General features: G+C 56.5%; 5 protein-coding genes, 2 long non-coding RNA genes and 1 pseudogene across 11 annotated transcripts in view; 4 read left to right on the top strand and 4 right to left on the bottom strand.

Moving 5' to 3' along the window:
• The first annotated feature begins 4,585 nt into the window (after nt 1–4,585).
• Nucleotides 4,586–5,023, top strand: LOC123817174 (annotated as a pseudogene).
• Nucleotides 5,024–27,826: 22,803 nt separating this feature from the next.
• On the bottom strand, nt 27,827–31,967 carry LOC123816999. Its single transcript, XR_006785368.1, has 2 exons — nt 31,735–31,967; nt 27,827–29,063 (listed from the first exon to the last, which is right to left on the bottom strand). It is a non-coding gene; the product is annotated as an uncharacterized LOC123816999 (long non-coding RNA).
• A 298-nt stretch (nt 31,968–32,265) lies between these two features.
• ITGA3 (integrin subunit alpha 3) lies at nt 32,266–61,681 on the top strand. The gene is made up of 26 exons (XM_045836332.1): nt 32,266–32,817; nt 39,818–39,945; nt 40,263–40,342; nt 42,692–42,941; nt 44,283–44,369; nt 44,727–44,934; nt 45,393–45,589; nt 47,238–47,326; nt 47,450–47,586; nt 47,753–47,839; nt 48,964–49,031; nt 49,108–49,244; nt 49,816–49,965; nt 50,062–50,159; nt 50,498–50,645; nt 50,889–50,957; nt 51,562–51,641; nt 51,755–51,832; nt 52,591–52,693; nt 52,849–53,031; nt 53,230–53,352; nt 54,088–54,201; nt 55,410–55,508; nt 58,935–59,060; nt 59,438–59,578; nt 60,313–61,681. The coding sequence occupies exons 1-25, from the start codon at nt 32,612–32,614 to the stop codon at nt 59,546–59,548; spliced, it is 3,156 nt and encodes a 1,051-aa protein (XP_045692288.1). The 5' UTR covers nt 32,266–32,611; the 3' UTR covers nt 59,549–59,578; nt 60,313–61,681.
• Nucleotides 61,682–65,469: 3,788 nt separating this feature from the next.
• Nucleotides 65,470–81,870, top strand: PDK2 (pyruvate dehydrogenase kinase 2). The gene is made up of 11 exons (XM_045836835.1): nt 65,470–65,715; nt 67,532–67,673; nt 76,813–76,884; nt 77,214–77,398; nt 77,672–77,761; nt 77,932–78,009; nt 78,914–78,990; nt 79,143–79,241; nt 79,431–79,538; nt 80,108–80,221; nt 80,752–81,870. Exons 1-11 carry the CDS (start codon nt 65,598–65,600, stop codon nt 80,890–80,892), a joined length of 1,224 nt encoding a protein of 407 aa, XP_045692791.1. The 5' UTR covers nt 65,470–65,597; the 3' UTR covers nt 80,893–81,870.
• A 133-nt stretch (nt 81,871–82,003) lies between these two features.
• Nucleotides 82,004–98,254, bottom strand: SAMD14 (sterile alpha motif domain containing 14). The gene is made up of 10 exons (XM_045836834.1): nt 97,873–98,254; nt 94,494–94,548; nt 88,076–88,242; nt 87,305–87,593; nt 86,468–86,555; nt 86,289–86,363; nt 86,021–86,180; nt 84,884–85,003; nt 84,642–84,797; nt 82,004–83,838 (listed from the first exon to the last, which is right to left on the bottom strand). The coding sequence occupies exons 1-10, from the start codon at nt 97,879–97,881 to the stop codon at nt 83,683–83,685; spliced, it is 1,275 nt and encodes a 424-aa protein (XP_045692790.1). The 5' UTR covers nt 97,882–98,254; the 3' UTR covers nt 82,004–83,682.
• Nucleotides 98,255–101,537: 3,283 nt separating this feature from the next.
• PPP1R9B (protein phosphatase 1 regulatory subunit 9B) lies at nt 101,538–118,156 on the bottom strand. Its single transcript, XM_045836833.1, has 10 exons — nt 116,284–118,156; nt 112,093–112,225; nt 110,763–110,883; nt 108,760–108,864; nt 107,560–107,695; nt 106,821–106,973; nt 106,659–106,712; nt 103,727–103,956; nt 103,311–103,407; nt 101,538–103,136 (listed from the first exon to the last, which is right to left on the bottom strand). The coding sequence occupies exons 1-10, from the start codon at nt 117,655–117,657 to the stop codon at nt 103,083–103,085; spliced, it is 2,457 nt and encodes an 818-aa protein (XP_045692789.1). The 5' UTR covers nt 117,658–118,156; the 3' UTR covers nt 101,538–103,082.
• Nucleotides 118,157–126,035: 7,879 nt separating this feature from the next.
• LOC123817120 lies at nt 126,036–130,757 on the bottom strand. The gene is made up of 3 exons (XR_006785379.1): nt 130,637–130,757; nt 129,641–130,116; nt 126,036–126,963 (listed from the first exon to the last, which is right to left on the bottom strand). It is a non-coding gene; the product is annotated as an uncharacterized LOC123817120 (long non-coding RNA).
• Nucleotides 130,514–137,367, top strand: part of SGCA (sarcoglycan alpha) — a 13,683-nt gene continuing 6,829 nt past the window's right edge. For 3 of the 5 annotated variants that reach the window (XM_045836613.1, XM_045836614.1, XM_045836612.1), the window contains exons 1-8: nt 130,519–130,730; nt 131,575–131,694; nt 131,798–131,952; nt 132,126–132,198; nt 132,518–132,716; nt 134,010–134,172; nt 135,011–135,219; nt 135,442–135,468. In XM_045836613.1, coding sequence (XP_045692569.1) covers nt 130,694–130,730; nt 131,575–131,694; nt 131,798–131,952; nt 132,126–132,198; nt 132,518–132,716; nt 134,010–134,172; nt 135,011–135,219; nt 135,442–135,468 — 983 coding nt within the window. In that variant the 5' untranslated portion in view covers nt 130,519–130,693. Of the gene's footprint in view, nt 130,731–131,574; nt 131,695–131,797; nt 131,953–132,125; nt 132,199–132,517; nt 132,717–134,009; nt 134,173–135,010; nt 135,220–135,441; nt 135,469–137,367 lie in introns of all 5 variants that reach the window. The other 2 variants (XM_045836615.1, XM_045836611.1) reach the window with 2 other exon arrangements.

The following is a 137,367-nucleotide window of genomic DNA, read 5'->3' as shown; positions in this document are numbered from 1 at the left end:
TCTGGCCTGCAACCCAGGCATGTGTCCTGACTGGAACTGAACCTGCAATGCTTTGGTTCACAGCCCGAGCTCAATCCACTGAGCTACGCCAGCCAGGGCCAACGTAATGCATTTGTAAGTGGGGGAAGAGGCATTCAGACAGACAAACAGACAGACAGAATTCCTGCCAGGCCAGGCTGACCTCCTCCAACTGACCGCCTGTCTGAGTGAGGGGAGGGGGGCCCTCTCCTTCTCTCCCTGCCTCAAGGGCAAGGAAGGACGGGAGGAAAACATAAAGGGGAGGCCACCGGTGAGCTTGAACGAGGAGCTAAAGTAAGGGAGGAATCTCTTTCCCTGGAGGCTTTAAAAAGCGGCAGAAAACTGTGGGGAATGTGCCAGGAAACAAGGTGGTGTGGGCTGGGGCAGGGGGGGCCCGAGGTGGTCCCTGGATCAGTTTCTTCTTCTTCTCCTTCTCCTTCTAACACTCAATATTATTTCGCATTAGCGTCAGACGTAGAACATAGTGGTTAGACAATTATATACTTTACCAAGTGACTCCACCAGTATTTCAAGTCTCCACCTGGCACCACACACGGTCATCACAGTGCTACTGACTGTGTTCCCCGGGCGGCACTTGACACCCCCGTGGCTGCTCTGTGACTGCCCCCCTGTGCCCCGCCCTCCCTGCACCCAGCCCCCGACACCCTGCCCTCTGGCAGCTAGCAGTCCGCCTCTGTACCTGTGAGTCTGTTTCTGTTTTGTTTGGTTATTTCGTTCTTTAGGTTCCACATATGAGTGAAATCCTGTGGTATTTGTCTTCCTCTGTCCGACTTACTTCACTTAGCATAATACCCTCTAGGTTCCTCCCTGCTGCCACAAATGGTAAGATTGGTTTTCCCTTTGATTGAGTGTAGCGAGGTGACACTGGCTAACAAAATCATCCAGGTTTCAGGTGCACAGGTCCACAGCACATCGTCTGCACGCCGTGTGGTGGGCCTGCCACCCCAAGCCAAGTCTCCACCCATCCCCATTTATCCCCGGACCCTCCTCCACCTTCTTGATCAGTCAAGCCCCCCACCCCATAATCACCACGCTGTTGTTCGTGGCAATGAGCTTCTCTTTTATCTTTGTTGTTCCATCCCTCCCACCTCCCGCCCAGCCCCCACCACCAGCTGGCAGCCTGCTCTCCATCTACGAGTCTGTCACTGTTTTGCTTGTCGGTTCATTTTGTTCATTAGATTCCACATATGAGTGAAATCATATGGTGCTTGTCTTTTCCTGACTGGCTTGTTTCCCACTTAACATAATGCTCCAGGTCCATCCAAGCTGTCGCAAAGGGTAGTATTTCATTCCTTTTTATGGCCAAGTAACAGCTTGTTGTATATATGTACCAGTACTTTTTTTTTTTTTTTTGGATCAGTGTGAGTGGCTGCTGTTCAGGGGGTTAGCCCTGGGGAGAGGGCGATGCCGGGCGCGGACCATGAACTGCAGTTATCTCAATCGCCACCAGGTGGCAAGCCTGCCCATTTCTAACAGGCGGGAACTCTGGCTGCTGGGAACTCAGATTGGCTGATGAATTTGTTTATTTATCCATCATTTATTCATTCATGGTTTTTATTCCCCGAGCACTTTGGACTCCTTATATGCACCAGCAGGCATTATGCTGGGTGTGAGGAGGAAACAAAAGTGGCCAATACGAGGCCTCTGTTCTACAGCATTAGCACAACTCCTCCATACTCAACAGTGGGTCATGCGCTTGGGCCAGGGTCCGGAACGGCTGAACGGTGGCTGTGGGTCAGGCTGCTGCTTGGGTCTGTTCCCACTGCAACCGTGCGGGGTGGTGCCCCTGCCCTCTGTTCTGCAGCGAGAGCCAGCAGGCAGTGGGCCCTGGGCAAGGTTTGGGTTTCCTCCTACCGGGTCTCGGAGACAGGCAGCAGGTCACAGGTGTAGCCACATGGTGATTCTGGGGCTGAGGTTTTCTCTACCTCTGCCCCTCCTCCAAACAGGTTGACCCTCAAACCACCAGCCTCCCAGGCTCCCCCCACACTCCTTTCCCTTTGCTCTATTCTGGCAACCTGCCTCAGAAATGTCTATCCACGGAACAAAGAACGGGTACCTGGAGCAAGCCCGGGTCCCAGGGGCCTTGAGGCTGTACCCTTCCCGCCTTTCTCAAGCCTTGTTCTCTCCCCTCTCCCCTTCCTCCGGGCTCCCAGGGCCGGTGTTTCCTGCCGGAGCATGTGCTGGAATCATCCATGCCTTGGCTATTTACTCTGTCCCCTGAGGTGCAGCTTCAGGAAGGCAGGAACAGCCGCCTCGCTCACCATCAAAGCCCCAGGACCTGGCACAGTGCCTGGTGTGTAGTAGGGCTCAACAAGCGTAGGCTGAAGTTCTCAGTGGAGGTGAGGAAACCCACGGAGCCACAGGAAGGCAGGGTGGGCAGGGGTAAGCTTGGATGCTAAGGACACGTCTGAGTGTCTGTGTGCCCAAGTAACTGCCTTGGATGGAACTGGAGGACCCCACCTCAATGAGGACCACAGGAGCCCTACTCTGCTTCTTAGGGACTGGAACTCCAGACCCAGTGGGGGTGGGGCAGCACCCACGGTGGTCACCCTTTGGACAGGGCTCCAGATGGCTTCCTCGCCCAGCAGCCATGGAGACCTGTCCTCTGGAAGAGCGCCAGCTATGGCTCTGCCTTGCTGCCCTCTCCCTTCTGCCCCTGCTGCCCTGGCAGTCGGGAACCCTTTCCTTCACCCAGACCCTGTGCCTTCTGAGTCACAGTGCAGCTCAGCTGGGAAGCATCTGGCCATGCCCATGGCCCTGGCAGCTGGCCCATTAGCCCTGCAAGAGGAGCACCCCACCCTCAGACCTTCCATGAACTTCTCCTTTAGGATATGGCCCTCAAAAACTTCCTCATTGCCCCCAAAATCCCCTCCAATAAGTGGGGGTGGCAAAGCACCCCACCCGAAGTGCTCGGTGCCAGGTGGAGTGGGAGTCCCAATCTTATCAGCTCATCACATTCCGCACATTCCCCTCGGGTGGGGGAGGGGTGGCCAGAGAGGAGAATGCTGCCCGACTCGGGTGTTCTGTGTCTCCATTTGCTTGTCTCTCCCCAGCCCTGACTCGGGCCACAAGCTCAGTTCACTCCATGGGCCTCCCGGGCCCTTGCACCTTGGATTCACGTCTACGTCCTCACTCTTTCTTTTTCTGGTCTGTTCTGTCCTTCTTTTCCCTCCAGTTCCTCTTTTACTGCTGATCCCTCTTCTCTCTGTCACCCTACAGTTTCTTGTAGGAAGTGGAGGGACCAGGCCAGGGCTCTCTGCTGGGACTCTGTCTCTGTTCCAGGCATCCAAGAACTCCAGGTTTGACCCGCCCCCAGGTCCACACCACCGCGCTGTGTGTCTTTGGTCCAGGAAGTGCCCTCTCTGGCCATTGGCCCTTCCCACCCACGGGATCCCTGAGCTCCTGGTGTCCAAGTGCTTGGCCTCGACGGCCCTTCCAGGCTGATGGTCCGAGTCCTACCTGGAGAAAGTTCCCCAAAGCCTTCTTCTAAATGGCACAGGAATAGAAATGAGGGCCAGCGCTTCTACCTGCCCCCCACCTCCATGAGCCCTGAGTCCCCCTCCTCTCTGGCTGAAGGAGGCGCTGCCTGCTCACCTTCTTTACACAGAAACTGCGGGTCTTGGGCCCAGTGCTTGGACAAAGTTGTCCGGTTCCTGGAACTCTTACGCGCACAATGTTTTGCCCTCTGGCCGTCTCCCAAATCCTGACCACAGAGCCGTGGCCAAAGAGGGGCTGGCTCTTCATTCTTATTCTGACTCTGTCACTAACTTGCTGTGTGACCTGAGATTAGTCATTCCCCTGGTGGAAGTTTCAGTTTCCCCGAGGAACGACAGAAATAGATCGCTGGCCTCCTGTTCCAGAGCCAAAGGGACATACCCACTGACCCCCTCTACTGGACTGAAGTTTTGGCCAAGTTCTGATGGAGGATGTGGAGTGGAGTCGTCATGGAGTTGTTCCCCCTTTGGAGACAAGTCTGTTTTGTTTTCTGAGTGATGAGCAGGACCCTCCCAGGGGGTCCCCCAGCCCCCGCCCCGCCCCGTGCTCCTCAGACCATTCTCTTAGAAAAGTGTGTCTGAGAAAGTAGTGCTGTGAAAAGGATCTCCAAACAGCGCACGCACACACACACACACACACACACACACACACACACGCAGAGTCAGCGTGGAGCTTAATAGTGGAACACGGACAGCTTTGCTGCTGAGATCGGGGACTACCCCAGGATCTCTCTGTCACCACTTCTGCACAGCACTACAGTGGAGGTCCCAGGCAGAGCAATAAGACAAGAAAAAAAAAAGTTAAGAGAATTCTAAAGGGAGAAATAAAACTGTTAATGTGTAGATGGCATAACGGTGCACAGAGAAAACCCCCCAAACGTAAAAACTATTGGAATCCAGACAAGGATTTCTGGTGCTGAGCTGGTCTGCATGGGGTGGGGCAGTAGCAGGTGGGTGAGTCAGGAGCGTCTCTGTTTCCAGCAGCCAGTGTGCTGTTGGCTCACTGGAGACTTGGCATGGTGCTCCCACGCTAGCTGTGTCAGCGCGTTCCGATGCCATCTCACACCAGCCTGGCTAATGGAATCCCCATCAGGAAAGCGAAACACCCAAGGCTCTCCAGCACTAATAATGGCTACACTGACTTTCAGTTTAAGAAAAGCCATCCTCCTAAAGTCCCATATAAGGCCACTGGGCTTGGTACAGTGCTGTTTTTGATTGGTGCCTTTCTCATTATTGTAGACTGCCTCCTGCTGGCAGGCTCTATCAGCAAAGGGGTGGGGGGCAGACTGCCATCCCCATCCTGGTGACTGGCATCCCCGTGTTCCTGCCAGGAGTCTACCACCTGCGCATGCATCGCTGGCTGTGCATCCAAAGGCCGCTGGGGTTACTCCTACGATGACATTCCAGACTTTGATGACTTGTACCCGCTTCAGCCCCGAGGAGCAGACACTGAGCTCAGTTTTAAGATATTAAGCAGAAACTCTGGCTAAGGGCTAAGGAATTCTGCGGTTTGCAGATGTTTAACAAAACAATGGCCAGGTTTTATGGGTCCATCATGAAGATGTTAACAGCTTACAATTAGCTGAGTAGGGCATGCTCTGTTTTTCACCTCCTGGCCCAGGCAAAACGCTGACAAGCTTTTCCACGTGAACCTGTACCACAGAAGAATAGCAGTGTTAATCATATGGAAAAGCAGAGGTTATTCTATACGGGAAGTGTTGCTGTCACCACTCTTTTTAGGGTTGAGTATTTCTTTTTTTTTTTTAAAGATTTATTTATTTAGCCCTGGCTGGCGTAGCTCAGTGGATTGAGCGCGGGCTGGGAACCAAAGTGTCCCAGGTTCGATTCCCAGCCAGGGTATATTCCTGGGTTGCAGGCCATAACCCCCAGCAACCGCACATTGATGTTTCTCTCTCTCTCTCTCTCTCTCTCTCTCTCCCTCCCTTCCCTCCCTAAAAATAAATAAATAAAATCTTTAAAAAAAAAGATTTATTTATTTATTTTTAGAGAGAGGGGAGGGAGAAAGAAAGAGAGGGAGAGAAACATCAATGTGTAGTTGCCTCTCACACCCCCAACTGGAGACCTGGCCTGCAACCCAGACATGTGCCCTGCCTGGGAATTGAACCGGCAACCCTTTGGTTTGTAGGCTGGCACTCAATCCACTGAGCCACACCAGCCAGGGTAGCATTTCTTTTAAATTGTCTTTATTGTCAGTTTGTTCTTGTGACAAGTGGAAGAATGCAGTATGTCAATTTTATTACTGAGTAATTTATTTTGAAAATATCTAAGTATCTTATCCCCTATGCTCTAACTTCATGTTCTAGTGGAAGACCTTGGCAAAACCCAGTATTAGTGTGGATGCATCTGTAATATCTTTTACTTGCTTTCTTATTACAAGCTATCAGGAACTTTAAAACCTCAGAGCAAGTTTTGAAAATGTAAACACTTTCTTGGTTCATCACTCCTTGGTCAGCTCTGATCTGGTTCATCAAGTAATCTGGGGAATTCTACCCATTCTAGATGAAGGTGTTTTGTATATCATGCTCTTAAGGACTGGACTTTTGACTGTTTTCTAAGGAAAATGTAGGTAAGTGGTTGTTATTTAGAGTTTGCAGCCCTTTTGTTAGTGCCTTGTATTGTGATGTCATTCTGCTGAAGATCACAAGATTTGGCCTGGAGCCCTAGGGAACTAGGCTACCTTAGTTTGCTTCTGTTTCCTAGCTTGCAAAAAGTGACTTATGTTCAAAAGAAATTAAAATATAGAAATCTAAAAAAAAGAATAAATAAGTAAATGTAGTAAGGTCCCTAGATACAAGGACATAAGATCAGTATGAGAAAGTAGCCCCTGCCAGTGTGGCTCGGCCAGTGTGGCCTGGACAGTGTGGCTCAGTTGGTTGAACATCATCCCTTGTCCCTCAAACCAAAAGCTCAGCAGGTTTGACTGCCCGACTCCTCCCTGCGCTGCCCCACTTCCTGATTCCCCACATGCCTGAGTTGCAGGTTCAGTTCCCCCAGGGCTCGTACAGAAGTTGACCAACCCATGTTTTTCACCCTCCCTTTCTCCCTCCCACCCTCTCTAAAATAAAACGTAAAATATTTTTGTTGTTGTTGTTGTTTGATTTTCTTTTTAAGTTATATTTTATTGATTATGCTATTACAGTTGTCCCATTTCCCTCCCTTTATTCCCCTCCACCCTGCACATCCCTCCCACCCACATTTCCCCCTTTAGTTCATGTCCATGGGTCGTACTTATAAGTTCTTTGGCTTCTCCATTTCCTACACTATTCTTACCTTCCCCCTGTCTATTTTCTACCTACCATCTATGCTACTTATTCTCTGTACCTTTTCCCCCCTCCCACTCCCCTGTTGATAACCCTCCATGTGATCTCCATTTCTGTGGTTCTGTTCCTGTTCTAGTTGTTTGCTTAGTTTGCTGTTGTTTTTGTTTTAGGTGTGGTTGTTAATAATTGTGAGTTTGCTGTCATTTTACTGTTCATTTTTTTATCTTCTTTTTCTTAGATAAGTCCCTATAACATTTCATATAATAAGGATTTGCTGATGATGAACTCCTTTAACTTGACCTTATCTGAGAAGCACTTTATCTGCCCTTCCATTCTAAATGAAAGCTTTACTGGATAGAGCAATCTTGGATGGAGGTCCTTGCCTTTCATGACTTTGAATACTTCTTTCCAGCCCCTTCTTGCCTGCAAGGTCTCTTTTGAGAAATCAGCTGACAGTCTGATGGGAACTCCTTTGTAGGTAACTGTCTCCTTTTCTGGTGCTGCTTCTAGGATTCTCTCCTTAGTTTTAATCTTGGCTAATATAATTATGATGTGCTTTGGTGTGTTCCTCCTCGGGTCCAACTTCTTTGGGACTCTCTGAGCTTCCTGGGCTTCCTGGAAGTCCATTTCCTTTGCCAGATTGGGAAAGTTCTCCTTGATTATTTGTTCAAATAAGTGGTCCACTTGTTGCTCTTCCTCTTCTCCTTCTGGCACCCCTATGATTCAGATGTTGGAACATTTAAAGATGTCCTGGAGGTTCCTAAGCCTCTCCTCATTTTTTTGAATTCTTGTTACTTCATTCTTTTCTGGTTGAATGTTTCTTTCTTCCTTCTGGTCCACACTGTTGATTAGAGTCCCAGTTTCCTTCTCATCACTGTTGGTTCTCTGTACATTTTCCTTTATTTCACTTAGCATTGCCTTCATTTTTCATCTAATTTGTGACCAAATTCAAACAACCCTGTGAGCATCCTGATTACCAGAGTTTTGAACTGTGCATCTGATAGGTTGGCTATCTCTTCATCACTTAGTTGTATTTTTTTCTGGAGCTTTCCTCTGTTCTTTCATTTGGGCCTTTTTTTTTTTTTTTTGGTTTCAGCATACATGTTACGTATAAGGGGCAGAACCCTAGGTGTTCATCAGGGAGGGGCAACCCACGTGGCTACTTTGTGATGCTATATGTGGGGGAGGGGTCTGAGAGGGAACAATGGCACTTGCTCCGCTCTCTGCTGGATTTCACTCACTTCTTCTGCTACCCACAAGCAAAGTGGGCCCTTCTGGTACTGATTCCCATGTGTGTGGGTTTGTGTACATTCTAGGACCCTGTGGGTCTCTCCAACGAACTCTCCTGTGAGGCTGGGAGTTTCTCCTGGCACTTCAACCCCCACAGGTGTTTTCAATCGGTGGCTTGAGGCTTTATCACCGTGCTGGAACCCCAAGTTGTACAGTCTGTCTTGCTCCCCAGGCATTCATCTCAGTTTATCCACACATGAATGTGGGACCACCACCACCTTGCTGGTCCACCAGGTGCTGCCTTACTGGCCAGCTGCAGCCTTGCCTGCCCCACTCCATAATCCACTGCTTCACTGGGTCCACCAGCCACCGCCTTGCCCACACTGGCCCTCCACCGCTGCTTTGCTGCAAGTCCTCTCTGCCCTGGCTGCCCATCTCCACCCCTCTTACTGGTCTGGATGAATATTTCTTCTTATCTCCTTGGTTGTCAGACTTCCATACAGTTGGATTTCCTGGCAGTTCCAGTTGTTTTTTTGTTTTTAAATTGTTGTTGTCCTTCTTTTGGCACACTGTGTCTACCTATGCCTCCATCTTGGCCGGAAGTTAAAACATAAAATATTTTTAAAAAAGAAATAAAATGTTCTTCAATATACTTCCAATGCACAGTTATGGAAATGGATTAAAAACACAATACCATTTATACACTATAAAAATATCAAATACCTACCTACAAATAACTTTAACCAAAAAAAGGGCAAGATCACACAATACACAGAAAACTACAAAACATTACTGAGAGATCATTTTAAATGCCCAAATAATAAAAGGTAAATACCATGTCCATGGATTGGAAGACTCAATATTGCAAATGTGTTAATCCTCCCCAAATGAATCTATAGATTCAATGCAATCGCAGTCAAAATCCTAGCAGATTATGTGTGTGTGTACATGCACATGTGTGTGTACCAACAAGCTGACAAATTAACAAATTTGCCAAAATTCGTAGTGACAATTTATAAATTCTAAAATTGATATGGAAATGCAAAAGACTAAGAATAGCCAAGACACTCTTGAAGAAGAGCAAAGCTGGAGGATGTCTAGCATTAGGTATTAAGACAGTGTTGCATTCGTACAAAGATAGACCAGCAGAACAGAACAGAAAGCCCCGAAACAGATCCACACAAATATGGGCACTTGATTTCTGACACACATGATACTGCCATGTATACCGGGAAAAGAATGTTCTTTTCAATAAATGATGCTGGGTCAATTGGATATTCATATGGAAAAAGTTATCTTGATCCCTACTTCATACCATGCCAAAAATAAATTCCAGATCAATTAAGATTTAAATAAAAATGATAAAATGGCTAGATGAAAATATAGATTATTTTTATGGCCTTGACATAAGCAAAGATTTCTTAAACAGAACACAAAAGCACTAAGCATAAAGGAAAAAAATTTGATGGATTATTCTTCATTAACATGAACAACTTCTGCTTTTCAAAAATCATCACTAAGAAAGTAAAAGGGGATGTTGACTTCTGGCCAAGATGGAGGCATAGGTAGATTCACTTTGCCTCCTTGCATAACCAAAAGAGCACAATCACAAACTTAAAAACAAAAAACAACCAGAACTGCCACAAAATTGAACTGTATGGAAGTCTGAGAACCAAGGAATTAAAGAAGAAACATCCATCCAGACTGGTAGGAGGGGCAGAGATGGGCAGCTAGGGTCAGAGAGGACATGAGGCAAGGCCGTAGACTGGGCAAGTGAGGTGGCAGCTGGTGACCCCACATTCACCTATGGATAAGCCGGGGAGCAAGACAGATTGCACAACCCAGGGTTCCAACACGGGAAACTAAAGTCTCAAAAACTCTGGCCGTAAAAACTGTGGGGGTTGTGGTGGTGGAAGAAACTCCCAGCCTCACAGGAGAGTTTATTGGAGACACCCACAGGGTCCTAGAAGGTACACAAACCCACCCACAGGGGAATCACCACCAGAAGGGCCCAACTCACATGTGGGTAGCAGGGGAAGTGACTGAAAGTGGGGCAGGAGTCCAGCAAGCATTAGTGTTCCCTTTTGGACCCCTCCCACACACATAGCACCACAATGCAGCCCACCCTGGTGAATATCTAAGGCTCTGCCCCTTACAACATAACAGGTGCACTAAGACAAAGAAATATGGCCCAAATGAAAGAACAGAATAAAGTTCCAGAAAAAGAACTAAGTGACAAGGAGATAGTCAACCTATCAGATTCAGAGTTCAAAACACTGGTAATCAGGATGTTCACAGAAATGATTCAGTATGGACACAAAATAGAGGAAGAAGTGAAGGCTGTGCAACTTGAAATTAAGAAAAATATATATAGGGAACCAACAGTTCAATCAACAATTTGGAACACAATGAAGAAACAAGAATTCAAAAAAATGAGGAGAGGCTTAGGAAGCATTAGGATGACTTTAACTATTCCAGCATCTGAATCATAGGGGTGCCAGAAGGAAAAGAAGAAGAGCAAGAAACTGAAAACTTATTTGAAAAAATAATGAAGGAAAACTTCCCCAATTTGATGAAGAAGATAGATTTCTAGGAAGTCCAGAAAGCTCAGAGAATCCCCCAAAAATTGGACCTAAGGAGAAACACACCAAGACAATCATAATTGCATTAGTCAAGATTAAAGATAAAGAGAGAATCTTAAAAGCAGCAAGAGAAAAGGAAACAGTTACCCACAAAGGAGTTCCCATAAGACTATCAGCTAATTTCTCAAAAGAAACCTTGCAGGCAAGAAGGGGCTGGAAAGAAGTATTCCAAGTCATGAAAAGCTAGTATCCAAGATTACTCTATCCAGCAAAGCTATCATTTAGAATGGAAGGGCAGATAAAGTGCTTCTCAGATAAGGTCAAGTTAAAGGAGTTCATCATCACCAAGCCCTTATTTTATGAAATGTTAAAGGGACTTTAGAAAGGATCTAAGAAAAAGAAGAAGGTCAACATTATGAACAGTAAAATGACAACAAACTCACAACTATCAACAGCTGAACCTAAAAAACAAAAATGAAAACAAACTAAGCAAACAACTAGAACAAGAACAGAATCACAGAAATGGAGATCACATGGAGGGTTATCAGTGGGGTGGGGGCAGGGGAAGAATGGGAGAAAAGGTACAGGGAACAAGAAGCATAAAAGGTAGGCACAGAATAGAAAGGGGGAGGTTAAGAATAGTATAGGAAATGGAGAAGCCAAAGAACTTGTATGTACAACCCATGGACATGAACCAACCCATGGTGGGAGGGGTGGTGCAAGGTGGAAGGGGTTAAAGGGGAGAAAAAAATGGGACAACTGTAATAGCATAATCAATAAAATATACTTTAAAAGATTTAAAAAAAAACTAAACAAAAAAAAGGATAAAAAAGAAAGTGAAAGGTGCCCTGACTGATGTGCCTTAATTGGCTGGGTGTCGTCCCTGCAAAGCGAAAGGACGTCAGTTTGATTCCTGGTCAGCGAACACATCTAGGTTGTGAGTTTGGGGACAAGAGACAACCAATCAATGTTTCTTTCCCGCTCTTCCCCTCTCCCAAATAAATAAATAAATAAATATTTAAAAAGAAAGTAAAAGGCAAGACACAGAATTGGTGATGCTATTAGAAATACAAAGAGCTTGTATCCAGAATATATAAATAACCCTTACAGATCAATAGGAACAAAATGGACCCTCCAACAGAAAACAGGGGAGAGGCTTGAACAGACCTCTCACAAACAAGGCTTTCCAAACAACCTGCCAAGAGATGGGAGGATATGTGATATCACCCGTCACCAAGGAAATGCAAAACCCACGTGAGCTAAAAGGAAGATGACTGACACTGCTAAATATTGGCAGGAGTGCGAAGCTTGTAGCACTCTGGGACCCAGCTGGTGGGAGTGTGAGTTAGCACAACTGACTTCAGAAAACTGTGACAACATCACCTAAAGCTGAACATACTTGATAGCCATGCCCCAGCAATTCTACATCATCTGGGCACGCATCCAACAGGAAAGCAGACATCGTGCTCCAAAGACACACAAGAGAATGTTCACCACAGCGTTGTGGTCAGCAGCCCCAAACTGAAAGAAATCAGGTGCCCATCGGCAGTAGAACAGATAAGTAAGGGGAGGCCCAGTCCTATGTCGATATACTATACAGCGATGGGAAGGAGCAGACAGCAGCTACAAGAACAGCACAGATGGATCTCACAAGCTTAATGAGAATACGAAGTAACACATATTATATGCTCTGTTGATAGAAAGTTCAAAAACAGGCAGAACTACCATGTGGGGGGAGAAGTCAGAATGTTGGTTGACCTTTTGGGGAAAGCAGAGATCGGGGGGAGGCCCGAGGGAGTTTGGGGGGCCCTGGAAGTATTCTGTTTTTCAGTCTGGATCTGGTTACACACATGTGTGTGTTTTGTGAAAACCCACCCACTCCTCTGTCTGTATGTGACGCTTCAATAAAACCTTCGCAGCACAATAAAATACAATAAAATAGTGGTCCAGAGAGACTCATTAGCTTGCCTAGAGTCTGCCACCGCTCTGAGGCTGTTAAAAGTCCCAGATTCTTATTCCTGCTTTGTTCCTCACTGTGGAAGGCCCTTGGCAAGGCATTTTCTCTTTGGGGGCTCAGCGTTCCCATCTAAGGGGATCGGAAAGAATAAAAAAATCACATTTGCTATTGTAAGAGCTGGCAGCAGAATTCCTCGGAGGGAGGGAGCTCTGCCTGGGAAAATACTTTGCTGGGCTCTCTCTGGATTTGAAATGAAGAGAAGTGTGGCTCCAGCTAATAGCCTGGGAGCGCTCTGGGGTTCAGGAGAGAGTTCTTGACGGAAGATGTGGGACTATGGGAAGCAGAGCGTGGAGAAGAGATAGAAAGAGAGGGAGGGAGAGGGAGAGGGAGAGAGAGAGGAGTGGCTGAGAACCAACAAGACGGTAGGTAGCAACCCGGGCGAGATGAAAACACGGCCCTGAGAGGACAGGGTGCTGCGGCACTTGAAGATCGGTGGTATCTTATATTCAGTAGGCCTCCTCCCTCCTCCATCACCCTCACCCCTCAGGAATGATCCTCTAGCCTCACTACCGTGGGTGAACAGTATTTAGGAAGGAATTAAAGGGGGGGGGGTTGCATTCCACACCTGGGCTGACAAAGCACAGAGCCAACAGCCCACAGGTGAGAGGCAGAGAGTCGGAGAGTTCGGCAAAAGCCAGAATCAGAGGGAGAGGGGAGCACCCGGGGCCCTCTGGGTGCAGGGGGTGCGGGGCTCAAGCTTAAAACCACAATATGGTTTGAGTCCCTGTCAGTGAACTTCCCTCAAGCTCCTTCCTGCACTGGCGCAGGCTGCGGAAGCTCAGCCCCTCTCAGCCAGATAGACACAGACATGTGGCCAAGGCCAATGTCGTCAGAGGAGGCCACAGAGATTCACCTCGCTGATATCCAAAGGCTGGAAGGAGAGACTGTTAGGGTGGCGGGTGACACGGGCTGTGAATGAATTCACAAAGAGAAGCGCGTGCAGAGGGCAGAGTTCTTTAATTTTTACCTCCCCAAGAGAGGGAAAGGGCTGGGCGTGGAGGTGTGCACCAGCCCAGCACGGAGGGGCTAGGGCTTTGAGTTTTTACCGGGTAATGGGGTGGTCGTGGAGCAGGGTGTTTCTGTTGGGCTGCAGCTTGTTTCAATGTCACCTCTGGGTGCAGGGTTCGGTGGTCCTTGCGGTCTGGTGTGTCCTGTTTCAGGGGTTCCCAGAGCCTCGGCAGCTTCCGGGCGCTTCCAGTAAATTTCTAGTCCTGAGCATAAAGGCCCAGAAAACAATTAGGGTCAGTCATGCTTTATGGGGTTCAGCCAGCTCTGGGAAAGAGGGCCTGAAAAGTGGGCTTATGTCCTATTATTCCCCCCTCTGGTTTTTGAGATGAATTTATTTTTTTTTAAGTTTCTTCTTTTTATTTTATTTTATTTATTTATTTTTAGAGAGGGAAGGGAGGGAGAAAGAGAGAGTGAGAGAAACATCAATGTGCGGTTGCTGGGGGTCGTGGCCTGCAACCCAGGCATGTACCCTGACTGGGAATCGAACCTGCGACACTTTGGTTCACAGCCCACGCTCAATCCACTGAGCTACGCCAGCCAGGGCTAGAGATGAATTTATTCTTAATGACCTAGACCTGTCCTGGTTCTGGGGCGCAGGGATGAAAGTCCTTTCTTCTAGAAATACTTCCTGCAGATTATGGACATAGAGTTGTCCCTGCCCGTGGGCCTAGGTGGGGGTCATTAGGAGGGAGAGGGTGTTAAAGCGTCAGGCGAAGGGGCAGCAAAGCAGCTTGGGTTTGATGTGCCACTTTTTTCTCCGCATCCGGAGGCAGGCCCAGTTGTTCCCAGGACTGAGCATCTCCCAGGTCTCCAGAGGGACTCAGGGTGTTTTACCGTCTGGGCAGGGCGGCGGGGGAGGAGGGTTAGAGGGAAGCAAATTTGCACCAGAGGCACGGTTAGGAGAAAGAGGCCCAGAATCCCTGGCATTCCTGCTGAAGGTTAGAATCTTGCCTGCTCTTGAAAACAAAACCTAAGTGCGGGATCCAGACAGCAACGGGAAAGGTCAACTTGGAGGACAGTACTGGAGTGAAGAAACCCGTCCGCGGGCTGGACGTCCTGGTCGCCCAGTTCGTGTGGAGGCCGGGCGGCGCTGCAACAGACAACCGAGCGCTTGGGCTTCAGGTCGGTAAGTCCCAGGGCCTGCACTTTCGTTAGTAAGCAGACATCCCAGTGGGGAGTCCCTGGGCGGGGCCGACGGAGTGTTGCCCATGGTGAGAACCACAGAAAAGGGGAGGATATCTCAGGGATGAGAACAGCTGAGTGTGGGTGGGGGGGGGGAGAAGGTTTGAGAAGGGCGTCCCCAACCCAAATGACCCAGAGGTCTGTGGCCAGAGCTGAGCGTCCCCGAGCCTGAGGGCAGACCGAACGTGAGGGTCTGCCCCAGAGCCAGGCATCCCTGGACCCCGGGGGCAGACAGAACCTGCAGGGAGACCGTCGGAGGTGTCCCTCCCAGCCGACACCCTGTGCACGTGGTAGTCCCCGCACCGGGGTTTCGGACAACAAGACAAGGGGATAAGCTATCCCTGTGATAGGATGTTTTTGTCCCGAGATTCAGAGAGACCTGCTGATCGCTGGCTGTGAAGGCGGGTGAGGAGGAGGCTGTCCCCAGAGTCCCGAGAGACAGAGAAGGGTTAAAACCCTCTCTCCAAACCTCACAGAGACAGGGTTTGGGGGTTATGTCCTATTGTCCTATTAGAGACCCCCTTCTCAATCCCCTTTCCAGGTCGGTCCTTGCGGGGAAGGATTCAGATCCCAAAGAAACAAGGGGTTAAATGCTGATTCCAGGAGAGAGTCAGCCCTGAAGAGCTGGGAACAGTGACCTTGACCTTGGGGGCAGCTGGTGATAGGGAGCTGAGACTGAAGGCCAGGGGTCCTCAGCTCCCCTACGGCCAGTGGGGGACAAGGACATTTACCTGCAGTATCCATTTTCCTTTCCCAAGGTGGAGTATTCAACCCTCTGCTGTCTCTGCTGCCTCCCCATGGGCCCGGTGTGTCCAGACGGGTTACATTAAGCGGACCTCGCCTCTCACGGAGCTGTCGGCAGCATGACCCCGATGCATCAGTAGGAAGACCGTGAGAGGCAGCGTTTTACTCCATCTCACAGATGGGGCTGCAGAGGTTCCATCCCAGACTCTGGGTGCACGGCTGGGAGGCGTGGTGGAGGAGGTAGGGGCTGCAGACAAGAGGCGGTGCCCTGGGTGAGCCGGCGGGAGGGCGTGGAGCGTGCTTTGCTCCCAGTGGTTAAGGAGGCTTCTGGTCAGGACAGGAGCGCAGGGCCACCAGGGGTGGCCCCTAGACACCGAGAGAGAGGTTCCTCCTCATCAAGGCCCATCTCTAAAAGCCACCTCTTCCAGCAAGCCATCCCAGACGCCTTCCTCCAAGAGACTGTCCCCTTCTTCATCCTCACCCCCCAACCTTCCAGAACATAGGCCACCCCAGCCGCCACCTTGAGGGGGGGCCTGTTCTGCCTTATCTCCCCACTTAATACTGACTGACATCTGAGCTACAGAGGTGGGGCCCCTCTGGGTCTCCCCCGAGGTGCCCGAGTAAGCTTGCCCCGAGGAGGTGCTCACCAGCACTTGGTGAGTCAACCAGAGAGGGGCCAGCTCCTCCTAGAAGACTTCCCGAGGGGGTGGGGAGCCTTTGAGTTCAGGAGAGGTGGGAGGGTCTTCCAGAGGTTGGGGGAAAAGAAAGGAGAAAAGAGGGAGCTTAGCCCAGGCCAGAGTGGCTCGGCTGAGTGTCATCCAGCAAACCGAAAGGTCTCGGGTTCGATTCCCTGTCAGGGCACATGCCTAGGTTGCAGGTTCAGTCCCTGGTTGGGGACAAATGATCAATGTCTCCCTCGCTCTCTCTCTCCCTCCCTTCCCGTCTCTCTAAAATCAATAAGCAGGTCCTCAGGTGAGAATAAAAACATAAAAATAACTTTAAAACAACTTTAAAATAAAGGAAAAGAGGTGGCTCAGTGCTGGGAAGAAGTGCTCTGCTCTTCCACGGGCGCCCCATTTCATCCCTCACACCCTGTTTCTAAGGCGGACCTGCCCTTGCTGGCCTGGCTGGGAGCCCCAAAAGGTGTGGAAGGACCAGCCCACTCTGCCGATCAGTCCCAGCCAGGGAAGCCCAGGTCTGGGAGAGGAGGGGCCGTGACGGGGCAGAGGGTCCATCCTTTACTGGAGACCTTCACGCCGCCCTCCACCCCCACCCCCACCCCGGGGTCTGGAGTCTCTCAGGCCTATGACAGCCCCTCCTTGCACTGGCTGGGAGCAGAAAGAGGTCTGTGCAGGAGGCAGGTGGGGCCGCCTCCCTCGCCGTCCTCAGGGGCATTTGTTGGGAAGTGTGGCCTTGGGCGAGAGGGCAGCAGATGTTTACCTGGTTGGGAGAGGCTTGGCTAAAGTTCAAGCTTAGCTACTTAAACCACACCAAGAGGGAGAGAAATGCGGTCTGTTCCTATGCTGCCGCCCCAGACCTTTCGGGGTGCGGGCGAAGACTGGAAGGGAGACGGAAGGCCGGTGGGCTGGGCTCTCGGTGCTGACCACCACCACTTCTCCTGGCGGAGACCCCCTCCTCCCACCAAACCCCTTCTAGGTGGGCGGCACCTGGATTCCTTCCTGCCCCAGCCTGTCTGTTCAGAGATGAAAGACAAGGAGAGAGAGGACGGAGAGAGAGACAGAGGGAGACAGGACAAGGGGGCCGAGGGGGGTGATGGCAGCACAGAAGGGGACAAGGGAGGAGGCCCCAGAAGGGCCCTGGGAGTGGGGCAGGCTGCCTGTGTGCTGGTCCAGAGGGAGGGAGCTACGCAGGGTGGCTCCCGGGACATGGCCCAGACGGTATCTTAACTCCATACCCGCGGGTAGCCCTGGGTGTGTGTCTAAGAGCTGCTGTGTGCATGTGACGTGATGGTGAGCTCTGGGAGGTGGCTGCTTGTCAAGCAAGGGAGTGACAGGCCCAGGGCAGAGCCCCCACCCCTGTCAAGCTCCTCGATTATTTTTTCCTGTCGGCTCTGTCTCCAGGGACTGCTTCCCGCCCAGGATGTCAGGCAGGCTGCAGCTTGTCTGACCCAGCCTGGACCTGGGGCAGTCCAGCTCTTGGGGGGCTGGATAATCTGAGCCAGGGGAGGAAAGACGAGCGACTGCCCCCACCCCCATCCCGGGCGCCTGGGAGGGCTCCTCCCTGCCTCCAGTTTCTCAGCCTCTCCTCCCAGAGCAGGCTCGAGCCTTTGGGATGCAGCCAGATTCCTGCCAGGCGGGTGGGCTGTGGGAGGGATCCGCAGGCCAGGCTACTGTTCTGCATCGCCCATCCCCCCAGCAGGGCGAGCCAGGCTCCCGCCTCCTCCCGCCTCCCCTCCCTGCGTCCAGGGCCTGCTTGCCCGAGTGAGACAAGAGTAATGGACGCAGTCAGGGCCTGACCCCGAGGGCCTTGGCTGTAGGCCCAGCGCTAGGAACACAGTCCGTAAATATTTGGGGAGTGAATGGTGCCCACCCCTCCACGCACAGCACAGCCGACTCTTTCCTGCAGGCGCAGAAGGCTTGCAGGGGGTGGAGAGGGGAAGGAGGCCATGACGTCCATCCCTTCGCCACTGAGCTGGGATCAGCATCAAAGACCCTGGGGTCCAGCTTGCTGGGCCCTCAGCCAGGTCCAGCCACCCACCGGAACACCGTTTCTTCATTGCCCAGGGCAGCTCTGCTCCAGCCACCCCCCCTGCTACCTCTAGTGTCAGCTGCAGCCCGGGGACCCCAAGCCTTGTCTTTCAGGCACAGAACCAATCCTCAGGGAAGTTCTTTCTGCAACATAGCTTCCGTCCTGGCAGGACCCCTGTATTTGGCATTGGGATGGAAACAAACCCTGTCTGGCATTTGGAAAGTTAACAGTGGCCCTCTCACCCTGCTCTTCTGGACCCTTGTCCAAGGCTGTCACTGGTTCTGAAAGGGCTCAGCTTGGGGGTTCACTTCCCCATCCCCCCGGGAGCCTGGAGGGATACACACAACCCTTAACCTTCCCTGATTTTTCCTCTCTCCGGCAGGCTCAGATTGAGACATGGTGTCTTTTGAGGAAGTCTGAACAGCTCGCGCACCAGGAAGCTGGGAATGGAGGGAGCCGCCAGCCGCCTGCTGCGGGGAGCTGGCTGGAGGAGCCTTCTGCCCCGACGCCCAGGGCCTGGGGAGAGGCTGTGGAACAGGGACGCCAGGGTCGGGGCTGGGAAGAGAGCAGTCGGGCCCGCTTTTCCAACCCCGCTCCCTGGTCTACAACTGGATATCTCATCTCTTTTCATGAGAGTCCCACAGCTTGTTGTGTAATAGCAGGGCAAGTTATTGCAATCCTCTGGGGCTCAGTTTCCTTATCTGTAAAGTGGGAATAGTAATGGTTCCTACTGCACAGGGTTGTTTGAAGGCTCGGATGAGCTGCTGCTCGCAGGGCACTCAGCATGGGAGAAAGCAGAGAGTAAGTGCTCAGTAAATGTTAGCCCCATGACAAAGACTTTTAAGACTTAAGGGTCAAGTTTTCCACGTTCTCTCGGCCCTAAACTCTGAGTGTGTTTCTCAATGCCTGGGGGAAGGAAGGGTGTGTGGGACATAATGTGCTTTGGGACCAGATAGATCCTGCTTCAACCTGCCTGGCCCTGGCCAGGCCAACCTACTCCCACCCCCCGTTACCCTCCCCACTGGGTTCTCACGGGCCCACCCTCTCCCTCCAGCCCAGCCAGGCTGGTGCCCATCCCGCTTCCAGGAAGAGGGATGTAAACAGCCCACACGGCTCTGATGGACGAAGGCCCCCTGGCATCCTCTCCGGAAGCAGCAGGGTGGTCAGGGCTGCAGTCTGGGTCAGGGAGAAAGGCTGGGAGTCCCTGGGTCTTAGGTCACGGAGCCCAGGGAGGTGGGGGGAGCACCCTTTTAGAAGCTATGGAGGGAGGGGGCAGGGGGGTAACCCCCAAGTTCACGCCCAGACCCCTGCCACGCCCGCCTGCATGCCTGGTGTGCATGAAGCGATCTCACTGCGGTTTCGGTTTGCATTTCCCTGATGACTAAAGATGTTGACCATCGTTTTAAGCACTTTTAAGTGCTTATTGGCCATTGATCTATATCTTCTCTAGAGCAATGTCTGTTCAAGTGCTTTTCAACCACCTTGTTGGACCCAAGCCCCTGGGCCGTCCTCCCTGTTTCATTCCCCCCCCAGCCCCTCTTCCCTCCGGGTGCAGCAGCAGCCAGGCCCTTAAACCCCTGCTTTAGCTTCCAGTGGTTCGCCACAGCTCGCAGCCAAACCTGCCAAATTGGGCTCTGTGGACAATGTTTTGCGAGAGGGTAGGAGAGGTTCCCCTGAAGATGGTTCCATGGTCAGACGACGGTCAAGGTTTTGGGAAGTACTGCATATTCTAATCCACTCCAGGAATTTGGCAATGCGTGTTGTCCCAGAGAAGTACCCGCCCCCCCCGAAAAAAAACCAGTCCCCTCTATAACCCAACACTTCCCAAGTGAATGTGATGATAAAGTCATACCCTTCCCTTTCTATCTGCTTTTTCACAGCTTTATTGAGATGTAAGTCGCGTATCAACAATAGACTCATCTACGGTATACAGTTCAATGGTCTACAGTACATTGGGGGTCAGGCAGCCATCGCTGCAAGCGATTCTAGAACATTTCCATCATCCCCCCACCCCAAACTCCACACCTGTAGCTATTACCTACCCCCCTGTGCCCCCTCCTGTCCCCCTCTCAGCCCTAGGCAACTACTAACCTGCTCTCTGTTTATATTTGCTTGCCCTGGACATTTCTCATCAATGGAAGCACACTATAGGCAGCCCTTTTGTGAATGGCTTCTTTCACTCAGCAATGTGTGTTCACAGTTCATCTGTATCAGTGTGTATCAGTGCCTCTTTCCTTGTTTGTGGCCAAGTAACAGTCCACTGTGTGAATCAGCTACCTTTTGTACATCCGTTCATCAGCCGGTGGACATTTGGGTGGTTTTACTTTTGGACTATTGTGGATAATGTTGCTATAAATATTCATGTGCAAGTTTCTGTGTGGATACATGTTTCCATTCTTTTGGGTGTATACCTGGGAGTGGAATTGCTGGGTCAAACAGTAACTCCGTGTTTAGCTGTTTGAGGAAATTCCAGACTTTTTTTTGTTTTTAGCCATTGCATCATTTTACATTCCCACCCGCCATGCATGAGGGCTTCAGTTCCACCCTGTCTGTCTTCACGTGTCTGACCACTCTGTTCTGGCCATCCTGGTGGGTGTGAGGGGGCGTCTCACTGTGGTTTGGATTCGCCCTGCCCTAAAGATTGGTGATGTCGAGCACTTTTTATGTGCTTATTGGACATTTGTACGTCTTCTTTGGAGAAACCTCTATTCAGATCCTTTGCCCATTTTTAAACTGGGTTTTGTCTTTTTTTTTAAAGATTTTTAAAAGAGATTTTATTTATTTATTTGTAGAGAGGGAAGGGAGGGAGAAAGAGAGAGAGAGAGAAACATCAATGTGCGGTTGCTGGGGGCCGTGGCCTGCAACCCAGGCATGTGCCCTGACTGGGAATCGAACCTGCGATGCTTTGGCTCACAGCCCACGCTCAATCCACTGAGCTACATCAGCCAGGGCTGTTTGTCTTTTTAATTATTGAGTTGTAAGAGTTCTTTATGTATTTTAGACACAAATCCCATATCAGAGGTATGATCTATAAATATTTCATTCCTTTCTATGGGTTATCTTGGAGGTTTTTTGAAGATGTCCTTTGAAGCACAAGTTGTTTTTTTTTAAGCACAATAGTTTTAAATTTCGATGAAGTTCAGTGTCTTAATTCATTTGGGCTGCTATAAAAATTATAGCTTATAAACAACAGAAATTTATATTTCATAGTTCTGGAGGCTGGAAGTGCAAGATCAGGGTGCTGGCAGGGCTGGGCGAGAGCCTTCTTCTGGGCCTTGAACTTGAAAATTATATACATATAAATATACATATAATTTTTTTTGCTTAATCCTTTCACCTTTCATCCAGTCCCCCAACGCCCCTCCCCTCGGACAGCTGTCAGTCTGCCCCACGTGTTCCTGCCTCTGTTTCCGTTTTGCTCATTAGCTTCCACAGCACTGACCCCAGTCCTGAGGGTCTCGCTCTCATGATCGAATAACCTCCCAAAGGTCCCATCTCTTAAAACCATTACCTTGGGGATTAGGACTTCAACATGTGAATTTGGAAGGGACACCAACATTCAGACCATAGCATTCAGTTCCTCTATTTTTTTTCTTTTGTTGCTTATGCTTTGGGTGTGATATCTAAGAATCCATTGCCAAATCCAAAACCACAAAGATGTAACCCCATTCCTGGCTCAGTCGGTTAGAGCATCGACCCAATATGCCAAGGTTGTAAGTTCGATCCCCAGTCAGGGCACATACAAGAATCAACCAAGGAATGCATAAATACGTGGAACAACAAATCGATGTTTCTCTTTCTCTTCCTTCCTCTCTCTCTCTCCAATCAATAAATAAAAATTAGCCCTGTGTTTTCTTCTAAGAGTGTTATAGGTCCCGTTCTTGCATTTAGATCCATTTCGAGTTCCTTCTTATATACGATCTGAGGTAGAGAACCAAGTTTATTCTTCTGCACGTGGATAGGCAGTCCTCCCTGCACCTCCCTTGTATGTGCACAGAACCTCCAGCAGCATCTCCTGCGACACCAACTGGGAACCGCCCGCCAACGAGATCAGGCCCAGGTTTTCTGTCTGGGCAAGGCCTCTCAAGATCTGCCCCCTACTCGCCTTCTCCCCATCTATCTGGGCTGGCTTCTTGGGGTTCCGCAGACTTGCCTTGTTCCCACCCTCTTTACCCCCACCCCCCACACACCACCCACCTTCGCTTGATGAAATCCACTGTCCTCCAAGGAATAGTAATAGTTTTCTATGTGTCAGACATTTTCATAAGCACTGCATGTATATTATCTCATTTACTTCTTGTACTAACCCAGGTGTTACATACTCCTATTACCCCCATCTTACAGATGAGGAAGTTGAAGTTCAACATGGTTAAGTAACTTGTTCAGGGTCACACAGTGAGCAAGTAACGGAGGGAGCATTTGACGCCTGTGTCCCTGCTCTTGACAAATCCCTACCCTGCTGTCAGCACTGGCTGTTCACCACCACTCTGCTCACCACTCCACTGGCACCAAAACATATTTACTGAGCTCCACTGCGTGTTTCACTGAAATAACAAGTTAGCAAGTGAGTAGAAGAATTAATAGAACTGCGTTGTTGGGGCTGGAAAGGACCCAAGTGGAGGCTCATTCCAGGGTAACGGCTCGATCTGATGCAAGGGGAGGCTCTGTGGCGTCTGTCTCCAGGGTCGCCAGGTGGTGCGGGGACCATGTCAGGGCCAGGTCTCTGCTCCTGCCGGGCGGTTCTGACACCCTGCCTGCTGCCTCTCCATTCAACTCACGTTTATTGAGTGTCTCCCTGTGCCAGGCCCCAATCCAAGCTCCGTCTGAGGCAAACGGAACAAGAACCCTGGAGCTCTGCCCTGTCTCTCTCTGCAGATAACCCTGGCTTGGGCCTGGCAGGGTCCTTCCTCCTGGCCTACAAGACCTTCCTGACCTGTCCCCCGTGCAGGGACATCCTCTGGGCTCTGGGGACGTCACTGTTCCCTTGGAGGGAGCACTGGGAATGGGAGGCAGCCAGCAGCCGGCCAGGGGCACAGGGCGGGCCCGGAGGAAGGGCCCTGGGTAGGGTTCATTTCCTGGCACCCTTGTTTGCCGCGTGCCCCTGGCTTCTGGTGGCTGTTTCCGCCCCGCCCACAGCCTCCCTGGCTGAATGGGCAGCTGGCCTAGGGCTGGAATTCCCCACCATCCTCAGTTTTAGCTCCCTCTCAGCTGGGCCCTCCCCCTGGAGCCCAACAGACCTGGGTGAGAATCCTCTTCCCCACAGCAGCTGTGTGACCTTGGGCATGTCTCTTTGCCAGTCTGGGCCTTTCTTTCCTCTTTAGAAAAGTGGATAATAGACTGACCTCCCAGGCTTGTCGTGAGGAATAAAGGACATCATTTACATAAAAGGCTTGGCACAACGAGACTCTCAGTATAAACCGTTATCCCTTTTCTCTGCCTAGCTCTTCCCATTTTCCTCCTTCAGGAAGGCCACTTTCCTCCTTCCAGGATGTCCACTTTCTCCTGTCTCCCCATGCCCGTGTTGGGTCCCAGTGTGAACCCCGGGGGACACCTGTGGTGGGGGGTGATACGGTGTGATTCCCCAGGTGCTGACACTTCCCCCAGCTCTTGGGTGTCCGTTTCCCTGACATAGACATGCCCATGTCCCACAGTGAATGGGACCGAAGGGGACCCTCAGGGAGCCTCATCAGTTTTTCAATGGACCAGATTCAGTTTGATGCATAACCCTGCCCTCCACTCCAAACAGAGCACTGTAATGGGAGCTGCTGGCACAGTGGAGCAGGGGCAGAGTCTGAGCTTGGTCTTCCCGGAGAACAGGGCTGCGGAGGCTGTCTCTAGCCACTGCCACTGCCCCCCGCCCTCCGATAGAAATAACGTTGATTGAGCCATCGCTACGTGGCAGGCACTGTGCAGCTTCTCCTTTACTCTCCACAGTGACTCTGTGATTAGGGTACAATTAAAAGAAATTTTTAAAAATCCTTATCCGAGGATATGTTCATCGACTCTAGAGAGAGAGGGAGAGAGAGTAAAACATCCATGTGAGAGAGAAGCACCCACTGGTTTCCTCCCATACGTGCCCCAGCTGCAGAGTGAGCCCACAGCCTCGGTCTGTGCCCTGACTGGGAGGCACACCCGCCATCTTGGGGGTATGGGGTGACGCTCCAACCAGGTGAACCACCTGGCCAGGGTTAGGGTACAGTTTTTAACTCACTTTTAAAGATAGAGAAACAGAGGCACCGAGAGCTTAAGCAACTTTGCTTGAGCTAAAAAGTGGCATCTGGTTGAATGGGACAAGTGCTCTACCAGAGGGAGACACGGGGTTATGTTGGAGCAAAAAGCACCTGTTGAGACCCGGACACCTGGGAAGGGGGAAGGGGAGCTGTCGATGGACAGGAAGAAGCTGGGGCGCTGTTTGCAGGCAAAGGCCTTTGCGGGCAAAGGGGCCAGCAGACATTTGGGGGACGATGGCCCACCCCGTGGCTGTAGGGGGAGGATGCAGGTGTGGAGGGCAAGGCCGAAGGTAAGCAGGCAGTCACGGAGGACCTCAAGCCCTGCGCTAAGGAGCTGGCCGAGGCATCCAAGGTTGGGTTTTGGGTGGAGTCAGACCAGAGGCGAGGAGGAGAGCCTCCTGGGGCCAGGCGATGATCGTCTCAGGGAAGAGAGGGGAGGGCCCAGTGTGCAGCCTGGTGCCCGCTGCTCCCTTATACGATCTCAGTTCACCTTCCGACAGTCCCCAGGTTGGGCACCATCATCGCTGTCTTACAAATAAAGAAACTGGGGCTCAGATCTGACCAGAAGTGAGTTAGACTCACTGAGGTGGGGGGACCCCACTGTCTGGAATGGGGTCAGGGCCCAAGACATGCTTGCGCACTGGCACCGGAGGTGGGCGCACAGTGCTATGGGGTCCTCTCAGTGCATCTGCAGCTGCAAAGAGGAGGGTGGGCATGGGGTGAATGAAGGGGAGCCCCTGGGGCTATACCTGGGTCACAAAATAAGCTAGGGCAATAATGGTGCTGGAAGGAAGGAAGGAAAGAAGGAAGGGCAGAGCTGAGGGGCTGGAGCCCAGGTTCAGGTGGTGGGCAGCCCGGGGGAGGTGGGGCCCTGGGGCTGCCTTGGGTGAGCTGGCTGTGGGTCCATCTGGATCTGGAGCCAGGCTGGAGTGTTCTGGTCGACATCAAAGCCAAGGCTGGTGCTCCTGCTGGTGGGTTTGGGGGGCGCCACCTTGGGATCCCTCCAGGGCTCTGCCTCCTTATCTATCGCCACCCTTGTCCTGGGGCCTCAGGCAGTTTACCAGCCACACCTGCACCTCCACCCTGGAGGTCCCAGAGGTCCCAAGACTCTCCACTGTCCTTGATGCTGACCTGTCCCCTGCATCCCACAGCCACCAGTTCCGGCCCCACCCCTCTCCCACATACCTCTCAAGTCCATCTATAGCTCTACAACAGGGCAGACCTTCATCCTTCTCATTTGCATCCCTGGATCAGACTGCAGATGGGTCTCCTGGACTCCAACCAGATGGAGAAAGCTTTTGAACCCACAAAGCCTATCAACTCACTCTTGGGTGTGAACCCATCAGTTCCCTCTGACCCAAGGCCAGCGGGCTGGAGCCCTAACTCCTGGCCCTAGGGCTTTCCCAGGCTGTTCCGCACAGCTGGCTGCGCCGTGGCTGCTGCCCCACTGCCCTGGCATCTCCCTGCCCTCTTGCGCCCTCAGCGTATCTGGCCATCCCCTCTCCCCCCAGAGTCCCCTTCTCAGCAGTGGAGGGGGGCTGCACCCTCATTCTGCCTCACTGCCATGCCTGTCCTGGGCTGCCCAGAGCAGTTCTGCTGCTGAAGGAGTGGCCCGGCACCCCCAGCCCCCGACTCCTTCCCTTGGAGGAACCCCTAATGTACAGGACAAGTTGGGGGAAGGGGACCCACAGAGGGAACAGGACAAGACCCTGGGGGTTTGTTGTGCAGGAAAGTGGAATGTCCTTCATGCCACACCCATCACGCTCCCAGGGAACCGGGCAGGGCCAGAGGCCTGTCTGGACCCCTGCTTGCCCCACCCACCTGCACTAAATCATTCTTTGTCCGGCTCTTCCCTCAGCACCCTTTCCTTCCCTGCCCCTGCCCCCACATGTGCCTGAGTCATTTATACCTCAGGGCCCTGGTTTCTAAGGGTGATGTTGTCATAGGCTCCCCACCCCTGCCAGGTAGGGCTGCCTGCATTTCAGTAGGAACATCCTGGGGAGGAAGCCTTAAACTTTGCAGGGCTGGCCAACCATGAGAATTTCTGTGATCCCCCGCAGGAGAAGGGGTCACTACCGCTGTCCCTGCCGAGATCAAATTCCAGAAGGGTGCTCTGTTTGCTCATCAGACAGTGGAGCTGGTGTCTCCCCATCGGCCCTATAAACTACTCCTCAGCTCACGAGCAGGTTTCAAATAGGTGGTAACTGGCTTTGCTCCCCTTCTGCTGCTGGTCCCTCACAGCAGACATCTGCGATGAAGGGCTAGGGGTGGGGTGGGGGGGCCAGGATGAGGGGCGAGGGTAGAGAGGAAGCTACAACCTGTGTTACTCAGGGCCCTGGCCCGTCCGTCCGGAGTGGGTGTGGAGGAGGAAGTGAGTCAGTGGGCACAGCAATTCATGCCTCAGAACCCTGACTTTCCTTTTCAACCCACTGAGCCAAGACATTTGTCCCAACAGGATCCCATGTGGTGGGGGGATGGGAGCAAGAAGCTATTTACAAGGCAGAGGTGGCCTCCCATTCACCCACTGAGTTCCCTTTCTGAGGCGCATAAAGGCTATGCGGCAGCTGGACACACACTGATTGCAGACCTGCCGTGCAGGAGGGCATGTCACGGCTGCTGGAAATACAGGTGTAATCAATGCTGAGCACAACTACCGGGTCCCAGTTCTCCTTCTCAACATACCTGTAGTTGCCATCTTTAGGTCCAATGTACAGTGAGGAAACTGAGGCTAGGAGAGGTGAAGGGGCTTGTCCAAGGTCGCAGCCCTGCTGGTCTATAATCACACTAAAAGCCCAGGTTACGTGTCAGTGCCAGGCCTGGAATCTTCAAGAGGCACTCCGCGCAAGGGGCGGGGCTGGGGGAGTGCAGGTGAAGTGGGGGCTCAGGAGTGCGGGAGGAATATGAAACCTCATAAAAGTTTTCAAAGAGCAAGTGGATATTTTCCAAGCACACAAGGGGGTAAAGGGCACTCCAGGCAGAGGGACCAGCATGTGCACAGATCATGTGACATGACTGGCCCCGGCGTGTTTGTGGAATCCTGCTGGAGACGAAGTGCCGCTGCAGGAGAGGAGGCTGTGGGACCAGGAGGAGATGCCGAGCCCGTTCTAGACACTCAGCATCTGAGGAGCCTGCGGGTGGCCAGCCAAGTGCTGGTGAGAGCTGAACATCAAGGCTGGAGCCTGGCTCTGGCTCGGTAGCTCAGTTGATTAGATTACTGCCCCGATATGCCAAGGTTACAGGTTCGATTCCTGGTCAGCGTGCATACAAGAATCAACCAATGAATGCATAAATAATTGGAACAACTCAGCTATTGGCTGGCAGGGAAATTTACTGACATTTGGGGCCTGCACACCAGGTCCCTCTGGGAGTCACTGTCAATTTACTCCCAGAGCCCCTCTGTTCTTTCCCTCTCCCACCCTCCACATGCCCTACCACACCTGCACCTGAAGTCCAAGTCAAATCTGACCCGGGGCCTTCTCAAGCACGCTCTCTCCCTCCACCCCTTGCCCACGTTACTACAGCAGCCCCTCCCTGCTGGCTCGGTCTCTCTTAGCACTGCTAACTCCGTGCTGTAGTCACAACGTTCTTTCTAACGCCGCCCATTGCCCCACCAGTACCAGCCCTAAAATACAATGTAACGTGGGTTTAGCCTCTTTAAATCTGAGAGCTTTCAGAACTCGAGGCCAGGATGACACCCCGGCCTCTGGAACGTGCTCTGGTTCATCTCTGACATCCCTGGGGGTCCCCAGCTCCGTGCAGGTAGATGGTAGCTCGTCCTTGAGTGTTTGAGGCTGACAGGTTCTGAGCAGGGAAGTTGCCAGCTCTCAGCACCTGCCCCACCCACCCCAGGCCTGTATCTGGGTCACTGGAAAGAGGAAATCTGATAAACCCATTCAAGCTTCACAGCTCCTCCTTATCGCCTGTTATTTGCATTTTCAATTCAAGTCAGAGATAGAGACCTGAGTCTTAGTTCAATAGAAGTTATTTGGTTCACTTAGTTCAACAAATACTAGGGGACTTGGGGCACAAAGGATACCGTTAGAGAAATAATGAAATAATTTCTCTAGCCCTTTCCTTTCACTGATGAGAAAATCAAGGCCTGGTGCAGGAAGGTAACCTGCCCAAGGTGACAGGGCAGAAGGTAGCCCGCATTCGACCCCCGTGGTGCTGCCGCAACCCCACTCTCTGTTCACTGACTGCCTGTCGGCATCACATCCACGCCCTGGCCTTCCTGTGAGAAGCTAGTGAGCAAGTGGCATGGTCTGGGCTCTGGGAGAGCGAGGTGGGGTGTGTGGGAGAGGCCGGCAGAGGCAGGCTGGTGTGAACACGGCAAACACTGAAGAAACAAAGGTGCTTCTATGGGATTGTGACATCATTGTTGCAACTGGGAACACTTCAGCCCCAACAAGGCCCCAGCTCTTCTGTTTCCTTCTTTCCTGTGGCCCCCTCTTGCTGGTCCTTTCCTTCTCCCTTGTCCAGATACTCCTCCTCCAGGAAGCCTCCCTGACCCCACAGCAGCATCCACAGTTGCACGTTGTTGCGGTCACCTGCAGAGGTAGATAGACCCCATCCAAGATTTGGTTCAATGTCAAGACTGATGATGCCACATACATACCAAGAGTGTGTGACGAGTTTTATTTACATAACTGAGTCTCTGGGGGAGCAGAGCCAGCCTCTCCGGAAGGTCTTAAATGGCTGGAGAGAGCCAAGAAAGGAGATTGGCCCAGGATTTTTACTGTGGTTAGGGAATGAGGTCAGGGTGAGCGTTTGTGTGGGACGGGCTTGCATGGTTCAAACCTCCCATGGATGTCAGAGGAGGGAGCACAGCGCCCAGGCCTCGTCAGCTTTGCCAGGCACAAAGGGGAGAGGGAGAGATGACGGCTTAAAAGCCGCTAGCAGCCAGACATCAAAAATTGGACTGAGACTTCTCGTTACACGTTTTATTCGTGTGCCTTTATTTCTCTCTCTCTCTCTCTCTCTCTCTCTCTCTCTCTCTCTCTCTCTCTCTCTCTGTGTGTGTCTACATTTCTAGGTGAATCCCCTCTCCGTGGGGAAGAGTTGACAGGATGGAGCCACTGAGGAATGAGGCGAGGGATGAGATTCAGGACGTTGCCACTGAAACCAGAGCATTTTAGGTGCTTGGCACGAACTCCCCAGCCCAGAGGCCTTTCCGGTCTTGCAGCCTCCCTCCGTCTCCCTCCGCCATCCCATCTCCATCCGATCTGCTCGATGCTCCCCCACATTCCTCAGCTCCGGCCCTCCCCCTACCAGGCGCCCAAGCTCCGCTCCCACATTCCCTCTGGACACTCCCCTGGAGTGGAAAAACCATCCCTCATCCCTTTCCTGCTCCCGGCCCTGGGATCGGACATGCCGGCCGTTCCCGCTGGACATGGCCAAAGAGATAAGGTTTGGCATGGAGCCCACCGTGTCATCGCAAGGCTCTCAAAGCTGTTTCAGATGGGACCCGGGCCCACACTGAGTGTCCACCCTGGCCGTTCAGTTCCTGGCCCTGGCTGACTCCCTTTCTCCTGGGACAAGGTGGAGGACCCAGCAGCCAGCCAGAAGGAGAACAAATTAATTGTTCAACTTCCAGCCAAGTCGGCTTCCTGTTCCTTGACCCTCAATATCTCCTAACTCCTGGAGGCCCGGCACAGGTGGACCGTGGAGAAAGGCTGGGTGCTTCTGGGGGTCACAGCTTGGGAACACAAGCTCTCTTAAGGGCAGAAAAGGACCTCAAAGTCACCGAGAACAGTGTTAGCTCAGCTGCTTTAGTTTAGGCATATCTGGCTGTCGGATCGACATCTGTCTGGAGTTTGCCTCTTGAAGACACAGCTGTAGGAAGTGGCTTTCCATCCTAACTGCCTCCCATGAGCCTCGTGATCTTGGACATCCAGGTCCCCTCGTAAATCACGTGGAGATGATAATCCTGACTTCACAGGGAGGCCGGGGAGATGAAACGAGAGTCTGCGTGTGAAGTGAGTCATCACGTTGGGCCCCGGCCCTTCCCGAGCTCTGAGTCTAATTTGGTACGCTTAATTCTTTATTCTTTTCTTTAAAGAGGGCTCCAAATTGTACAAGCCCTGAGTATCATACAAAAACGTTAATTATTAGCTTAAGTGGTTGAGAAAAGCTCTGGGGTCAGATGACACGGGATTAAAATCTGGGCCGTGTGACCTTCACCAAGTTGCTTAACCTTCCCGAGCCTCAGTGCGCTCCCCTGACAGCAGAGATAACACCTAATCAGTGGTTGTGAGGATTTTATTTAGTCGTATTTGTAAAGCAGCTGGCATAGTTCCGGCTGCATAAGGACACCACATGTGAGTTTCTTTTTTTATTTTTAAAGTATTTTTTAAAGACTTATTTATTTATTTTCAGAGAGAGAGAGGAAGAGAAACATTGACATGTGAGACAAACATCAGCCAGTTGCCTCTGGCACACTCCCAAATGGGGACGTGGCCCCGAAACCCGCGCCTGTGTCCTGACAGGGAATTGAACCACAGACCCTTCAGTCTGCAGGCCGGCGCTCCATCCACTGAAGCCACACCAGCCAGGGCGGCATTTTTCTTATGATTCCAAACTCTCAGAGAAAGGAATACGAAACAGAATTTGAAGGGAGTGTGGAGGGCTGAACTCCTGGACCAAAATAAGAAAGCTCCTTTAGCGTAGTGAAAAGAATGCTCTCGGGAAATGGGTCTTCGTGTTGTAATAAGGGAAATCTGAGTTAGACGGCATAGTGACCCTTTCAAGTTCCCTTTCAGTTGATTCTTTGCAAATAACCTTTAGGCCCCGCCCACCTAACTCCAACTGGCACCACCCACTACACACCTGTCGGGGCTGGCATCCCCGCCTAATCTCCACTCGCCTAGTCTGAGCCCGGGTGGGAGAGGGCAGCTTTGGAGTTCTGCTGGGCTAGTACCTGGAGGCAAGGGTGCTTGAGAAATGGCTGCAGTCTGGGTCCAGCTCCCTGGCCACGCAGGGCACGCTTAGGAGAAGGGATTCATTTCCACAACGATAGGCTTACAAGGGATGCCAGAAAGCGGGGTCCTTCGGGGGAAACGCTGTCTTGTTGCTAATACTAAGAATGCTTGGTGACTTACTACTGCTAAATATCAGTCTGGCTTTGCTGAGGGACCATTCCCAGCTGGGATCAGGGTGGATGGGGGCGGGTGGGCAAAATAAAAAAAAAATCTCGACAAGGACAGAGAGGGGACTGCGTACCAGAAAGAATGCCCAGAGACCGCCAGCAGCCTCTCAGAAACTCACAGCACCGCAGAGACGAGTCGGACATTCCAGGCAGCGGTGCGCGGAGCTCAGTTCGCCCGCGCTCTCCAGCCAGGCGGGCAGAGGTGGCCGCGCCTGCAACGGCCTTTGCAGCAGCAGTAGCTGCCGCAGCAAACCGTCTGGACGAATACCAATCCCGGCCCCGCCCGTCCAATCTGTCTTGCTCAAAAATGCGACGCTTCTCGGGAGACGCAAGGGGCGGGGAGGGGAAATCCTAGCCTTGGGGGGCCCTGGACAGGTGTTTGGGGGAGAGGGCGGAGCCATTTGGGGGAGGATGAGGAGAGAGGGGCGGTGCTGCCCCTTTAAGAGGCGGTGGCGGAGCCGGGACCTTTTCTCTTTCCCCGGAAGGAGAGCGGAGCCGCGGTTGGGAGCGCAAGGTGGGGAGGTGCGGAGCTGGGCGTGGAAAGGCGGGGCGCGAGCGGGGGCACCCCTCCCTCCCGCCCTCCTTGCGGTCTACCGGTCTGCCTGCCCAGCCAGATCCGCCACCGAGCCAGGATCGAAGGCGACAGTGCAGCCAAGGGGGCGCGGCTGGGACGAGCTGTGAGGCATGGTGTCCGGGGCGGGGGCGCGGTGACCCAACGCGGGGCCGGCGGGCGAATAGATCCGCGGATCTCGGAGGGGAATCTGAGAGCGCAGACCTTGAGCGGACGTGAAGCCGACCAGGGCTGGGAGCCAGAAACTATCAGCGTTACGGGGCTTAACGACGCGGCGGGCCAGACTGTCTTCCAGTGGTGGCGAGAGCAGGTGGACAGGTCCTCAGCCCCGCTCCACGTCCTCACGCTCGCTCGCCCCGGCTCCGCTCCCGCTTGCAGTCATGGGCCCCCGGCCCCGCCGCACCGTCCGTGTCCTGCGGGCGATGTTCTGCGCGCTCGCCTGGATGGTGGCCCCTGGCGGTCACCTCGCCTCCGCCTTCAACCTGGACACCCGATTCCTGGTGGTGAAGGAGGCCGGGAACCCGGGCAGCCTTTTCGGCTACTCGGTCGCCCTCCATCAGCAGACGGAGCAGGAACTGCGCTACCTGTAAGTGAGGCTGGCGGGGGTGGGGAGAGAGAGCGAGAAAGAAAGAGAGCGAGAGAGCGAGAGAGCGAGAGAGAGCGTGAGCTGGGTGCGGATCCGGAGGTGAGTCGCGGGCCGCGGGCTACTGTGCGCGAGGATTAAGGGGGCGGGGACCTGGGCGCCCTCCTGTTGCCGAGGTTTGGCGGGAAGTGGAGTGATTAGGCGTGGGAGGAGGGGGGGTGCAGTAATCATTGGCAAGTGCTGACCCAGCCAGAACCTGCCTAGACTCAGCCCCTCCGGAGAACAGCACTGGGGTCCCGCTTTCCCGAGCCCCCCTTCCTTTCTCTGAATTGAGTACCTCTTCTCTCCAGGGGTGGGAGCTGGGGGAAACTGTAAGATAAACACATAGTAGCTCCCCCTTACTCGTTTCCCGGGAAGAACCTATGGGCGCACGCATTTAAGCTCTCTCCCTTTACACCTCGCATTTAGTCTGCGGCCACGTCAGCCACACCCTTTGTAGAGCCAGACTGGAGGGGTTCTCAGCCCTTGGTGGTTGGAAGGTGAGGTGATGAGTCTGGGTGTTCGGAGCTGTCCAGGGGCTCCCTCTGCTCCCGGAGGCAGGGGAATAGAAGAGACAGGAGGGGCTGTCCCAAATCCTGCTCATCTCCTGCCCCTCCAACCCAGCAGTGACACCCTCGCACCAGATAGCTTTCCTGCATTCCACAGATTCATGTTGGATCTTCAACCCTGAGTGTGTTTGTTTGGTTTCAAGAGGGAAATGGTGTTTTTCTCTCTCTTCTCCTCTCCTTCCCCAACAGCTGCAGAAAGGAGGGGAAGAGCTAGGCACGGGGAGCGAGGGGAAGGTGACTGCATCCAGCTGCTTGCGCCCCCACCCCCCGCCCCGCACTGCCATCATGCACGCTTACGCCCAGAGGGGTATGTCCAGGTGTCAGATGTTTCTCTGCCATAGACTCATGAGATCAGCAGTTCGGGAAAAGGACAGCTGGGGGAGGGGAGGCTGTCCCTGGAGGGAAGGTGGTTAGGACAGGTCAAGCAGGCCCTATCACTTTGAACTGGGTGACCTCCTAGCCATCTGCCCCTAACCGGTGTCTGACTCCCGCTGAGCAAGAGGATACGGTCAGAAAAACAGTGTGTTAAAACCTCTCCCAACTCTGGCCGGGGCCTACAGAAACCTAAGGCTGGAATGCCCAAACTCCAAACTTGGCTCCTTCCCTGCTGGCCCAGCCCTGCCCAGTCTACCTACCTGAACTTGGCCTCCATTCCAGCTAGCTTCTGCAGAGGCTAGGGCCACCACACCCTTCCCAGCCTGGCCCCACGAACTTCGGTCTGGCCTTGACCAATCCTCCATCTTTTGGAGGCTCTAAGTAACCATCAACACAAGTTCCTATATTAGTGCTCTTTCTGCGCCCTTCCAGAAAAAGGTGTTCCATTCGAAGGCAACATCGTGTTAAGAGAAGATCAGGAAAGCAAGAGGAAGGGGGCGGGGATTGGTTTTGCTATGTGACCTTGAGCAAGGTACTTCTCTCCTCTGGGCCAGTTTTCCCCAAAGAGGGGTTGGGCCTGGATCTATACGCTCCTTCCTGCCTCAGTTGCCCTATAAGAGGCAACTTGGCATTGTGGAGAGAGAAGAAGCTTCAGCGTTCCACTGCCGATTGTCACTAATACCTGAGCCTTAGTTTCCTCACGTGCCAGGGCAAGGGGAACAACGCACCTTCTGCATGGGGTGATAGTATGGCTCCAGTGAAATAATGTGTATAAAACGCTCTGCATATGCCAAGGCCCAGCAGAGGGCTCTTGTACCAGAGCCAGGACCTGGATGTACCCTCACTACCCATGGGCCTCGCCCAAGACGGCTGAGCAGAGAAGTCCTGCTTTCCTTCCTGGGCAGTAGAGATGGCACTAGGCCTGATGAGAGCGCAGACGCTCTGAAACTGAGGAACCTCAGAGAGGCAGGCCGTTGTAGACAGACTTCTGGGCCACTCTCCCCGGTCTCCTCCGTCGTTCCCAGGAGCGGTTCTAGACCTTGGCTCATCCCCTCGTCTCACTGAATTCTGCTCTGTGGCCCTTGGCGAGAGCCAACTGGCCCAGCTGGGCCTCGCTGCAGCCAGCTGCATAGCCAGATGTGAACAGCTGCCTGAGCGCACAGCTCAGGGGAACCGGCAACTCAGGTCGCAGTTGGGTACCTCTTAGCCTCAGAGCCCCTTTGGGAAGGAGGGCAAGGATTCATGGCTCTGAACAAACTCTTAGCCCGGGGTTCACAGGAGGTTTTCTGGCCATGTAGGGACCCCTGAAAGCATATGTAAAATCGCGTGTGTCTGTGCATGTTCCAGGGGCGGGAGCAGGGGAGAGCATATCTTTCAACAGGTTCTCAAAGAAGGCCTCATTCCAGAAATGCTTAAAAGCCCAGGTGTGGGCCTCCTTTGTTCTCCATCACCCCCATCTCCGGACTGGGGTTCCCTGCCCGCAACATCAGAGGCTTACCCCACCCCAGGCTACAGTTTCTCTGTCTCTTGATGTCAGGGACAGCGAAAAGGGCAGGGGACTGAGGTGCGCTGGGCTTCTCAGCAACATGCGTGAGGACCTCCCGGGAAGTAGAGGGACTGTCCCCCAGGGAGACGGCTACTGACGGACTCCCACGACCCCAGCACCTGCTCTTTATTCCCTCCCGGGAGTCCAGGTGCCCTGGTGTGGCCTGAGCTTTCAGGCTATAGGAGGAACCTCTGGGGCCCTCTCTCCCTTTCACCCTGGCCTGGCCACGAGGGTTTCTGGGAAGTCTGCGGGGGGGGGGGGGTGGCGGGGGTGGCTGGGGCTCCTGGAAGATGAGGTCATACCCGAGGGAGGCAGGAACAAGGATTACCTGCTGTGCTCTCCTAAAACATGTTTCCCTGGGTGGACTAGCCACCTGGCAGCCTGCAGGGCTCCCGCCTAAGGAGACAGGCAGGGCAGCTGTGGCCGCAGGCAGAAGGCCTGCAATCCCAGTGGCCTTTGCCTCTGACACTCCGCGACGACCAGCCCAGGCCAAGGAGCTTTAAACTGGGCGGGAGGCAGGGGAAGCCTAATCTTGTAGCAAAAGAAAGGGGCTCGGTCAGAGCTGAACAAAGGAGGAGGAGGAGGGCGTCCATTGCAGCAAGAGGAATTGAGGTTAGATGACATGAAGAATGCCCTAAGGGATCAAATATGGAAAAAATACTAAGGAGCAAGGGAGAGGGAGAAGCAAGGAGAAAAACAGCCTTGTTCTCTTTTTATCTGAGGCTTCGGCCAAGGCCTCTTTCTCCTGTTCGCTCTCATTCTATCGCTTTCTCCTGCTTGTTGCTCTGGTTCTAGGGCTGAGTCACTGGAGGGGAGAGGGGGCTGGGTGGGCGGCATGAGAAGTAGGGGGAGGACAGAAAGGGCTGCAGTTTCAGCTACCACAGGAGCGGCCTCTGGGGAGACGTCTAATTTGGGCAGCAGGGTTGGCACAGAGCTGGGATCCAGGCATCTGAGAATGGCCACCACCCCAACCCCTGGGCTCTGAGCTGGGTCAGCCCCTTCCCCAACCTGCTCCCCGTCCTGAGGTGGAAGGGCACCCTGAAGAGTAAGGCATAGGAGGCCCGTTGGCTTGAGTGCTGGACCCTCTGGGCCTCTGCAGGTTAACTGAAATCTTCCCACTGGAGCTACACCAGTGCCCTGCTGAGGTTGGGAGTCTGGGAGGTTCAGTCTTACAGGCTGTTTCTCTGAGCATCACCCCACCCCTGTGCCCCCAAGGAGCCGCCTTCTCTTTAGGGTGCACCAGCCTGCTGCCCTGACCCCCATGGGCCTCGCACCCCAGCCCCTTCCCCTTCTACTGCTTTCTACTTGGCTGTTGCATTAGCCTTGAACTGAGCAATGGGGCCGGGTGAGGAAGTGCTTTTCCAGAACCTGGAGCTCAGTGGGCCCCCCAGAGGCCAGGAGGGACTGTCTGGCTGGAGTCAGAGGAGAGGGTGAAGAGGCAGCTGGCTGTCCGAAAGCCCTTAAGAGGTCATTTTACCCACCCACCTACCTCCCAAAGGGGCTTGCTGCCCACCACCGCAGCTCAGCCTGAGTCCAGGAGAGGTTTGGTCTGATCTTTCTTCCTTGCTCCAAGAGGTGGGCAAAGCCTCCCACCTAGCCTCCTCCCTTCTGACTGCTGCTGGGAGGCTGGGCTCAGTGGTGGCCTAGAACAGATCAGCTTTTACATTCTCTGATCTGGACCAGATCCCACGGTGAGCGGCCTCGTTTGCATATTAATTTTCATGTCGGTAAGGTCTCTCCCACCCTCTGGGTTCTCCCCACACCTGGCTGTGGCTGGAGGCGGCTGGACCTGACCCTCCACACACCCATCTCCCCCCGTCCCCTCCTAGCCCTCTGGCTGTGGACCCATTGGATCCCGGGCTGGGAGCCAGAGGGCCTTAAAGGGCCTCTGAACAGGCCAAGTTGGAGCTAAAAATACTCCAGGGGGGTGGAGGGGGGCGCTGCCTGTGGAATCTCTGGGGAGGGAAGGGTTTAGGATGCGGGCCTGGGATTAGGGCATCGGCCCTGCCCACCGCCCATCAGTAGGCACAAGGCAGGGGCGGGGAGGGTTGTAGACGGTGAGGGGATTTATTTCAATCCAGTTTCCATTTGCGCTCAGCTCTGCCTGCTCGGTGCCCCAGGAGGCTAAGGGGAGGGTCCTCAGCCCATACCCTTGGACATCTTGGGTAGGCGGCAGTGGAAGCAGCAACACGTCCATTTCATTGCACGCCCTGGGAAGCGGCCTGGGCGCCTCTCGCCCGCTGAGGCCTGGACCCGCCCCTTCACGGTCATTGCAGCAAGCCTCTAGCCTCCACTTCCAGCCAACTTGAAAACCCCACCGTAGAATGACTCTAGCCGCCAGGGTCCCACGCCCACCTTTGTGACTGGCTGGTCTCCTCTCCTTAGGCATTGGGAGTGCTACCATGTCCCATCCGCTGCTCCGTCTAAATAACCAGACTAGTCTGCTATTTGCCCTCTGCCTCAGGCCTCCTAACGGGGGGGGTTGCGGGGGGGAGCAGAAATTCCTGGGTTCTTGGAGGGAGACCTAGGGCTGTGCTTAGGGCCAGTCCTGATGTCTTAGGAATCAGAACGACAGTGTTTGTGCTGACCATGGCTTTGTGGTCAGAAAGCCCTTTCAGAGAAAGAACCCATCTCCCCCCAACAACCCTGGGGGAACTCAGGGCTTGCAACAGCCCCTTGAGGCAGAACAAACCTTACAACCAGGCCCTTAGGCTTCCAGACTGAGATGTTTCTTTCCTGGGTCTTCCTTCTCTCGCCTGTCAGGCCCCCCAGGGGTGACTGTCCGTGGGTGGTCAGGCAGCCACTCACCAGGCACCCTCCTGAGCCTCGAAGAGGGTGACTACCTGGGCCTGGCTGCCTCACTGGCCCCCTGCCAGGCTTTCTGGCTAGCAGTGCCTAGCACTTCCCCAGGCCAGAGTGAGGTCTGAGCAGAGGTATAATGTACAGGCAGAGGTCCCGCCCCCTTCCCTGCACCCCCAGGCTGTGCATTCCTGACACCCAGTGGGCGGAGGCACCCAGGCCCTGGCATGCCTAGGCCCCCACCCTGCCCACTCCCTGCCTCCCTGCAACCTTCACTCCCAGGTCCCAGGTAGGAGCAGCAGGCGGGGCATGGCTCGGCACTGCCAGACTCTGGCAGGCGGCCTGGAGCCCGAGTTCTGAGCTGGGAGCCGCATCGTGATAGCGTTGCTGGGGCCAGGTGGAGGGGTTCTTAGAAGGTGCCTGCCATCAGGAGGCTGAGTCCTGCAGGATCAAGGCGGCGATCCTGGCAGGAGGTCCACAGGCTGCCAAGAGAGGACACGGTGCTGGGAGAGCAAGGAGTGGGAGACCCGGGTTCTCACACTGGGTGTAGACCCCGGTCTGCAAAATGCAGGCGCCAGAGCTCCACCCACGTTCGGTTGAGGTGCCTGTGATGGGCTAAGACTGTGCCCTTTTAACACATACCCCAGGGATTTCCGGTGTGGGTGGTCTGAGGACCCTCTAGAGATGTTATTCCAAGGCTGGTCCCCTTTCTGTCCTCTGGTCACCTCTCTGATATGGGATGGGTTGCCGGGATCCTAAACAACCTTGTAGGAACTTGCGGTCAACGTTTCTAAAGATGGGCAGGCTGGGAACAAGGTGATAGTCTTCACCGGTCCCCACTCTCACGCCCACCTCCCAAGAATGCTGCCCTGGGGCCACATTGTCCAAAACGCCGGGCACCCAGTCCCACCCAATACCTGTGTGCCTGTCTTAAGGGGGCAGTGTGGGGCCCCTTAAGATCACTCCGGGGTCCATGTCTCCTAGATCTAAGTCCTCGGATGGCTTAGAGTGGAAGGACCCAAGAACACACCCTGCTCCACCCCTCGTATGTTGTCCCCTGGGGCCGCCTGGAAGTTGAACCCTGTGCCAGGATTCTTCCAGTCTTACTCTCTCTGGGTCTGCCTTCATCTCAGAGGCTACAGCATTCCTTCCAAAACTCAGATCTGACTGCGTCATGCCCTTGCATAGCATCCCGCCAAGGCTCCCCCTCGGCCCGTCCCACCCTGCCCTCTCATCCCACTCCAGGTGCCTGGATTCCAGCAGTCTCAGGGCCCTGCAGATCCCTGCATCACCCTGCCTGCTCACACCTTCTGGCCCGTGCACATGCTGGCCACGTGCCTGAAGTGCCCTCCCTCCCCTCCTTCCCCGGTGGACCCTGGTCATCAGACTCAGGCCTCATCCCTTTGCCCTGACTGCTCCTTGTGCAGAGTCTGGGCTGGTTGGTTCTCCGCTCTCCTCTCACGAGGCACCCACTGCGGAGGGCTGCTTCCTTGCCGGCCTTCCCCTGCCCAGGTGCTGCCGGAGGGCCGCGGCTGGAATCCGTTCACCTCCCAGTCCCAGAGCCCGGCGCAGAGCCTGGCAGAGCAGGTGCTCAGTAAGTGCGTGTTAAACAGCAAGTTGTTTGAAATGGGCTCTGGGAAGTCTGAGCCCCGCCCCCTACCTCCTTGGCCCCCAGGCTTCTGGTTGGTGCCCCCCGGGACCTCGCCGTGCCTGATGGCTACACCAACCGGACCGGTGCTGTGTACCTGTGCCCGCTCACTGCCCAGAAGGACGACTGCAAGAGGATGGACATCACAGAGAAAAGTGAGGGGAAGGGGCCGGGGAGCACCGCTAGACCGGGAGCCTAGAGGGGCGGGTAGTCGAGAGAAGAAGGACCTGGAGGGGATAAAAGGCTCGTCTGGGCTGTTTCTAGTCACTTCTTGAATGAACGGGAAGAGGGGGTCCTAGAGGAGAGTGGGACCCTGTGGGGTTTGTGGAGCTCAGACCACCAGGGGCTGGAGAAGGGGAGTGGGGGTGGCTGCAGTGCTGGAGGGGAGGATCCACGAGGGGCCAACCCCTGCCCTCTGCAGGCTCTAGGCACTGGGGGGATGGGGTGCCCTGGCTCATGATCCCTCCCACAGGTGACCCTGACCATCACATCATTGAGGACATGTGGCTTGGGGTGACTGTGGCCAGCCAGGGCCCTGCAGGCAGAGTCTTGGTAAGTGGGCACTCAAGTCGTCTCCCCTCCCCAATCTAGCCCTCTCCTTCATCTCCCCGGGGCTGGGGGGTGGGGGGAAGCAGAGGACAGAGGGGTTGCTTGGTGCACCAGCTGGGCATTTGCAAACATCCATTTCATTGGCTATCTGCGTCCCTCAATCCTGCCTTTATGGGGGCAGGGTCTGGCACACTGCTGAGACCCAGCATGGCCTGGGTCGTGTCTGAATCACACTTCCTCTCTGCCCCACCCCTGCCCCCCGTTGAGTTGCTCACCCTTCGTGGGAAGGAGCTGAGCTGAGCTGCTGGATCTGCAAGAGGAAAGGGCAGATCGGGCCTTGGGCGGTGTGGCCTGATTTCACCCCTCCCTGGGAGGCTGGCTGGCCCCAAGAGGCACAGTCTTCCTGACCCCAGCTCACTGGGATTGGGTTTAAGGGCCACTTCCTGTTGTCAGTTGTCACCTCCTGCCCACATTTTTCAGTGCTGGCCCCCCCGGTGGGGGGGTCTCAATTTCTGAGTCCCAGATAGACAATTTTTAAAAATTGATGTATAATTTACATACAGTGAAATGTACAGATTTTAGGTTTCAATGAGTTTTGAAAAGTATACACCTGTGTAACCAAGGTCCATGAAAGAAATAGCATCCGTACATCACTCTGGAAAGTCTGCCCCTTTAAACCCGTCATCACTCCCACCGCCAGGGCGCAGCCCTCGCTGCTGTGCTCTGTCACATCCGAACACTGTGAAGTTCCGGGTTTGCATCCATTCACTCAGGTACCTCTTCAGGCCACGGTCATAGACGGTGTGCGTCTAGGACCCACTGAAGATGGTTCCAGATCCTGGGTCCTTCAGCATTGGCAGCTCATTCCTTCAACAAGTTTTTTTTTAAAGATTGATTGATTAGCCCTGGCTGGCATAGCTCAGTGAATTGAGCGCGGGTTGTGAACCAAAGCATCGCAGGTTCCATTCCCAGCCAGGGCACATGCCTGGGTTGCAGGCCATGACCCCCTGCAACCGCGCATTGATGTTTCTCTCTCCCTGTCTTTCTCCCTCCCTTCCCTCTCTAAAAATAAATAAATAAAATCTTTAAAAAATTGATTGATTTTTACAGAGGAAGGGACGGAGATAGAAAGGGAGAGAACCACCAATGAGTGGTTGCCTCTCGAGTGCCCCCTACTGGGGACCTGGCCCACAACCCGAGCATGTGCCCCTACTGGGAAGCGAACTGGCGACCTTTCAGTTTGCAGGCGGGCACTCAATCCACTGAGCCACACCAGCCAGGACCCTTTGACAAGTTTTTAGTGAGCATCTACTGTGTGCTGTGCACAGTGCCAGCACTAGGAGCTTAGTGGTGACAGTTCAGGCTCGGCCGGTGGGAGTGAAGCTCACAGTTGGAAGGGACAGAAGAAGTAAGCCGGCAAGAACTAGGCCTGGTTCTGGATTTCTGCCTGGCCCTTGGCTGTTTTACAAATACCCTATTCTGACTGATTTGCCCAGTAACTATTTATCGAGCCCCTCTGGCGTGCAGGGGACAGTGCGAGGCAGGCAGCCCTGCCCAGCGCTGAACAGCTTAGACTTCAGAGCTGGACGGCCTTGTTCGAACATTCCCTGCCCATCTCCAGGTGTGAGACCTTGGGCAGAGACTTAGTCTCTGTGCCTCAGCCTCCCTGTCTAAAGGGGAAGAAGCAATTGTCCCTACTCCAGAGTGTTGTTAGGAGGCTTGAAAAGGTTAATATGTGAAGAGCTGAGAATTGTGCCTGACATGTAGTAAGCACTCAGTTTTAGCTGTTGTTGTTGTTGTTGTTGTCAGTGGTCCTTTCAGTCAGAGGGCAGGGTTAAGCCCTGGCTGGCCTGTGAACTGAAAGGTTGCTGGTTCAATTCCTGGTCAGGGCATAAGCCTGGGTTGCCGACTAGGTCCCCAGAGGCAACTGATGTCTTTCCCTCTCTTCCCCTCTCTCTGAAAAATAAAATCTTAAAAAAAAAAAGAGGGCAAGGTTATAGGGAGACAGCAGAGAAGCAAGTTCCTTAGTTCACTTGGTATCTAGCTCCTTTTTGACCAGCGAGCCTGAACGCACACCCCCTCATCTGTTCCCGTTGTGTTTTGCCGAGATCTCTGAGCCCCTCTCCAATCCAGTAACGTCTGTCCTTCCAAAAGGCATTTCCAACTCTCAGAGCAGACGTCTAAATTCTGGAAAGGAGGTGCAGGTCCAGGCATCTCTGTGGGAAGACAGAAAAGCTAGGAGGCACCTGTCAATGCCTGCCCCGCAAAGCCAGAGGTGCCCAGGGCCCAGGAGACAGCCGGCCCTGGGTCCCCGCTGCGGGCTCAGGCTGCCTGCTGGGGTGGGGCCCCCAGGTCTGCGCCCACCGCTACACCCAGGTGCTGTGGTCGGGGTTGGAGGACCAGCGGCGCATGGTGGGCAAGTGCTACGTGCGGGGCAACGACCTGGAGCTGGACGCCAGCGACGACTGGCAGACCTACCACAACGAGATGTGCAACAGCAACACCGACTACCTGGAGACCGGCATGTGCCAGCTGGGCACCAGCGGCGGCTTCACCCAGAACACCGTGTACTTTGGCGCTCCCGGGGCCTACAACTGGAAAGGTGAGGACCGTGAGGGAAGAGGAGGCACAGAGACTGCCTACCCTAGTTAGCCGCTGGAACGGCTGGCCGAGACTCTCCACACCGGGGGGCAGAGGGGTGGGGACAGGGAGGGACAGAAGAGACGAGACCCTCTTGCCCAAGTCAGCAACCACCACCACTTCTACTACTTGAAAGCAGTTCATAGGTGCCGGAGGCTTTACACGTGTCATCTTATTAATCTTAAAATACTCTGTGAGGCAGGTATTATTATACCCATTTTGCAGAAAACTGAGCCTCAGAGAAGTGAATAAATTGCTCAAGCCAAGAGCAAGTTATGAGACGTGAATTAGAATGCAAGTCCATCGGACTCCAATTTAACCACTAAAAACTGATGCAGAGTGAAACACGCTCCTGGTACAACTACGAAACGGTCCAGGAGGATGTGGTAAAAGCACCCATCCTCTCGCCCCTGCCCCTCCCTCCCATCTCCAGCATCCCATTTCCCAGCGTGTATTGATTCTTGTGGCTCACCCAGAACTTAGAATACACAGCTACCTTTAAACACACACACACACACACACACACACACAAAGAGAATCGCACTGAACATGCTGTTCTACTTTCTCTTTTCACTTTTCAATACACTGTGAGCCTTTTCTTTCATGTCAGTGCTAATAGGGCAGTCCTGTGGGAGCTGCGAAGTACTTCCTTGTATCCTTGCTTTTCGTAACAGCCACAGCACACGCCCCTCCATCTCTGCTTCCCTCCACCACACAGGTTGTAACAACAGCGATCCCTTAACTGCAGCCTGTCGTAGAATCAACAGGTAGGGGGAGCCCGGAGCCTCGCCCTCCCGGCGAAGGTGTAATCATAGCTCTGGGCTCCCTTTAGGCTGAGGCCTCTGCCCGCTGCAATGACTTGCCTCCCGCTCCTGGTCCTTCAGAACCTTGGCAGGGGGGCAGGTACTCTACAGCAGCAGCCCCGGGGGGCAGGGGCTGGGAGGCAGCCCGAGTGTGCGAGTGTGCGGGCAGGTCTGGGAGGAGATAATAGCCTGAGGTCTGGCCTCGGGTGTTGAGAGTGGGGGAAGTGTCAGTTAGTAGCCAGGAGCCTGGTTGACCGGATTCCAGCTGTGTCCCTGCAACTAGCTCCCCCTGTCCCTAAGCCTCACTTTTCTCATCTGCAAAATAAGGGCCACGATTCTACCTCACTAACTTGTTAAAGGAAATAGGAAGTGATTTGCACATGGCGAAGTGCTCACAAATTTTTAAAAAGGTCATTAACATCCTCTTCTGGGGAGGGGCCTGGATGTGGTGGAGGAGAGAGGTGGTGACTTACACTCCCTCTCCCCAAATCCTTGTGAAGGAAACAGCTACATGATTCAGCGGAAGGACTGGGATTTGTCTGAATACAGTTACAAGGACCCAGAGGACCAAGGGAACCTCTATATTGGTGAGTCCAGTTGTGGTGGCCCGATGGGTGGAAGAAGAGGGGGTGCCCAGTCCCTGGCACGCTGGCCCTCTCCCCGTCGGTGCCTGGCGGATTAGTGAGGCCAGGGTGCCAGTGTGAATAGCGGTATTTAGTTCAACTAGCACCTCATGAGCACCAAGATGCGAAGTCCTTGCCCTCGTGGAACTCACAGTCCAGTGTGCAGAGAGGGCTGGGGATGGGCATCCAGAAGTCACTTTTTTGCCCAACTTAGAATAGAGGAGAAGAGGACCACGGGGTGGTGACCCCCAGAGTGGGTCCAGGGTAGAAAGCAACAACGTTTACTGGGGCTCTGATTGACCACCTTCCCCCCCATCCCAGGCTACACGGTGCAGGTGGGAAGCGCCATCCTGCACCCTACAGACATCACCATTGTGACGGGTGCCCCGCGGCACCAGCATATAGGTGCAGTCTTCTTGCTGAGCCAGGAGGTAGGCGGAGACCTGCGGAGGAGGCAGGTGCTGGAGGGCACACAGGTGGGCGCCTATTTTGGCAGCGCCATTGCCCTGGCAGACCTGAACAATGATGGGTGAGAATCCAGGCACATTCTCTGGGGCCAGGGAGAATGGCGAGGGGGGCAGGCTTGCCAAGGCAGAGATCCGGAGGCTTGCGTTTGTGCGCTTGTTTGCGTGCTATTGCGGGGATTTGCAAATCAGCTGTGCTTGTTGATTTGTCGTCAGACTCTGTGGGATTCTGGGTACTTGCATGTCAGTTGCATGGCACCTGCATCTCTGTCTATGTCTGTCATTTCTACGGCCCGAGTGGGTGTGGGCTGTTTGGGTGTGATCTGTACCTGCGTGGCTTCCCCCCTGTATTTTCTATTAGATGGTCGTGCTCGAATTTCCTTGGCTTTCCTAAGACCTGTGGCCAGAGGTGCCGTCTGTACAGTCATGCGCCCTGGCACGCTGTGCCTGCTGAACAGGAGTTGCGCTGCCTGTTGCAAGCTCAGCTCACACTCCCATTTCCCCTTCCTTTTCTCCTGCGCAGGTGGCAGGACCTCCTGGTGGGTGCCCCCTACTACTTTGAGCGGAAGAAGGAGGTAGGGGGCGCCATCTACGTCTTCATGAACCAGGCAGGCACTTCCTTCCCTGCCCACCCCAACCTCCTTCTCCACGGCCCCAGTCGCTCCGCCTTTGGCTTCTCCGTGGCCAGCATTGGTGACGTCAACCAGGATGGATTCCAGGGTATGAGCTAGCACTCCCACCCCAGCAACTCCCCCCCCCCCACCACTGAGTGGCCGCTGCGTGCCAGGCTTGACAGGGCTCCGAGAGGAGATGGGATGGGGCCCAGGCCCTGAGACGCCCACAGCCGTGCTAGAGAGAGGAGGGCGTGTAGGGGGAGCGTCCGTGGGTGAGGGGCAAACCTACTGCTGGGCATCAAGGCTGGGCTGAGTGTGCATGATGGAGGCAAGCAGAAGGCACAATATGAGGGTGGGGTGCTTGCCCGGTGTGCCCAAATCGAGCGAGTGTGCGGTGTTCGTTTGAGATGAGACTAGGGAGGTAGTGTGGGGTGGGGTGGCTGTTTCTGAAAGCCATGCAGGGGAACAGGGGCTTTCTGCTTGCGTAACGGCAGAGGGGTGTCCAGAGAGGGTCTGGGGGCAAGGATATGATATGATAGCTTGGTAGCTGGGCGCCTTGTTACACTGAGAGGTCATTCTGGAAAGGGTTGTGGGATGGATGGGGGAGCGAGGCTGGGGTGTTAAAATCAAGGGTGTAGTGCATCAGTGGGGGAAGGTACGGGCTGGGACAAGGTGGGAGCCCTGGGTATAGAGGAAGCCATCAGAACTCTGCAGCACTTAGGGACCAGTCAGACGTGGGTGTCGGGGAGAGGGACAGATCACGGGGCCGGGCTGGTTATCATGAGAGCACTGGGCTTATCGGGAAGTTGCTTCTCTGGCATCCTCAGTTTCCCAGAACGTAGTGGAGAACCCAGGGGAGGCCATGGAGCCGCTAAAGAGTCAGAACAGGTGCCAGAGTTAACGAAGTTCGGTTAACGAAGCGCCTTCTGACACGGCGCCGTCCAGCTTCCACGCGGCACCTACGGGTTCTTCCCGAGCATACTTTCCTGACAAGCTTGGCATCCTGGTTACTTAGTCCTCGTCAGGTCAAAAGCAGCACACGATGAGTTGAGTAAAGCTTAAGAAGCTAAAACATTTTGGATTGACATATGGAAATAATGGTTAGAATTTTAGAAGCCTGGACATTTTAACAAGTAAAGTTCCCTACAGCGTTTTGATTACAACCGCAGCCCCCCACGTGAGACAGACGGGGGCTTCCGTCGCCTGTCCTCTGCTCACTAGCTGTGTGGCTTCGGGATTTCCCAGTTCGTTTCCTCCTCCGTAACGTGGGGACAGCAGTACTCACAGCCAGCACCCTCGGGAGGGTTAAACGAGATGAGTACTTGACAACTGCCTGGCAGAGTCACCAAGGGGACACCTGCCTTTGTGCCCCTGCTGGTGTAGGACACTGGAAGGACCAGGTGTTTGCAGGGGAGACTGGGGGGGGGGGCGCATAGCAGGCGCTGGGATAGGGGAGAACAAACACCAGCCAGTGGCGAGGAATCTGGGGTGTAGGCAGCCTCAGACACTGACCTGGCCCGTGACTGGGTCACTTCCCTCTCCTGGACCCACTTTTCCACATATAAAAGGAGGCCTTTGGGTGCCCAATGGTCCCAGTTTTAATCGGAGCCACAGAGCTCTGTTCCCTGATGGTGTGAGTACCGCCTGGCAGGGTGAGGGCAAAGGCATGCTGGGCTCCATGGCTGGGGCACAGGGCTGGGGAGACAGGGGGCCCACAGTCCCTGTGGTGACCCCCTTCTGCCTCTGCTCCCCAGACATTGCCGTGGGAGCCCCATTTGAGGGCTTGGGCACCGTGTACATCTACCACGGCAGCTCCAGGGGTCTCCTCCAGCAGCCCCAGCAGGTATGAATGGACGGGGACTGGGGGGCCTCTACTTTTCTGGCTCACTCACCCCCTCCTTCCCCATGGTCCTGACTCCCCAGTGCTGCCCTAGAGCCTGTTTTCAGTGCTTCCCCCCGCCCCCAGGTAATCCACGGAGAGGACCTGAGACTACCTGGCTTGGCCTCCTTTGGCTACTCCCTGAGCGGAAAGATGGATGTGGATGAGAACTCCTACCCAGACCTGCTAGTAGGGAGCCTGTCAGACCGCATCGTGCTGCTGCGGTGAGCCAAGGCGACGGTGAATAGGGGCCGTTCTCTCTTCCAGCCCTGCCTGCGTGGAGCCCCGTCTCTGTCCACCTTCACCACCAGGTCCACGCAAGCCTGAGCCCTAGCCTTGCCTGGCCTGGGGCAGGCAGGAGAAGCTGATGTCTGTGTGTATTCTCCGCAGGGCCAGGCCTGTCATCAATATCCTGCACAGGACCTTGGAGGCCAGGCCATCTGTGCTGGACCCTGCGCTCTGCACAGCCACCTCCTGGTGAGACTCTCCGTCCTTCCTCTGCCCACCCATTCCTCCTTATGTACGGACAAACCAGGAGGGGCCCTGGCTCCCAAACCTCTCCCCTGGCAACCCCTGGTACCCCACCATGAGGGGGTTGGTTCTTGGGGTAAGCATTGTCCAGCCTACCCAACCTCGTTAAAAAGCAAAATTCCTTGCAGGAGGTAATAGATGAATGGGAGGAGGGCATGGTGGTTAGAAGGGGGAGCTCTGGACCTCCTGCTTCAAATTATAGCTATGCTTGCTGTAGGGGTACAGGTGGGCTCTGGGGGTGAGATCCCAGGGAAGGAGGAACAAGGGAGACACTTAGTATGTAGGGAGGAAGAGAGCCACTTTTAGCAAATGATTAATCTTTCTGAGTCTCAGATTCTTTTTTTAAAAAAAGCATTTTATTCATTTATTTATAGAGAGAGAGGAAGGGAAGAAGAGAAACATCAATGTGTGGTTGCCTCTCATGCGCCCCCTACTGGGGACCTGGCCTGCAACCCAGGCCTGTGCCCTGACTGGGAATTAAACCAGTGACCCTTAGGGTTCGCAGGCTGGTACTCAATCCACTGGGCCACACCAGTCAGGACAGATACTGTGCCTATAAAACAAAGTTAATAATAGCCAATTCGAAGGATTGTTTTGGTAATTAAATGAGATAATGTACAAAAAGCCCTTAGCATGGCACCCTGTATACCTTAAATGCTCAAAGCACGTTAGTTGCTAAGACGGTGACTCGAAGTCTTCATGTGCACGAGGAGGTTGGACCAGAAGGCAGAGGGAGGCAGAGCAGAGCAGTGGGGCAGTGAGAGGAGAGCTGGACCGGAGACTGGGCTGGGCCACAACTTTAGGCAGCTCCTTCTGCTCTCAGGGCCTTGGTTTCCCCACCGGTGACTTCTCTCCCTATTTCCTGTGGCTCTAACCGGAGTGGGGAAGCAAGAAGCCAGGGACACCCCAGACCGGTTCTGTGGGTTCCCCGGTTTTGCCCCTGCCTTTCCCCTGAAGGGCCCTGCGTCCCCTTGCCCAGGAAAGGGAGCAAGAGCTAGGGCTTGGATATCCGGGTCCCACTGTGACCAGGTGCTCCTGTATTGTCCCCTGCCCCCCCCCACCCCCAACAGCGTGCAGGTGGAGCTGTGCTTTGCTTACAGACAGAGTGCCGGGAACCCCAACTACAGGCGAAACATCAGTGAGTGCTGGGGTGCCGGGTGAGGGGGGGCACGCTCACCTGCTCACTTGCTGACCACCCTGTGCTCCGCCCGCAGCCCTGGCTTACACCCTGGAGGCCGACCGGGACCGCCGCCCACCCCGGCTGCGCTTTGCACAGAGCCAGTCGGCTGTTCTCCAGGGCCTCTTCTCCATGCCCGAGACACGCTGCCAGAAGCTAGAGCTGCTCCTGATGGTGAGCGAGCCATCCCTCCAAGGCATAGCCAGCTTCCCCCCGGCTCAAGGGCGAGGGACTGGAGTCTCCCCGGTGACAGCGATGGGGGAGGTTGCCTGGAAGGCCACAGGTCTCGAGGGGGACAGCACACGGCATCCAGCATGTGGTAGAGGAGAGACCCTTGGAGTGGGGATGGGGCCAAAGGGCTCCTCACCTCCGAGAAGAGTGAGGGCTGTGAGACTCAGCTCAGCTCTGGGGGAAAGGGGTCCAAGAGTGGGGGGCAAGCTTAGCCATTCTCTGGGACATCAGGGTGGACAGGGAGGGTTCAACCTGCGGATCCCTGGGATGAAGGGAGACTCAAACCTCTCCAAAAAGATCTCTGGGGAGGACGAGCTCCATCTCCTCACTTGTAGATCAAGGTGGTAGGAAGGGGGTCAATTTGGTAATAGGACAAGAGGAGGCTCAGCCATGCTGGGTGGCTTTCAAGGTGGAGGGGAGACCTGAGCTTTTCCCTGGGGGCTCAGGATGGTGTGAGGTTTCAACTGGGCAGGGAGGGCAGGGCAGATAATGGCTCAGCTTGCGTCTTTCCCAGGACAACATCCGCGACAAACTCCATCCCATCGTTATCTCCATGAACTACTCTTTGCCCCTGCATTTGCCGGAGCGCCCCCGGCTGGGGCTGCGGTCCCTGGACTCCTACCCGGTCCTCAACCAGGCACAGGCTCTGGAGAACCACACGGAGGTGGGTGGGGCCAGGACCAGCAGGGCCCGGCCGGAAGGGCTGTGGGAGGAGAAGGCGCTGTGGGTGGTGCGCTCCTCACACCTCTGGCCACCCCAGGTCCAGTTCCAGAAGGAGTGCGGGCAGGACAACAAGTGCGACAGCAACTTGCAGATGCAGGCGGCCTTCGTGTCGGAGCAGGGGCAGCAGCTGAGCAGGTGCACTCCGGGCCGCACCGATTGGCCAAGGGTGGGAGGCCTTCATTGGCTAATGGGAATTGAGGGGCGGAGATCTGAGGGGTGGGGCTTCATTGACCAGGGGCGGGGCCTCAGAAAGAGGCGAGTCTAAGAGGTTGGACTTTTATTGACCAGGTAGAATGTGTGAGACTGACCTTCACTGACTACAAAAAGGTTTTTGGTTTTTTTTTTTTCCCCAGTAGGTGAGACTAGAGGGTGAGGCCTGGGTGTCCAGAGAAGGGGCTTTACTGACCTAGTAGACCCGAGGGGCGGGTCCGGGGCGGGGCTTTGGGCTCAGTCCTTGGCTCCTCCCTTTCCAGGCTCCAGTACAGTAAAGACCTCAGGAGACTGCTCCTGAGCATCAACGTGACCAACACCCGAAGCTCGGAGCGGCTTGGGGAAGATGCCCACGAGGCGCTGCTCACCCTGGCAGTTCCCCCCGCCCTGCTGCTGTCCTCAGTGCGCCCTGTGAGTGCCCAGCCCGGGCTCCGCCACGCATTTGCGTCCTCGTATGCGTGTTATTTACAGCGTTGTCATTTGTCTTGTGTCCCCTCTTCTCTGGCCTGGGCCCCTCAGGTGCCTAAGGCATCTCTGGTGCTAGGGGGATCCTGTTCTCAAGCCTCTGGGGCTTCAGACAGACCCCGAGCCAAAGGGAAGGGGAGGGTCAAGCTCTACTCTGACCACCCAGACCTGATTATCTTCTTTCCTCAGGCTGGAACTTGCCAGGCCAACGAGACCATCCTCTGTGAGCTGGGGAATCCCTTCAAACAGAACCAGAGGGTAAGCCCTGGCCACACCCACCCAGACTACTTATTCTTCTTGCTTCTGCCTGCCTGCTTCCTGGCTTTCCTTGAAACAAAGAGTCAGAGTGGGTGGGAGAGGAGGAGGAGATAAAGTAAGGGGTGGGGAGAGATCCAGAGAGGGAGAAAACTGCAGCTGCTAGGGAGCGATGCACAAAGACACAAAGCGAGAGGAGGTGGAGGTAAGGAGCCAATTTTGCTGAGCACCTACTATATGCCACGCCCCAAGCCCAGCACTTTGCTTCTTTTATATGATATAACTCTCACAACCTTCTGAGGCGGTAGATGCTGTTTTGCAGAAAAGAAACACACGCTTAGAAAGTTTTAGTAACTTGCTTAAGGTCACGCAGCTCAAAAGTAGTAGAGATGCTATTGACAGAGAAGGGGGAGAGGGAAGCAAAGAGAAGACCCGGGAGGTAAATTAGTGGAGATGGGTGGGGAGGTGGAGACCCCTCACCCAGAATGGGAGGGGAGAGGAGGCCAGAGAACCAACTCTCTAGCATAGCATTCAGCGCCCCCGTCCCATGGCATCACCCCTGCCTGGCCCCAAACACCCCTCCCGACCTCACTGGCCCTCACGGCAGATGGAGCTGCTCATCGCCTTTGAGGTCACTGGGGTGACCCTGCACACAAGGGAACTCCAGGCGCAGCTGCAGCTCTCCACGTAAGTGACTTTGCAAAGCCAGTCTGTGTTGGGGCTGAGGTGTCCTGGGGCCTCCCCCAGTCCCAGCCTCAGCTGCCGCATCTCCTTACCAACTCCCTGCATTTCCTTCCCAGGTCCAGTCACCAGGACGACCTGCGGCCCATGACCCTGACTCTGCTGGTGGACTACACGCTCCAGGCCTCACTCAGCATGTGGGTACCACCCCCACCCCCACCCCCCACCCCGCCAGTCTGCTCCTCCTGAGCTAGGGCCTCCCTGTCCTTGAGGGATCTCCCAGGCTTCTCTGACACACCTCTTTTGGCCTGGTGTCCTTAGGCCTGCACTTCCCCTGGGTCATCCCTCCCCGGAACGACAACTACAACTGTCATTACTGTTATTCTCGTTTCCCCTGTGAAGCTGGCAGCAGTGGAGGAATTGGCTGCTCTGGGGAGTGCGGTGTTAGTGTGGAGCTGCCATCTCTTGGCCGCTCATTGTGCTAAGGATTTTACATACATCCTCTCCTTGACCTTTTACAACAGCTCATGATATAGCAATGATTATTAAATCCCTTTTTAAAAAGATTTTATTTATTTATTTTTAGAGAGAGGGGAAGGGAAGGAGAAAGAGAGGGAGAGAAACATCAATGTGTTTGCTTCCCATGTGCCCCATACTGGGGACCTGGCCTGCAACCCAGGCATGTGCCCCGACCGGGAATCAACCTGGCAACCCTTTGGTTTGCAGGCCCACGCTCAATCCACTGAGCTATGCCAGCCAGGGCTAAATCCCTTTTACAGAGAGGAAGCTGAGGCTCAGAATGGATAAACAGCTTGCTTGGGGCCGCACAGCTATGGTGGGGAAGGGATCTATCTCAGGTCTGCCTGGTGTCAGAGGCAGTTAACCAGCGGCGGTGCCTACCCCTCTGCCAGAGCCCCTCCTGTTTCCTGTGACTCCCACATCTTTCTTACTGTAGGGTGAGTCACCGGCTACAAAGCTACTTTGGGGGAACAGTGATGGGTGAGTCTGGCATGAAAACTGTGGAGGACGTGGGAAGCCCCCTCAAGTATGAGTTCCAGGTAAGGGGACCTCTGGAAGCCTGGGCTGGAGACTCCTGGGAAGGGTGATGGGGTGTTCTTTCTGGGTCTGGGGTCTCAGGTTGTGAGGGTGGGGGCTGGTGAGATGGAGGTGGTTTTCTATGAGATAGTAGCCTTGACACCCCTTGTGCCCACAGGTGGGCCCAATGGGAGATGGGCTGGCATCCCTGGGGACCCTGGTCCTAGGGCTGGAGTGGCCCTATGAAGTCGCCAATGGCAAGTGGCTGCTGTACCCCACGGAGATCACCATCCAAGGCAATGGGTCCTGGCCCTGCAGACCACCAGGAGACCTCATTAACCCTCTCAACCTCACTCTCTCTGTAAGGACACCACAGGGATCTTTCATTTGCATCTCATTTGCATTGCATTTCATTTGCATGCTACAGGGCAGAAAGGCCAGTGTCTTCCATCCCTCCCCTCACACCCTTAGGGAGCCTGCCTCTCCCCTTGCCCTTTCTTTCTCTCCTCCCCTCTGCTCTCGTTCCCTCCTCCCAGCAAAGCTCCTCTTCTCTCTTCAGGTCCCTGGGGACAGACAGTCATCTCCACAGCGCAGGCGGCGACAGCTGGACCCAGGGGGAGGCCAGGGCCCCCCACCTGTTACTCTGGCTGCTGCCAAAAAAGCCAAGTCTGAGACCCAGCTGGTGAGTGGCCTGGCTGGAGAGGATGACGTCCACATACTCAGGAGGCACGCATAGCGGGGGGGCAGGGGGGTGGTTAGGGGCTGCTCACCAGAAGACCCCAGTGTGATGAGGGGGTATGCCTCCTGCCCTCAGGAACCCCCAGTCAGCATGGGCAGGCTCACCTCCTGCCCTCAGAGGGCACCTCAGTGCCCTTGCCCTTGGGGGAGCAGCCAATACAGGGACCAAAGGAAGAGACACGGGCTCTGTTCCCAGCAGGAGCCCCAACCTGTTGGGGTGATATAGCTGTTCAAAGCCTTGGACATTAGGGCTGGGGAGTGGGGAAGAGCAGGACAGGGCAAGCCAGGAAGAGGCCTGGGAAATAAGCTGAGGCCTAGCCAGGTAGAGAGGTAGTCGTCAGTCCGTGTCCCAGGTGGAGGGAGCTGGCATGAACACAGGCCCTGTAGGGGAGGGGTCTGGGAAGGGGATGTTGCGGATTGGGCCCCATTCCACGAGCAGGGGTCAGATTTTATGTTATCCGTGTCCCTGGCATCTGTATGTACTTGACCCAAAGAAGGTGCCTCATGTGTATAAGAATGGGGGGCGGGGCATGTGGCTGAGCTGAAGGGATGTGGTCGGGCTCCCTGGAGTCAGCCCTCGGTGAGACAAAGCCAGGGGAGGCATCAGAGGCAAGGGGCGAAGCGTGAGGAATCTGGAGGCCTGGCCTGTCTCACGCACCGTGTTCCTCACCCGCCTCAGAGCTGCGGCAGTGCCCACGCCCGCTGTGTGTGGCTGGAGTGCCCCATCCCTGACGCCCCCATCACCACCAACGTGACCGTGCGGGCCCGAGTGTGGAACAGCACTTTCATCGAGGTCAGTGCCGGGTCGGGAGGTCTCCACTCCACCACCCGGTTGGGGAGGGCAGCGGGGAGAGGGTGGGGCCAGGGTCACAGCAAGGTCTCGTGTGTGTGTGTCAGGGACAGCACTGTGTTTTATGCGTGACCAGTTACACACCTGTCACTTGTGCTGTGTTAGTTTGTGCGCCTGTGTGCGGATGTGACATGTTTGCCTCCAGACAGAATGACCTTCTCCCACATGTCCCTTGTTCTGCATGTGTCCACGACTTTCTCACCTGTGCCTCTGACATGCGGCTCCTTCCGGCTGGAATGCCAGGTCCCCCTCTCTTATCTCTCCATGTAAACTCCTACTCGGCTTTTTAAAAAAAAGATATTTGTTTATTTTTAGAGAGAGGGGAAGGGAGGGAAAGAGAGAAGGAGAGAAACATCCATGTGTGGTTACCTCTCGCATACCCGCACCTGGGGACCTGACCCTCAACCTAGGCCTGTGCCCTGACTGGGAATTGAGCCGGTGACCCTTTGGTTCCCAGGCCAGCACTCAGTGCACTGAGCCACACCAGCCAGGGCGCCTGTTCAGCTTTAAATGTCCCCCTAAGGTGCTTCCCCACCAGTGAGGTCTTTTCTAGCTGAAAATGGTCTCTCCTCCTAGATTATAAGTCTCTTCAGCTCTGTGGGCCGTACAACTTCTGTTGCAACTGCTCTGTTCTGCCATTGTAGCACAAAGCTGCCATAGACCGTAGTCAATGATTGGGCGTGGCTGTGTGCCCAAAATACTTTATTTACAAAAGGAGGTGGCCCCTGGCCTGGTAGCTCATTTGGTTAGAGCATTGTCCTGACATGCCAAGGTTTCGGGTTCAATCCCTCACTGGGCATATACAAGTATCAGCCAATGAATGCATACGTAAGTGGAACAGCAAATCACTCTTTCTCTCTCTCTCTCAAATCAATAAATTTAAAAAAAAAGCAGATGGTAGGCCAGATTTAGCCCACACACCTGACCTAGACTGTGACCTTCATTGTGTCTGTTGTCCTCAGCATCCAACACAGGATCCGGTGCGCGAATAAACGAATGCTGTGCATTTGTGTGCGGGGAGGTCTGGCTGTCAGATCTTCTGGGATGCTGCTTAAGGATGCTGTGTGGTGGGAGGGTTCCCTGAGGGATGGGAAGCTGAGGGTAGGAGGGAGGCTCAGCTGCTTCTTTTGACCCACCCCTTTGCCCTCCAGGACTACAGAGACTTCGACCGAGTCAGGGTAGCCAGCTGGGCCACCCTGTTCCTCCGAACCAGCATCCCCACCATCAACATGGAGAACAAGACCGTGCCGGTGAGTGTGCGTGTCAGCTGGCCGGGGCAAGGGAGCGCAGGGCATCTGTTCGGAGCACTTTCACACACTGTAGCCACGTGGTTCTCAACCTCGGCAGCACAGTGGGATCTTCTGGAGGACTTCTGGTGTCTGGACCACAACCCTGAGCCATGGAATCTGAGTCTGTGGAGCTGGGATCCAGTATTGTTGGCTTGTTTCAAAGCTTCCCCTACACCGACTCCAATGGGCAGCCGTGGTTGAGAACCTCTGCTTGAGCCGAATTTGATCCACATGACATCTTCATGAGATGTCCCGTCTCCACGGCAACTTGAAAAAAACTTCCCGAACTTGATTCAGAGTTATATCTGGAAGAATACATATGAAAAAGTTGCCAATAATTTGTTGTGAAAAGGATGTAAATGTAGATACATGGGAACTACATACAGAGGACGAATGGAAGGTTGGTTGAATAGGTTGTGGTACATTTCCTAAAATAAGGTACTGGAGGAAGGGCCAGAAAGATTGATGGAACAGCATAGAAATTAATTTCATTATACAGATGGCATTTAAAAATTTTTATTTCTTTATTTTTAGAGAGAGGGGAAGGGAGGGAGAAATAGAAGGAGAGAAACATCAATGTTCGGTTGTCTCTCGAGTGCACCCCCAAGCCAGGACCTGGCCTGCAACCCAGGCATGTGCCCTGACTCGGAATCGAACCAGCGATCCTTTAGTTCACAGGCCGGCACTCAATCCACTGAGCCACAGCCTCCAGGGCTACAGATAGCATTTTTAATCAGTAGGGAAAGCTGGATTATTAAGTCGTGTCAGGGGAACACATTTGGAAGGTAAAGACAAACCCCTATCTCACACCATCAACAAAAGTACCTTTGAATTGGATTAAATATTTAACAGGAAATAAAACTTAATATACCAGAAGAAAATTCAGAAAGCAATTTAATGATAATCTTTAATTATTTGGAGAGGGAGTTCCTTTACCAAACCCAGAAGTCCCAAAGGGAAAATGTGAAAAACGAGGCTAGATGAAATTTTAGAACTAGACACAGACACGCCTTGGAGATGCTGTAGGTCTGGTCCCGGACCACCCCCATAAGGCAAATAAAGCGAGATAGATAAAGCACGATCAAGGGAGCCACACGAATATTTTGGCTTCTCAGGGCACAGAAAAGTCCTGTTTACACGGTTCTGCAATCCACTCAGGGTGCACTAGCATTATATCTAAAAACACAATGTACCTACCTTAATTAAAACTACTTTATTGCTAAAAATGATAACTGTCTTCGGAGCCTGTTGGAGACATGGTGCTGAGAGACTTCCGGAGGCAGGGTTGCCTTCAGTTTGTAAAAAACGTAATAAATATCTGCAAAGTGTAAGAACGTGACTCGCACGCACACGCAGCACGCCTGGACAGCGTAGAGGCAGTGAGGAGACCCACAGGGCACGTGATGTGCTTCTTAAAACATCTGCAGCACCTAGGGCAAAGTATGGATGCATGTTTCACACACAAAGGGCAACATAAAAACAAACAGGCATTGCACCTATTGCAAAACACAAACGTTTTACTCAATAGTAAAGAAATAAAAATGACAGCAACAAGACTTTTTTATCCTATCAGGCTGGCAAATATGAGAGAGAGTGATGCCGTCTGGTGCTGATGAGGTGGGAAGAAATGCTTTTGATTGGAGCGTACGTTGATGGATTCTTTTTGGAGACCAATTTGTCAATATCTATTAACATATTCCAGATGCCCATTTCCTTTGACCAGCACATATCAGTGTACCTTAAGGAGCTAATAGGACATATGTGAACATAAATATAAATATAAATATATGGGGATATTTCAAAACGTTTGTAATGGCATAAAGTTGGAAACAATGTAAGTGTTTTTTGGTGGATTGGTTCAATAAATTATGGTATATATCTAAATGACTATACAGATAGCAGAAGAGATTAGGTTGATCTTTATTAATTGGCATCCAAAGATAATGATGTTAAGTGAAAAGGGAAGCAGGTTGCCGAACAGTGTGTGCAGTATACATAGATCCCATTTATGTGGAAGAAAAAAGTATATATTTAACATATGCATTAACAATATGGAGAGAGCCCTGGCTGGTGTGGCTCAGTGGACTGAGTGCTGGCCTGCAAACAAAGGGTCGTGGTTTGATTCCCAGTCAGGGCACATGCCTGGGTTGTGGGCCAGGTCCCCAGTGGGGGGCGTGTGAGAGGCAACCGATTGATTCGATGTTTCCCTCTCTTTCTCCCTCCCTTCCCCTGTCTAAAAATAAAATAAATAAAATCTTTTAAAAAATATGGAGAGAGATTCACTAATATGTTGAAGATAGTTATTTCTCAGGAGTAAAATTACTAGCAATCTGATTTTCTTTAATGTATTTGTATTTTAGCACTGGCTGGTGTGGCTCAGTGGATTGAGTGCTGGCCTGTGAACCAAAGGGTCACCAGTTTGATTCCAAAGGGCCTCTCACACCCCACCTACCAGGGACCTGGCCCGAAACCCTGGCTCGTGCCCTGACTGGGAATTAAACCTGCAACCCTTTGTTCGCAGGCCCTCGATCAATCCACTGAGCCACACCAGCCAGGGCAAACATCTGTATTTTATGAAATAGCAATCAAAGTAATTTTAAAGAAATGATCATGACTAGTCAGGAAGAACTTTCTATCTGTATATAAAGTACATCATAATACAAGTACCATATAAATATATTTCATATATATCTCCATTGTAGAGGAAGAAAAAAAGTAGCGCTATACATTATGTGTTCTTTATTTTCTCATAAATATTTATGGACTGCTTGCTGTGCTCCAAGCATTGCTCAAAGCAGTTCACTCATGTTAAGTCATTTAATCCTCCCAGCAACCTACTAGGTAGGTATTATTATACAAATCCCCCTTTTACAGGTGAACAGAGAGGTTAAGCAATTTACCCAAGGAAACACAGCTAGTGAATAGCACAGCTGGGACTTGAACACAGATAGTCTGGCTCCAGAGTACATGCGTTTGGCCACTTGGTTACATATTATGAAGCAGGCATTATGATCCTCTTATCAGAGACCATGAAGTGAAGATTCAGAGAGGTGAAAGTTCGAGTCAGAGAAAGTTCGAAAGTCAGAGAGGTACTTGTTCGAGGTCACACAGCTGGTCAGGAGTGGAGCTGGTACCCAATCCTGGGGGTGTGGGTCACAAACCCAGGTTCCAGGCTGCCTCTCAGGTCTGAGGCTGCTCCTTCGGAGAAACAGAGGATGGATTGATCTACTGCTGCCAGTGGTCAGACAGGCGCTCTTTCCAGTCCCTGAGTACCGCCTACCGGCGGCAGGTCAAACAGCAGTGCTGGAGACCGGGCCGGGACAGGAAGGAAGGCCGTGGGGTCTCCGGTGGCAGACACAGGGCTGAGCCCCTTCTCACCCCCTCCAGTTCTCGGTGGACATTGACTCTGAGCTGGTGGAGGAGCTGCCCGCTGAGATCGAGCTGTGGCTGGTGCTCGTGTCTGTGGGCGCCGGGCTGCTGCTGCTGGGGATCATCATCCTCCTGCTGTGGAAGGTCAGGACCCGGCCCCCGCCTGGACTCCTGCTTTGGGACCTCCTGCCGGCAGACCCTCAGCCACTCGCCCTTCCTCCCGTTCCTCACATCCACCCCCCACCCTTCTCCCATGTCCTCCCACCTTCTCCCCAGCTTTTAGTCTCACCCCCTGCCCATCGTCACCTCACCCACTGGGATGCTTCCGCCCGGGTTGATGGGGGGACCTGCAGGCTGCAAAGGGGAATCCAGGAGCTCTGGCTCCTGGCCACACCACCCATCTGGGGCTGGAACCCAGGCCTCCAGGCTCCCCAGCCCTAAGCCCCAGTCCATGAGTGTTGCTGGCAAGGACCCCCGGCAGCTCCCCCTGATGGCCCCTCCCCGCCTCCTCCCCTCCGTAGTGCGGCTTCTTCAAGCGAGCCCGCACTCGCGCCCTGTATGAAGCTAAGAGGCAGAAGGCGGAGATGAAGAGCCAGCCGTCAGAGACAGAGAGGCTGACGGAGGACTACTGAGGGGGCGGCCCCTGCCCCCATCCCACCTGGGTAACGTGGCCTCTGGGCCCTCTTTCCTGAGCCCCCCAGCTGGCTGGGGCCTCTCACTCTGTCCTGTCTGCTCCTCCTCCTTCATGGGACCTCTCTGCACCTCACTCTGTCCCCAGAGAGCACCACCACCCCAAAGAGCAGGCCGCTCCGTCTGCTTCCCCTCCACACCCTGCGAGCTCAGGGTGTCTTCTCTGACCAGCCTCCCCACGGAGCTCCTCAAGGACTTAGGAGCCCCAGAGGCAGCCATAAAACCCTCCCCATGCTTTCTGGGAACTGGAAAGTGTTAGGACCGAGGCTAGACCCCATCTCTGTCGTTCACAAGGCAAATTTCCGGAGTGCTTCTACACCCCCATTCCCACCTCCAGAGAAGGAGGGGACTCGTAGAGTCCTTCCTCCTGGGAACCCCCACCAGGGTGAACCCCCACCAGGGTGAAACCGACCCCTCCCCACACGGGTCAGGATAGATCACCACCCATCCTCGCCATCCCATCAGCCACCTCAGCGGCTGCCCCTACCTCCACCCGCCTCCCTGTCTCCTCTCGGCCTTCCTCAGCTCCTCCTTCCTCTGGGGACTGGCATGCAGAACCTCGTCCTCGTCTCAGGCATGTGTCTGCATTAGGGGTCCTGGCTTTGAGGACCTCTGGGGGCGGGGGGAGAGGAAGGGGCTGGGCTTATCCTCCCACGGGCTCCAGAGCCAGACGCTGATGTCTTTCCCCTTCTCCCCCCACCTCCAGTGTGACTTCTTTAAGCGGACCCGCTATTACCAGATCATGCCCAAGTACCATGCGGTGCGGATCCGGGAGGAGGAACGCTACCCACCTCCGGGGGGGACCCTGCCCCCCAAGAAGCACTGGGTGACCAGCTGGCAGACATGGGATCAATACTACTGACGTCCTCCCAGATCCCACCCCTGCGCCCCCAGTGTCCCCTTCTTCTGTTTATCATAAGTTATGCCCCGACAGCCCACGGGGCCACTGCCTTTGGCTGGCACCAGTAGGCTCCGGCGTACACACCTCTCCGAGTACATGCACAGGCCCCCCGGCCATGGGCTTCCCCCTGCAGAAGGGCTGGGGCCGTGGCCCTCGCTATGCTGAGCATACCGCAGCCCCGTGTGTCGGACACGTGTGGACAAATGTGGGTCCCAGTCTTTGTGGACTGCGCTTGTGCCCCACAGATGGTGTGTGGACATGCGTGTCCCCGCCGTTGCCTATGCCAAAACCAAGCCAAAGGGCCTCTGCCAGAGCCAGGAGGAAAAGGCCTCCAAAGTGGCGACACCTCTCCCATTTACACTGGCCCCATCTTGAGCCACAGTCACTGGATGGACTCTGCTCTCGGGATGAAACTACTGACACGGAAGAGCCCTCCAGGCCTCCAGCTGCAGTTCCCGGCGCCCATGCCGGAGGACAGGGGTGGGGGTCTGCCTGAGTTTGCCCGGGACCTGGCCTGCTCAGACTCGAGAGCAGAATGAACTAGGAAGAAGGCCCCCAGGGCGATCTTGTGCCATGGATCACTGCGAAGCCTCTGTCCGCAGCCATAGCATGCACTAGCAGGGAATGCAGCCTAAAAGAGCAAACCGCGGGACAGCCGGGACACGCCGCCCTGGGAGCGCCCTGGGAGCGCAGTGGAATCCTCACCGGAGGAGGGGACCGGTCCTGGGCAGAGGAGATGTTGGAAGGACACAGCGGAAATACCACTGCTCACCTACCACTATCCTCCTGGCCTCTGGAAGGCCTGGAGAGACCCCCAGGAGACCACAGAGGGAGCGACACTTGAATGTAGGACAGGGAGGGAGCCCTGTCCCTGCCCTGTTGGCCAAACTCCACTCTCTCCCCACCCACCATGGGTTAGAAGCCTAGAAGTGGGATTCTTGGCTGTCCTTGGCTTTCATCACCAACTGGCTCTGCCTTCTCCCCAATGGGCAGAGTCCCGAGGCCCATTCTAGACGTTGAAGCTGGTTCCAGAAACCCTCTCCTGCCCGCTGCCTGCTGGCGGGCCTCCTGCCCCTTCCACGGTACTGTAGCAGGGGAGCTCCCTCCCCCCCTCGTGCCTTCTTTGTATATAGGCTTCTCACATCAGCCAATAAACAGCCCCCCCCCGTTTGTATGCACTGCATCTGCCTCCACCCCTGCGCCCCTCACCAGCCTTGTTCTTTCTGATGGCTAAGGAGCCCCAGGTGCACAAAGCCTGATGCGGGGCGCTTGGAGCTGGGGAGGGTGGAGATCTAGGGCGCAGACACTGGCCCCTGCCCTCGGGGAGGCCCCAGTCTGAGGGCTGGTCATAGACAGAACTGAAATGCAGAACATGGGATGAGGGGAGAGACCTGAGTAGACTGGATGGAATCAAAAGTGGCTTCTCGGTGGCCAGCGAGCTGGCTCTGGGGAAGGAGGAGGGGAGAGGGTGATATGCAGGGTTGGGAAGAGGCAGGGAGCTGCTTGCTGCAGCAGCGGAGTTCTGCATAGCGGTGGAGGAAGACTGGGTGCAGGGGTGGGCCGCCGAGAGTCCCAGCCTGGGGGCTGAATTCTGGTAAGAACCGGCTCTTCTGCCTCACATTTTCCGCCACCACCTACAGGTATCCTGGTGAGTAGATAGTTAATCATAAGGTGACCGAGTGACTCTAGCTGGAAGGTCCCAAAGGTCACAGTTCTGTTCCCCAGCCTCCACGCAGCAGTGCCTGGAGCCCTAGTCCCCAGGAAACTCCCGCAGGGGAGCCTCAGTTGTGAGCCCACGGAGCCACCCCCACCCCCCAGCATTGGCTCAAGCTCTCTATTTCCTCCTCTGTGCTGAGGTTGTCCCCTCCAGGCCTAGGGAATGGGGCAGGGCTGCTATTCCCATGACTTCATCCTAAACAGTGGCAGCAGGTCCTTCTGTTAATTTTCCCCAAGGCTGTGACCTTTGGCAAGATTTTATTACCCAGAGACGTCTAGAGACAGGTCTTCAATTAAGCTGCTCCGAGAGAGCCCGCAGACCCAGGCCAGTCTCCCGGGAGCTGCTCCTGCTGTCTGCCTGGGTATCTCCCAGCCCTCCTCGATGTGGCCTCCGCCTGTGCTCTACCCCCTTCAGGAGAGCCCACCTCGCACAGAGTCATGGGCCCAGCGGCCCACTCCTCTTGCCATGCTGGGATCTGCTCCTCCCCGGGTTGGCTGATGGTGGAACGCCCAGTTCCTCTAGGAAAGGAAAACCTCAGCCCCCACCCAGAGCTCTCAAAACCAGTCATAGCAGGTCTTGGTCTGTTTTCCAGAATCTGTGTTACTCACTTGGTCAGCAACAACATTACATGTAGGTCATCAAAGTCCAGCTCTGGCTGTGCCAGCTCCGTCCAGTTCTTCCCAGCCACCTTCTCTTAAGAAAAAGGTGAGATCTATATATATCCCTCTGGCCAGCCTCAGAGGCCCAGCCCCGGTCTCCCATGAGCAGCTGTGTGGATGAGCACACTGTCACACACGCACGTACACATGTTCTCTCGTGAGAATACGTATTCATTTTTGGATTTGATGTCTCTAGGCTTTTATGCAAAAAAACATTATGGCAGACATGCAACGACGCCCACTTCCTACAACAGGACCCTCTGCGACGCCGAGCTGCTCGAGTTCCTGGAGCTGCGGCACCTCCCGGCTGTCCCAGAAGAGGGTCTTGGCTCTCGTATCACCGAAAGGCCTGTGCTGAGACAAAGCTTCTGTTGGTCTGAGTCCCAACCCATGTTGTACATGTAGCCGGGAACTTGGGGTTGCAGAGGTGATGCTGGTTCCCTCGGCATCACCTAGCCTGGCTGACCAATCCAGCACACCGCACCACTTCTGTTACCACCCTGCAGCGATCCCCGCAGAAGGAATTGTAGTCAAAGCACAGGGCCCACATCACAGAAGTCCAGCTCTAAGGGGAGGATCCTGGGAAACCTCTGTCCCTCTCCCACACCTGGCCTCTGAGATGACTGCCTTTTCCTTGTCACTTTAGTTTTGACAGTGATAGTAGTAGTAACTGCCATTTATTGGTTGTTTACTATGAGCCAGGCACATGGCTGGGCTTTTATATATAGTATCCTATCTACTCTTCGGGGCAACTTCAAGACTGCACTCACCAACATCACTGATGATCCAACTGCTAGCTGGAGGGATGTTTGGTGGTCCTCCTGATACCTCTATGGCATGTCTCCATGGTGACCCCAACTCTTTTTTTTTTTACCTTCTTTGCCCTTCTCTGTGCTGGGTGCAGTGCCTGGTGCTGGAACAGTGCAGTGAATAAGACAGACACAGCCCTGCCCTCCTGGAGCTCAAAGTCTAGTGGGGCAGATAGATCAGTCGGCAACTAATTACGATTCAGGGTGATAAGAGCTACAATGGTGCTGAGTTCAAGAGGTCTAAGGAACTCTTGGAGGGAGCCCATAACCCAGGCCAGTAGGGTCAGGGACCTGAAGAATGGGAAGCTGAAGGTGAGGTAAAAGAATGATCCAGAAAGGAGAGACAGCATTTTGCAATAGCTTGGAGGTTGGAGGCTGACTCAAGGCAGTGGAGAAGTATGGCCTGCAGCTGAGCAGGAGAACACGGAGAAATGAGGCTGGAGAGTTAAGCCAAAGCAGATCGTGTGAGAACTTGAAAGGCTCCAGTAAAAAGTGGACAGTCACAGAGAGAGAGAGAGAGAGAGAGAGAGAGAGAGAGAGAGAGGTGGGAGGAGAGGAGAGGAGAGAGGAGTCACTGAAAAGCTGTCAGCAAGGGAAGTCAACAAGTTCCAATTTGCTGTTTACTTGCTTCCCTCATAGATAAGATGGAGATACTAATAGCACTGTAAAGCTGTCTGGAGAATTAAATGAGAACACGCACCAGTGCCTGGCACATAGGTTATTATTCATTCAAAGTCTCTTCCATGTGAAGCCTTGAACATAGCTCAGTGTTGTCTGTAATCACATTCTGTTATAACGATTCGTCTGATTATTTACTTATGCAGCTATTTCCAAAATAAGAAATGACAGGATCGAGGGAAGAGACCGTGCCTTAACCCTGTGCGTGTTGCCTGCTCCCAGCACAAAGCCTAGCACGCATTAGGATCTTGGCAAGTGCGGGCGGCGGAGGACTCAACAGTGAAACAGCAAAAACAGCAAAAGGGAGTCAGAGGACGAGACATACCACGTCCGACCGCAAGAGGGCGCACTACGCCCCTACCAAAGAGCAGGTGCGGCTGGGGAAAAGGGGACTCCCAGGCCTTCAGCACAAATCACCTTTTAGGACCTTTTTCTAAGGGAGCCCAGTGAGGAGAAGGTTGCTTTCTCAAGTCAGAGGAGCTAGGGAATAATAAAAGGTGTTTTGAAAACTGCACTCGTAGCACTGATGGTAGAGGCTCGCTCCACCTTCCTTTGTGAGTGGATCTAGTGGAATGAGTGGGCTGAGTCTGTATGAGAGAGTACATGGGCTTGCATCCTGATCCTGAATCCTGAGCAAGTTAGAAACGTTCATAGTCACTGTCATCCGCACTGGGAACCCACTGAAGCAGAGCAGGTAGGGGACCAGGACAGGTGACACAGGACCCTCTGGGAGCACAGGGATTCTTTGAAAGCTACCAGGACAATTGAAGGGAAGGCAAGTGATGGAGATTCGGGGAGGGAGCGAGGAAAGGAAGAAGCGTTGAAGCAGGATGAATAATAATAGGCTTCTGGAAGGGAGGGGTTAACTCGGTTGGACCCCTGGCAGGAGGGAAGAGGGCGGAGTGAGCCGAGGGGGCGGGGCTCTCCGCGCGGTCTCAAGAAAACAACAGGCCTCCTCCAGCCAACCCCGGTGAACGGGGTGGGCCGGGGGAAGCCACGTGCCGGAGCGGGAGGCTATAGGCTGTCCCAGAGTTGTTTGTGAGCGGCCATTGGTGGCGTCAGGGAGCCGCCTCCAGCCGATTGGCCAGGTCTTGGAGGACGGCCAGGGCCGGGAGGGGAGGAGGCGGTGAAACCGCTAGGCCGGGCGAGGCTGGGCCGAGCCGAGGCGAGCGCGAGAGCCACCTGCACGGGGACAGGAGCCCGAACTCGAGCCGCGGTTCCGCCACCATGCGCTGGATCCGCGCGCTGTTGAAGAATGCGTCCCTGGCAGGGGCGCCCAAGTACATCGAGCATTTCAGCAAGTTCTCCCCCTCCCCGCTGTCCATGAAGCAGTTTCTGGACTTCGGTATGGAGTGGGCAGGGGGCGGCTGGACGCCGGGCCCCGCGGGGGCTTGGGTGGGGCGAATGTAGGGATCTCGGCCTAGAAGGATGAAGGGAGAAGTCACAAGGAAGGGTTGCTTGGAGGGGAACAGGCAGGAAAGGGTTACCAGGGAGGAAAGGAGCCCTGGGCCTGAAAGGGTTTGGGGTACCCGGGCTGTAGAAACTCTCCACTGGACTATTAATGGGAAGAAATGAGGGGCATTGCATGGGAGCTTTCTGAGGTGTCTTCCTAGGCTTCGTGAGAGTAAGGGGCAGCGAAGTGGTGATACTAAGGGCAGGAAGGGAGAAGGATGTGTCCAGGCATAACGGGTCCTGTGGACTCTTAAGAGTGGGAGACTGAGGAAGTGGGGGGATTGCTGGTGGGAGTAACAAGGCTGCCTTGGAGGTGCAGCCCCCTGGCAGGAGACCTGGGCTGGGCCCCCAAGGGGTCAGTTGGAGAAAATGCACCCAGGAGAGAGGCACTGACCAGGACACCTCCACCCATTGAAGGAGCCAGCCCCCAGCTGTCACAGTGGGCAAGGACACTTGAAGATCAAATTCCCTCAGTCCTGACTGCTTTTCCTCAGCTGGGCAGGGGCCCAGGGCATCATGAGATGGAGTCAGGTGGCTTGTACCCACCCTCGACTGCCCCTGGGTTCCTCGGCCAGGATCACCCACCATCAGCATCCTGGGGGTGGCTCTGGAGCAGGAGCAAGGATGTGCCAGTCAGTGTGGTGACTGAAACAGACATTGTGTGCGCCCTGTCTGTCCACGTGCTATTTTCATAGTGCCACGAGGGGATTAGGAGGGGATGCCCAGGACTCTCCAGAGTTGAGGAGACAGCATCTGGCTCAAGTTACGGCTGCGTCATTGATGGGAGGGGGCAGGGAGGCGGCTGCCGGGACACAGAGTACCTGTTTCCCTGGCCTTGGCGGCCTGCCTTCTGCCCTGTTTGAGCTGCCCCCATGTAGGAAAGCCTCTTGTGCCCACTCCTAGCAGCTGATTAGTCCAGATTGGGTGGACCCCAATTACAGAAATGTCACAGCTGGGAGGGGCTCACAGTGGAGTTTCGTCCACTTATAGCACCGTGGGGGATACTGAGACTTTTAGAAGGATGGTGACATGTCCTGGGTGACAGGGTTGGAAACAGAACCTGGACTAGAACCTAAGTGTCCTGACGCTGGCCTGTGGCCTCATTCAATCCATCACCCTCTTCATCCTGAAGCCAGGCCAAGGACCAAGCTATGTGGGTTGCCATCCTTTGGCCCTGTCTGCCTCTCGGGTGGGTGGGTATTAATACAGGGCGGGCAGCTCTACCATGGGCATCAAGACCAGCCTGGATGAAGATGGGCAGGGCCAGAGATGATGCTGAGAGCCTGCAGCTGCGGTGGTCCAGGGCTTAGCTCCCCTCGACCAGCACCCAGCCCTGGGGAGGGATGGATTTCCCAGGCTGCTCTGCCCTCCTGGATCAACTCCCCCAAATGGGGGTGTCTGCTGGATGGGAAACAAAGAGAAGAAGTGAGGTGACTTAGGGCCTGGGAGTGGCCCTGCCCCCTAGAGCTGCGGGAAAGTGGGGTTCAGCTGGGAGTAAGGAGAGGATGCAACTCCCCAAAGGGTTAGACTGGGTGATGGAGAGGTCAGAACATTTCGGGGCCTCGCTGCCTGCTCTGTGCCCCCCGGTCACTTCTCCTCTGAACCCTCAGGCAATGAAGGATTTTATCAACCTGACCCCTGAGATGTCCTCTGGCTTTGATGGTTTGCAGCTATGTGGGCTCACCCCTCTCCCCCCTCCCCCCCACCAGGGTCCAGTAATGCCTGTGAGAAAACCTCATTCACCTTCCTCCGGCAAGAGCTGCCTGTGCGCCTGGCCAACATCATGAAAGAGATCAACCTGCTTCCTGACCGGGTGCTGAGCACACCCTCAGTACAGCTGGTGCAGAGCTGGTGAGACCCCTGGCTAGGTCCCCACACCTCCCACTCCATCGCCAGAGGCCCTGGGCTCAGAGATGGAGGCTCCATGCTCCCAGCAGCCTTGACGGAGGCGGGGGACAGAGGGGAGGCACAGGACTTCGGGAGGTTTGACTCAAAGTCACGCAAAATGCTAGGCCAGAGCAGTCACACTCCTTAGCCTTGTGTCTGGGGGACGGCCCCACACTCACTGCCCTCCTTTCTGTAGAAACCCCGGATCCGCCTAGAAAATCATTCTCACAGCCAAAACCCCAAAGCAGGCTCAGGTCAGCCCATTCGCCCTCAGCCCTGGTCCCGAAAACCCAGCTTCTGTGGGGTAATATTTACCTGAGGCAACTTTATGGGAAACAGAGAACCAGGAAGAAGCAAATCTTCAAACGTTACCATCCTGCCTACGGGTCAGACCGTTTTGGACGTCAGAAAGCACTCAGATAGACAGAGGACCCACGCCCAAAGGGTTTCCGAGGGCAAAGATCAGACGTTTATGGCACACAGCGGCAGTAGTGGAGGGAAATTCTCAGTAAAGCTCACTGCAGAGCTCTGTCCAGGGTTAAGTAACTGGATGACAAGAGCCCATGCCAGTCATATGAAAAGCAAACACATTCGCTCTGTAACTGGGCATGCTCGTGGCTAAACGTGGTCAGCCCTTAGCAGCACCTGTGCAGAAATCTCTTCCTGGTTCTGGCCGTAGTGGGTGTGGCCTGGCTGGGTTTCCTTCTGGGCTCGGGACTCCACTCCGCCTCTGAGCCCAAGGGCAGACTGGGGGAGCCTGCGATCTCCGATCTCCGAGGGAGAGTAAGAGAAGGCGCAGTAAGTGCTGCATGGACAGTGGTAGGAGCAGTGAGCTGCCGAAGAGTTAGTTTTATTTAAATTAAGAATAAAAGCATTATTTAAAGGTAACATTGATTGGGGTTTTTCCGCCTCAGCGAGGAAGTGTAGCACGTTCACTTTGACATTTGGAAAACAAAGGAAAGCAGAGAGAAGAGAACGCCAGCCACTACCAGCCGAACACTGTTAAGGCTCCGTAAGGTTTTGTTGGTGCTCTTCCAGCATTTTTTCTGTGTGCAGATCTGTATACGCACGGCATGCTGATTAAATGAGATATGGGAGGGAGAGCGTTTTGCATGCAGTGAGTGTTAGTTGGACCAGAAAGTCTCGGGGAAGCTGACACGGATATGAAATGCGTAGGGGAGGCCACGTGTCCCTGGGCCTGACAGGGTGCCTCGGTGAGCCAGACCGAGAAGGAAGGGCAGGGCATTCCGGGCCAGAGGAACTGCGTGTGCGGAGGCGTGGAGGCAGGACAGTGCCCAGCCAGGGCATCGGAGAGCTTGCTTCGTGGATATGGTGCGATAAGGGAAAGCTGTGGAGGTGGGGCTGGGGGGCAGAGATGATCTTCATGTGGCCCAACCAGGTCACCCCTCGCTGAGCCCTGTCCCTCACAGGTGCAAGACCTCCACGCTCACCAGCTTTCCCCACCGGGGGGCGGTGTGGCAGTCGTGGGGAGGAGACAGAAGGTGCCATCTGTTCTCCCTGCCGCTTCTCTGTTTCTGTCCGGTTGATGGACGTGGCTGCCTCTCCAGCTGGTCCCTGACTCCAGGACATGGCCTCTCAGGCTCCTCCGCGCACAGAGCCTTCCTGGGAGAACCAGGGGACTGCGGGGAGGGTGGGGCGGGGAGCTGCTGGACCGCCCATGATGTCCCTCAGCCCCCGCAAAGTCCCTTCCTGGAAATGTTCCACATGTGGGGGCTCGGCCTGACTTACTCCTCTCTTGGTAATGCCAGCCAGCAGCAGGAGGGAGCGGAGTTAGACAAGAGAGGGCACTTCCCAGTGGGAGACTCTGCTTGGAGGAGAACAGGCGAAGGGATTGCTGGAGTGTCTGACCCACTGAAGAGACAGCCGGCCGGCATTGTTTCCAGAATGGGCATCCGCTGCAGCCAGAGAGACCGAGGTGTGGGGGAAGGAGGGACTGCCTGACAGGGACGAGGCGGCTGCCCTGAGAGAGTGCAGGCCTCCTTCTGCAGGAGACGCCTGGCCAGCTTGGGCGATGGAGGCAGTGGAGGGGGGCAGAGTGTGCACGCGAGGAGGAAGATGACCTGCTCGGGAGTCTGGCAGGAGGGCCTTGGCTCAGAGTCTGATGAATAAGGAACAAAACCTCCCCTTTGGAAAATGGGAAGGTCCTATACGACTGCCAGTAGGGGTGGTTCATAGTCAGTATGGGGTAATAGCTAATGCAGTTTCTGCTCAGCTGGGGAGGGGCGCTGGGTGGGAGCCACTTCCAGCAAGTGGAGAATTCCTGCTTGTAAATGAACCTGATAAGTTACCTCAGCCGGACAAACTTGGCGTAGGGAGACCCTCTTTTAGAAGTGACTGGAAGGTGGTGGGAAGCCCTGGGTGTGGCATCGGCATGCTTGATTTTGAGGCTTTGCTTTGCTGCTTGGACCCTGAGTCCTTGGCCAACCGTGTGGCCTCTGCGAGCCTCGGTCTCCTCGTCTGTAAAATGGGGATCCGGGCTGTTTGCAAGGTCCCAATGCCACCGCTTGATGTGAAAGTGCCGGGAAGTCTCTAAACACAAGGGACGTCCCCAGCATCACTTCTGGGCTGCAGCACCTCCAGGCCGGAGGTCGAGCAGAAGTTCTCTTTGACAGTGTCCGAGCAAACACACCTGGAGGGCCTGCTGCGCATCAGAAACCGTCAGGTGTGGCCACGTATTAACTATTTCACCTTCACAGCAGCCTGAGGGAGCAGGCCTCGCTGTTATCCCCGTTTTATAGATGAGTGACCGGGGTTCGGAGGGATTAAGAGCCTTGTCTGAGATCACTCGGAGAGCCTGCGGGGGCGGGATTCCAGCCCAGGCTGTGTGTGAGCCGGAGGGCAAGGCCGAGCGCTGCGTGCTGGGGCAGTGGCCTGGAGTCAGAGACCCCGCTCACAGGTCCGCGGGAAAGCAGGACTCACATCACAGAACTTCGTGTGATGGTAGGTGTCGCTGGGGCATGGAAGGGGTGACTTTGACTCCCTCTAGGAGCGAGAGACAGCCTGAGGGAGGGTGTGGACCTGGTGGGGATGCGCATCTGAGGGAGTGTTGTGGAGTAGAAACCAGTGACAGCGAGTCACTCCTGTCACCAATAAGAGTGTTTGTAGGGGTCATAGGGAGAGGGTGGGGGGCCATATCACATGGTCGGCACCTTCTTAGGAATCTTCTTGCCTGCCAGCTAGAGGTATGGACCCCAGCCCCCCCAAGGGAGGACCCCCGCCCCACCCTGCAGGAGCGAGCCCTTGCCCTTAGAAAGAATAACCAGCAGCACACAGGCTCCCAGCGTCCAGAGCCCGCTCCGCCAGGCACAGAGCTGGGATTTCAGCCAAACCCTCCCATTGGCTCCCTCGGCCGCTGCTTACACAATCAGAGTGGAGACGGGCAACGTGCATCGCCTCCGCCGAGTGCCGACTGCCGTGGACCCCATTCTACACATGGGGACCTGAGCGGCTCAGGGGCCTCTTCAGGGCCCAGTCAGCTGCGGGGCACAGGTGTGCCTGGCTCAGGGCCCCCTTCTGCCCTTCCACACCACCCTTCTGCAGGGTGGCTTCCAGATGCAGGACACATCTGTCACCTCTCCCCTTCTGGCACGGCCATTGCCCGATCCACATCCTCGTCCCAGTGGCTGTGGACACTAGTGCATGGTGCACACACACTCACGTACACCCGTGGACACACAGATTACGCACACGCCTCCAGTCACTCAACGCTCCCTCCTGCGTCCATACGAGCCTCTGCACACCTCCTCCCCACAGTGCTTGCTCATTCCAGCATTCCTACACACACACACACACACACACACACACACACACACACACACGCATGCCCACACTCACTCCTCCTCCTCCTTCCCGGCATTCCACCCCTCCCGCCTCCCCAGTCCAGGGCTCTGGACTGGCTCGAAAGCCTCAAAAGGCAGGGTTTAGGGGCTGGGGCGGGTGGAGCTCCAGATCTCACCAAGGGAGTCTTGGGAGGCCTTGCTTACTGCAGGGTTGGCCAGCCCAGGCCTTCCCCACGCACGCATGTACAGTGTCAGGGCCCTGCTGCCTGCTCTGCCTTCCCAGGGCACGTAAACCTGAAGTGACTCATCTGTCATTGCGCCACTGCTCCCGGGCCTCCCGTGTCCGAGGGCTGTTCTTTCTCTGGCCCTCCACGGGCTGTGCTGCCCAGTCAGTGTAGCTCCAGCCCCAGGGACTGTCCCCTTATGGCCATGATCTGGCCCTTAGCCTTGGGTGTGCCAGACCCTTGGCAGGGCTTCAGGCCAGGACTGGGGTCCCCTGGGAGAATCCTTCTCATCCTCTGCTCCCCCTTCCTAGCGGACACCAAGAACTACTCCCCTGCAGGCATGGCCCTGTGAGGGAGCTGGGCCAGGACCCTAAACCCTGCTTCGCAGCCCCGGAGCCTGAGGCCGGGGGCTGGCAGCTCTCCCCATACCTGCACCGGCGGGCACTGCCCGCTGCCAGTCCACCCTGGTGCCCTTTGCTGCACTTCCCTGGCCATGTGACCGGGCCCTGTTTCTGTCCTCTCGGGTTCACTAGGCAGACACGGAGGGGTGGTGCTGGCAGCCAGAGCAGTTACACACACACACCCTTGGGTGCTGGGACTTTGACCCCACCCCGCTCCCTGCACCTGGCCAAGCATCACCGAGCTGGGCGGGGCCTCCTGGCTCCTACCCCTCTCTCTCTGCCTGCCCTCTGGGTCTCGGGAAGGGGTTCTGGGACCCCTGCTCTCCAGCTGGTCTGCTTGCCTTTCTCTCTCTACTTGCCCCCAGCATTGCACACTTGTAGGTCCTCCCCCCAAATCCCCTCTCCCTCCAAGAATCACATGAGCACAAGCTTTATCCTGGGCAGGATCAGGGAACAAGGCATCAGAGTCACACATGCCTGAGAGAGAGAATCCTCACTTTACAGGGTAACTTCCTCATCTGTAAACTGGGGCTACCAGTAGCACCCACCTTACAGGGTAATGGTGGAGGTGGAAGTGGGGGAGCACGGAGCAGTGCCCTGGCACAGGGCCAGTGCCCAGGAAATGCTGCCTGCCATGACCATCAGCATCAGTGTCACTGTTGGGGGCCAGCGCAGACGGGGAACAGTTGGCCCTGTGCTGTGGACCTGACATCAGACAGACCTGGGTTTGAATCCCGGCACAGCTGCTGACTCTGTGGCCTGGGGCCTATCCCCTGCCCTCTCGGAGCTGGTCGCCTTGTCTGCAGAAAGGGGAGTATACTGCAGGTCCTCGGAAACCATTGCTTCATTCTGTGTCATTTCACTATGACATGGGTGAGATGCTGTAGGAATTCAACTCTTGTTTACCTCAGTCAGCCTGTGGTAAACTGGTTTTGCTATCATGTTTTGCTTAAAGTCACAGACAATGTAACCACGTTAAGTGAAGACTTACTGGGCTGTACGCTCATCAAGACGACCCATCAAGAGGACCCGGAGATGAGCAGCCCAGGGTAGATTCTGAGACAGGTGGGCACTGATGGATACTATGTAACTATTGGCTGTCATTATTCTCCAGGAGGCGAGGCTCTGGGAGTGCCACTGTGTCTGCTGGGGCTGCAGGGAAGGGGGGGGTGCTGCCGAGGGGAACCCGATCTCGCCTGCTCTCTGGGCTTCCCCCATCAGTGAGTGTGCTGCCCCCTGTCAGGGGCAGGGCGCACCAGGACTGGGACAGCACTGTTCCCGACACCAATGGCTGTCTGGAGCACGATGGATAAAACACGGCATGATTCACCGGTCAAGACGGAGGCGTAGTTAGACATGTGCTTCGCCTCCTTGCACAACCACAGAAAGAATTACAACTAGAGCTCAAAACAAATTAACACCCGGAACCGTCAGAATATTGAGCTGTATGGAAGTCCAGACACAGCCAAGGATTTAAAGAAGACACGTTCATCCAGATGGGTAGGAGGGGCGGAGTCATGGCGGGAGGCAGAGAGGGGCGGAGACTGTGTGTGGCAGAGGCGGGATGGATGATCCCATATCCGTGTATGGTGGGTAAATATCAGGAGAGAGACCTTGGGAGCAAGCAATCCCAGCCCCAAGCTAGAAGAAGAAACTGACAGATTTTTAGGAGACTTGGCTTAAAGGGCCCGCGCAGGCTTAGAACATATGCGAACCCACCCACTCCGGGATCCACCAGCAGGGCAACAGCTGGAAGTGTGCCAGTCGCATATGGAAAGTGGGCGAAGTGACTGGAAATGGTGTGAGTGCCGGGCACACCTCCAGAAGCCAGGCAGCGGCACTGTCCCCTCTCCACGTCCTCCCCACACACAGAGCCGTACAGTGGTGAAGCAGGTTGCTCCACCCTGACGATGACCTAAGGCTCCACCCCACACACTTTGCAGGTGTCTTTTCTACAACAGGCCACGCTACTAAGACAAGGAGTCAAAGCAGCTCTGCCTAATACACAGAAACAAACACAGGGAGGCTGCCAAGTTGAGGACACAAAGAAATATGGCCCAGATGAAAGAACAGAACAAAGCCCCAGGATAAAGAACTGAACAAGATGGAGATAACCGAGCTTCAGATGCCGAGTTCAAAACACTGGTGGTCAGGATGCTCAAAGACCTCATTGAGTGTGGCAGCAACACAGAGGAAGAAATGAAGGTCACACTAAGTGAAATAAAAATCTACAGGGAACCATCAGTGGAGGGGGGGGAAGCCGGGATTCAAATCAACGATTTGGAACATGAGGAAGAAATAAGTATTCAACCAGAACAGCAAGGAGAAAAAAGAATTTTTTAGAAAATGAGGATAGTATAAGGACCCTCTGGGACATTTCCAAACCTACCAACTTCTGAATCATAGGGATGCGAGAAGGAGAAGAGGAAGAGCAAGAACTTGAAAACTTACTTGAAAAAATCATGAAAGAAAACTTCCCTCATTTGGTGAAGGAAATAGACATACAAGTCCCGGAGGTATAGAGAATCCCAAACGAATTGGACCCAAAGAGGACCACATCAAGACACATCATAATCAAAATGCCAAAGGTTAAAGATAAGGAGAGAATCTTAAGAGCAGCAAGAGAAAAGCAGAGAGTTACCTACAAAGGAGTTCTCGTAAGACTGTCAGCTGATTTCTCGAAAGAAACTTTGTAGGCAAGAAAGGACTGGCAAGAAGTATTCAAAGTGATGAAAAGCAAGGACCTACCACCTAGATCACTCTACCCAGCAAAGCTATCATTTAGAATGGAAGGGCCGGTAAAGTGCTTCCAGGACAAAGTAAAGCTGGAGGAGTTCATCATCACCAAGCCCTTATCATATGAAATGTTAAAGGGACTTTCTTAAGAAAAAGAAGATCAAAACTATGAACATTAAAATGGCAACACATTTACAACTATCAACAACTGAATCTGAAAAAAACAAACTAAGCAAGCAACCAGAACAGAAACAGAATCACAGAAATGGAGATCATTTGGAGGTTTATCAGCTGGGAGCGGGAAGGGGGAGAATGGAAGAAAAGGTGCAGGGATTAAGAAGCATAAATGGAAGGTACAAAATAGACACGGGATGTTGAGAACAGTATAGGAAATGGAGAAGCCAAAAAACTTACATGCATGACCCATGGACATGAACTAAGGGGGCGAGGATTGCTGGAGGGAAAGGCGGGTACCAGGTGGAGGGAGGCAAAGGGGGGGAAATTGGGACAACTGTAATAGCATAATTGATAAGTATATTAGAAAAGAATAAAACATGGTATGATTCAGAGCCTGTGCCCAGTACAGTCAGAAGGAAGGTGTCACATGCCACCTGGGGACTCAGAGGATGCACTCAGCTGTTGACAATGTTTGAGCCACCATTCATAACAAGAGCAAACTTTTAGAGAGTGCTCACTATGTACTAGGCACTGTGCTGCTGATCACATTCAGTCCTCACCGAAAAGCAGCGATAGCAATAAGCCTAAAACCCTCCCTTTTCCTGATGAGGAAACTCGGGCCCAGAGAGGTTCCATGACTTACCCAGGGCCACACAGCTCAAGGTGGAAGAGGGAGGACTGGGGCCCAGCAGAGCCAGCTCCAAAACGAGCTCTCTCACCCTCTTCTCTCCTGTTTTAAGCAAGAGAGGGTAGGGCCTTTTCTAGGGAGACTGGTAAGCCCCAGGGGCCATCCCTGCTCAGGGCTGCAGGCAGCCGCTTCTTCCTATTGTCTCAAGTGTTTCTGCCCCAGAGGCTCAGCTCTCCGGCCTTCTGCAGTAGAACAAGCTGCAAGCTGGGTGTGTTAGCAGGGAAGGGCGGGTGTCCTGGCTCAGGGGGGCGGAGGCATGGCTCTAGGTTGTTACCACCAGCTGCATGGGTAGGCCTGACTCCCTTGCAGAAGGTAGCCTCCTGCTGTCCGAGAGTCAGGGCTTCCCAGCACTCCCTTTGGTTGGCCCGCCCTTTTCTAGACCCTGACCGGGCCTACCGCAGGAGGGGCACAGGGGGCGTGCCTATCCCCACTGGGTCCTTTGGAGTAGAGCAGCCCTCAGGCCTGTCAGAGCTGGGCCTGCCCACCCCACCCCAGGTCCTTCCTGCCTGCCATTTAACCCAGTGCCCTAGGCAGATGGCACAACTCCGGTGTCCAGCCCAAACCCGCCCCGTCCGGAGTCAGGGGTGTGGCCTGCCATCCTCCTCCCTGAGCCTCTGCTCTGCGGGAGCCCTGGGCTGGCCACACTGCCCACTGTGCGCAGCAGCCTGTCGGGCAGACAGTGAGATCTGTCTCCCTGATGGCGCTCAGGGAGGTAGAGTGACTTGCCTCGACCTTCTCTCACTGCTGGCCCTCAGTCAAGTGTCCCCTGCCCCATCTGGGCCTGTCTGCTCCTCCGAGACCCCATGGATGGCGTGGTCTGCAAGGCCCTTCTAAGACTCCCATTCTGGGATTCCAAAGCCAGGGCACTCTAAGGGGATGACCACATTGGAGGTTTTCTTGCATACCTCGCTGTGTCGTCAGGGAGACCCACACACAGATGGCGGAGAGGGAGAGAATTTGTGTGCAGCTTGTGATCAGCCGGTGCAGCTCTGGGTGGTGCCCACAGGAGGGGCACAGCTGAGTCAGGTGGGCAGGGGGCCCGCTCAGAGCTGAGGCCATGTCTCCCTCTGCCCCTAGGTATGTCCAGAGTCTCCTGGACATCATGGAGTTCCTGGACAAGGACCCAGAGGACCATCATACCCTGAACCAGTGAGTGAGGGCCCTGGTTGGGGACAGGAGGGCAGGTGCACACGAGTGGCATCTGTGATCCCAGTCCCAGGGGCAGAGGTGCCAGCACCATGAAAGAAATGACCCCTGCCCCTGGGGAGCCCCCCAGCTCTCAGGCAGGCAGTGGGAGAGTCAAGGTGGGCTTGGAGCGGGGACAGGGGGAATGGGGTGGGTGCTATGTGATCGTCTTTCGGTTGGGAAGGGTCGAGTGGGTGAAGACACTGTGCAGAGGGGGTCAGAAGTGGAAGAGAGTTCGAGGGGTGTCCCCAGGACTGGGCCTGGGTAGGGGCCGACGTCTGCCCTCCCCCCAGGTTCACCGAGGCCCTGGTCACCATCCGGAACCGCCACAATGACGTGGTGCCCACCATGGCGCAGGGCGTGCTGGAGTACAAGGACGCCTACGGCGACGACCCCGTGTCCAACCAGAACATCCAGTACTTCCTGGACCGCTTCTACCTCAGCCGCATCTCCATCCGCATGCTCATCAACCAGCACAGTGAGCCGGCGGGCGGCCCCCACAGTCACCGCTTTCACTGTTTACAGAACGCGAGACGGCGTCCCCTCTTTAAAAAGTGTTCAGTGTGGTGGACACAAAACTCTCCTTGGAGGGGTCAGGGTTAGAGGAGAGAGCGGGAGGGTGGGGAGGGGGTGCCACTCAGGGTCAGAGGCGTTAGGAATAGAGGTGGAGGGGGAGAGCCCCGGGGGGAGGCGGGGGAAGAGCAGGACGGGCTCTGCACCCCCGGCGGCAGCACCCTCCTTCCCGCCGCAGCCCTGATCTTTGACGGCAGCACCAACCCGGCCCACCCCAAACACATCGGCAGCATTGACCCCAACTGCAACATCTCCGAGGTGGTGAAAGGTAAGCGGTCCCAGGCGTGCCCGGCTGGAAGGCGGCCCATTCTTCAGCGGGCGGGCGTGGGCCTTGTCCCCCTGGGCTTACTGTGGGTGATGCCTAGTGGTGCTGCCGAGAGGACCACGTGCCGGTGGGCCTCCCCATCCCCTGAGTGGCTGGCCTCTCTCTCCTCCTAGATGCCTATGACATGGCCAAGCTCCTGTGTGACAAGTATTACATGGCCTCACCTGACCTGGAGATCCAAGAGATCAATGGTGAGCGAGCAGGGCTGTGTGTGTGTGTCTGTCTGACAGTTAGACAGGTAGGCGCCCGCCTGTCCCAGCTGCACCTCTGTATTACATTGTGTGAATTACAAGGGACCAAGACTGACGGGCAGAGATAGGCCACTTTCTAGACTTGAGTTTCTAAGGGGGTAGGGCTGAATGTGGTGTATCTTTCTGTCCCCACCGCCCAGCACAGGGCTTGAGAGTCCTTCACTCACCGATCCTCGGCACTTTTATCGAGCTTCTGCTGCCCACAAAGCTCTGTGCCAGACACCAGGAAGAAACGGTCCCTACCACGAAGAAACCCCAGACTAGTGTGATTCCCGGGGAGCCGGAGCCTGGGGGCGGAATCCCCTGTGCAGTCCCCCTGCCCGCTCCCCGCAGGGCGCAGGAGCTCTCCAGGGGATGCTAGTGTCCAGGTGAAGGGTAGTAGGCTGGATGGAGTACAGACAGATCCTGCTGGAATGTGTGAATGGTGAATAGATGGGTGGGTAAACAGGGGATGAATGGAAGCGTGGATATGGACCCTGAGTGGATAGGTAGGTGGTGAGGATAGATGTCTGAACAGGTGCTTACACTGAAGGACCATTGGATGTTTGAGTGGACACTGGATAGGCAGGTAGCGGAGTTAATGGATGTTGAATAGACATGATGAGTGGGTAGATGGACGCACGGATGGACATTGTGTAATGGACAGTGGACATTGTATAGTGGATAGATGGGCGATGGGCCCTGAGTGAGTGCGTAAGTGGAGCAGTGAGTGCTGGGTGGACGGATGAGCCGGTGGACAGCTGACAGGTGGTGGCTGAGAGCTGGGTGCCAGCTGCTGAGTGAGTGAGTGCCGATCGGCGACCTCCTGACAATCTCCTGATCATTGGCCTTGACTTCCCGGCAGCATCCAACTCCAAACAGCCAATTCACATGGTTTATGTCCCGTCCCACCTCTACCACATGCTTTTTGAGCTCTTCAAGGTGAGGAGGCCGGGGATGGCGCTTTGTGGTGGGGTGGTGGTGGGGGGCAGCCCCCGGTGGGGTCTTTGTGGCTTTGTGGTGGCTTGGGGTGGGGACGGGGCAGTCAAGGCTGGGCTTCTCTCACTCTCCTCTCTTACCCCTTCCCTCCCCAGAATGCCATGCGAGCGACTGTGGAAAGTCATGAGTCTAGCCTCGTTCTCCCACCGGTCAAGGTCATGGTGGCCTTGGGTGAGGAGGATCTGTCCATCAAAGTATGTGGCCCTGGACTTCGGAGGCCAGAGAGCAGTGGTGGGGGTTGGTGGTGGGGCTTCCCTCCTGCCAGGAGATGGACTCTGGAGGACCCTGGGGGTTAGGAAACCCAGGAGAAGGTCAAGGGGCTGAGGGCGGAGCTACGTGGCATGCGGGTCTGGAGAGCCCCTGACGCGTCTCTTCTCCCCCAGATGAGTGACCGCGGCGGGGGTGTCCCCCTGAGGAAGATCGAACAGCTCTTCAGCTACATGTACTCCACAGCACCCACCCCCCAGCCCGGCACCGGGGGGACCCCGCTGGTGAGGCGGCTTCCTTCCAACTCCCTTCCTGCCTCCTGCAGGGTGCCCACCTGTCTCTTCGTCTCTTCTTTTCCAATTGTCACTCTTCCCCGTCTCTTGCTTCCTTCTCTCCTGTGGTCTCTTCATTCTCACGTGGCCGTGCGATGTCAGTCGCCTTGCCCAGCCTGCCCCACCTGTCTGGGGTGGGGGGTCTGTCTCTGACCTTCCCTTAGCTCTCCCCCTCTCCCCTCACAAAGTCCCTGATCATTGTTCACTAACATCTCCCTGTCCGTGCACCGGGGAGTAGAGCTGGGTCTGGGAGGTTGAGACTCAGAGGAGCCCGTGACCCGCCCGGACGCCCTCTCCCTGCCCTGCTAACTCCCCCCACCCCGACTGTGCCTCCTCAGCTTGCCTCCCTCCCCCCGACTGACCTCCCTCATCCCAGGGCTCCCCTCTTGCCTCAGAGCCTTCCCTCCTGGTGTCCTCTCACCCTGCCCTGCATGGTTCTGGGAACCCCCTGCACTCCATTCAGCGTACCCACCACTGCAGCACCAGCCTCCTCATCATGCTCCCTCCCTGCCCCCCCGCAGGCTGGCTTCGGGTACGGACTCCCCATTTCCCGCCTCTACGCCAAGTACTTCCAGGGGGACCTGCAGCTCTTCTCCATGGAAGGCTTCGGGACGGACGCCGTCATCTATCTCAAGGTGAGGGGCCCGGCCCTCGGCCAGCAGGGCTTGCTGACGGGTCAGGCAGGTTTGGCCTGCTGACAGATCTCTTTGCCGTCCCTGTGGCCCTTCCCCGATTCCAGACCGAGACTCAGAGCAGAGCTGCAGGCCCCAGGCCCCAGGCACTCCGGGGTTGGCAGGCACCGTCAGGGAGCTCACAGTCCGTGACTGAGACCCCTGTTCCGGGAACCCAGAGGGAAGGGGGAACCGTAGAGAATCTGTCACTCAGCTCAGGAGGAGATGCAGGCCCGGAGTTGGTGACCTGCAGGAACGCACCGCCCAGCCTCCTTGCTCTCCCTCCTTGACCCTTTAAGTGAGCAGCCGCCTTGAGTGGGCGGGAGCAAGACTCAGAGGGACAGGCCCTTTTGAGGGCCTTCCTGGGTCAAGGTTGGGAGTCTCAGCCAGGGTCTCGCAGTCAGAGGTTGCCGCAGCCCACCTGGGGGCCAGGGTGGCGTGCTGGGTGGGCAAAGCACAGGGCTGTGGGAGAGGCTGAGCCTGCTGCTCCCCAGGCCCTGTCCACGGACTCGGTGGAGCGCCTGCCCGTCTACAACAAGTCAGCCTGGCGCCACTACCAGACCATCCAGGAGGCGGGCGACTGGTGTGTGCCCAGCACGGAGCCCAAGAACACGTCCACGTACCGTGTCAGCTAGGAGTCGCTCCGCTCTTCCGCAGCTGCGAGGATGGACTGCCTGCCGACTCTGGGACCAGCCGCCGTGGTTACCCTCCCCACCCCACCCCAGGTGGGGGAGACTCCCCCTGGTGACCAGCTTCTGTCTCTGTGGAAGTCACTGCAGTGACCAGTCGGTGTTGGCCCCTAAGTGCCAATCTGTGTCTCTGTGGAGGTCCTCAGGTGGTCTCCCCAGTGTCCAATCTGTGTGAGCAGCCCCTGAGGGTCGGGGGATGTCTCCACCCTGCTGAGGTGGCCCAGAGATACGTTTCCACGGCAGTCCCCCTCTCTGAGACCAGCGCTGCCACTCTTCTGCCAGGGGTCCTGGGTCCCCCTCACTGCCCTCCACAGCCTGGTCTTCCAAACAGATGCCCCTACTTGCCTTACTCCCTTAGTGTGCCCAGGTACCCCAGGTACCCCAGCCCCGGTCCCATGCCAGTGTTAGTTACAGAGGCGCTCGGCGGGTGGGGAAAGGCATTGCACCCTTGGGCCCCAGGCAGGGACCTGGAGTGCCAGCCTCTCCCTCCTTGACCTCTGAACTTCAGGTCAAGATTAGGAGGGAGGGGGCAGTTCTTACCAGGACCTCACCCTTAAAGTGGAGGAACCTCGGAGGACCCAGAGGTACGCGCCCAGCCAGGCTGCTTGCAGCCCCGCAGGCGGCCCCCGCAGTGTGTCTGCAGCCCCCCAAGCCCTTCCAAGAATGTCCTCACGTGCACACACCCGCCTGCCCACCTCACATCCCCACCATCCACCTGAGCCCCAGACCCCATTTCCCACTGTGCCCGGACACGTGCGTGCATGGGGGGCCCTCTCCCTAGAATGCTTTGTGTACATAGCTAGTTTTATAGCCCCGAGTGCCCCCGTCCCTCCCCTTAGCACACAGGGGGGTTGAAGCTGTGTGCCCCTCCCAGTGGCTGTGATGGTGACAGTGACATCCACAGTAAAGAGGAGAGCCAATGAGCATTTGGCCTGGCTGCCTTCCTGGGGGTGGGGAGATCCACGACAAAAGACCAATGTAAGCGGACCACAGTCCCCGTGACCAGCGTGTGACCCGTGCGTGCTCCAGACACCCTGACGGGGCGAGACTCGGAGTGCCATGAGCGCAGCAGTAGCAGCCGCACAGCCGCCCGCTCAGGACAGACGCCCGACAGCACAGTCACCCCGCCACACTCGGGGCGCAGCGCAGCCCCGCCCCCAGCCAGCCCCTGCCTAGGACAGACAGACAGACAGATCACTGGCACGTCGTAAGTGTTTATTGAAAGAAACTCAGTACTGCCTCCCCCCTTCACATGCACGTGGGCACCCACCGGCTCCCGGTAGTTTCAAGGACCCCGGTGCCCTCCAACCTTCCCTCCAGCCCCTCCGCTGGGCCCGGGTCATGCCTGGTGCCCCCATATCTCAGTTTCCCTCTATCTCAGTCCCCCTCAAAAGCCCCTCTCCCAGCCCAGAAGGCAAAGAGGAAAGGGCTGGGTCTCAGGGACAGGGGTGGCCCTCAAGCCATAGGCCCTGGGCAGGAACGAGGGGAGTCAGCATGCACTGGGTCCTGTCTACTGCCCCAGGCTGATGGGAGGGCATGTGGAAGGGGACTTCTAATCAGAGGCCCCATTGGTAACTGGCCAGTGCTCCAGAAGCTGGGCTAGCTGCTGGCCAGCACCATACCTGATTCGCCCTCCCTACAAGGACGGATGCCACCCACAGGCTGCTGGGATAGCTCCATGCCCACAGGGGTTGGGCTGGCCCCACCCCTCCTTGTAGTCAGAGCTTGCAACTTCCAGTTCAGGAGCTCAATGAGACCTCGCTGGGGCCAGGGTGGGTGGGGGAGGGCCTGCAAACCCTTCCTGGATTTGCCTCTGCCTGACTCCGGTGAGGATTCCCCAGTTCAGGCCCGCACAGGCATCGGTGCATTGGTAGGGGGTGCTTTCATCTCTGCCAGCTCCTAAGTTTGTTCTGAGCCCAGGGGGGAGGGCTCAGGTGCCTTCTGAGGGCAGGAGGAGAGGTGGGCCTGCCTTAGTGGGCCAAGGCTTGGGCCTGACGGGGCCCCAGGAGGGGCAGGCCCGTAGGGATGTCGCCTCGCCATTGGGACCACAGGATGGGGAAGGGGAAAAGAAGGAGGGCTTCACCCTCCCTTCTCCTGAAGTCCTACAAAGACCGTGTGGGATGATCATGCTGCTTCCTCTGCTCTCCTGTTGAGGAGGCAGACCGGGAGTCTACTCTGAGTGCAGCGTGCTGCCAAGCCCACCAGCCTCCCCGGGAACAGAGCGGAGCTCTCCCCACACACAGCCACCCTGGAGAGCTGGAGAGGAACGTCTCCATCCGCCTACTCCTGCCGAGAGGCTCAGCCCCCTCTGAGCCCTGGGTCCCTGGCCCCATGGCAGGGCCTCTGGAGGGCTGACAGGCAGGCGTCCCAGCTCACTGCCCGCCCCCGCACCACTGTGACCCCAGGACAGAGCGTCAGACCGACCCAGGGGCCTCTGGGCTCCTGGACTGGCTTCAGCCCTCGCCCCTCTGCCCTCTTCCCATAATCCGCTACCTCCCCCAGGAACTCCGTGCCGGAAGTCCTCGAAATTGATTTATTACTGGGCCCTCTCCCTGGGGTCTCCCTTTCTGGGGGATCTTGGTCCAGGGTGACGAGGTGAGAGAGGGCAAGTACCCCTGAGAGCGTGGGGCCAGGCCAGCCCAAGCTGGGCGCCCGGGCCCTGCTTCCCTGGGGAGGCCTGTGCCCGCCGAGCCGGTAGCTGCCCGTGCCTGGGCGCCGTGCCCGCCTCACGTTCCTCTAGCTCTTCTTGGCCTCCTGCTCCCTGCGCCGGAGCTTCTCGCGCTGCCGTGCAGCCTTCTCCTGGGCCTTGCGCTCCTTCTCAGCAGCCGCCGCCAGTTCCTTCACCTTCCGCTTCACCAGCGCCCGGTCATGCGAGCTGCTGAGCCCCAGGCTCTGGGGGAGGAAACTGAGGGTGAGGGAAAGCACCCCAGGTCCTTTGTGCCCTGGCTGTACCCTCTCTGGAGCTCTACCTGCCCTCTCCTCCCAGGCTTGCCAATGGATCAGAACCCTCAGAGCAAGAATACTGAATGGGAGGAGCTGGGGGAGATGAGGGTGGAGAGTACCAGGCCCGTTACCACCACCGCCCACCATCCCCCACTTCCCATAATCCTTGGCTCCCATTCCTGTACTCACTTCAGTTTGGGCATACCCAGCCAACCCCCTGATGCCCAGAGATGGGGAGCAACTTGCCCAAAGTCACACAGCTGGTCACTTGGTGAGGCCCCTCCCCACTCCAGAGACTTCCTGGGGGGACTCTCCTCTCGACTCCTTCCCCAAGCAACCCAGCAGAGGGCGGAAACAGATCAGAAACCTTCTAGCACAGAGGCCAGGAGCCCCCTCTGATCCCCCCCCACCACTACCACCCCCCTCCAAGACTGAGAATCAGATAAGGTGATCCGGGGAGAGGCCTGCTTCCCATGATACCAGAGGACTCATCAGAGTCAAGAGACAGATGATATGAAATCCTAGAGGTCAAGGTCTGGAGCTTGAAGGTCAAACTGAAGAATTGGGCTTGAGTTTTAGATCAGACTGAGGACCCATGCCGGAGGACAGAGATTGGGCCAAGGGCCTTGCCCAGAGGTCAGAGGTCAGGGGCAGTGGCCTCAGAGGAGTGACAAGGTCAGGCTGAGGGGATCCCAGTCCTTGAAGGCTGCCTCGGGCTCCGGCCGGGCTGGGGCCCTCTCACCCTGACCCACCTTCAGTTTGCTTCCATCCAGCTGCAGCAGCTGCGGCCCGTCCACCTGCCGCGCGGCAAACTCAGCGGCGTACTGCTCCAGGTTGAGGCTGTGCAGCCACTGGCCCACCTGCTGACTGGTCCAGTGGTGGATCGTGGGGAGAGGCTCATCCAGGAACTGGGGAGGAGACAGAGGAAGGCGAGGGGGATGACGTGGCCTGTGGCCCGCACACGGGGCAGAGCCGGGGGCCGGAGCTCGCTCACCTCGTCCGAAGACTGGGACAGCGTGTGGTAGGGGTAGGAGCACTTGGCCTCCTGCCGGGGGCCGCTCGGGATCTTGGGGCTGCTGCTGGGGGGCGTGGAGTCGTCGCTCAGGGTGGATTCCTAGACAGGAGGGAGTGTGTGCGGCTGAGGAGAAAGCTTGCCCCCAGCCCAAGGGGGTACCCCCCATCCACCCACCCCAACCTGGATGGATGGAGATGAGGTCCTGGATTAGGCACTAGGAGCTGCACAGTGCACCCTGTGCGTGAGCCAGGAGCTGGGCAGGCACATATGACAGGGTGATTCGTGTGAGCATCAGGGGCTGAGGCCTCGGGGAGGACAAGCGGCCAGAACTGAGCCAGGCACAATCGTTAGCAGGAATGAAGGAGGTCTCAGACCAGGTGTCCACTCCTACAGGGAGTCAGCCAGGTTTCCCCCAGGCTGAGTCAGATGTGTCTGCCTTCTGCTTCTCCACCGTGGCCTCTGGTGCCCTGGCTGTAGATACCCAATTAGAGGTCCCTGTCCTCACTAGACTGTAAGCTCTCTGAGGGCCTGGGCTGCGTCCATTCCCTGGGGTACCCCCAGGGCCCAGCACAAGGGAAGGAAGAAAGGGGGGGGCATGCTGGGGAGGAGGAAAGAAGGCAGTCTTGGGTGAGAAGGGATCCCTTCTCCCCTGAATTCCTAGCATCCTGACCTCCTCTGCCCCAGCTGCACGTGGGGAACAGAACCATAGACCCAGCACTGGGCTGGGGAGTCTAGAGCCTGGCAACTCGTCCATGCGTGTGTGTGGGCAAGTCCCTTCTCCTCGGACAGGACATGGGGCTGGAACTGAGCCAGGCAGAAAAGTTAGCGGGAATGCAGGAGACCTCAGGCTGGGTATATGCTAGGGGAACCACAGTGCTCAGTGACGTGTGTTCAGTGGATGAAGCAATGAATGAATCAGCAGATGAACTGCTCAGAGTATGGACCTGTGAACAAGTGAATGCACAAACTCAGAGGTGGATAAATGGATGAATCACCGAATGGCTCAGCGGACAGACTGTCAGAATGCCTGGGCACCAGCCCAAGCCAGGCTGGAATATGCCCTCATGTCACCTGAGCCCAAGGGCCACTACTCAGACAAGAGGGCCACAGACTTACCTGAGAAGCTGACTTCTTAGGGCTGAAGCTCTCGTGTTTAGGGGAGCAGGCAGGGGAGGTGGTGCTGCCAGAGGACGCCGAGCCCTTGCCGCTGTCCGTGAACCAGGAAAAGGGCAGGAACGGGGAGCCCCCTGACCTGCTGGACCCCTCCACCGACTCCCTGTGGACAGAGCGCCCTGCATGGGTGTGGGCACTGAGGGGAGGGCCAGGCCCTCGGGGACTCAAGGGTGGAAGCTGGGCTGAGGTGCTCGCCGTGAGCGCCTCTTACCTGCTGCCCATGGACAGGCGGTTGCTGCCCTTCTCCTTCCGGCTCTTGCTAGTGGATGCTCGGCGTAAGGTGACCCTGTGGGGAGGGGAGGGGTAGTGGGGCAGTGCTGCCCACTGCACTACCCTGCACCCCTCCCTGCACAGCTCCAAGCCTGTGGTTCTGGCTTCTCCTGCACTCACCCCAGGTCCAGGAACTTCCGGCGAGTCTTCTTGTCCAGGCCAATGGTGGGGCTGGCAGGCTCAGGTGGGCTGGCATCTCGGCTGTCATCTTTTGGGGAAGAGGGAAGGAAACGGCCTGTGAAATAGCCTCCTTCAGTAGCCAGGGTAGGGTGGGAGAAATTCTCTTCACTTAGAACCATGCAACCTGGCCCTGGTGCCCTTCACCAGCTGTGTGACCTAGGACACGTCACTTTAACTCTCTGAGCTTCCTTCATCTCAAATATGGGGATAATAGCACCTGCCTCTCTCACGGGACCTACTGGGATGTTGATGAAAGCCCTAAACAAACCATAAACCACTCTGAAAAGGGAAGGACCACTGCTACTGAGTGTTAATTTTATCTCGGCTAGCTTCTAACCAGCCTTCCAACCTGTTGGTTGTCACATGTCACTTCCTCGGGGAAGCCTTCCAGGGTGCTCTCAACTAGGTCTTTTCACCCTTATATGTGCTTCCCCACCACCGTGCTCTTTTCTCACACAGCACTTATTACAGCTTGTAACTATACGTTTAATTAAGGGATGAACTGATTGCTTCCCCGGCCCCCACTGTAAGGAATTATTTCATTGTTCCTCCAGGGAACTACAGGCCCCCTGAGAATGAGAACTGCATCTGTTTGCTCGCTTATGTGCCGAGTGCCCAGCAGTGCCTGGCACATCGTAGGCGTTCAGTAGATGAATGAATGAAGCGCGGTGTTAACGCCCCGCAAGCGACCACGTCCCTCTAGGTCCCGCCCTGCGCTTCGGTGCCGCCGCAGTCCCCGCGCGCACCAGCAGGGGGCACCGGGTGGGCCGCGCTCACCTTCGCTGTGCGGCTCTGCTCGCAGGTGGCGGCGTACAAAGCTGGGCGAGCTGTCGGAGGAGGGCGCCGAGCGAGGTGGAGAGCTGGAGGCGGCGGCCAGGCCCTCGTGCGAAGCGGCGTTGTGCAGTGGCCGGTAGCGGGTGAGCGGCGAGGGTGGTGGCTCGTCTTCGTCTAGGCTGCGCCGCAGCCCCGGAGGATCCAGGCAGAACGAGCCCACAGCCGGAGACCCCGGACTCGAGTGCAAAGGCGAGCGCAGCCGGTGCAGGGGGCTCCCGCAGCCGTCGGTCACCTACGCGAGGGGGCAGCCGCTCACTGCCATCCTTCCTCCCCGCCTCCCGGAGGGGCTGGGAGCCCTGTTCACCCAGTAAGCGGCAAGGGAGCCTCCGGAGGCATGGAGCCCAGACTCCTGGTCTTTCTGGGAACTGGAAGGAGGGTTTCCCCGTGTGAGGTAGAGTGGTGGCTGGGCAGTGAATGGTGGGAAAATCGGGGGCTTTCAGCCACAGAGGCTGGGATTGAATCCCACCTCTTTTACTGTGTGGCTTTGTTTACGGAAACCCTAAGCCTCAGTTTTCTCATCTGTAACATGGGGATGATAATCCCTTCCGCGAGAGGATGAAATGAGCCAGAAGTGAAAGCAGCTGAAGTTTGTGAGCATCATGATGTCAGAAGCCTGGGGGGCGGGAGTGGTTTCCCTGGAAGAGCCATTTGGAGGGACTGCCCAGGGGCAAGAAGAGTGCGTGGGGTATGTGTGATTGCGTGGGTTGCCCCAACCTTGCCTCCAGGCCCATCGGAGCCTTCGCCATCCTCCGCAGAGCTGGCGCTGTCCCGGAGCCTGGAGCGGGAAGGCCGATGTCTGCGGCCCTTGGCCAGCAGCTGGGCCCGGGCTTTGTGTAAACTGCTGTCCAGTCTGACAGTCTCTGGCACGGCCAAGTCCAGGTCTACGAACCGGGTGAAGGGGGCAGAGAACAGACACATGAGGTCAGCAAGCCCAGAGGCCCACCGGCCACGTGCGCGCACACCCCAGACACTCCCCGGATGTCTCCGAGTGCCGGGCACTGGGAGTGCAGCTGAAATGGGAAGCAGGGTCTCTCCGTCTCCAGGGAGGCAGACATGTCAGCACAGAGATACGGCAGTGTGATGGGACCTCTCCCAGGCCCAGAGGGGGAACAGGACCACCCTGTGTTGATGGGCCGGAGAAGGACACGCCGCAGTTGGGTCTTAAGGTCTGGGTGGGAGCTTATGCGAGTGGAGGTTAGCAAGACTGGGAAGTAGGGAAGCAGGGCAAAGGGGATGTCCCAGGGCAATTGGAGGGTAGGTTTGTGGAGGGAAGAGCTGGGGGATGAGGCTGGAGAGATCACGGAGATAAGGGCTACCGCTGAAGAAGTGCCTCCTATGCTCCAGACAATGTATACATATATCACCTTGTCTACTCAAACCCAGCAGACTAGGGACAGTTATGCATATTTTAGAGCTGAGCAAACTGAGGCTCAGAGAGGTTAAGCCTCTTGTCTGAAGCCACCAGCTAGCAATTGTCTGGGATTTGAGCTTGGCTAGTCTGGCTCCAGGGACTGGCCCCGCTGGAGACATTGGCTTGCTGTGCCATGCTCACATGCTCAGGGTCACACTCAGAGAAGCACTATTGAGCACCTGAAGGGCTCTCCCTTGAATGGAGTGGAGGGATTCCCTCTCCCCTCACCCCCACCATACACACACCCAGGCCGGTGGCAGTGGCAGGGAGGAAAACCCTCAGTCCCCTGAGGCCTGTGTCTCCTGTCCTGGGGCCCGTGGCCCAGGGCTAGATCTGGGATGAGGACATGGAGGGACAGTGGGCAAACCCCACCGCTCCTGGTTTCCTGAGCCCTCACCGTGCACGGGGTCTCCAGGCAGAAAGGGTTCTTCCCAGACTCCAGCTTGGGTTAAGACCTTCCTTCCCCACCCCACTCCCAGTGATCTCGGGGACCCCCACCCCATCACCCATGCCCATTCTGTGTTGCCTGCTCCTCCTCTGGTCCGCAGATACCCCCTAAGCCACCCCAGTGGCTCTCCTGGTTTAACTACTGTCCATGTCTATTTCCAGCCCTGACCCCTCCCTCCCCTGAAGTCCAAGCCTGGCACCTCAACACCTGCCAGGGAACTTGTCATATCGAGGCACCCAGAACCTAAAACTCAACCCATCACCTTGCCTCAAACTGGCCTCTCCTCTGTTCCCTGCTTCAGAGGAAGGCCCCACCCTCCACCCAGCCACCCCATTCAGACAGCTCTAAGCTGCCCTGCTCCCCCATAGCCCCAGACCCCGTTGGTCATTCATGTGTCCAGCTGCCTACTTGACATCTCCACTTAGATGTCCAATGGGCGTCTTCAACGTGCCTGCCAAAGCTGGACGCCCCACCCCCAGCTGCTCTTCCAGGCTGCCCAGCTCAGCAAACGGCGGCTTCATCCTCGCAGTTGCCCGGACCAAACCCCCGGAGTCATCGCTGGCTCCTCTTTCTCCCTCCCGCCCGACAGACCGATCTGATCCATCCACAGTTCCTGTTAGCGCTGCTTCTGAAATATAGCTAGATGTACTGAAATATTTATGGTGAAATGACAAGATGTTTTGGATTCGGTTCAAAATAATCCAGGGGAAGAGAGGTGAGCGTGCGAGGGAACGGAGACGGAACGGGACTGGCCGGGAGCTGACGACGGTTAAGGCTGAGTGACCAGGGCGTGTGTACGGTGGCGGGCGAGGGCTACTCTCCCCACTTCTGATTTCCCACACGAAAATATTGTTCGTCTGTGTCTGTGTTATTCTCACGCATGAATATGCACGGGGAGGGGGAGGAGGGGAGAAGGAGGGGAGGAGAGAAGCAGGAAGGTGGGGAGAAGAGGGGAGGGGAGGGGGCATGAGAAAGAACTCACAGCCTGTCTAGGTCACCGTCACCTCTTGCCTCACAGCTGGTATTCCCCCCTCCTCCTTTTCCCATTTACAGTCTATTTCCAACACAGCGGCCAGAGTGATCCTAATGAAACCCGTCAGCTGGGGTCACTCCTCGGTTCAGAACCCCCCAGGGACTTCCGTCTCTCTCTCAGAGTAAGAACCCAAGTCTCCCGGTGGCCTACAGGTCGAGTCTGGGCCGCCTTCTGAGCTTCTGCTGCTCTTCCGAGCCCTCCCTCCACTCCAGCTGTGAGGCCTCCTGGCTCTTCCTCCTGCAAGCCTGACCCGCACCTCAGGACCTTTGCACGTCCCCCTCCTGTCCTGTAAGACTCCAGCCACAGATTTCTGCACAGTCCTCCCCAAACTTCCTTCAGGTCTTGGCTGAAATACTTTCATTGGTGACTTCCCTGACCAGCCAACTTACAATACGCCCAGAACCTCCGCACCTGTTTCTCCTCTGTCATTTCTCATTCCTTAGCTCATTAGCTATTTTACTTACTGTGTTGTCTCTCTCCCACCCTCTAGAATGTCAGCTCCACTAGGGCAGATGGCTCTAGTTTGTTCACCGCTCTAACACAGGCGTAGAGCAGTGCCTGGTACACAGTGGTTAGTAAAGGTTATTTTAATGAAAGAACAGATTTGCCTGCTCACATCCCTGGAACCCGGCCTCTCCTCTCCAGTAGGACTGAACGGCCTCAGCTCAGGCCTGCACCAGCTGCCCAGCCCGCCTTGCCCTCCCCCATCCCTACCCTCCAGAGCATGGCCTCAGCATCAGTCCGTTCTTAGTGTCCTGCTCCCAGTGTGTGCCAGGCTCTGTCCTGCCTCCCTACCCACTCTCCTGAAGCTAGAAGAAACTTCCTAAAGCACATTCCTGACTGTGTTTCATACTCTCCAGCTTTCAAACCCCCCAGCAGAGGGTCAGGGGTCAGGGGTGAGGAGCAGTAGTCCCAACGTCAAGTTGGAGCCCCTAAGCCCTCCACTTAAGCCCTGAGAGGCCCACACCCTCCCGTGGGGCCCACATTCCCTCCTCTGCACAGCACGCTCTTAGATGCGCGCCTCCGTTAAGAGCAGAAGCCCTGGAGCCAGCCGGCCTGGGCGGAATCCAGTTCTGCCACTTGCTGCCTTACATTTAGCTAACAGCTTCCTTATCCATAAAGTGGGGTCATCATAGCAGTTCCGTCCTTACAGGGCTGTTGCGAGCACTAAGAAAGATAACCCACAAAAAGTGCTTCGCTGTAATGCCTGCGACTTGGCAAGTGCGCCCAGGCACTGGCTGCCGGTGGCGACAGTGGGAATGGCAGGAAACCGCCTGGATACCCGCCTCTACCTTCGTTTCCGCCTCCTTCCCTGTGTTCCTGCTGCTCCCTCTGCTCCGTCACTCTCCCCCCACCCCCCTTGTTTGGCCCTCAACTCCAACCTGTCACCTCGTCACCTCCCCCAACTCTGGACAGCCACATCTCCTCGGGCTCGCCCCTCTGATCTGGAGAATGAGTGCCCCGCGCCAGTCTGCACAGCAGAGGCTGGCACCCTTGGCTGTCCACCGGGTACCCTGAGGGCCTGGCGCAGGGCCTGGCAGAGGGTAGGTGCTCAGTAGGTGCCTGACAGATTGAAGCAGGGCCGCACTGCCATGGACTCCAGACACACACGGGTGCCCGGCGAGGGTCACGACGAGGGTCACGACGAGCACGCGCCCGAGTCCCATCCCATGCCACATTCTCGTCCTCGGCACAGCACTCCTCCCACCTGACATTTCCTTGCTTAGTCAAGAGTGCCGAGTGCCGTAGTGCCGGCCCCCTGCGGGCCCCTGTGCTAGAATTCAAGCTCCGTGATGGCAGTGACTGTGCCTGGCTCGTTCCGTGCTGTCTCCCCAGGGCCTAGGACAGAGGGGCGCACAACAGAAGCTCTGATGTTTGTCCAATGGATGAAGAGGACAAGGAGTGACTGCGGGGAGCTGCTGTTTCAGACGAGGTAGCCAGGCCGAGGCCCGGGAGACAAGAAGGAGCCAAGCTTGTAGAAAGAACAAGAAGGGACCATGTGGTCATGGGCCGGGAGTGTGGAGGGTCAGCAGGGGCCGGTGCAGCCAGCAAGGGGAGGAGACCGGCCTGGCTGAGGGGGAGGGCGGCCAGACAGGCAGGTGTCCGGGGGCAGCTGGCAGTGGCGTGGACAGGGGAGCAGTCCTGCCAGAGGCCTGCTGTCTTGCACTCCCGGGTGGACCCCACTGCTCTGGCCCCTCAGCCGCCTCTGCTTCCGGTCTGCTGTTTCCAGGCCCTGGGGCCGAGCCGGGGAGGGGGGACTTCTGCCCCCTGACACAGAATCTCCAGGCACTGCCTGGAGGCAGCGAGGAGTGAGGACGGAGGGCTGACGACAGAACAGTGGCCATCACTTCCTCGGTTCTCACTGTGCTGGGCACCAGTCTTCACAAGTGCCAGCTCACCCAAACCTGCCCACGGCCCTGTGAGGAAGAGGCCCCGGAATCCCCGGGCAGCCTCCATGTGGCTGGCGAAGAGCGGGCCGGGGCTGCAGGCAGCCTGGCTGCAGGGGCCCAGGGTGTAACTACCAAGCCCCCGCTACCTCCTCTGAGTCCCAGGTGGGGGTGACCTCTGAGCCCAAATCCTCGCTTTACAGGTGGGGAAACTGAGGCTGGGAGAGGAAAGGTTTGGCCCAGGGTGCAGAGGTCATTAAGGCAGTGCTCCTGCCACTCTGGAGGAGGTGCTAGGACCGAACTGGTGCCTGGCCACCCCAAATTACACAGTGGTCGTCTCTCTACTCTTGACTTCCCATAATAAAATGTTGCTCCTGCGTGTCTGCGTCACACAGACTCACACATGCGCACACTATGGGGAGAACGAGGAGGGCCGGGGAGAAGGGCCCTTTTCTCCTGACTCTGGGCCACCGGGACCCTGGTCATCGTACCTGGGAGCATCTAGGGAGCAAGGTGGGGCCAGTCTCTCTCCAGCCCCTTGGTCTGCCAGGCCCCCCTCACCCACTTCCGTCCTTCCCTGTTCCCTGCGGACCCCTCCTCCCCACTCCCACCAGGAGTTCCTCTGTCCCAGGGCAGTGGGAAATCTTGAATATTTAATTGCCTTTCTCATCAGGAAGCAGGCAGGGCTGGCGCTGCTACCTCAGCAGGTCGGGGAGAAGGAAAACAGGAAGGGGTGGGTCGGGACGAGGGGGAATGGAGGCCGAAAAGCCCCACAAAGCGGAGCTCATCTGTGTCAGGCCAGAGGTCAGGCCAGGCCTGTGTGGAGAGAGAGAGCGGCTCAGAGCCTGAGAGGCCCAGCGGCACTTCACAGTTCACGACTGGGGGAGTCCCAGAGGCCAGCCCTGCACCCCGCAGGCCCCAGGGAGGGTGAGTGGAAAGCAGCGATCCCCAGGAGCTCCTGGGGAGCCGGGAGGAGGCAGCAGTTCCTGGCATCGCCAGGGCATGCAGTGGAGCCAGGGGAGAATGAGGGGAGCAGCGGAGGGGGAGGAGCAAAGGGGAAGGAAAGTGGAGGTGAATAGGGGAGGAGAAGCTGGGAGGCCCTGTGGCTTCCACATGCAGGAGCCCCTCAAGGTCATGCACACAGGGTGAGTCCCGAAAGCCGCACACACGTTACAGGCTTTAGGCGCTTCTTTCTGTCTCCTCCAGGTCCCTCCATGTTGCTTTGCTCACTGACTCCTCCACCCAATCCAGCTGGGAAACAGCCTCTCTACCCCACTGCATGCTGGGAACTATGCCCGGCCTGAAGGTTTTTCTCCAATCCAGGGCGCAGGCAGGTGTGTTGTGCCTGCACCTCAGCGCGTGCTGAGGCTGAGTGCGTGTCATGTATTTGATTTCTCTGCACGGCCCTGCCGACGGAGGTTCCTTATTTATGCAACTGAAAAGTATCTGTCACGGGTGCTGGGGGACACAGGTGGCCAGCACGGAGGCTGAGAGCAGGGAGTCGGGCAGTCTGGAGTCCCAGCTCTGCCACTCACCTGCTGTGTCGTCTTTGAATCAAGTCCCACCAGCACTCAGTGCGCGGGGCTCCCTGCCTGTGAAGCAGGCACGCCTCTTCGCGTGACTGTGGGGACTCGATGGGACAGTGCATGTGAGGTGGGGGTGCAGCCTAGTACCTGGCACTAGACGGGCACCTAATAAACGGGGATTCTTGCCAACATCGCTGCTGTTGTCACTGTCCTGTCACTCAGACAGTTGTGACAAAGAATCAGGCTGGAAGACCCCAGCACACGTGTACACTAAAGTCCCTGAGGGACTCCTGCCTCCCCCCTCCCGCAGCACCAAACAGAACTTACCAAAAACCTCATCGGCAGGTTCTCGGAGCTTTGAAGAAGCCATGACTCCAGAGAGCTGGGAAGGATAAGGTGGGGGGAGAGAGAGAGAGAGCAGGTGAGAGGGTCAGGTGGGTGGAGGCCAGGAGCGGGTCCTGGCCTCTGGCCCCTCACCTTCCCTCAGGACTCTTCCTCCAGCCCTTGGGAGAGGCGCTCTCTGAACTGCAGCCCGGGTCGTGGAGGCTGCGGCAGGAGGGGAAGCAGAGGGCAGGGGCAGAGGCAGGTCCGGGGTGCAGACCGGGCTGAGTCCTGCAGCCTGGGCCCATCTGATGTGCTGTGTGCCTCCACGTGGGTCACTGACCTGTTCCCCGCCACTCTCCTGGGCCTTTAGGTTCCCAGAGAACCTTTAATCATCGTATATTATCCCACAGAACATGTGGGAGAATTCTTGGAGTTTTGTAAATCCAATCCTCCCGTTTTACAAATAAAGAAATGTGAGCATGACTGGCTGAAGGCCACATAACAAGTCAATGGCCATATCAGGACCAGGACTCAGGTTCTTACATCCGTCCGTCTTCACTACTGCTCCCCCATCCCTCTCCTTGGGCATCCATCCATCCATCCATCCATCTTGGCATCCATCAGTTCATGCCATCCGCCCACCCATCTCTTGGTCCATCACCCAGTCGTGCTCCCCCTACGCCCATCACGGGTTTGCTCCCCACTTGCCTTCCTGAGCACCGAGCTGTTCAGGAAGCTGGCGCCGTCAGCAACAGAGCCCCTGTTCCCGACAAACTCTCTGTTCTACACGCACTCACACTCACAGATGCCGGAGGGTATGCGGTATGCTCACAGCACAACAGTGGACAGCCAAATCCCTGTGATGCATCCAGGATGTTCTCGGAAGAAGTGTGGGTGGGTAGGAGGGTTGGTTTTGTGTTTTTGGTGGGAAGCAAGGAGGAGGGCAGGTGGGGAAGCGGGGTGCATGCGGCTGAAACAGTTGGGGCGGGCTTCCTAGCAGATACGGGGTTGGAGCAGCCAAAACCAAGGCCTGGCTGTCAGAGGGGCAGGAGAACACCCGGTGGAGGGAGAGTGAGAGAGCTCTGGGGCAGGGACACACTGCATTGCTAGGACACGGTCTTCAGTTAGTCCTGCCTCTCAGGTCTGTGTGCGAAGGGCAGGGCACTGGGCTGGACCATGCAATGGCCTGGCCGTGTAGGAAAGCCACACGCCTGTTGGGGTCTTTTCCAACTCCCTGTAATTACACGGACGTCATTTCACTGGTTCTGAGGATTCTCAGTATCTCCCCTTTACAGAAGGAACCAAGATGCAGGAGATAATGGGCAGACCTCAACGGTGACCCTGGTCTCCTGCCCCTCAGCCTTATCCGGGGTGATGATCTGCATTTTTGGTGGGTGCTGTTCAGGAAAGGACCCCGAGGGGAGAAAGGGAGAGGGAGGGGAGCTGGTGCATGATGGCTAGACCCGGGAGAAGCAGGCTGCATGGATGCGTGGGGCTGCCAATAGGAAATGAGGTGTCAGAAGGACGCAGAGACATGGGCCCTTCAAGAACCCTCCTGCCATTTTTTAACTCTGGGTGTGAGCAGCAAAGAAGTTTTGGGGCCTCTCTTCCTGTCCTGCGGGGCCAGATGGGAAAGGAGCCTGCCCCTAAGAAGAGACCAAAGTGCCTCATTCAATCACAAAGCTTCATCTGACCAGGGCACAGCTGCCACCACCTCCAGAAAGCTGTCCTAGATAGCCCTCCCTCCTCTCATTTGTCTTCATAATTTCTAAACCCACCCTTCCCCAACCACTGGGAAATGAGGAATGTTTCACGCTTTATCCATTCCCTAACTGGGTCAGGTCTCCCCCATATCAGATGGGAGCTCCCCAAGGAGGGGAGGGGCAATGTTCCCCACCAGACAGGGGACTCTCTGGAGATCAGGGTGGAGGCTCCCCGAGGGCAGCTGTGGTGAGCTCTCTCTCAGACAATGGGGAAAACCTGCGTGTCCTTCATTCGAGGTCCCGTCCAGGGTGGAGACTTCCTGTGAAAGGAGTCCTCTCTCAGGTGCCCTCTGGGGCGGGCTGGGGCCTCCGGCTCACACCTGAGCCCAGTCCACCCTGATTCAGCACAAACTGCTTTCTCTCCCTTCCCTTCAACAAGTACCTCCCTGGGGTGTGTGTGCGTGTGTTGGGTGGGGGGGTCCTCCTTACTCTGGGAAGCAGGACTTCCAGGAGACCACCAGGCCCCTCCCACCCAACCCCCTCATTCCCAAACTGAGCCATCACACTCCTGCACACACACACACACACACACACACACACACACGCAGGTAACTTCCACGGGGTGGAAATGAACCTGTCCCTCTGCACAAAGTCTGGGCTCGGATTTGACTGGGCTACTCCTTCCAACTCCCAGAGGAGGAGCACCCATGACCTTTGACCCTTCCCTGGGAGAAAGAGAGACAGGGGAGCTCGAAGCTTCCTGGAACCCAGGGGAAGGAGAAAGAGAGGAAGGGGCGCAGCCTTGGAGAGAGAACGGGTAGTGGAAGCAGAGACAGACAGGTTGGAGGAAGCAGGGCGGGTGTCAGTTAGAGCCGCAGGAAAAAGGAAGAAAGGGCACGCGAGAGAGGAGACGGAGAGAGGGGCCGGGGAGAGCGGGAGCGAGCGGGAGGGCCACCGGCGGCGCTGAGTGAGGCCCGAGGGAGGGAGCGAAGAGCGAGGGAGACCGCTGCCTGGAGAGGGGCGGCCCCCAGAGAGGAGACGAGAGGGAAGGAGCTCTGGGAGAGCAGAAACGGGCCAAGAGAGAAGTGCAGCAGGGAAAGGCTGGGGAAGAATGGCCGGGAGCGGGGGCTCGGGGCAGGGGGAAGCAGTTGTGCAGCTACAGAGCGCGGAGCCCCTCTCCCATAGGCCCAGGCTCGGTCGGGGCTTCCGGCCAGCGTCGGTTTCCCCACCCCCACCTCACCCATCAGCCCAGCGCCGCCGGACAGGGGGAGGGGGTGGGGGTGGAGAGCAGGGCACCCACTGCACTCCCAGGGCCCCTGGGCCCCCACCCCCCACGGCATCAGAGCCTCACGGCCAGTTTCTTTCCGATCCATCAGTCCAACTCCGCGCTGGGCGAGAAAGAGTTAAGCCCGCTCCCCCTCCTCCCACACCAGTTTTTTAAATGAATTTATCCGGGTGGCGGGCGGGAGGGAGAGGATTAGGGACACAAATCCGATCTCCGCCCCCTCCCCTGACAGCCCAGCACCCTAGCTCCCAGCAGCCCCCTAAGGGGCAGGGGGAGAAAGGCCCTAGTGGCTTCACTCCATCCAACCTGACTCGGGGTCCCACAGCGAGCCCGAGTACGCTCCCGGCTCCGCTTCTCCGTCCACCCCCGGGCCCTTGAGGTCCCGGCCCCTCACCTCCAGCATCAGTCATCTTCAGCGTCCGGCACCTAAGGAAACCCTCGGGCCCATGGTGCTCCGGGCGGGGGCCGGGCGGGAGAGGGGCGGGGGCCGTCACCCCGGCCGCGGGGGACTCCGGGCTGGCTCGATCCGCTCCATCCTGGGAGTGGGGTGGGGGTTGGCAAGGAGGGCCCGGGAGCTGGAGGGAGGGGGGTGTTTTGTGGGAGAGATGGAGGTTTGTAGGAAGCAGGAGGCGCGGGTGGGGCTGGACCAGAAGACCTGACGGGAGGATGCTCCGTGCGTGTGCGTGAGTGTTGTGTGCGTGTGTTGTGTGCGCGCGTGTGTGTGTGTGAGAGAGAGAGAGAAGGGGGAGAGGGAGAGAGAGGGAGAGAGAGGGAGAGAGAGGGGGAGAGAGGGAGAGAGAGGGAGAGAGAGGGAGAGAGAGAGAGGGAGAGAGCACCACCTCCCCGCCCCGCCCCCTAGGCCCCACCGGACGCGGGTCCCCGCCTCCCAGGCCGCTGCATGTAGCGTCGCGCCAGCGGGGGTCCTCGGGGGTCCCCCGGAAGGGGCGATGCGGGGGCGCGTGGCGGGGGCGCGTGGCGGGGGCGCGTGGCGGGGAGGCCGGGAGCCCGGGAGACAAAGAGAGGGAGGAGGGGGGAGCGGAGGGAGGGATCGGAGGCAGAGCGCGCGGAGGGACGGAAGCGGCCCGCGTCGCGTCGCAGCCAGGCGAGGGGATCCCGAGTTGTTGCTACTTCTCAGCCCGCGGGAGTTGGGGCTGGGGGAGCGGCCCCTCGCTAGAACCCACGGGGCTTCCACTTTCTCTGCCAGGCCCGTGAGGGCTCCTGATTCAACCACTCAACAGACATTCACCGAATGGCCGTTTGCGCGGAGGCCCGAGGGGCGGCGGGGAACAGAACCCACTGGGTCCCGGCCATCGGGGCTCCCGGAGTAGTCACGGGGAGAGGCGGGTGGGGAGGTCCTCACAAGCCCGGGGGCTACTAGGCCTAGTTCACCGAGGAAACCTCAGCGCTGGGAGAGCGCACGGGATGGGTTGCGGTGGGGGCAGAGGGGGCGCTGGGCCTGACCAGGGGGGCGGGGGGAGGGGGTGGGGGGGGGGTGGAGGTGGTCGGGAAGGATTCCTTGAGGAGACGATGTGGCAGCTACACCTGCAGACCAGGGCGGGGTGGAAGTCCTAGTGGGGCGTGAGGGGTAGGGGGAGAGACCATGAGTGAGACCGCAGAGATGGGGGTGAAGGGGTGGACAGAGGGCCTACACTTCATCCTGAGCCTTAGGGAAAGAAGTAGCAGAGGGAGGGGCTCAGACTTGCACTTGAGCAGGAACGCTGGGCTCCTCTGTGCAGATGGGATCAGAGAGGGGGCAGCCCAAAGGCAGGGACATCCCTCCTGAGGCTGCTCTGGGAGGATGACAGTGCCATTCAGGGTGTAGGAGTGAAGAGACTGATAGCACGTGGGGCCTGGCTGGCCACTGAGGAGGAGGAGGGGTCTGGGACAGACTGCAGGGCTGGGCCCTGGAGTGGAACTGACAGGGGCGAGGGGATGAGAGGGATGAGGTCAGACTTGGACCTGGTGAGCTGGAGGTGGAGGCAGGCCAGCTGGGAGAGAGAATGTAAAAATCAACAACTAGCTACCATACTGGGATGGCTGGGGGCGCGCTCGGCCAGCAGTGTCCTCAGCACTTTCCTCGGATTAAAAATGAGACAGGTGTTCCTATCAGCCCCGTGTGAAGAGGGGAAACAGACTTAGCAGTGGTGAGGCTGGACTGAGGTCCACAGCTCGGGAGGAGGGTGTGGCCCATAGGAAGGGTTCCCCAGCAGCCAGTGCCTCTGCAGTCGCGGGTCTCCGAGGGGCTGTACGAGGTGGCCGCTGAACCAGGATGGTCTTGGGTCTTGTAAAGACAGAATTAATAACTTTAGGGACTGCAGGTGTCTAAGGAGATCTGTGGGAGCTTGTGGGGGGTGTCTCTGGGTGTCTTCAGCATCTGCTGGCAGCCATGGGGTGCTGGTTAGATTGTGGAGATCTGGGGAGGGGGTGGTGACTCTGGTGACAGCCTATCAGGGCTATGCCTGGGGTCTTTATAGAGGGCATGGCTTGCAGGGATCTGGTGAGATCTGGGTGGTAGGCCGGAGTGGGGAGATGATAAGTATGTAATGTCAGTACTGGGGGTGGGGGTGGGGGTCTTCTGTGGGAAGGGGTCTGCCAGGCTATGGGACTTGGGAGGACCCCCTATTATTCCTAGTAATGCCTGAGCTTCTGGGAGTTAAGAAAATCCTTATCTGATTTCCCTCCCCTATGGCAGGTGTTGGAGTTGTGGCACACCTGCCCTGCCTCCTAAGAACTAGGCAGGCGACAGGGTGGGCAGGTGACAGTGCTCATAGCCGCTTGACCACACAGCCCCAGACGTGGACATATCTCATGGGCTAGTCACATCTCAGGCCTGAGAAACTCAGCAAAATCACACACAGCACCCTCAGCCACACACCGCACTTAGGCTCAGACATTGGTTGCGGGGACTCCTTGGCCCACCTTTTAGAACATACAGTGTGCAGGCCCCTCCCCTAATACACAGGACAGGGGAGGGTGGCGGGATCCCAGCAGCAGGATGCTCAACCCCAGTTAGACCAGCAGAAGGCCTCACCACAGCCCCCAGATCTGCCTCCCCCCCCAGGAAGGTCCAGCCACTTCACCTCTGGGGACTTCTTGGTTTCCTGAGCAGGGCCCCAGTGACCTCTAACTTTGGAGCCAACACCTGTGACCTTGTGGTCTGGTGGCCTCTGATCCTGGGATTCAGTCACATGGATCTATCTTCCCAGGAGTGTTCCAAGGATAATCCACTTGGAGAGGCATGGCCATCAACCTCAGGTTTCCAGGTGCCCTCTGGTGGGTGACAGGACTGGGTGGGTCCTATATGGCCCTGAGGGGCAGAACTGGGATGTTTGAGAGGAAGCTATGGGAAACCAGAATCTGGTGACATGAGGAAGACTTGTGTGACAGAGCCATCCACAAGGATGCTTCAGGAGGTGACTGTCACTGGGAGTTATGGTGGAGGCCACTCATCTCGAGTGTTGTTAGGGACCCGCCAAGGTGGTCTTGAAGGGTCCTGATGTCGGGACTTCCATTAGGGCAAAGGGGAACACGATCACCTCCTTGGGGTTCAGGCCGATGAACACGAGTGCCCTGTACTTTAGTTCTCACACGTGTGCCCACCAGCGTGCAGAGAGCCCTGTGCTGGGAATGGCCACGCTTGCCCTCTCACCTCTTTGGGACTTCGCCAAGGTTTGTCCCCCAGCTGCCACCTCCTAGAAACCTTAGGTTCTTCAGGGTGTCTTATAAGGGAGGGGGCTGGGCTTCCCCACCAGGTTAGAGGATTTCTCCATGGAAGGACTTGGGGTTCACCTTACCACATCTAATCCACCCTGGAATTCCATCAGAGGCCATGAAAAAGGAGGAAGGCAGTGCACCTAAGGAACTCTCTGGAAACCCCAGTGCTGCCCAGTTGGAATGGATAAAGCATGGGTGCTGATGGAGGCCATGGTGGTAGAGGGTGTGTGCGTGAACCGGGATCTGAGAATCACTGGAGGTGGGAGGGGACCATTGGGTACATACAGACTGGCATCTGCCCCTCCCTCCACCCCCCTCCTGCGAATCAAGAAACCAGGCAGCGAGGCTCTGGGGGCTGCTTTTATGGGGACAACCTGACAGAGGGCATGGTCCGTACAAAACCGGGAACAATACATACATATATATATTATATACAGAGACGCAGTCCTGCGGAGGGCGGGACGGGGATAGCCACCAGCCTGAGAAACCGGAAGCGCCCGCGGCCCCACCACCTGGCCCCGCCCCCTCCATCTGCCTGGGCGTAGACTTGCGCGGGGCCGGGGCACTGAGACAGCCAGCTCTTTCAGGGGGTAGGGAAACGGCTGGGGACAGGAAGGGGGAGGGAAGAAATACTGATCGATGGCATGGTCTATTTATAGGGGACGAGGAGAAGCGAAACGGATGGGACAGGGGGTTGTCTGTTTAAAAAATGAACAAAAACCCAGGCTGGGGCAAGGGCATCAGAAAGGGGCAAAACTAGAGATGGGTTCTGAAAGGGGAGGGGACCTGGGCAGGGGTCTCACCTCCCTTGGTCCAAGCCCCAATTTGGGGTTAAAGTGAGGAAACGAGTCAATTCCACTTAGAAAGCAGGCTGTCAGCAGGGCAGCCCTGGTCTCCAAAAAGTTTAGTAGTAAAATGCTGCCCTCCAGTCAACACGTTGGAAGGGTGTGGTTGTGGGTGGGGTGAGGCTGAACCTCTGCGGTGTTAGTACAAGGCTTTCCCGTGTGGCCCCGGGCAGGGCAGGGCAGGGCGGGCCTGGCTCTCAGTAAGAAATGCTCCTTTGCCTAAGACCAGGTTCTCTGCAGCCAGGCCCTCTAAGCTGACCACCTCTCCTCCCTGGCACTCCCAGACTTAGCCAGGAAACCGGATGCCAGAGGCCACAGAGCAGTTCCAGGAAGAGGTTATGGCTATTTGGCACCAGGGAAGGGTAAGGGGGAGGCACAAGGAGAAATTAAGGGCTGCTGCCCCCCTTTTTCTACTTACTCCCCTTTTCCCAGAAGGATATATGAGAAATCAGTGCAGGGCCCGGCCCAGCCTCCAGGCTCTGGGGTGAACTCCACCCCTCCTGGGAGGGGAGATGGAGACGGGAGGAAGTGTGGAGGCAACCCCTCCCAGCAGGAGGATCAGAATGAAACAGAGACAGCACAGTGATGGGGGAGCAGGAAGGGCCAGGAAGGTAGAATCTCAAGTCAAGGAGCCCTGTGGGCAGGGAGCAGCCTCCAGGTGGTGAAATGCTGGGAGAGCCCCCAGCCCCATTCCAGTCCAGAGACAAAGGCTGGAGGTTGTAAAGTCTGGCAGTTTGGTCTGCAGGTCCTTGCGTCTGTCCGTCCACCACCCAGGCCAGCCCTCGGCATCCCTTGACCTCTGTGCCTCAGCCCCATAGGGAAAGAAGGAGGCCATCCTTCCAGCCACCTGTCTGCCTGGGGCCACCAATAATGGGGCCTGTGACATGGGCCCTCTGGTCCCTGAAGCTGGTGGAGGTGGGGCAGAGGGGTGGGGGAGTCGGGGCACCTGTCCCCAGGCTGGTTGGGGGTGGGGTGGAATATTGAGGACGGGGAGGGAGGACAATGGGAGGGGATTAATTATTGTCTGGTCAAGGAAAGATTCCTGTTAAGTAGAATTGGAATTCCTCAGTGTTTGCAGGTTTCCTTCCAGTTCTGAGATCTAGAAAACAAAGGGGAGAAGGGGTCAGGCCTGGGCACCAGGCCTGGGCCCTGCCCCTTCTGTCCCATATGGCCCTGAGCTCTCGGCCAGCAGCATGACTCCCCTGCTAGCCTCCAGGACCCAGAGTGGGCACTGCTCCCTCCACAGCCCTGCCCTCAGGCATCCCTGGCCTACCTTGTCCAGGAGCTTGTCCATCTCCTCCTTCCTAGCCAGCTCCGACTCTTCCAGAACCCGGCGCTGTGCGGTCTCCTTTTTCAGGAACTCAATCTCCCTGGTGACCAGTGGGGGACAGACGGTGGGTACGGGGGTGTGGCCTGGCCTCCATCCAGGAAGTATCAGGATCCTCAACCCTGTCCTCAGCTCTAACTGGACAGCCCTGCCCTCCCCCTGTTCTCAGGTCAGGGGTGCCCAGGTGTTCCCAATCCCCCTGGGGCCTGGTCATGCTGGGCCCAGTTACCGCCCCCACGGGGCTCTCCAGCCTCTGTGTTTTCACCTCTCTACTCGGCTGGGGGTGGGGAAGGACTGCCACCACAGGCCTGTTAGCCTCCCTGGGTCCAGGATCCCCAGCCCCCAACCCCATGGCCACATACTTTTGCTGGTAGTCCTTGATGAGACGCTTGGCCTTGCTGTACTTGCGCTCCAGGGCCTGGTACTGGGCCTGGGTCTCCCGCAGGTGCTCATCCACGGCTTGGCACAGGCTCTGGGCTTCGCCCCAGTAGCCTTCCAGCTTCTCCATGCGTTCCTTGTTCTCCTCCACACTCTGCTCCAGCTGGGCCTTCTCCACCCGCCACCGGCCCTTCTCCTGCTCCAGGCTCTGCAGCTGAGACAGGAAGAGTGGCCCCTGGTTAGTGGGGGCCAGCAGGGACCCAGGTGCACCCTCATCCTGCACTGGTGCCAGAGCCCCTGGATGTTTCCCGCAGACACAGAGCCCGCTGCTCCCCAACTACTCACTCCTTGGCTGAGCCTGAGACCTGAAACCGGAGAGGGAAGAGGCGGGACCTCGGCCTCAGAGCTCCCAGCCAGAGTCCCTGACATTGGAGTGCATGCACTCCTAGAAAGTAGTAGGCCTGGGTTAGTTGCTGACTGGCTCTGTGACTTGGGGCAAGGCAACTTCTGTTCCATCTCAGTCCTCTGATCTGTAGAACAGGAGGGACTCCTGCCTTGTCAGGCTCACAAGGGCCTCAGTGAGGCGGCAGATGTGAAAGAGCTGGGCAGGTGAAGGTCACCACGGCCTTCCATCCCCTCTCTGCACTGCTGGCCCTACTGACCAGTTCCTGCTTCTGTAGCATCTCCAATAATCAGCCTGGCTCCTCTCCCAGCTCCCAGGCTACCCGAGTGCCGCCAAGACAGCTCAGTCCTGGAGGCCTGTTCTCTCCCTCACCTCCCACACCCCGCTGTGCACTCAGAGCCCCGAGTCCTGAGCTCCAGCCCAACACCACTTCCAACTCCTTGTGGGCACCATGCCTGACCCCAATCCCACCCACAGGAACCCATTCCTCCTTTCCTATCTAGCCCACCTCTACTCAAAGGTGCCATCATCTCACCGCCATGCCAGCACCCAGCCTCAAGCCCCTGCCTGACCCTCCAACCCTGTTGGCTGCACACGCCACTTGCTCCCTAAGCTCCAGCCACACACGCTTTCCTACAGACCCTCAGGCTTGCCAGGTTCCCTCCTGGCACTTAGTGTTTGCTTGTGCTCCCCGCTCTGCCTGGAGTGCTCCCATCCCCCCTCCCTCTTGCCTCATCATTTCCCACTAACTCACCCTTGGGTCTTCTGCTCAGAGTCTCATTTCCCCGGAGAAGCCTCCTGTGAGCACCTCTAACCACACAGTCCCCCGCCCCCTGCCCCCCTCCCCTAGCCAGACCAGGTCTTACTGCCCCAGGAGCTCAGTAGCCGTGTCCTCTGCTATGAAGCCCCATGTCAGTCTGTAAAGACACAGCCATTGGCGTGCAGACTCTCAGCTGCACGAGGGCAAGCATCTGCTTTTGCCCATCACAGGGGCTAGAGCAGTGCTGGGTACCTAGAAGGCACCTGACAGATGTTTACTGATGGTAGCAGGAACAAACCTTTGACGTCCCAGTCCCCTTCACGCTCTGCATCCACCCAGGAACCTGGCCTGTTACCTCGACCTCAGCAATGAAGCTCCAACCCACCCTTCTCTTCCATACCCTCTGCCTGCCATACTCTGGGCAGCCCTGGCCCACACATGCCTCCAAGTCTCCTGGCCTCCAATCCTTCCCACCTACTCTCGTGACCTCTCACGTCAGAGGCAGTGACCCCCTCACGGCCCTCAGGCAGCCACAGGTCCAAGGCTAGAGTCCTTAGGAGGAAGCTGGGACACTGCAGCTACAGCCCACCCCGGCAACCCAGTTCTGCTCCCCACCTCCCCCAGCGGAACGGCTGCGCCAGCCCACGGGCCTCCTCCCGAAGCCAGCCTCCAAGCTCCAGCTTGTCTCCTGCCAGCGATGCCTTTCCTCTGCCTCAGTCATCGAAACCCTGCCCCGCCCCCAAGGCTCAGCCCCGTGTTCCCCTCTCCCCATGCACAGTGGGTGTAAACCCGCGTGTAGGCGTGCACACACACAGGTACCTGGTTTGCTGTGTTCACAAGGCTCTGTGTACCCCTGCCTCTCCCCACCACCCTGGAAGCCCAACGGGAGCTAGGCCTCCTAATGTCCAGGCCCAGCAAGGGCCTGACACAGATTTTTAATGTGAATCCTGTGTATCTCCATGCTGGTGAGCGTTAGCTTCCAACGCACTGGTGTGTGTGGCTGTGCATAGTACATGTGTGAGACTGTGCATGTCGTGTGTGCGTCACCATCTGGGAGCATCAGCGTCTCTGTGAGAAGGCACATGTCCTGTGAGGATCTTCCTGCGCAATGGCCATGCCTTGCGTGTCTTACCTCAGAGCAGAGTGTCTACACATCCAGGCCGATGCGCCTGGGTGGGACGTCACGTGAAGCAAGGGTCTGGCATCTCCGAGTCCTGTCTGTGTAGGACGGGTGCCTGGGTGGATGGCTCAGGGGGTGCTATGTGCCTGGGGCCCAGGCTGGTGTGTGCCTGTGTGTGTCTCTGGGCAGTCTGCATGTACCACTGGCCCTCTATGTAGAGGACATGTGTGAGGCAACACGAACACGAAGACATCTGGCGTGTAAGTTCGTGCGCTTCAGTATAATACTGTAGCTAGCTGTACAACCTCTGATCGAGCACCTCGTATCAGATGCCGTATTAAGGACTCCCCAAGTATTATCTCATTTGATCCTCACAACCATCCTGTGGTGCTGGTGGTATTATTACCCCATTTTATAGGTGAGAAGACTGAGACCCAGAGCAGCAAGTGACTGGTGGGGCCGATGGACCCAGAGCTCAAGTTCCTGTTGCTGCCCTCCCTTGCCTCAGAACAGCTTGCCCTCTAGTGCTTGTGGGGGGGGGGTGGCAGGCAAGTGTCCGTGTGGCAGGTGTGAGGGCAGGGGGTCGTCCCTCCAGCCCTCAGACCCTGCTCCTCCCGCTCCACACCCCCTCACCTTTCTTTTCAGCTGCTGGATCTCCGCCTCGGTCACAGCATGCTTGATCTGGAGCTGCGGGGACAGGGGCGGGTGCTCAGCGCTCACTGGGGTGGGCAGCGCTGCGGAGGGGCTGCTGGCCTGCCTTTACCCTCCACCACCCCGGGGACCCTCTCCTCCCACCTCCTTGAACTTGTGCACCAGCTTCTCGGGCTCCATGTCGACAGGGGACAAAGCATCCTCATTCTCCGCCAACTCAAACACCTCGATGGCCATCTCGCCACCTGGGAACGTGGGGCTCAGCTCCTCGTCCTCGTCGGTGGCGTACTCTCCTGTCTGTGAAGGACAGAGGAGGCCGTGCACCCTGCCCGCCGCAGCCTCCCTCCGGCCTGACGCCCGGAGCCCAGACTGGCAGCAGTCTGCCCACGTCAGCCTGGGAGCCACTCAGGGGGTCTCAGGGCTCCCCCGTCAGACTGGGGGCAGTGCCAGGGGCCTGGTCTGTGTCTTCCCCTGAAGGCGTGGGTAATTCCCCCCTAAGACTGAGACCCCTGAACAAACGGCCTGTGCCTTCCCCCTCACACTGCAGGTTCCCTGAGGTCTGAAGCTGTCTCCTTCCTCAGGTTAAGTCCCCTGGGGTTAGGGGCTATGCCTTCCCCTCAGAGCGGGGGCTCTTTAAAGAACTGTATTTTCCTTGTAGCACCAGGAAGGCTCTTTGAAGAAAGAGGGTGTAACTCCTCTATTGAACTCGAGGCCCCTGGAGGGAAGGGTCTGCATCACCTCTCTGAGACCCGGGGGCTCCCCTGGGATAGGGAATGGTGCTCTTCACAAGGCCTGGGGAAGGGGTAGAAGCAGAGGATGGCTGTAAACTTCCATCCAGCCACCAGGGGGCGGTAAGGCTAGCAGCCAGGTCAGGAGTCCCTACCTCCTCATCATCCTCCCCATACTGGGCGTATCTCTGCTCCATCATCTCCCGCTGCCAACGCTCCTGCTCCAGGGTCTGCTGTATTAGCTGGGCCACCTCGCTCTGCTCGCCAGGCCGCTCCCGGCCAATCATAAACCTGTGGGGGCACCAATGTCATCCCCTCTGCCTCTGTCCTCAGCCGGGTAAGGCCACCATCCTCCCCGCTGGTGCTCTTCTCTCCACACCCAAGCCCTCCCAGGGGAGGTGAAATGAGAGGGCTGAGTCCAGAGGCTGCAGAATGTTAATAATAAATGGAGGAGCTGGGGGCCCTTATTGGGTTTCCTTCCCAGGAGAGGCAAAGGCCCACTAGCCCGCCTGGCCAGTTTTGGGGGAGGGGTGATGTCAGCCAAAATTCAGGCTGGGCTGCAGGGGCCATGAGTTCAGGAGCTGCCAGCACAGGGGTTCTGACCCTGCCGTGTGGGAGGAAACGAGACAGGGGATGCGAAGCTGACCTCCCCCCCGCCCCCACCCCCGGAGGGCAGGGTCTGGAGAGGGGTGTCTGGTATAGGCTCCAAGGCCCTGAGCTTCAGGAAGGGGCGGGATGATGGTGACTGGAGATTAGGATGGAAAGGAAATAGTGGAACTTCCAGGCACCAGCCCCTCCTCTCCGTGGCCACCCACATCCTGTTTCTCTCCACCACCCTTTCCTGGTGGCAGTGCCCCTCTCGCAGGGGGGCAGGGAATGGTCCCTAAATGTTTTTCCAGAGAGGGACATGGGGAGCTTCTAAAACCACCCCCTCAATTGACAGGCCCAGGGAGGAAAGGCTCCCAGGATTCCCCAGGGCAGGTGAGGAGGAAGGGGTGAAATGCCCAGGGAGGGACCCCTGTTTGCATGGCATTCTCCCTGCACATCTGGGTTCTTCAGCGAATGAGTCAGGATGGGCAGGGAGAGAATGAGCCCAGGAGGCCGGTTTGGAGGTGCAGTGGACAGTGGGCCTTGGTGGCCGCAGCGGTCAAGGGCTCAGGATGGGAAGGCAGGCTTGAGGCAGGGGATGTGGGCATAGCAACTCCTTCAGGCAGGGAGGCAGTGGGGCCTCCTCTCTAAGTGGGACCACCCAGAAACTTAATTGTGCATGTTGGGCAAGTGGGCAGAGTGGCCGAGTGAGGGCCGAGCCTGCTGCCCGCTCCCACTCCCACCCGCCCCACACTCCCGGCCCTCACCGCACGCGGCCCTTGGTGTTCCGGAGCACGGAGGCCGCGAAGCTCTGGGTCACTCCCACCAGACTTGTTCCATCCACCTCCACCAGGAGGTCGTTCACCTGGATCCTAGGGGAGGTGACACGGTTAGGGGGGTCTGGAGGGGAACCGTGGCGCTGGGATAGAGGTAGCCCCTTCCCATCAGAAACTCAAGGCTCAGTCCCCACAGGGACCCGGTACTTTGTCTACCTGCATAAAATGCATGAGGCCTGAGGATCAGGTACCAGCCAGACTCACCTGTGGGCAGTGAGACCTGGGCAAGCAAAGCACACTTAGGTATCCAGGACCAGGAGTGGTGGCAAGCTCCCTTCCTGTGACAATCACACTCTCCTCCCCTCCTCCATCACGCCTGACAGAGCAGTGTGACGGCCACAGAGCTCATGACCGCCCTGCACACCCACAAGAGCCCAATGCCCTCGAACACACACATCTGCTCAGACCTCAGTCTAAAGATTTCCTTCCAAACCTTGAAGACGTGCATAACACACTCGTGTTCACGTTCTGTCCCACTGGGTCCCCTCACCCTGACACGAGCGCATAGCCCCCGAGGCGCTGCAGCTGTGGTGCTGGAAGCCCTTGCTCTCCACACAAGGAGGAGAGGGACGGGGTGGCCCAGCCTGGCCTGCTGACCCCCCCCCCCCCCCGCAACTCCCACCTTCCCTGGAGCTGCAGGCCTCCTCTCAGGGCCCCCATGTGGAGATGGAGGAAAGGGCCTACTGTGAACACTGCACTGCCACGTGCCCCGCACGTGAGCACGAGCTCGTGGACACACTCTACTTGCACACACACACACTCCCCAAACAGCCAACCAGAGAGCCGGGGAAAGGTCCTGGAAAGCCCAGATGAGGTGGGGGTGAGGGGAAGAGCAGGGGCTCTCACCTTCCTTTTCATGGTCCTTTGTCCCTGTCTCATGCTCCTGAATGAGGCAACCCCACCGCCGATAACATGACCCCAAAGTCACCCAGGCCCCACAGGGACACTCCCTCACCTCTGTCCCATGGAAGGGGCCTGGGTTTGGAGGTGCCAGCACAAGGCACCCAATGTCAACCCCCAACTTCTAACAACCGTGAGGTGTCCTAAAGCCCTTCCCACTTCCCTGCTGCAATACACACATGGCGGAGTGGTCCACGGGAGGGTCCCTGGGCTTCCCAGGATGCCAGCAGGGCTTCCCAGGATGCCAGCAGGGCTTCCCAGGACGCCAGCAGACCCTCCCAGAACCTTATGGCCCAGACACCCCTCCAGCCTCTCTGCCAAAACACAGGCGCACACCACACACGCAAGCGGCAGTTTCCTCTCCAGGCACACGCCTGCCAGTCTTTCCAGCCAGGATCCCCTTGCTCTCCAGGCTCTAGCCCTAACTGCCTGCAACCTCCTGCACATAATACTCCCTTAGGCTAGCTAACTTCTGTTCTTCAGGTCTCAGCTCCTATGTCACTTCCTCCAAGAAGCCTTCCCTGATACCCAGAGAAGTCAAGCCCTCCTTTCTATGCCTTCAAGGCACCCTGTATTTTTCCTCCATTTCACTGTTTTCTGGGTGTCCCCTTGAATGTCTGTCTCACCACACGACATGCTTCACAAGGGCAAGGTCCTCATCACTGACTCGCCAGGGCCTGGCACCAGCCCCAGGACAGAGCCAGGGACTGGATGTTTGCTGAATGCAGGAAAGAGCGCTCAGATGTACTCCACCAGGCCCAGTGCCTCCACGCTCATGCTCCTGAGACCACAGCACAACACACCCCCCAAACCCCAAACCAGCACCCATCTCCAGCACCCCTCCCCCAAGAATGCCAGCGCCACGAGAGCGGGGCTCCCTCCACCTGTGCTGATCACTGCTGCGGCCCCAGGCCCAGGCCAGCCCCGGGCACAGGACCGCTCCATGAGCATCCGGGCCCTGCATGGGGAGTGGCTCGTCCCGGCCCAGCGGCCCACCCTACAGATGGCAGCTGCCGGGAAAGGCAGAGGCGTACCTGCCGTCCCGATGGGCCGCGCCGCCCTCAGTGACCGTCTTGACGAAGATGCCCAGCTTCTCCAGGCCCATGTCTGCCCCGGCCCCCATGCCGATGATGCTGATGCCCAGGCCCTCAGAGTCTGTGGAGCAGAGGGGGGGTGAGAAGGTGGTGGGGGGTGTGGAGAAGGGATGGACAAGGAACTCTAGCTCCGGGCTTGTAAGAGACAGAGTGAGAGAGGTCCCCCCACCCCAGCCCTCACTCGGGGACATGGCCCTAACCTCAGGAACAGTCCCCCACGCTTTGGAGTGTCCCGCCACTGCCTAAGGGTGCGGTTCTGTCTACCCCTTCTGCCAAGTCAGCGAGGATGCTCTTGGGTCACTCCACCCTCTGCCCACCCGGAGAACTGATGGGCAGGAGGGCCAGAGACTGCCCTGCACGCAGCCTAGAGTATGTGGAGGGAGGGGGCGGGGCGGGGGTGGCGGCTTGGGGCTGTCTTCTCCGAGCTCTCTCAACCACACTCACAGCCTCAGTGGCCAAAGCTTCTGCTCCTCTCGCCTCTGAGGCCCACTCCCCTCTCCACAGCTGCCCCAACCCTGGTCCCATGGGCCTCTGACACCCAAACTCACGGTCTTCCCCCCAGACAGGCTCTTCCCGTCTGCCACTCCCTCGTGGGGCCTGGGAGAGTCACCTGGACACCTCCCTCCCCGCATAGCCTCTGCCCAAGCCAGTCACCGCCAGACCCTGCCCCGTGCTGCCTCTCCAGGGCCTTCCAGGGCTGCCCGAGGCCCACACAGCCATCATCTCGTCCACGCCACGGTGCTCTTGGCACCTCCCTCTTGCATCACAGCCCGGGGTGGTCTTTCTAAAACACCTCTCCCACATCTCGCAAAGGCTTCCAGTCCATCTTGGAGAACAGCGTCCTTCACGTGGTCTCCACGGCCTTGTTTGTGCTCCCGTCTTCCCCTCACTATCCAAACCCAGCCAGCCTGCCCTCTCTTTCCTGCGCACGCCCCTGGGGGCCTCCTCTTCAGAGCTCAACTCAGGCACCACTTCCTTGGGGAACTCCCACCCCACCCTGAGTCGGGTCAGGTCTCCTATAGAATGCTGCCACTGTGGTCCCTCCATGCCTCCCGGGCACCCTTACGGCGCTGAAGGACTTAGTAGCCGCGCATGACTGTCCCACCCACGTCTGCCGCCCCCACCGGCCTCCCCTCATGTCTGGCCAACTCACAGCCCAGTGTGCCCAGCTACGGTGCCCTCGGGAACCTGGCGACTGAGGGAGCACAGGGGCCCGGGGCAGAAGCTGGAACCAGAGGGAAACCCCCGCGGCCTGGCCCCGGCCTCTCACCCTTCTCCAGCTCCACAGGGAACAGCTCCAGCCTCTCCACCCGCTTCTCCAGTTCATACTCCGCAGAGGCCGCCATGGGATCCACATCCTCGTTGCGCCGATCATAGTCCTCGTTGGAGTAGGTGCTGAACACCTGGGGAAGGGTCACTGGTCAGAGGGCAAGAGCAGGATGGGCTTGGGGAGGCCGAGGGGGCAGGTCGCACTGCCCACCGATGCCACCCTGCTACCGCAGGCCGCCTCCACCCCCGGACGGATGGAGATGCGGCCTCCCCTGGCCCCACGGTAGCTCCAGCTGGGAGAGAAGATCCTTCTAGTCCTGGGGCCCAGGGGGCAAGAGAGAAAGGGGCGCGGCCTGGTCCAATCCGGTCATTCTCTTCTGCAGCCCAGACAGCACGGGCAAGCCCGCAGCAGGAGGACAGGACGGGCTATGCTGGAGGAAGTGTCAGACTTGGGGACCCAGGTCCCCAGGTCGGTTGGAGAAAGACACGTGGACAGCGAGGAACAGAAGGCGGGAGATGGGGCCCGGGCCAGGTTGCTCGGTGGGTTAGAGCGTCGACCCGATACGCCAAGGTTGCGGCTCGACCTCTGGTCAGGGCGCAACCAAGAATCAACCAATGAATGCCTACCTAAGGGAACAACAAATCAATGTCTCTCTCTCTCTAAAATCAATACATTAAAAAAAAAAAAGACAGTGAGAGACGAGGGAGGACCAGGCGAGGGTGGACAAAGACAGAGACGGACACAGACGGCAGAACGGTGGAAGGGACGGGCTGCGCAGGAGGAGAGAGAAGAGGAGGAGGGGAGGAAGAATGGAGATGCTGAGGATGCCAGATGGGGAGGGAGGAGGGAGCGGGTGTGAGGCACCGGGAGGGGGCGGGGAGCAGGGAGGCAGGGATGGAGAGGCAGAAGGGCACCCAGGACCCAGCTGATGTGAACCTGAAGTTGGGGCTGGGGCTGGGAAGGCAGGAAGCACCACCTCCACCCTCGTGGAGAATGGGCAGGCCTTCCCCTGAGGTGCCCCTCGGGCGGCAGGAGCAGGAGAGAACCCCACGGCCTTGCTTGCCTGGCCAGGCCTCGGTCTCCCTCTAGGCCCGCGGCTCAGCTCTCGGGGGTCAGCCCCTACCCCCAGTGCCCTGGGTTCTGGTGAGACAAGGACACGCGCGAGGTGGCAGCCTCTCTGACACTGTCCACAGGAGACCCAGCCTTGGTGGTGGCCCCAAGGCCAGCTCGGCCTTCTTGACCCCCTGTGCCCCTCTACTGTCGCCCACTTCCCATGTCTCTCAGCAAACAGGGGCTTCCCCAGCCCAACCCTCCTCCGAAGAACAGAGGAGACAGGGCAAGGCTCTGTGGGAGAGCCCGATTCTGGGCTCCGGGCAGGGGGCCCCAGTGGGAGGTTAACAAGCACCATTTGGGGCGCCATGTTTCATCGCCTGCAGCTCTGACAGTCGGCTAAGTGGGGGTGAGGAGCAGCTCTGTCAGGTGGCTGGACCCAAGGCCTGAGGGGCTGGAGTGGGCACTGTCTGCCCCCAGGCCCCTGCTGGGGCCCCCTCTCTTCCTGGGTCCCACAGCAGCAGACAGTGGTACTCCTGTGTCCCAGCTTCAGTGGGGGCACGTGTGCCCTCCCCCCCCCCCCCGAGGCTCCCTCCCAGGGTGATGTTCACAGGACTAGAGATGCGGCTGGGGCAGGGGGCTACGTGGCCACTAAACTCACTGTCCTCCATTTCACAGCAGCAGAGACTCAAGCTCAGACCCTGAAAGCTCATCACCAGCTGTGCAGCGGCAGCTGGATGGCCCTCTTGACACCTGGCCGGCAGCCTCCAAGCCCCCTGGGGGAGGGCCACCCCTGTGCACACGGTGCAAGATGCCAGGCCCGCTGCCCTGGGGTAGCCAGCAGAAGGGCAGGATGAGACTCTGCCCAACTAGGCCCTGGTGGTTGGGTGACCTGTGACTTTGTCCCCGTTGCACACGTGTCCCCAGCCCTAGGACAAGAGCTGGTGTGAGCCTGGACACGGCCTCAGTCTCTGTGGTGGCCCAGGTCACCCTCACCACACACACATGTGTGCATGTGTGCACACACTAACACACACACAGTAACCTCTAAAACTCCCTTACAGACTGCCCTGGGTTTTGCCCTCATCCTTTTTTAAATCCTGCCGTGTTGCAGGAAACCCAGGCCTCAGGCTGAGGCCCCAGACCACCTTTCACGTTGCCCACCATGACACACCCAGCCTAGAGAGGGCCCTGGACCCAGTCTCCTGCCCCCCCCCCCCATAACAATCTGGAATCGGGCTCTCTGTCCTTGCCAGAAGCCTCCATAAAGGCAATAACTGGGTCATCAGCAGGACACACGGCCCAGGACTCAGTATCCGTGCAGGGCGGGGGCAGGGAGCGGGAAAAGTGGGGACTGCTGCGGGGCTGGAGAGAAGAAATCCCAGCAAGGTCAAAAGTCAGACACAACAGGGCAGCACCACTTGCCACGGCTCCCACACTCGGGCCAGCGACAGTCACCGGGGAATCAGGAGCACTGCTCCAAATCAGGTGCTATTTTTACCCAAAAATCAGGGTAAGGTGTCAAATATAGACAGTCGGAGGCCCAGGACCAACGGACCAAACGCCACCTGCGAGGGGCTCAGGGGGCTCAGAAAGGTGGTGGTGGTGTTGGTGACGGGGACCTCACTTCCTCAGGGTCCCTACCCACTTCCTTAGGCCCCAGAAACCACCATCGTCCTCAGTTCCCTCCAGGATCTGCTGGCCTCAGGGGAAGAGGAGGGCTGGGAAAGGACTCGAAGGGGAAGGGTCGATGGGGGAAGGGGCTGGCCAGGACTCTTGATGAGAGGGACAGGTTACCACACTCTGGCTGGTGAGAGGAAGCGGGGACAGCTCCAGCGTCCAGGAGTAGGTATGGGAACTGCGAGCAGACAGCTGAGGGTTTGACCCAGGAGGTTGAAGGCAGGATTCAGACCAAGGCAAGTCCAGGGGCCTGTCCCTCTCACCCCACAGACCTGGCCACTGAACCAGGGGAGGTAACAACAGGCCCTCTGGGCTGAGTGTGCCAGTCAAAAATAGGAGGGTGGAAGGAAGTACGGGGGTGGCCTGGGGTTCTTCAGTCTCCCCAGGGGATGCCTCCACTCCTCCCCCTACCCAGCACCGTCCTGAGGAACTCTGGCCCGCTCTACAAAGCAATCACCAAGAGTGGTGGTGGGGACCGAAGAGGACAAACGGAGACCTCCCAAAAGGGGCAGCCTCCTTCCCTCTTCCAGAGAATGTGACGAGAGCACTTGGGGCCTGCCCAGGCCACGGAGTCTGTCCTAGTGAGCAGTCAAGAGCAAAGGCATGCAGGCTGTGGCCAGGTTCCCTGGGGGTTCCCAGCTCCACCCTCTCCTCCCTGACCTGCCGAAGGCCTCGCCCCCTGGATGGCCACACAGAGTGCCTACTCCCCCTAGAACCCAACACTACCCCCCTCCAGCTCACACAGACCCCAAATAACGGCCGACCGCAGCCCTGGCCTTCCCCCACCCCCAGTCACATGGCCCCAGGCCAGCTCATCTTCAAAGAACTGCTTCCCTGTTTCACTTCTGCAAAGTTGGAGTAGGGGCTACAGGCAGGATGGCGGAGGGACTACCTGTACCTTGGTTTCGGGAAGTTCCTGGCTCCTCCCTCCCACATCCTTTACAATTCCTATACAGGGAAACGCTGGGAATCGTTCTGGGCTCCCCCGCCGCCCTCCCGCCCCGCCCGGAGCTGGGTAAAGACCATTGTGGGAGGCTCTCCTGACGACACACACGGACACGCGCACACGCACACCTTCCCACCGCCCAAGCCTTTGCCTCTGGCACTTCTGGAGGAAGAATGTCTGGGAGAGAAAGGGAAAGCAGGTGTCTCAGGACCCTTGGGGCGGTGGGGGGGGGGGCGTGGGGGGCAGGGCTTGTGCGGCGTGAGCGCTGGGCGGGGCAGCAGGCAGAGGAACCTAAGGGCAGGTCGGAGCAGGCCACCCCCGTCTCAGGCCTGAAAATTATCCCTTTCTGACAAACAGCTGGAACTCCCCCACGCCCCCCTCGGGGTGGTAACTTGTGGGAAGGGGGCTGAGTGGCAGGGGCTGACTCAGCCTGCCGAACTCCGCTGGCGAGGTGGGGGGTGACAGCGTGCACTTGGCAGGGGGGGGCACACGGGGGCGGGGGGGGGCTCACTCACTTGGATCGGCGCAGTGCTGAAATGGATCTTCCGGCTTGGGGCAGGGTCCTCTTCCTCGGACAGCCCCGGGATCTCCACGCACCCCGACTCCGGCTCATAGGGAGGCTCCGCATCCTCCTCGTCGTCTTCATCGTCCTCCTCTAGGGCGCTGCCCCCAGAGTCCTCCCCCAGCCCACTGTAGGCGCTCACGTCCACCAAGTCTGCCTCCGAGAAGTCCTCCTTCTTGGACTCCTCTGCCTCCTCCCGGGCCACATCCGGGGCCCGGCCATTGCCCACCCCTCTTTCAGGCGCCGCCACGGTCGCCGCCTCTTTCTCGGGGGCCGCTTGGGCCTTCTGCTCTTCGGGCGCGGGGCTGGCTGTGGTTGCCAAGGCGCTGCCATTCTCCAGGGCCGCGTGGACCGTCACCTCCGCCTGGATCACCTCCCCGGGCGCCGCCTCGGCCTCCGACTCCCCGCTCTCCTCCACCTCCACCGGCTTAATCTTGCGCACCTCCCGGGGCTTGGGGGGCGGCCGGGTGGGAGCCACTCGGTGCTGCGGGGGCTGCTGCCCTCCGGGGCCGCGCTCTTTCTCGGCTGGCGCATCCCCCGACGGGGCGGGCGGTGGAGGAGACGGCTGAAACACCCGGGACCGCTTACTGACCAGCTTCGAATTGACCTGGGGAGCCCCGGTGGCCACGGCCCTGGGGAGCCCGGGTCCGCGGTGGAGGCCGGTTCTCGAGTCGGCCTTCTCAAAAACGGCACTGAGCTGGCTGACCGTCGGCGACACGGCGTCGGCGTCCAGCTTGTCCAGAGCCTCCGTGCTCCCGTTGAAGCGCACCACGACGTCCAGCTTCCGGTCCTGCAGGCCCGCGCGCTCCTGCCTCAGCAGCCGCCGCGCCGCCGCCTCCTTGTCGCCGCCCGCGGCCGCCGAGACGCTCCGTTCGAACAGCTTCCGCGTCTCCTGCAGCCGGGACGGCGGGTGCGGCGGCGGCGCGGGCTGCGCGGAGGGCGCGGGCTTGGAGTCGAAGCGGCTCACGCGCTCGGACACGCTGGTGCCCAGCTTGAGCAGGGCGCTGTGGTCCACGTTCTCGTTCAGGCTGCTGGCCCGGGGTAGCGACAGGCGCACGCCGCGCTCCGACGCCCGCGGGGCCTCGGTGGGGCCCGCGCCGCCGCCCGCCTCGCCTGGCGGCCCGGCCGGGGTGCCCATCTGCAGGAACATACTTTTGATGCGGTGGACGTTGGAGCCATATTTCTTGTGGTGGGCTGCCTTGGGTGCATCGTCGGGCCCGGGCGCGTCGGGCGGCTTGAGCGCCTGGATGCCCGCCTCGTAGGCGCTGCGGTGCGGCGAGGCGCTCCGGAGGGGACCCCCGGGCCCCCGCGGCTCCGTCTTCATCATGGTGGGGGGAGCCGGGTTCGCATGCCCCCGCTGCCCGCTCCCCCCCTCCAACAGGCGGCCGGCCAAGTCGGGACCACCGCCCCCTCCCCCCGAGAAAAGAAACCCCGAAAGGCCTTTTATAGGCTCCCCCCAAAAGCAAGCTGCCAAAGACAGTTAAGGCCGCTTAAAAAAAAAGGGTAAAAAAATCTGCGAGCGCCCTGTGTGGGTCGCCTCCCCCAATCAAGCTGCCAAAGACAGCCAGCCCCTCTTCCAAAGCCCCAGCGGCCTGGTCCAGTCGCCCCCAACCAAATGAGAAAAGCGGCGGCGGGGCCGGTGGCACCGCGCGCCCTGCCCGCGAAGCAGCGGCAGAGGCGCCGGCTCACATCGTCCGCGGCGGTGTCAGCGGGGCTGGCAGCCCGGGCGCCCCCCACCCCGGCCAGGGACCTTGGCTCTCGGGGGGCCCGGCACCCCGACACCCATGGCTGCTCGGCCGTCCCGGGCCGTTCCGCCACCGCTCCACCCTCCCTCCCTCCCTCCCCCCCGTGCCCCGAGCCTCGGTCTTTCTCTGGCTCTGCCCGAGCGGCGGCAGCCGGAGACCGAGCGGCTGCCCTTCTCGCCGCCGCCGCTGGGGAACTAGCACCTCTGGGTCCTAGAGGGATCGGATTTCCGGGGCCGGCGTTCGTGAGCCCTCCCCTTCCCCTCCACCCGACCGTATCCCCTCCCGGTCTCTTGCTCGTCCCTCGCCGACAGCCTTCCGCTGACCTCAGACCCTGGCCAGTCCTTTTCACCGCATCCATCCCAACCTCTGGCTGCGGCTCTTCACAGACCTCATAACCGCACCCCTACTGTATATTGAGGAGAGGAAATCCAACCACAGTGGTCTCAGTGCCGCCCCTTTTCACCCCAAAAGTGAAGGCAGATTACTGGGGAGGGGCAAAGGATTATTTCCTTCAAGGTCTTTGAGTCCCTAGCATGGTTCAAGGCCATCAGCGTCAAAATCGCTCCGGGATTTTAAATTAAAAAAAAAAAATCTGTTATGTGGGTCCTCCCCAAACTTTGGGAAGCAGAATCTCAGGGGCCTGGTCCCAGGAATCTGCATTTTTAACAGTTTCCCACAGGGAACCGTTTGCACCCACCCTCTAAGGCGTCAAACCTTGGCCCCAGTGTTGTTGGCCTTGTGGTGGAGGAGGAAGAGGCCTGGAGAAACGAAATGGTCCTCATCACCCACGCTGGCCTTCTTCCCTTTAGAAGTCTGAAGAGGGTGTGCTGTCACTTGCCTGCTTTGCACTTAGGCTAACAGGGAGGGGGCAGATCCCTGTCTTCATGCCCCTCCTAGCATCTTGCCTCTCAAACAGGGAGAAGCAATTTTGGAGGCCTGGGGCTAGATTTTACCAGTGAGAGCTCTGGAGGTTAGGTCTAAAGGATCTAAAGGATCTAAAGGATCCTGGCCAATCTGCAAGTGTGTGCAGGGGGGAAGGGCTACCTTGGCAGTGACCTACACATCCTCTGTCTGGGCAACCCAGAAAGCTGTTTTGATGCTCCCCCAGCCCCCACGTGCACAGGGGCCTGGGACCCTCCCCAGCTCCCTCCTGGGAGTGGTGGTCCACCCTCTAATCATGACAGGTCCAGATGCACTGCTTCACTCCACACATCCTAGAAAATGGTGAACATTGTGGACCCTAGGACCCAGAGAATAGCTCAGGCACAAAGCCTCCCCCCCCCCAACACTCCCAGCTGCTTCCTGCATTTTAGGCCTTCCTGCGGCCTCTGCCTCCTCCCCCGCCCTCTTCCCTTCCATCCTCTTCCTCTTCTTCCCAATCTCCCACTCTCCACCCCTTGCCTAGAAGGGCTGTCAAAGGGAATGCTCCCACCCCTCCAGCGTAGGAGTGTGTGTGGGTTTTGTGGGATATAAACCAGTTAGCACGTGTAAAAGAGCGTGGGGGATGGTGTGGGAAGCCGCCTGGGAACCCTGAATATTGGGACAGGGAGGGGCCGGGAATCACAGGACTGAATCTTGAGCCTGGGGAGCCTGAGGCTAAGTGAGAGGGAAGATTTGGGTTCTGAGCTGGAGCTGGAAGTGAACCCAGACCCGAGGCTTTCCAAGGCCACCTGCTTCTTTGCCCAGCTGCGCAAGTAACTCTCCCCTCCCCAATCTTACACTCTGGCACGGGGGCAGAATGAAGAAGCCAACGTCGATCCCCCCTCCGTCCTAATCTGTCTCGAAAGACTGCTTTCAGGAGCAAACTTTGGGACTCGTGATTCCAAGCTCAAGTCTGGAGCTTGACTGGTCCCCCACAGCCCCCAACCCAACTATGGATGAGGGTGAGACAGAAATCGCAGGTCGCTGGGGCCTGGGGGTTTGGGCCCAGTGTCCTCAGAAGCTCTGTGTGTATTGGAGGAGGGTGCAGGGCCTTGGGTGTTCTGCCCAGAATCTCCCACACCCTTTGGTGAGTCATCTTAACTGATCCCAGCCCAAGGGGTCTGTGCCCACGCTTCTGGCCAGGTGGGAAAGACGGCTCCTAAGGGTGGGGGGAGGAGCTGAGAATCAGCTTTCCGGCCCAGGGACCCTAGATCCCCAACAACATCGTCAGCAGCACCTTGGATTGAAGTAGAATCCTTGAGATGCGTGGGTCTCCCTTGTCCTGAGACTTCCAAAAACGAAACCCCTTTAAGGGCTCTGGGATACAGGAGGGTGGAGCCAGCCCAGAACTTGGATGACTGAGGCTAATGAGTGGGATTACTTTTTTCACGGACTCCTGGTTAGCTCAATGACACTCCCAGCCAAAATTCCTGAAGAAGCTTTTATGGAGCACTAAGCGCTTTACCGTCACTCCTTCCCTGGAATCAGGCACCGAGCCGGCTGGCCTGGGAGATGGGTGGGAAATGGTCTTGTCTCCATCACCTCACGGCCTGCCTTCAGTAGTACATTTTTGGCCGCACCTCCCACGCATGTGATGAGGAGGAGAACTATTATTTTAGGGAGGATTACCCTTCAAATTGGAAGGTTTAAATCTAATTTTCATTCCTCAAGCTGTGATCCTCACCTGATTCCTCCAGTTGAGTACCCCAGGGTAATCATTTAACTTGCCTTTTCCGTTGTCCGTTGTGGAGGAGGCCTTGATGGCCAAATGCCTGGTGGTCTTTGAGTGAAAGTTCCTTCCTTCCCTTTGCCCTGGAATGGAGGGAGGAGCGGTTCCCCAATCTGACCCAGAAGCTAGGCTGTCTGAGTTCAAATCCTGGCTTCACCATTCACTAGTTGCGTGACCTTGGACAAGCCGCATAGCCTCTCTGTGCTCTGAGAAGATACACTGAGCTGAGAGTGGCTAGAACACAGTGGCTGTGAGGGGAAGGAGATGCCTTTCCTAGTCCTTGCTAAGAAGCCTGGAGGCTTAAGTAAGCACAGGTCACCTACCCCTACCCCCAGCCCTCTTGATAAAGCCCCTTCCTGGTTTCCCACCAACGCCTAATCTGCTGAGGACCCTCTGACCTGTTCCTTGAGGCTTGCTCGTTTCAAACGCTAGGCATAGCTGTAAAGACGGGTGATGATGCTGGAGAGAGATCTGATTTGTGTTAAGTCCCAAACCCTTAGCAGCCCGGGCTCAGGCCCCAGCTGGATGCCAAGGCCGGCTTCTCCTCTCAGTCCCGGGGCCTTGAGACTCAGCCTCAGAAAGGGGTGCTCCCCAATCACCCTCCTGTGTCTGTCCTACTCTGCTAGGGACTTGAAAACTGGAAAGGTGTGTGTAGTGTATGCATTATATACCGAACTCGAATTCAGGAAGTCAGTGTTGGAGGACTGTCAATGGCCCTTGGCTGGCCCCTTTCCAGGGCGAATGAGGAAGGCTGAAGTGTGGAGAGAAAAGGGACTTACCCAGTTTGGGAGGGAAAGGACCAGGCCAGGGTTCAGAGGTCTGAATTGAGTCCTAGCTCCACCCATTTGCTGGGTGACCTGGGACTAGTCATTTCTGCTCTCAAAGCCCCCATTTCCTTAAAAGGCCTGATTTGGATGCCTGCGTGTGTCTCCCGATCGTGGGCAATGCCGGGCCTTCCCCACTCCGTGTGGAGCAGAGCAGAACAAGGGCTTTGGAACCAGATCATCTTAATTAGAATCCCCAACCTGCCACTCCCCAGTGAAGGGACTTCAAATCTCTCACTTTCAAATTGAGATAATATACTGACCTCATGGGGTTATGAGGATTAAAGGAGTTCGAAGTGCATAAGGCATTGAGAAGAGCTCCTGGCACAAAGCGGGAGCTTGGTGTCGGCTGCCATTAATTGCATGTGTACCTGAACATGTATGAGTGTGTGCACACATGTGCTCATGTATGGGACGGTGGTATGGCTGAAAGTAGATCAGAGCGTGTCTCTCGTTGTGTGTTTTCTCGGGCCTCGTTTCCCTTTAAGACGCAGGTGGCAAACAAGGCCCGTGGGCTGAATCTGGCCCTCTGCCTTGTTTCATCTGCCTGGCACCTTATTTCTCCCCAGCAGCAGCGCCGAGCTCCTTGCCCCTAGTTAAGGAGTAGTTACATGTATACAGTCCTACAATTACATTCGGCTCTTTGAAGGCAACCGCGAGGCTGATGTGGCCCCCAGTGAACATGAGTTTGACACCCCTGTTTTAAGACCTGTTATAGGAGATTCTGTAACATAGGCACCCCCTGCCTGCAGCACTTCCAAGTCTTTTGGAATCATCTTTTGGAGTGAGGGTGACCTCCTTCTCTACCTTCCAAAGGGTTTGGCATTGCTGCTTCTTGGTTCCTTAGTCCCCCATTGCGCCTGCAGAGAGAGGGGTCCCTCGGGGTTGTCCCACAGCGGGGAGACTGCCTTGCTGCCTCTGTCGCTCTGTCCTGCCCCACCCCTCTTCCTTCCACTCACCCTTCACGCTTCCCTCTAGTGCCACTGGGAAAGTTTGGATGCCTCTTGGAGATCTAGGAGGGAGACCAAGAAGGAGTGTGTGTGTGTGTGTGTGTGTGTGTGTGTGTGTGTGTTGGGGGGCCAGAGAGGGGTGGGGCGGACGAAAGATTTCTCTAAATCATCAGTTGCTTTAAAAGAAAGCCTATATTTAGCCAGACTTAGAAGGCCTGCAAATATGTATTTTGCAACCCAGACAGTCAGAGCTGTGGGAGCTCCAGAGATATGCAGGAAGGTCAAAGAAAAAAAAAAAAAACAACCGGAAAGATTGGGAAATACATTTTGCCATCAGCAGATTCGAAGAATTCTTCCTGCTGCCTGCTTCTACCGTCAGCAACACACATTCCTTGAGTTTTGATGGTGGCTCCTACTTTTCCTCTGCTCTCTGGATCTCTCGCAGTGGGTGCAGAGGAGGAGGCTGGTTCTCAAAGTCACCTTCCTCTGCCAGCCTTCGCCTCACTGCCCTGGGTCAGGGGAAAGAGCATCCTGCCCCGGCCCCTGCCGGCTGCCCTCCTGCCGGGCTCTGCCCAACTGGGGTGGTGCCTCGCACAGGTGTAGCCTCCGTAAGTCCAGCTCGCCAGTCTCCCATGCGCCCCTCCTGGCACTTCACGTGGTCTCGGGGATGAGGGACGGGAGGACAAATCCTGCCACCTCAGGGCAGTTTTTCTTCTCAGAACTCTCCTTTCAAGAAAAATTATTCATCGTTTGTTTGTTTTTGGTTTCTTTTGCTTTTAGTTTGGAAAGTTTCTTTAAAAATAAGAAAAGTTCCCAGAATCACGTCACAAACCGAATTTACAAATCCAGCATTGTGTCCCTTTTGCTCCAGGTTCTGTCGTATAAAAGAAATAGACTGTGAGAGTTTGAGCGGAAGAGCCCCTCTCTTCCCAGCCCTACGGCCTGGCCTGCCCACTCTCACGAATTGGGAATGCATCCTTTAGAGCCCATGCTTTCAAAAGTATTATTATTCATGGTAAGATATACTTAACACGGCATTTACTATTTTCACTTGAAGTGTATGGTTCAGTGGCATTAAGCACATTCACACGGTTGTGCAATTGTCACGGCCATCTGCCTCCAGAACGGATTCCATCTTCCCAAATGAAACTCTGTGTCCATTAAATGGTAACTCGCTCTGTCTCCCCCTCCCAGCTCCTGACAACCACCGTCTTCCTTCCTGTCTCCATGAACTTGACTGCTCTGGGCACCCCACATATGTGAAACCACAGTCTTTGTCCTTTTGTATTTGCCTTACTTCGCTTAGCGTAGTGCCTCTATGCTAAGGTTCATCTACGTTGTAGTGTGTGTCAGAATTCCCTTCCTCCTTATGTCTAGCCACTATTTCTTATTTTCCCTGCATTATTAAGCATCCAGAAAGCAACACATTGTAATGTGTTCTGTATTATTAAAATGTACCCATGTATGACAACCATGGAACTGTGTTTATCATGTGTGGATTTCTTTTCCCACTTGATACATTTTTTGCAGTGTGGCCACATTAATATGTGTCTTTGGTTCCTTCATTTCAACTCATGTGTTTTATTTCATCATGTGAATACACCACAGTTTATTTGTCACTTCCTCCATTGTACTTGTCTGAACCATCTTTAGAATATATATACCTAGGAGCAGAAAGCCAGGGTCGTAGGGTGGGCATCCATTCAACTTGACTGTGAAATTGCTGTCCATAGTGACCGAACCGATCTATGTTCTCACCACTCGCGTTTGTACAAGATGTCTGTCTGACTACATTCTCACCAACATCTGCTCTTGTTAGACTTTATTTTCGCCAGTCTGATGGGCGTGAAGTGGTATCTCATTTGCATCTGCATTTCTTGTCTATGAGGTCAAGCATCTTATCATGCTCATGGGCCATCTGGGTTTCCTCGGGGCAAATTGCTTCTGTCCGTATCCTCGGATGTCTATTGCAGCCTTTGCTACAAGAAAGCCCAACTAGATGTGATTTAAGCCAGAAAGGAATTTTACTAGCTTACGTCACAAGAAGTACTATGGTCGGTTCATTCAGAGGCTCACAGACCAGGTTCTTTCCATCTCCCTATTATACCCTCCTCACACGTGGGCTAGCCTCTCAGATTGTCCCCTTGGGGTCCAAGGTGGCAGGCTCAGCTCCCGGTGTCTTGTGAGGACAGCAATGTTTAGAGGCAGAAGAAAGTGAATGGTTCCCTAGTGTCTCTTCCCAAAGGCCCCACAGGAGACCTTCCTTTACGTCTTGGTGAACACAGTTGCACGCATGTCCACACCTAAACTAATCATTAATCAGAGGAACTGAATCATCATGCTATTTAAACCAATCACTGTCTACCTGCTGGGGATGGGACAAGCCCACCCTCCAGCAAAGCCTAGACCCCTGACTCCTGAACCACACCGGGGTTTTATTAGCAAGGAAGAGGGGAAAGAATGCCATTGGGGTGGCACTCAAACAGTCTGTGCTTTCCTTATTGATTTGTAGGAGGTCTTTATATCCTGGATACTAACTGTTACCTGTTTTGTGTGCTGCTAGCATTACCGCCCAGGCTGTCAATGTCTTTTCACTTTGTTTATCATGGCATTTTCATAGCAGAAAGCTTGCTTTCATTTTTATTTTTGGTAATGTAGTAACATTGATCAATATGTTGTGAGTTATGGTTGTTGTTTTTTTTTTTGGTCTAAGAAATCTTTTCCTACCCCGAGATCTCCTACATTTTCTTCTAATTGTCTTAAAGTTTTATTTTTTGCTTGTAGGTCTTCCATCCATCTGGAATTAATCTTTCTGGATGGTTTTTCATATGAAAAGCCAAATGTCACCACACTTTCTCATTGAATAGCTTATTCCCTCTCGCTGAACTGCAATGCCACGGCCATCATAAATCAAATCCCCACATACACTTGGAACTGTTTCTGGGCACTCTGTTCTATTGATCTCTTTGTCTAGCCCTGCACGGGTACCACATTGTTTTAATTACTATCGCTTTCAAATAAGTCTTGGTCTCTGATAGGGACTTACTCTATTTCAGAACTGTCTAGTCTCTTCCTGGTGGTTTGCCCTTCCATATGAATTTTAGAATCAGTTTGCCTCGCTCTCTGAGAAGATCCTCCAGGACTGTTGAGTAGACGCTCATTAAATCAGCAGATTAATATGGAGAAATTGTCTTTATGGCATTGAGGCTTCTCATTCCTAAAACTAATACATCTCTCCATCTCTCGATTTATTCCTTTTATAGCCTGTAGTTTTTCTTCACGAACATCTTTAAATATCTTTTCCAAGACATTTCTGGGTTCTGTACGATTTTGATTTTATTGTGAATTTCTTTTTAAAGAGATATTGTAGTTTCGAATAAATTATTGCTCATGTATACAAACACGGTTGAATTTTGTGTTTTATTGGGTGTTAATCTTTGTCCAGCAGCCTTGCTGATCTCTCTTAATAACTCAATAACATGCCTGCAGAATCTTAGATTTTCTATACAAATAATCACACCATCTGCAAAAATATGTCAGAGATTTTCTTTATTTTATTTTCCTAATCCTTCTATTCCTGAGTGGTAGCTCCTAAACCCGACTTTTCCCAGCTCTCAGGCTGCACCAGTGGGCTGGCCCCGGGCAGATGGCCTTGCACTGTCAGTTATAAATAAATAAGAGGCCCCTTACTTTCTCCAGAGCTTTACAGTTTACAAAGCACTTTTGCTTCCGTTATTTCATCGACCCTCATTGGTCCCTTTTTACAGAGAGAAAGTGTCTCAGTGGCTCTGGACTTGCCGTCCACAGTCCTGGCTGTGCAGGATACTGTTCTGTAGGACCTCGGATGGCCCCTCCCCTTCTCCGTAAATTGACAAGTTTGGCCCAGGGAGGGTCTCGGGCAGTCTCGAACTCACGACGGACCACGTCGGGCGGCCACCGGGCTCAAGGAACGAACACCTTTGAGGGCTGAAGTCCACCAGTAAGAAGGGAGGAGACTGGATATGCTTAGGTCCTCAGGCAGGTGCCCCCAAATGTCGTGGGCGGGTGGGGGGGGGTGACTGGGGAAATACAGAGATGTCCTTGGAAGGCCGAGGGTTGACACAAATGATGGAGAGGGTGGGGAAGAGGGCATTGTGTCCAGCCCCCTGACTCCATGCGGGTTCCCTCCCCCGTTTGGAAGAACATCCTTTGGACCCGGAAGGGGAGGAAGAGGTACAGCTAGAGGCGTGGGTCCCCTCCTCCGTCACTCCCTCTAGTCGCCGCGTTCTGACGCGCATCCCCCACCCGGGGCCGGGCGCTCGGCAACCACCCAGGCTCTCCACTCCGCGCCGGCTGCCAACCCCGCGAGCTGTCCTCAAGTTGCGCAGGCGCAAGTCCGGGCTGGAGCCGACGGGTGCGCCCTCTCGTGGCGAGATGATCGATTGCACCCCTTTGTTGTTGCGCTGGGAGCGGCGAAGAGGCTGGCTGAGAAGGATGTGGGTGGAGTCTAGTTAGCAGAGACGACTATCAGATCACAATGACGGGAATCTCTTTCCTTTGTCCCTCATGATAACATGTAATCCTCCGTTTTATTCACAGACGAAGAAAATATGGCACTCAGAGAGCAAGAGACAGGTCCGTAGAGACGGAAGTCGGATGTGACAAAATTGGGAAGAAGATGCATTCATTCAATCCATCATTATTCACTCAGCAAACATTCACTGGGATGGGGAAAGAGAGGTACAAAGGACCGGGGAGAATAACTGAGACACTGAAGGGCCAAGATCCGGCAGAAATCTGGGGAGACAGGTGCAGATGGCAAAGTAGCAGGGACAGAGACCCAGCTAGCTGAGGGCAGGACAAGCTTATGGGGCAATGCTGAGAGAGGCAGAGAGTAGAGACCCGACCCTCCAGCACCTGAGATGGATGGATGCTGCAAGTGGTGAGGACCAAATTGGCAGCTGAAGACGGGACACTTTAGCACCAAACACTGGTCACAACGTATTGAAGCAATCGAATATGTTCAAAGCCATAAATTCATAATTGTGCTACTAACTTTAAAAAGCTAATTGGTCACCGTTTAGAGGATGGTAGGGAACCAACTCATTATTTGGAAATTGGTGAACACAGGAATAGAGTCAAGCATTTATCCCGTCTTTCCTACATGAGCTGTGTATCATCCCACAACCAACTAGGAAGTAAGGGGCAGTTTTTCTGTGTAGAATTGTTCCAGGTAATGAAGGAAAGAGTGACTGAATTTGAATATCACCATTTTGTTTAAACAAATGGGTGGGTGGATGAGGCACCAAGATCAATGGCCACTGTGCCTCTGGGTGGAAGAAGGGGACTGGTCCAAGGAAAGGAAACCTACACCTGATCAGGGCTCTTGACCCAATTACAGTTTATGAAAAGTGGCGATGTGCAGGAAATACAATTTACAAGAAGTGCAGAGGTCAGAGGGACACCAGAAAGAACGCCACAGAGATGCAATCAGCAAAACTCAGACTGTGGAAAATTATGCAACAAATAACCTGGCTCCCTCAAGGAAAAAGAGAAGAGAGAGAGAGAGAGAGAGAGAGGGAAGAGGAGAGAGAGATGGAGCAGGAACCTGTAAAGAGATTTAGAGGTCCTCTCAATCAGTTTCAGTGTGTACATTTTATTTGAATCCTGATCCAAATACACCATTAAAAAAAGACATGATAAATTGGAAATTTGAACTCTATAGATCTGATATTAAGGAATTATTAACTGTGAGGTCTACTCCTGTGATTAGATACAATACTTGTGATTAGGTTAAAAAATGATTCTCTTCCAGAGGTACATACTGATGTGTTGACAGAGGTGATTGAACAGGAGGGGGAGATCGGGAGGGGTATGGGTGAAACCAGGTGGGCTGAGAACCGACCGTTGAAGCTGGGTGATGGCTATACTGGGGCTCATTATATGACTCTATGTATCTGTTTTATTTAAATATTTCTAAAATATGTGGATAGATGCTGCGCTGTGACTCTTCTCCCTACCTGCAGGCCCCAATGAAAAGAAGGTGCTGAGTGTCCCAGCAGCAGACTGCTGTGAGGAGGGCAGGTCCCCTGCTGGGCCAGGGGAGCCGTTCAGGGCACTTCCAGCTGGGCCCTGACACAGTCCCTGGTTCCCCTGGTTTTGGGGGAGGGAGAGAAGCATCATTAAGGAAGTCTGGCCTCTCTGGGCCAGGTGGCACTGAGTTCGGGCACTGCCACCTTAAGACAGCTGAGGGTATGAGTGGGTGACTCCAAAAATAGCAAAGGAGGAGGGGTGGGGGGAGGGAGGGAGTCACATGGTGCTGCTGAGGGGCTGGGGCCTGGGCAGCTGGCCCTGCTCTGGCACCTCCGCCTGCTCCCCCAGGGCCCTCGGACTCTGCCTCTGCCTCCAGAGCCCTTCCGCCTCTCACCCTCCACCTCTGAGCAGGCAGAGAGGGGCCAAGGTGACTCTGGGTCAAACACCACCCTGCCCAAGAGCCCGGGTGGATGCTGACTCCGGAATTTGCTGGCTCTCTAGGGACAGGCGGGACAGTCAGAGGAAGGGAAAAGGACTAAGTCACCTGCTCACCAGACACCCCAGTCTGCAGGCCACCCCCTGCCGCTTCAGGCTACCTACCCAGGGCAGAGCCTAGATATCCTTGCAGGGCCCTTGGTCACGGGGGTGAGGTGGTGATGTCCTTTTCCCAAGGTCAGCAGGGATGCTCCAATGGGCACCAAGAATTGTGGAAACCTGGCATCTGTGAGCTCCTGCCTCCTTCTGAGGGCAGCTGGGGGGTATGGCCCTTACCCGCTCTGAGTGGGAAGTCCCCAGAAGGAAGGTACCCCCCTTCACACCCACACTGGGGTCCTTCAGCGGATGCAGAAAGAAGGGGAAGAAGCGCCGTGGATTGAGTCAGGCCTGGGCTGAGTGCTTTATGTGCATTCAGCTGGTCAGCAGTGTGGCCTTGGGGAAGTTATACCCTCTCCGTGCCTCAGTTTCCTCATCTGCAAATGGGGACAATGGTAACTCCTACCTCATGGAACTGCTGTGAGGTGGAGTGAGTTACTCTATGTAAATACATGTCAAACCTGCAGCACGGAACAGGCAGGGCTTGGCTGTCACTGCCCACCAGCGCGTGAGCCCCACCTGGCCAGGGTCTGCTCACCTCTGCCTCCTGGGCGCCTGCTCCAGAGTAGGTGCTCCATGAACTTGTGCCGACTTCGTGATGTTGTGGATTCTTCACAAGGACACGGAGAGGCAGGCGTCGTCGTCGTGGTGGAAACAATGTCCAGGGAGAGCGACCTCTGTCAAGGCCACATCTCCAGGAAGCGGTCGAGGTGCTTCACGCCCAGGCCCGCGGGCCTCTCAGCCTGTGCCCCGCTCCACTGCCGCCCCCTGGCTGGTCCTGTCTGGGCACCTCTCTCCTTTCAGACCTGGGGGATGCGTTGGAGGACCCTGGACTGGGGCTGAGAGCTGGGCGGGCAGGCACCCCGCGTGCTGTGGAGGAAGCTGCCGCAGGGTCCCCCGCACCTGGTCGTTGTCAGGACCTGGGCCAGGATCCAAAGAAAATAAGATCCTGCTTCACCCCACAAAGCTGTGTGGCTGGGCTGTCACAGGGGTTGAGGGGCCCTCCTGCTGGGCCTAGGGGAGAACAGAAAGGTTCAGGGAGGAGAGGATGCCAGTGAGCGGAGGTTTGCCGGCCGGACGAGGGCAGGAGGGGAGCCCGGCAGAGGGCGCAGCGTGGGCAGAGTGTGCAGATGGGGGACAGCATCTCAGACTGGGGGGCGGCAGAGTGGGGCTGGGCAGAAGCCTGGGGTGGGGTGGGGTGGGGTGGGGTGGGGGGCAGAGGAGGGGATTCTAGCCTGGATGGCCAGGGCCAGGAAAGGCCTGAAGGCCCCCAGCAGCTCGGGAACTCGGAGCGAGGGGAGCCATGAAGGTTTCCACTGGGCGGGGGCAGGGCGGGGTGCTGTGGCTAGGAAACACACTCTGGCCACTGGGAGGGTGATCCAGGGGAGCTTGTCACGTGAGGAGGGTGTCCACCCCAGATTCAGCTCTGGGTGGGGAAGGGAGGGCTCCACTGGCTGAGCAAGGGCCCAGCTGCTCTGGGGCACCTCCCGTCCCTCCCCCGGCCCTGCTCCAGGCCCCTGTCTCCGTCACTCACAGGGTGCCTGTCTCTGTCACTCCGTCACCGTCACTGGGGCCGCCTGGCTGGGCCGCCATGGCCGCTGCGCCTGTCTGGACTCCTCTCCTTGTGGGCAAGTCGGGGCCTCCTTCGGGGCGAGGCCCGGGGTGAAGGGGTGGGGTTTAGTTGTGATGACAGGGAAACAGGGGAGTTCCTCCGAGGAGGAGGCTTCTGGGGTGAGGCCGGGGTCAGTAGGAGTGTGTGTGTGTGGGGGGGGGGTGCTGGTGGGAGGCCCAGGGGACTGGAGCTGGGAGCTGGGACACGGGGCTGGAGCTCTGAGGGGTGGGCCCGAGAGCAGGAGAGTCGTGGGCCCTTTAACGGGCTGCCTGGCTGCTTCTCCCTGGGCCCCGGCTAAATTCGGCCCGGGGTGGGGGGGTGGGGGGTGGGTGGGACCTGCGGAACACCTTTCCCTGGGCTCCTATGCACCTCCGGTGGGGGCCTGCTCCCCTGTATGTGAGGGGAGGTGGGTGAGGGTCCACGAATGGCTGCCCCCCTCCCCCGAAGGCCCCTCCCCTTTCCCCGCACCCCCAGACTCTCAGACATTCGCCGAGGGGCTCTTTTCCAAGTTCCCTAACCACACACACACACACACACACACACACACACTCACGCACTCACGCACTCACGCACTCCACCCCCTCCCAGCCACACCTCCGCCTCTACCCATTGTGACCCCCAACAGGGGCCTTAAATTAGAATCGGAGGCTCCATGAATTCAAGCCAAACTGAGCTCTGGTCTCATCACTGGTCAAGTGTGTGACACCTCCAGGGCCCTACTCTGTCCTTTCCCGGGAGCCAACAAAGGAGCCCCCTCCTCTCATACACTTCTGGTCCCTTAGGGGTGCCAGGGTCATGGTGGGGGAGGGGAGCCCCAGGCTGAGGCCGAGACCAGCTGGGGGGCTGTGGGGTCCGCACAGGTCTCCTGGCAGGGCTGGGGGGCACCGAGGCCCAGCAGACCACTCTGCACCCGGTCGTGGGCCGTATCTTCGTGCACACGCTGGACCATGGAACCTTCTTCAGCCTTCCTGAGCCTGGCGGTGAGTGGGGCCTCCTGGGCACTGCGGTGGGTTGGGCAAGCCTGGCGCGTGGCTGGTGAAGGCTCCTGTCGTGTCTCCAATGCCCTCTCCTCCCTTCCACCAGCCGACCCGCCCACTGTCTCTGTCACCTACCATGCCCACCTCCAGGGTCACCCAGACCTGCCTCGGTGGCTTCGCTACACCCAGCGCAGCCCCCACCAGCCTGGTTTCCTCTACGGTAGTCCCACCCCAGAAGATCGTGGACGCCAGGTCATTGAGGTACCAGCAGGGACCCCAGTGGACTGTGTCACACGTGGTGGTTCATTCGTGTTCATTGACACTATTTACACGCCTCTAATCTGTGAGTGGCTCAGCCCTTTCCTGCCAGGCCCCAGCTGTACCGCCTTTCTCCGCTAACCCCACCCCTCGGGCCTCTTCCCGGCCCCCTGCAGGTCGTAGCCTACAACCGGGACAGCTTCGACACCACCCAGCAGAGGCTGGTGCTGTTGATTGGGGACCCAGAAGGTACTACCTACCCCGCCCCACCCACACCCCATCAGCAACAGTCTTGAAGCATCTCCCCTGGAGGGGGTGTGTGGAAGGGAAACCTTGGAGAGGAATGGGGAGCAGGGCATCTTGGAAAGTCTCTGGAGTTGTAATCCCGGCTGCTCTGCTGGCAGCTTGTGGGTGTTGGGGAAGGGCCTTTGGCATCTGTGATCAATAGGGTGTCAGGGAGGAAGGAAGGAGTCTGAGGGGACATAGGGAGGAGCTCGGGTGCAGGGAGGCTTGGGAAGGGTCTCTGCAGGGCCGGGTGCAGCCTGAGGTGCGGACCGGATGCTTCCAGGCCCCCTGCTGCCGTACCAGGCTGAGTTCTTGGTGCGCAGCCATGACGTGGAGGAGGTGCTGCCCTCGACACCTGCCAGCCGCTTCCTCACAGTCCTGGGGGGGCTCTGGGAGCCGGGAGAGCTCCAGCTGCTCAACATCACCTCTGCCTTGGACCGTGGGGGTCGTGTTCCCCTTCCCATCGAGGGACGCAAGGAAGGGTAGGCACGCAACCTAGGAGGGCCTCCTGAAGGAGGCAGTTTGCCTTCTGTCTGGGTGCTAGGCACAGAACATGGGTCTCCCTAATTTCCAGGTGGGGCTTTGCCCACCTTTGCACCTCCTCACCGTGGTTCTGCGTGTTTTTCCATAAACATCTTTGCTGCAAGCATTTTGACCACGAGCATTTTTGCTGCAAACATTTCCTCTGCCTAACTAATTGGCCACGAGGCAATTTTGCTATAAAAGATGAAAGAAAAATAAAAGAGAGACATTAAAAAAGACATAATGAAACATGAAAAATTAATAATAAAATAAAAGACTTTATTGCAAAAAATGAAAATGCATTCTTTTTGGAATCTTCCCTTCATAGTATTATACATTTTTTTGACTGTTGATTACTCTTGTTTGGCATTGCATTTTTTTCTGTTCTGCTAAAACTTCTTCCTTAATTAAGGGAGGCATCAGCCCTGGCTGGTGTAGCTCAGTGGATTGAGCATGGGCCTGCAAACCAAAGGGTCACCAGTTCAATTCCCAGTCAGGGCACATGCCTGGGTTGTGGGCCAGATCCCCAATAGGGGATGCGTGAGAGGCAACCACACATTGATGTTTCTGTCCCTTCTTTCTCCTTCTCTTCCCCTCTCTCTAGAAATAAATAAATAAAATCTTAAAGAGAGAGAGAGAGAGAGGCATCAGTTTCCAACTAGAGTCGATAAATTAGCAGTGCCTCTTTCATTCGTGCATGGCTGGGTAAACTTTTGGTTTTGAGAGGTGGCAAGGACAACTGTACTCCCTGAAGGATTTGCAAGCTGAGACGTGGTTGTTTTCTAGCTGAGGATGCCATCTGGCTTCACATGTGCCTTTGCAGCCTGGCTCCTGGGGTCGTTGTGAATGCGCACTGTCTCAGACCACCACGTCTGCTTGGCGCTGTGCGGACCACTGGGAGGGCTAAGACTTGTCTCACGATGAGAGTTCTGGGAGGAACTTTGTCAATGGAGACGTGAAACCAAACCGACAAACTGCATTAAGTCCGCTGGAGTAAACCAAGCTGCCGAGCAGTCCACTTGCCTCAGTCAATTAGTTCGCAGAGAATGTGCTCGTGGCAGAGATGCTTACTAGGAAGCTTGCGGACATGCCTCCCTAGGCCCGTCTACACCTCCTAGTTCCACGCACTGGCCCCTCCCTCCAGCCACCCCTCATCTCCCTCTGTCCCTCCCTGCACCCAGGCCCAGGCTACCCTGACCTCCACCTTCCTGCGCCCTCCCCGTTTGCTAACAGCGGCTTTTCTCTGGGCCCAGGGTATACATCAAGGTGGGCTCTGCCTCACCGTTTTCCACCTGCCTGAAGATGGTGGCGTCTCCCGACAGCCATGCTCGCTGTGCCCAGGGCCAGCCTCCGCTTCTGTCCTGCTACGACACCTTGGCCTCTCACTTCCGTGTTGACTGGTGCAATGTGTCCCTGGTGAGGAGAGACCCTGGGGGGCATTCAACATGGCTCTCATCACCATCCGATCCCTGACCCCTTCCCATCTTTCTGATTATTCATATTCTCCCTCTCTCTCCCTCTCTCTCCCTCTCTCCCTCCCTCCCTCCCTCTCTCTCTCTCTCTCTCTCACACACACTTCCACCATCTACCACAAGAGGGCGACAGAGTCCACAACCCAGAGCTCTCTGGCTCCTGAAGGCCCATAATAGTCATTCCCACTATGCGGTTCCAAAACCCTTACCCGACCACCAAAGGCCTCACGTGACAGCTCTGTATGCTTCCTTCTAAGGTGTCACTGAGCAAATCTGCCTGTGGCCCATGTTATAAATCAGAGGCGCTCACCACTGCTCCTTGGTTGTTGAGCGGAAGTATCTGAGGTCCCTAGCAGCCAGGGGCTGGTAACCAGCAACACTCTGCAGCACTGGCTAGGGGCTGGGCTCTAGCATGCCGCCCATTTTATTCTTACAAGCACCCCAGAAGACAGGTACCAGTCTCATTCCAGCTGTCCCGGTTAGGACGCTGAGGCACCCGGGGGTAAGCACTTGTCTGAGCCGAGTTTCGACCCCAGACAGTCAGACCCTGGAGCTGTGTGCTGGGACCAGGCTCCATCCTGCTTCTGAAAATCGCTCTCCTGGATCCCAGTCCAGGGCGTGTCTTGCTGCGTCACCTGAGCTGGGAGAGGCAGGCAGGAAACCTGTCGCATGGGGCCGTAGGTAGTGGCACCCCGAATCCCTGCCCTGTGTCCCCCAGGGAGGGGGGCTGGTCTCTGTGTCCAGCCAGCGGCTCCTGGCTCAGCCCTGGGCTCTCTGAGCAGGTGGATAAGTCGGTGCCAGAGCCTGCAGACAAGGTGCCCACCCCAGGAGATGGGATCCTGGAACGTGACCCCTTCTTCTGCCCACCCACGGAGGCCACAGCCAGGGACTTCCTGACCGACGCCCTGGTCACCCTCCTGGTGCCTCTGCTGGTGGCCCTGCTGCTCACCCTGCTGCTGGCCTATGTCATGTGCTGCCGCCGGGAGGGACGGTGAGTGCTGGGGACAGAGGGCAGGGAGGGCCCCGAGGCTGGTGCTCATTCGTGGAGTCCCGGTGGCACTTGTGCTGTGTGGGGACCCAGACTCCCCAGGGAGTGGGGTGCCCAACCAGAAAAGGAGGGGGGCCCTTTCTAGGTGACTCAGGGCTCAGGTCCTGCCTGGCACCCGGGGTGGGGGGTGGATGACAGTTAATCCCTTTCCCTGCTTTTCCACAGGCTGAAGCGAGACCTGGCCACCTCTGAGTGAGTAAAGGGGGAGCTGGGGGCTGGGCGGGAGCCTCCGGCCCCACTGCGGCGGGGGGGGGCCTCTAGCCTCCATGAGAAGCATAGACAGACCAGATTATTCGGAGATGATGGGGGCCACCCTTGGTCTCAGAAATCCAGTCCTGGGCTGGCTGGATGCTGGGCCTCACTAATCCTGGCTTGGTCTTCTGATGTCTTCGGTTTCCATGGAAGAGTCTAACAGGGGATGGGGCAGGGGAGGGGACCTGGTCAGGCTTGGGAGGGTCTTCTGCCACCCTGAGGAAAAAGGTTGGAGAAGCAGCCTGAGGGGCTTACAGCACACCTGTGCTCACACTCATGTTCACACCCACTTGGCTATGGATTCGACGCTTGGGCTCCAGCCCGGGTTCTGCCACACACTCACTGTGACCCTTTCTGGCCTCGGTTGCTGTGCCCGTGGTGTGGTGAGACCAGCTCATGCCTCTGGGTGTTTCCCATTCATGAAGCCCTTCCTAAGTCCATCTCGCCCTTAAGTTGCCTTTAATTTGCTCAGGTTTCCCCTACCCATGGCCCCACCCCCCTCCCTGCCCCAGCAGAACCCCAAAAAAGACTACAGGAGGCAGGAGTTAAATAAGTCAGGCTCCTTTTATTGCCACTGCTCTGAGCCTGCGGTGGGCCTGGCCCCTCTGCGAGTTTCTCTGGGCCTGCCTCGTTAATTGCGGCGGCATTTGGCCGCCCTGCGAGCCCCCTTGATTAGCCGCCTGTGTCCCTGTTTGGAGCTCAGTAGAAACCTCCGCTGCCCAGACCGGCGCTGCCCAGACCGGCACTGCTTCTGCTGTCCCCGTCCTTTGGCCTCGAGCTTGAACTTGGAGGCCTGCTTCTTGTTCATGCGGAAGGAGCCTGAGGTCCCCTTGCTGGTCACCCGCTTGAGTATGCCCTTGTCCACCAGCCTCTTGAGCACTTTCTTGAAGCGCCAGGCGTTGCGGGTCATGTTGTAGCCCGTGGTGATGAGAGCCTTCTTCAAGGTGGTCAGGGACACACGGCTGCGTCCCCCCTTGTCCGCCATAACCTCCAGGATCACTGTACATATGCTGGGCTTTCTGCAGGCTTTGGGGCAGGCGGCGCGGCACCCAGTCTGGCTCTTGCTAGGGACTCCCGACACATCGGCCTGCTGGCCTGCACCGAGGGCGCTGTTGGAGGCCGAGGGTACAGAGGAGGGTGGCATCAAAGTGTCTTTCTGCATCCCTTCCTCGGGGGGCTGAAGGGGACTGGGTGCGAGGACCTCCAGGATGGCGGCTGGATTCTGCAATCGCTGGCTCCTCTGTGGGTGGGATGCGTCCCAGTCTCTGTCGCCCTCAGAGGCTTCGTCCTAGGGCTCCGGCTCAAGCCTTCCTCTGAGTGGCCAGGAGGAGGGCCAGGGGTGAGCACCCACGGCTGGCCTCAGCAGACTTGTGCCTCGGGAGCAGGGGGTGGGAGGCTTACCTCTGTGGTGACCTCAGGGGGACATTATGAGGCCACCAGAATCCTGCGAGGGTCACAATGGCCCCACTGCTCCCTCCTGGGAGGGGAGGACAGGAGATGCCAGGTGCCCTGGGTGGAGGGCTGTGGACCCACACCTGTGTGCATGTATATGCGCAGTTTCGGGGTGCTCTGCGGCCCCAGTTTTAAACCCACCATTTTCAGCCCCCACCTCACCCCACGGGGCTGAGAAATACAAACATTTTTAGTTCAGAATTACACCGACATTTATTTATCGACATGTATACCGAATAAGTTTCCAGAGTGAGTAAAATAATTCCTCGATCTACCTCAGTTGATGTAATTCCTTGATCGAGTTTCTATACAAAGGAATGAACAGGTTATTTTTTTTCTATTTTCATTTTTAACTGATAGAATTTTTTCTCCCGTGGAGGTCAGTGA

The sequence above is a fragment of the Phyllostomus hastatus genome, unplaced genomic scaffold (genome assembly GCF_019186645.2).
Source record: "Phyllostomus hastatus isolate PE091 unplaced genomic scaffold, TTU_PhHast_1.1 phas_contig_210, whole genome shotgun sequence".
Classification (NCBI taxonomy): domain Eukaryota; kingdom Metazoa; phylum Chordata; class Mammalia; order Chiroptera; family Phyllostomidae; genus Phyllostomus; species Phyllostomus hastatus.
Note: the sequence above shows the minus strand (reverse complement) of the source record. Positions and strands in the feature narration are given on the sequence as shown.

Coding starts and splice junctions, on each gene's coding strand:
- ITGA3 (XM_045836332.1), top strand. CDS start 32,612: ATGGGCCCCCGGCCCCGCCGCACCGTCCGTGTCCTGCGGGCGATGTTC. Junction 32,818..39,817: donor GAGCAGGAACTGCGCTACCT/GTAAGTGAGGCT, acceptor CTTGGCCCCCAG/GCTTCTGGTTGGTGCCCCCC. Junction 47,840..48,963: donor CTCTGCACAGCCACCTCCTG/GTGAGACTCTCC, acceptor CACCCCCAACAG/CGTGCAGGTGGAGCTGTGCT.
- PDK2 (XM_045836835.1), top strand. CDS start 65,598: ATGCGCTGGATCCGCGCGCTGTTGAAGAATGCGTCCCTGGCAGGGGCG. Junction 77,399..77,671: donor CATGCTCATCAACCAGCACA/GTGAGCCGGCGG, acceptor TTCCCGCCGCAG/CCCTGATCTTTGACGGCAGC. Junction 79,242..79,430: donor AGGAGGATCTGTCCATCAAA/GTATGTGGCCCT, acceptor CTTCTCCCCCAG/ATGAGTGACCGCGGCGGGGG.
- SAMD14 (XM_045836834.1), bottom strand. Junction 86,556..87,304: donor AGCAGAGCCGCACAGCGAAG/GTGAGCGCGGCC, acceptor CTTCCCCAAAAG/ATGACAGCCGAGATGCCAGC. Junction 83,839..84,641: donor TGGATGGAAGCAAACTGAAG/GTGGGTCAGGGT, acceptor TTCCTCCCCCAG/AGCCTGGGGCTCAGCAGCTC.
- PPP1R9B (XM_045836833.1), bottom strand. CDS start 117,657: ATGATGAAGACGGAGCCGCGGGGGCCCGGGGGTCCCCTCCGGAGCGCC. Junction 107,696..108,759: donor AACACCAAGGGCCGCGTGCG/GTGAGGGCCGGG, acceptor GTGCCCCCACAG/GTTTATGATTGGCCGGGAGC. Junction 103,408..103,726: donor ATCAAGGACTACCAGCAAAA/GTATGTGGCCAT, acceptor ACTGGTCACCAG/GGAGATTGAGTTCCTGAAAA.